Source organism: Pan troglodytes, chromosome 10 (genome assembly GCF_028858775.2).
Source record: "Pan troglodytes isolate AG18354 chromosome 10, NHGRI_mPanTro3-v2.0_pri, whole genome shotgun sequence".
Lineage (NCBI taxonomy): Eukaryota > Metazoa > Chordata > Mammalia > Primates > Hominidae > Pan > Pan troglodytes.
Genome location: NC_072408.2, coordinates 46,756,338 through 46,879,419, shown reverse-complemented (window position 1 = coordinate 46,879,419; position 123,082 = coordinate 46,756,338). Strand labels below are relative to the sequence as shown.

At 51.3% G+C, this 123,082-nt stretch overlaps 6 protein-coding genes and 2 long non-coding RNA genes across 45 annotated transcripts; 2 read left to right on the top strand and 6 right to left on the bottom strand.

Annotated features, from left to right (window-relative positions):
* Nucleotides 1–4,733: 4,733 nt before the first annotated feature.
* DDN (dendrin) lies at nt 4,734–8,963 on the bottom strand. The gene is made up of 2 exons (XM_003313727.7): nt 8,667–8,963; nt 4,734–8,254 (listed from the first exon to the last, which is right to left on the bottom strand). The coding sequence occupies exons 1-2, from the start codon at nt 8,873–8,875 to the stop codon at nt 6,325–6,327; spliced, it is 2,139 nt and encodes a 712-aa protein (XP_003313775.2). The 5' UTR covers nt 8,876–8,963; the 3' UTR covers nt 4,734–6,324.
* On the top strand, nt 8,145–28,543 carry LOC107967523 (uncharacterized). 2 transcript variants are annotated; one of them, XR_010148028.1, is made up of 3 exons: nt 8,156–8,278; nt 18,895–18,975; nt 27,543–28,543. It is a non-coding gene; the product is annotated as an uncharacterized LOC107967523 (long non-coding RNA). The 2 variants fall into 2 exon arrangements; XR_001708000.4 differs by lacking the exon at nt 18,895–18,975 and having other exon boundaries at nt 8,145–8,278.
* On the bottom strand, nt 11,860–28,266 carry PRKAG1 (protein kinase AMP-activated non-catalytic subunit gamma 1). 5 transcript variants are annotated; one of them, XM_509039.7, is made up of 12 exons: nt 28,037–28,122; nt 22,360–22,408; nt 15,315–15,424; nt 15,034–15,115; nt 14,878–14,936; nt 14,692–14,737; nt 14,536–14,590; nt 14,096–14,222; nt 13,343–13,508; nt 13,144–13,181; nt 12,730–12,876; nt 11,860–12,592 (listed from the first exon to the last, which is right to left on the bottom strand). In XM_509039.7, exons 1-12 carry the CDS (start codon nt 28,043–28,045, stop codon nt 12,485–12,487), a joined length of 996 nt encoding a protein of 331 aa, XP_509039.3. In that variant the 5' UTR covers nt 28,046–28,122; the 3' UTR covers nt 11,860–12,484. The 5 variants fall into 5 exon arrangements, 4 of the variants coding, with proteins under 4 accessions (XP_509039.3, XP_054520266.1, XP_016778995.1 ...); XM_054664291.2 differs by lacking the exon at nt 28,037–28,122 and adding an exon at nt 25,910–26,143; XM_016923506.3 differs by lacking the exon at nt 15,315–15,424 and having other exon boundaries at nt 28,037–28,266.
* KMT2D (lysine methyltransferase 2D) lies at nt 28,280–69,565 on the bottom strand. 10 transcript variants are annotated; one of them, XM_063785689.1, is made up of 56 exons: nt 68,917–69,565; nt 64,584–64,669; nt 64,208–64,334; nt 63,831–64,054; nt 63,610–63,719; nt 63,281–63,443; nt 62,779–62,944; nt 62,510–62,624; nt 62,218–62,375; nt 61,867–62,012; nt 60,190–61,728; nt 58,986–60,094; nt 58,409–58,522; nt 57,963–58,073; nt 57,268–57,372; nt 55,927–56,108; nt 55,578–55,742; nt 55,383–55,492; nt 55,238–55,285; nt 54,065–54,286; nt 53,724–53,843; nt 53,512–53,625; nt 53,189–53,319; nt 52,956–53,103; nt 52,684–52,749; nt 52,397–52,507; nt 52,062–52,199; nt 51,882–51,966; nt 51,410–51,651; nt 51,238–51,311; nt 50,976–51,026; nt 49,045–50,856; nt 48,756–48,938; nt 48,543–48,679; nt 46,455–48,310; nt 44,152–44,275; nt 43,921–44,005; nt 43,749–43,815; nt 43,406–43,638; nt 40,448–43,303; nt 40,166–40,306; nt 39,874–40,041; nt 39,553–39,712; nt 38,686–38,761; nt 38,346–38,521; nt 38,113–38,243; nt 37,292–37,424; nt 37,086–37,213; nt 35,466–36,606; nt 34,113–34,249; nt 33,881–34,011; nt 33,356–33,403; nt 31,893–32,178; nt 31,584–31,657; nt 31,347–31,455; nt 28,280–31,176 (listed from the first exon to the last, which is right to left on the bottom strand). In XM_063785689.1, the coding sequence occupies exons 2-56, from the start codon at nt 64,630–64,632 to the stop codon at nt 31,084–31,086; spliced, it is 16,728 nt and encodes a 5,575-aa protein (XP_063641759.1). In that variant the 5' UTR covers nt 64,633–64,669; nt 68,917–69,565; the 3' UTR covers nt 28,280–31,083. The 10 variants fall into 10 exon arrangements, with proteins under 10 accessions (XP_063641759.1, XP_054520254.1, XP_054520262.1 ...); XM_054664279.2 differs by having other exon boundaries at nt 62,510–62,630; nt 62,785–62,944; nt 68,917–69,054; XM_054664287.2 differs by having other exon boundaries at nt 39,553–39,646; nt 62,510–62,630; nt 62,785–62,944; nt 68,917–69,054.
* Nucleotides 69,566–73,989: 4,424 nt separating this feature from the next.
* RHEBL1 (RHEB like 1) lies at nt 73,990–79,325 on the bottom strand. 10 transcript variants are annotated; one of them, XM_063785694.1, is made up of 8 exons: nt 79,028–79,325; nt 78,347–78,486; nt 76,282–76,349; nt 75,933–76,015; nt 75,790–75,846; nt 75,545–75,592; nt 74,664–74,745; nt 73,990–74,506 (listed from the first exon to the last, which is right to left on the bottom strand). In XM_063785694.1, exons 2-8 carry the CDS (start codon nt 78,462–78,464, stop codon nt 74,417–74,419), a joined length of 546 nt encoding a protein of 181 aa, XP_063641764.1. In that variant the 5' UTR covers nt 78,465–78,486; nt 79,028–79,325; the 3' UTR covers nt 73,990–74,416. The 10 variants fall into 10 exon arrangements, with proteins under 10 accessions (XP_063641764.1, XP_009423768.1, XP_001159472.1 ...); XM_009425493.4 differs by having other exon boundaries at nt 78,882–79,319; XM_001159472.7 differs by having other exon boundaries at nt 78,347–78,418; nt 79,028–79,300.
* A 19,375-nt stretch (nt 79,326–98,700) lies between these two features.
* DHH (desert hedgehog signaling molecule) lies at nt 98,701–106,281 on the bottom strand. The gene is made up of 3 exons (XM_016923501.4): nt 103,479–106,281; nt 100,395–100,656; nt 98,701–99,751 (listed from the first exon to the last, which is right to left on the bottom strand). Exons 1-3 carry the CDS (start codon nt 103,779–103,781, stop codon nt 99,126–99,128), a joined length of 1,191 nt encoding a protein of 396 aa, XP_016778990.1. The 5' UTR covers nt 103,782–106,281; the 3' UTR covers nt 98,701–99,125.
* On the top strand, nt 101,533–104,757 carry LOC107967522 (uncharacterized). The gene is made up of 4 exons (XR_008538461.2): nt 101,533–101,609; nt 102,100–102,175; nt 103,391–103,457; nt 104,670–104,757. It is a non-coding gene; the product is annotated as an uncharacterized LOC107967522 (long non-coding RNA).
* A 120-nt stretch (nt 106,282–106,401) lies between the features above and the next one.
* Nucleotides 106,402–122,334, bottom strand: LMBR1L (limb development membrane protein 1 like). Of its 15 annotated transcripts, XM_016923493.3 has the most exons (18): nt 121,970–122,334; nt 119,757–120,260; nt 116,221–116,305; nt 115,184–115,217; nt 114,006–114,145; nt 113,708–113,811; nt 112,947–113,073; nt 112,351–112,419; nt 112,147–112,211; nt 111,728–111,800; nt 111,553–111,636; nt 111,380–111,456; nt 110,730–110,807; nt 110,508–110,581; nt 109,827–109,917; nt 109,659–109,725; nt 107,207–107,368; nt 106,402–107,002 (listed from the first exon to the last, which is right to left on the bottom strand). In XM_016923493.3, exons 2-18 carry the CDS (start codon nt 119,826–119,828, stop codon nt 106,935–106,937), a joined length of 1,470 nt encoding a protein of 489 aa, XP_016778982.1. In that variant the 5' UTR covers nt 119,829–120,260; nt 121,970–122,334; the 3' UTR covers nt 106,402–106,934. The 15 variants fall into 15 exon arrangements, with proteins under 15 accessions (XP_016778982.1, XP_016778981.1, XP_063641756.1 ...); XM_016923492.4 differs by lacking the exons at nt 119,757–120,260; nt 121,970–122,334 and adding an exon at nt 119,281–119,526; XM_063785686.1 differs by lacking the exons at nt 119,757–120,260; nt 121,970–122,334 and adding an exon at nt 119,281–119,476 and having other exon boundaries at nt 110,508–110,521.
* Nucleotides 122,335–123,082: the final 748 nt, after the last annotated feature.

The following is a 123,082-nucleotide window of genomic DNA, read 5'->3' as shown; positions in this document are numbered from 1 at the left end:
CCATCCACTTGGGAGGCTGAGGCAGAAGAATTGTTTGAACCCGGGAGGTGGAGGTTGCAGTGAGCTGAGATCGCACCACTGCACTCCAGCCTGGGTGGCAGGAAAGAAAAGAAAATTTTAAAAAAGCCTAGGTAGCACCAGAGGCTTCAAGGGAGGGAGCACACCCCATGCTAGGATATGCAGAGGCAGAGGCAGTATCCAGGCCAAACTTTCCTTCACTAACATCTGCACCCTCAGCAACTTGTCTCCCAGAGGCCTAGATACATTCCACTCCCCATAAGAAGTCATGGTCTGGGAGCTGCTCCTCTTTTCATCCTCCCTGGTCCCTCAGGAATGCTTTCATTAACATATATTATGCCATCTTCCTGCACTGCAATGACTGTGGGTTTCCTCTTCCACATCTCTTTCCCTATATCATACACACCCTAGCTTGAGAGCTCCCTGAAGGGAGGAAGCATGCCTGAGTCTCTTTTGTGTCCCTAGCACCTGGCATATATGTTTAATGAGTGAGTAAACAAATGAACAACTGAGTGAGTGCTGCCTCTTCCCCATAGACACATTTTACACACTTCCTGTGTCCTCATGTTCAGTTATCTCTCCTGGCCCTCTCCTCCTCACACACGTCACACTCACACTCCTGACCTTGACACTCTGAAATTCCAGAGTTATATGCTGGGGCTCGGTTTCCTTACCTATTTGTGGCTGATCTAGGGAAGTCCCAGCCCTCCCCTGAGAGTCTGAAAGAGACGGCTCTTGACTCCTCTAAAGCCATATTAACTGGGTCCCATGGAGGGCAGAAAGGGGCTTCCCTAGGAAGAAGCTCTCTATTGGGAGGGTAGCAGGATCCTGCACTAACCTGAGGTCTGCTGCCCCAAATTGACCACATCCTCCTGTGTCTGCTGTCCCTACTCCTGACCAGTGAGGCTGTCCCAAGGTAGGGGGTGATTGTGGCCTCTGTCTCAAGGCTGGCTGGCAGACACAGCCAGATTTAGAAGTCATTTTCGCAGCAGGGAGCCTCCAGTGTCCCACCCACAGAGCCCTGGAAGGTCAGTCTGAGATATGGCTCACCAGGGGCTGGCCCCTAGACCTGGAGTCACTCCTCCCCTTCTTGTCTCTCTCCTTTTTTTGCCCAGAATTTTGGCAGCTGGTGCTGACTCTATCCTTAGGCAAAGATGGAGTAAGTTCTGGGGGAAGGGGTGTGCTGCGCTGACACTCTAACCGTCCAAGCACTGCCAGGGCACCATTCACCCAGGCACTATTCACCCAGGCACCATCCACTCATTAAAAGGGCTGTCCATACCCACCCCAGGTTTCCCCCCTCCTCTCTACTGACATCTGCTGCCTGGTTCTCCTCCTCCCCTACTTTTTTTTTTTTTTTTTTTTTTGAGACAGTGTCTTGCTCTGTGGCCCAGGCTGGAGTGCAGTGGTACGATCTTGCCTCACTGTAAACTCCGCCTCCCAGAGTCAAGTGATTCTTCTGCCTCAGCCTCCCGAATAGCTGGGATTACAGGCATGCATCACCACACCCAGCTAATTTTTTTATTTTTAGCAGAGACGAGGTTTCACCATGTTGGTCAGGCTGGTCTCGAACTCCTGATCTCGTGATCCACCCACCTCGGCCTCCCAAAGTGTTGGGATTACAGGAGTGAGCCAGCGCACCTGGCCTTTTTTTTTTTTTTTTTTTTTTAAGACGGAGTCTCGCTTTGTTGCCCAGGCTGGAGTGCAGTGGCCTGATCTCGGCTCACTGCAACCTCCGCCTCTCGGGTTCAAGTGATTCTCCTGCCTCAGCCTCCCGAGTAGCTGGGACTACAGGCATGCGCCACCACACCCGGCTAATTTTTGTATTTTTAGTAGAGATGGGGTTTCACCATATTGGCCAGGCTGATCTCGAACTCCTGACATCATAATACACCGGCCTTGGCCTCCCAAAGTGCCGGGATTACAAGCATGAGCCACCGCACCTGGCCGTCCTCCCCTACTTCTAATTCTCTCTGTCCCATCATCCTGTTCTCATACCCCAACACTAATAAAATAGCCCTAGGGAGAAATAATAATCAGAGCTAACACTTAATCACCTACTATGTACCAGGTGTTGTTTTTTCTTTTCTTTTCATTTTTTTCTTTTTAATTAAATAAATTTAAAAGAGAGAGAGAGAGAGAGAGGGTCTTGCTATGTTGCCCAGGCTGGTCTCTAACTCCTGGGCTCAAGCAATCCTCCCACCTCAACCTCCCAAAATGCTGGTATTACATGGGTGAGCTACTGTGCCTGGCCAATTGTTCTAAGTGTTTTACATATTGAATTATTTACTCCTCCCAACAACTCTAAGAGAAAAGCACATTGTTTGTTTGTTTGTTTGTTTGTTTGTTTATTTATTGAGACAGGGTCTTGCTCTGTTGCCCAGGCTGGAGTACAGTGGTGCAATCATAGCTCACTGCATCCTCAAACTCCCGGGCTCAAGCAATTCTCCCACCTCAGTCTCCTGAACAGCTGAGAGTGTTCAGGAGTGGGACTACAGGAGAGTGCCACCACACTCAGCTAATGAAAAGCACTTTTAATAACCTCAGTTTATAACTGAGGATACCAAGGCACAGAGAGGTTGAGTAACTTGCCCATACATAGCTAGTATGGGGTAGAAGCCCCAGAAACCATATTCTAAACACATTAGTCAAGTTGTTCAATTATGTTAGCAGTGTGGGTGAGATTTTAGAAATTGGCTTCCTGTGTATTCAACCTCAAAGGGGCTCAGGCAGCATGGTAAAGCCCACCCTCATAGGGCCAGCCCTTCCACTGTTGCATACTGCTCACCTCCTCTACCAGTCCCAGAGCTCTAGAGCCCTTTGGTTGTAGAAAAATCTAGGCAGATGCTTTCATCACTGCCCTGGTCTTTCTCAACTTTCTTTTTTTGTTGTTGTTTTTTTGTTTTTTGTTTGTTTGTTTGTTTTTTTAAGACAGAGTCTCACTTTGTCACCCAGGCTAGAGTGCAGTGGTGCGATCTCGGCTTGCTGCAACCTCCGCTTCCCAGGTTCAAGTGATTCTTGTACCTCAACCTCCCCAATAGCTGGGATCACAGGCATGCACCACTACACCCAGCTAATTTTTGTATTTTTAGTAGAGGTGGGGTTGGACCATGTTGGCCAGGCTTGTCCCCGTCTCAGGTGATCTGTTCACCTCAGCCTCCCAAAGTGCTGGGATTACAGGTGTGACCCACCACACCCCGCCCTTCCTCAACTTTCCTCTTCACCTGAAGTCCAGCCTCTTCCCAAGCCTGAAGGTCCAAGGCACATACTCCTCAGCTGGACCAGGCTTACCCCAATCTGGCCTCAATTTTCACTCTTGCCTTATCTTCTACAACTGCCATAAATGTACTCTCAACTGCAGGCAAATCAGACCATTGAGCAATTTCCTAAACATACCCTGCTTACCTGCATCCATGCCTCTATTTTGGCTGATCCCTCTACTTGAAATGCCTCTTCACCAAATTCTACCACTGAGGTCATCTCCTCCCCTCCATGGAGCCTTCCCTTATCTCACAAAATCCATACGATCTCCCTTGTTTGACTCATTGTAATACTTAACACATTGCTCACCTTCACCCCATTGTCGGAAAGGCCTTACTCATCCCTATCCTGGATCCAGCACAGTTTCTTGCTCCCAGTAGGTGCTCAGTACATGCTCATAGTTAGAATTGGTAGTAGGTAGATAGAATTGTAGGTGAAAGGGAGACAGGTCTCAATAACCTTTATTTGTTTGTTTTTTTTGAGATGTGGTCTGGCTCTGTTGCCCAGGCTGGAGTGCAGAGGCCCAGTCTTGGCTAACTGCAACCTCCTCCTCCCAGGTTCAAGCAATTCAGCGATTCTTGTGCCTCAGCCTCCTGAGTAGCTAGAATTATAGGTGCACACCACCACACCTGGCTAATTTTTGTATTTTTGGTAGAGACGGAGTTTCACCATGTTGGAGGCTGGTCTGGAATTCCTGACCTCAAGGGCAGATCTCAGGAACCTTTGATCTCTGCCCAAGGTGACACTCCTCCAGCTAGAGCTAACTTGAAACCTGGCAGTCTGGGTTCCTGGAAGTCTCTGGGATGAATCTTCCTGGATAGCTCTGACCAGTGTCTTCCCTCCGGTTCAGAAACCCAAAGAGGAGACCTTCCTCCACTGAACCAAGGCCAGCGGCCCAGCTCCTGTCAGATCGTCGCCACCCCCCACCGCAGGCGGTCCTGCCCCACTCCGAGTTCGGCCCAGAGTCCCTCTGGGTGCGGGCGGGAGTGAGGTCGAGATAATTGGAGACTAAAGCCATAAGTGGTTTGAGAGCGGGGTTGGGGATCTGAACGCTGAGCGGGAGTTGGAGTTGAGGGGTCTGGGTTGGAGTGGGAGCAGAGGAGGGCAGGGGGCCGGGGGCCGGGGGCCGGGGGCCGGGGCAGGACTGGGCGACTGAGTCTGGGAGAAGCCCCCGCGCCCGCGGAGCCGGCAGCTAAATTTACCCCGGCTGACTCAGCCCTTGCCCGGAATGGGGGGTGGGGGGAGGGCGCCAGGGCAGTGGGAAGAGCCGACAGGGGTGGGCTGGGGGCAAGGAAGGGAGAGTCCCGGCTGGGGGAGAAAAGAGGTGGGCCAGGAGCTCCCAACGAAGAAAGCAGCCTCCTCCCCTCACACAGAGCGGGAAGTAGCAGAGGAGTCCCGGGGGAGGGCCACTGTGGGGAAAGGGTCAGTGAAAGGAAGACGATGCCAAGGCTGGATAAAGGGAAGCTTAGATTTATTGAGCGCCGACTGTGTGCCAGGCAGTGTGCAAGGCGCTTTACATACATTATCGCATTAAATCCTCACAACAACCCTGCGAGGTAGGTGTTTATAAACCCCCATTTGACAGATGAGGAAACTGAGGCTCAGGGAGGTGAAGTGATGTGGCCAAGTTCACATGGCTAATAAATGGCAGACAGAGGAGGTGTCCAAGGATCGGAGAGAAAAAAAAAAAGACTTCGGTGTCTGAGTCCCAAGCCGGCTGGGGTGGATGAGTACAAAGATGGGCCCGGTGGGCTCCAGAAGTCTGGGAGGCCGGAGGCCTGCTCCCGGCCCCGCACGGCTGGAGACTGCAAGGCGGGGGACCCGCGCTCGGGAACCAGGGATCGGATCGAGTGGCAGAGCCGGGATTAGCAACTGGGGAGATCCGCGCCCTGCGCGCGCCCTGTAGTGGCTATAGAGAGTATCACACCCCACGCCTGCTGGCTTCTGGTGACCGGCCTCTTTCCTTGCCTGGCCGGTTTCTGGAAGAGGCCAAGATGGGAGAAATTCTCAGGATTTTTTCAGGTGGGCGATACCACCTGGGAGGGAAATCGTGGCCACGCCTCAGAGCATCACTAAGGAGCATTGGGGTGGAGGAAAAGGGGAAGGCCTAAAGAGGTCCCAAGCTGATTCATTGGTGTCCTTCCCTCCCCAGCTCAGACCACCACAGGCCAGGGTCAGTGACAGGGCCGCTATCTTGCCCTGCCTTGGGGAGCCCTCACCTAAACCTGGGAGACTGGGATAGGAGTGCCTCACTCCCTTACCTCTTCTGCAAGCCTTGGGCAGTCTCCTGAATTGATCATGACTTCGGGTGACACGGAGGCTGCCCAGAAACCCTCAAACTCTGTTCACTTATTCCCAATTCTCATTCTTGGCTTGTCGAGGGGAGGATGAGATAGAGTCCTTTCCAAAGATCTCAAAATGTCAGAGACGGAAGGATGGACCTTAGAATACCATCATTTTATATACCAGGAGGCCTGGAGGCCTGGAGAGGGAAAGTGACTGGCCTCAGTCAACCAGCAACTCAGTGGCAGAGTTGGGATTGAAATCCAAGACTTGTGACACCAAGGTGAGCCCTCCTTCTGCTTTGTTGGTTGTTGCTGGACCTATGCCTCTTCTCCCAAGAACCCCTCTGTCATCTGATCACTCTGTCACCAGGTCCAAAGCCTCTCCTTCACTTTTTCCCTCCTCCTCAGAGGCCCTGCCCTACCCTGCCCTCCTGTGGCTGCCACCATCCCTGCCCTCCTGCCTGATCCTGGTTAGGCCTCTCTGCTCAGCTCCACACCCAGTGCATCAGCCCCTGCGAAGAGCTCACCCTTGTGCCCTGAACATAACAGACATTAATTAAATCTGCTCATTCTCACCTCTCCTGAAACAAAATCATTAATGGGCATATGCTTCCCTTCCTTTCATTTATATTTCAAGGATGAGAACAGGTATGGGTAAAGATACAAGGAAAAGAGAAGCAAAGGAAGTCTGTGGGGAAGAATGGGGACCAGTGGACCCAAGGATGGATGCGTTGGGGACACAAATACAAGAAGGGGCCTCTCACTGCCTCTTCCTATTTCCCTGTTGGGTCCCTCTGATGTCCCTCACCCCGAAGAGGACCTCCTCGGTTTGGCTTATGACATCTAGGATCTCCCCGACACTGTCGCTCAGTTCCGCTGTCTTCCCATCTTCCTCTGGCGAACTGTTTCCAACCCCGGGCAGGGTCCTCTCATTCCGCCAGGAGGCGCCCGGGGCTTCTGTGTCGCTTCCATCAGAGGAGCCGCTATGGACGCTGAGCTCCTCAGCTTCGTCCGTGTCCGAGTCAGGGGCTGTGTGGCGGCGGATACGGGACACGGCTTCTCGCAGGGCCCCGGCGTAGGGCCCTGGGGTCCGCGCCCAGCCCCGGCCGGCGCGCCGCTGGACCACCGCCACTTCCGAGCCCTCGGCTCTGCCCTGGGCTCCCGAAGCTGCTGGGCCTAAGGCTTGGTGCTCTGGGCTACCTGGCTGCGTGGGGGCGTCCCGCAGGTTTACTTCGGGGGCCGGGAGCCCCAAGATGCGGAAAGTGCGCTCCTCCAGTGAGGAGTCCCCCGGCCTCCCGCCCTCAGCTTCGCCCCCGCGGCCCCCGCCGGGCTGGTGTAAAAGGCGACTGCTCGACAGCCGCTTTTGGCAAGGGGAAGGAAAGACCGTGGCCCCTTCACCCTCCTCCTTGCCGGGCTTCGATTGGCTGGGGGAATCCCCCACCACGCGTGTCACCCCAGAGGGCAAAAGCTGCACCTGCTGGGTTCGGGGGGTTGGAACATATTGGGATCGTATCACTACGCACGTGGCGTCAATGACAAAGACGCCTTCCCCACGGGACAGGCCCTGGGAACTGCGGGGCAAGGTGTGGGCACGGCGGGTCGCCTTCCAACCCTCCAGGGTCTCCGGTCCTGCCCCCTCTCCAAGACCCAGAGATTCTCTCCATCCGGTGCCTCCGGGAGCCCAGGGTCTGGGGAGTGTCTGGCTATGGCGGGGCGGCTGCTTTTTAGGGGAGGGAATCCAGCATTTGGGAAACCAGATCTGTTCTCTTCCTTCTTTCCCTTCCCTCGAGCCCGTGAGGTGGTGCCTGGATCTGGGAGCGGGACGCGGGGCACAGGGAGCCGCAGTTGCAGACCCCGCAGGAGCTATCTCGGTGCCTGCGCTCCCTGTAGCTTTGGCTTGGGGATGGCTGTCGCTACCACTGTTCAGGTCAGCAGCAGCCAGCCCCAGGCTTTTCTCCACGACCCCCTTGCCGGGCTCTGGCCTTGCTCTGGCCGCTCCACAGCCTGGGGATCCCCCCAAGAGACCTTGCCCCTGTCGGAGACCCCAAGCCCCGAGGACGTCCCGGTAGATCCGAGGATCCAGCCTCTTCTTTGTGCGCCCTCCCTCTGTCCTGGCTGGAGTCGCAGCTGGGGCTGATGAAGCGGGCACCTGGGAGTTCCCGGGGCCTCTCTTAGTCCCCAAGGTCCTATGGGGGCCTTCGTAAGAAGGTGGAGCCACATAGGGTGGCGGCCGGTCCCAGCGGCGTCGTGGGGCCGTCCCGGCAGAACCTCTCAGCAGCAGGTGAGCCTCGTAGCTTGGGGGCCCGGGCCGCCGACCTCCCCAGGGCCCCGCCCACGCCGACCCTGGGTCGCTCTGCGGCTGCGCGGATGGACGGGGCGCTCGCCCCACAGGCGCCAGGCGCTCCGGCCGCAAGGGAGCAGGGAGCCCTGCCAGCTGGGCCACCCGAGGGGCGTTGCGGGGCTCCGGGCGGGGCCGACCCGGGGGGCTCCGTCGGGCCCCACCAGCCTTGCGCCTTTTTCGCTCGGTCTCCTTGGCCTCCCGCTCCTGCGACGCCGCTTTCCTTTTCTCTTGCTCCCGAGCTCGGACCTCGGCCAGGGGCCCCGCCCGCCAGTTGGTCGCCTCCTGCAGCACCCTGGAGGCCCAGGGCCGGCGGGGCGGCGGCTGTGGGGATCCCGGGCGCGGCCCACACCTGGGACAATGAGCAGGAACCCAGGTGAGCAGTTTGTGGGGGAAGGGAGCCGAGGTCCGGGGAGCTGGGAGCACTGGAGACCACTTGGGGCAGCCATGTGAAGGGGTGTGTGTGAGTGTGTGCGCGTGTGCACGTGCGTATATGTTAGGACTGAAGTCGAAGCGGGACTCCTCGCCATCTCTCCATGCACACTTTAACAGCGTCTGCCCCATCTCACCTCCTGCCCTTTCTCACACCCACTTCTGTTCCCCCAAACAACGGGATGAGTCAGGCCCCAGCCCTCGGGAGCGGGCAGGGGTGGAAGACGTGGGAAAGAGAAGGGGGACCAGCAGTGCTCGCTGGTGCCTGCGGGGAGGTCCGGACCCCACTCCCCGCCCCACCACTCTCTTCCCCTCACCCCTGCTTCACTCACGTGCGGTTCTGGAACCCGCGAGCCCAGTGGCTGGCCTGGAAGTCCATGGGCTGTCGAGAAGGGGCGCGGCGACTATAATGACAGGAAATAGTCTTCACTTCTATCACCAATAGCTTGGACTTCTGCACCCAGAGGCAGCTGCCAGACTCCTCATCCTGGAGCTCCCGGGGGCTGTCAGGCCCCTCGGAGAACAGTGGGCCATCCAGCATCCTGCCCCACCCCACCCCGGCCCCCCACCCTCCCACCCGCCCCAGGAGCCCCCTCCCAGCCCAGGGAGCCGGCGCCCACTGCAGAGCCGCGGGCCCGGGGACTGGGAACTATATATACCCGGGCACACGTGTGTGTGCCTGTCTCTGTGTGTGCGCGCGCATGTGACACCGCGCGGACTGCTCCGCGCTGCTACCTCCCCCATGTGCACGGCCGCCCCCTGGGGCCCGGGATTGGACGCCCCTTCCCACTGCTGTTGTCCCCCAAGCCTGATGGGATCGCACGAGTGGGCGGGGGAGGGACTTATGATTCTTGCCAAGCTGACAGTGCCCCCTCCCCCGCCCCTATTTCTTCAACCTTCCTGCCGTTTTAACCCTTTACTCTCCTGCTTGTCAGGTTGCCTGACCACCAGGGTTCTGCCCCTGGCTTCCTGCCTCAGATTTCAGTTTCCCCAACATAGAGTGATGAGATTGGAACTCAAGGTCTCTGCCTGCCACTCTGCTGGTTTCCATGGGGCTGGGGTGCAGGAGGGGCTGGCCCACGGCTGGGGGGCTATTTTTAGCGGCAGTGGCTGTTCGGGTGCAGAGATGAGATGAGTAACCAGCTCCCATGCGGTGGAGAGAGGAGGCGGTGGCTTTTACCAAGCTTTTGTGCGACTCTGAGGGAGAGCTGCCTTCCCTAAGCTCAAAAAGGGTGACCCCTACACCCGTATCTCCTTGTCAGCTCAGTGCTGCAACCTAGGACTGCTGGTACAGCAGGACACAGGCGTCTGCCTTGGCCACCCAAGCTGCCCTACCAGTTCCATTCTACATGTTTGTCCTTGGGCAGCCAGGGAGCCCTCCCACAGCAGCAGGCTTTCACCTCCAATCCAGAAGCCAGGATTTGGGGGTTATATTGTTCTGTGCCCACACAGCCTGCCCAGCTTTATGGAGGACAGAGTAAGTGCTTATGCACTCTCACCCTTCCAGAGGGGGATGGAGGAGAAATGATGTGTTTGCTTGGCAAAACTAATCCCCTAGCAACTGAAATGATAAAAGTGGCCTTTATTTTTTTCAATGTAGAACTCCCCCTCACCACCACCACAATGCCTAGTTCACTCAGCCCCCACCTTAAGTGGTGCTCCAGATGCTCACCTTTTGGGCTGCCTCTGTCCTGGGGGGCTGTTGCTTATATCCACATGATCCCTCCTCCTAAGCTTATACCAGGTGTCCCCTGATTCACCATGGTAATGTTAGTGGCAGCACAGCCCACGCCAACCCTTCCATGCAGAGACTTAGCAACCATGCCTGGCAACCATGGCAGCAGCTTCAGTGGAGGGGAGCAGTGCAGAGAGAGGGGAAAGAGAGTGTGTGGGGCATGGTTCCTCGGGAAGAAGGGATAATTTGCCTCTCTGGAGAGGAATAGTAAGAATAGAAGCTTGTGAGTCTCCCAAATTTCATCCCTTGTCTCTCCCTCAGCTTCGTCCTCACACTGAGACGGATAGGTTGGGTTTTAGAGGGAAATGGGAGAAGCAAGAGTTCCCAATTAGTTTTCCGCTAATGTACATGGAGCCCTTTGGGTCCAGACCCTTCCTTTTAAGGGGAAGGGGAACAACCAGAAAGGTTGTGGGGCAGAGACTGACAGACTGAGAAACAACTCAACAAAACCAGGCCTCTGCTCCCTAACACAAACCTTTAGAGAGAACGCAAACATCCCGTCCCATCCACCCTACCCTCCTTGATTCCACACACCTGCCAGCTGCACTGATGACTTGACTCGAAGATGCTTCCTTCCACCCTAGGTCCTACTAGAGTCCTGAGGCTTTTTAAAGCCCTTGCCTCCTCCCTAGGCAAATCTTCCTTAATGAGGGAATGTGACATAAGGGGCCATCTGTCCTTTCCACCATGTGCTTACCCTCCTGACACATAAACATACTCTAATTCTAATAACTTGGAAGCCTTCCTCCCCCAAGGTTGAGAATGTGCTGTGAGAGCTGTAAAGGGGTGAAGGCAGAAGCAGGGGCTCCTCCACAGCCATGATGCAACACTGAAAGCTGAGCTCTGATGAGGGCCACCTTCTTTTTTTTAAAATAAGCTTCCTCAGGTCGAATCTGATGAGGGCCTTGATGCGTTTCCCTGTGTTCCATCAGGAGAACCCAGTATGCCCTGGCTGGAGGGTTATCAGAGGGGTTAGGCACTGTGGGGCAGGGGCAAGGAATGACTCCGAAATTGCTCCTGGCTTGGATGGGAAACTGTATCATACCTGCAAGGCTGGGGTGAGCTGGCACCCAAATTTAGCTCATACTCCAGTCTAGCAGTTCTTCTGATGTTGGGTGCTGACTGCTGTTTGGGTCTACATGCTTTCAATACAGGGAATGGATCTGATGGAGTGACCACTGCCCTGCTGTTCTCCCACCATCCAGCTCATTCTCACCTTGGAAGAGGCAAGGGATTTGTAGGTTTAAAGATAGTGCCGGCCGGGTGCGGTGGCTCATGCCTGTAATCCCAGCACTTTGGGAGGCTGAGGCAGGTAGATCACAAGGTCAGGAGTTCGAGACCAGCCTGGCCAATATGGGTGAAACTCTGTCTTTACTAAAAAATACAAAAATTAGCTGGGTGTGGTGGCGCACGCCTGTAGTCCCAGCTACTCAGGAGGCTGAGGCAGGAGAATCACTTGAACCCGGGAGACGGAGGTTGCAGTGAGCTGAGATTGCGCCATTGCACTCCAACCTGGGCGACAGAGTGAGATTCCATCTCAAAAAAAAAAAAAAAAAAAAAGATAGTGCCAACTCAGCAAAAGCCAAACAGTCCAACCTTCCCCAACTAAGAAAAGCTGATAATGGTGGCAGGATTCTCTGCCCAAAGGAGACCCTTAAGTCTGTCTACTCGTGTGTGTGTACATGTGTGTGTGCGTACACACGTTATTATTATTGTTAATGACCAGTTGAAGAAGCCATATAAAGTAGGAAGGTAGTACCCATCAACTGTAAAAATCAAACACTGCAATATCGTGAAGAGATTCCTGTCATTTAATTAGATTTGCCACAAAAAGCAATAACCTTAGCTAACCACGCTGCCCTCCTCCTCCACCTAACCCCCATCTCCCTTCATATGCACAAACACAGGAACCCAAAGCCCCTCCTCCCCACAATCCTCCCCACTCACATTATGGGAAGAAATGTCACTAAATGGACTTGGCCTCCTCCATATAGCATGGAACAGGTGAATAAAAATATCTTTATGAAGAATTTTGTTGTGCTATTATCTTAGGGTTGAATCAGGGCCGAGATGGAGGCAGAGGCAAGTGAGGTCTGGGGATCTCTTAGAGATCAGAATTTGTCTGAGAGGCACAGAGCCTATAGTTCACCCAGAAAGGGGGATATATCTAAGAGGACAGGGGCTAGAACTGGCTAGGCTGAAAGTTTTTTCAAGTGTATGTGTGAGGGTAAGGGTAGCTATAAATCCATTCTCTTTCCTCCCCCATACCTTCCCTAGCTCCCAGATAGAAGGGCAGGGGACCCTGAACAGGGAACAGAGTCACAATTCCCTCATGTTTCATCTGATTCCCACAGAGCTTCCAGCAGGCAGTGAGTTGGGCATATCCCCCGGTGCTGCATGACCCCTTCCCCCAGCTCAGGGCTGCTTCTCTCCACCTGTGAGCACCAGGGCCTGCAGGATGTCAGACAGTGATACAATTCCCTTGACCACATCATTTTCATCCACCACTACAAGTCGGTGAACCTGGCACAGAGCAACAAGGGAGAAAGGGAATGTTTAGTGCTGGCCTCAGGGGAAGCCCCTCTGCCCCTACTCTCCTTGCCAAACCCCACTCTCAAGGCTGCTCCCCTCAGCTCCTTTAGGGTTGCTGGCCTCCCTACCTCTGCTTCCACTAGCCTGTTGATGATGGTCTCCAGAGTCTCATGCAGGTAGCACTTGAGAACACCCTCAAAGTAATGTGATCGATGTTGCAAGGCTTTAGTCACAGATACATCTAGGTTGTTGTAGGTCTTTTCTGCTGCCAGATTCTGGGGAGACAGAGGAAGTAGCTTGCAGGGAAGCAAGAGAGCCAGCCTCCAAACCCTGAACCCATCCAACCTCAACAGAGGGATTCAGGGCAATTGTCAGCCACAAGCCATACCCAACTCATTCAATTCCTTTTCAAATAGGATTTGAAAGCCTGGAAGCTTCTAAGACCCTTAGATCACAGAAGAGACTCCCTTCTCCCTCTCCATATTTAACAGTGCCCCCCCCCAACCACTTCCCTACCTCCCAGACCCTCCACAATCACTCACGATAACATCAAACTTGGAGTAGATGTCCACCACACGCCCTAGGGGGACAGAGGCAGCTCAGTAAGGAGGATCTGGGATCTAAAGCTCCCCCTACTCATAGAATCACCCTCCTGGCTAAGCTGAGGGGAAAGCAGATCTTCCCGGAGCCACCCTGACTTGCCTGGATCTTCCCTCCCTCTCCTTCTGCCCAATCTCTCACCCTTCTCATCCACCACTGGCAGGGCTGAGACTCGATGCTGTACAAAAATCCCCAGAGCCACATAGACGGGGGTGGTAGTGCGAACCATAGCAATATTGGCATAGGTGCCAATCTGTAGCTCTTCCAGAGACTTGGACATGAACTCTGGCTTGGGGAACTCAGTGATCTGAGGAAAGAACCATCAGCTTAACTTTCAAGGCACCCAAAGCCACCCTTGGATACCCCCTCCAACCCAGTATATTAGAAATAAGGACTGGGTGCGCCGGCTTATGCCTATAATCCCAGCACTTTGGGAGGCTGAGGGGGACATATTGCTTGAGCCCAGGAGTTCGAGACCAGCCTGGGCAACATGGCAAAACCCTATCTCTATAAAAATACCAAAAAATTAGCCAGGTGTGGTGGTACACACGTGTAGTCCCAGCTCTTCTGGGGGTTGAGGTCGGGGGTCACCTGAGACCAAGAGGTTGGAGGCTGCAGTGAGCCATGATAGCGCCTCTGCACGCCAGCCTGGGCAACAGAGTAAGAACTTGTCTCAAAATAAATTAATAAATAAATAAGAAGTGGGGCTGGATGCAGTGGCTCACACCTGTAATCCTAGCACTTTGGGAGGCTGAGGCGGGAGGATCACTTGAGCCCAGGAGTTTGACACTAGCCTGAGCAACACAGTGAGACCTCGTCTCTCTTTTCAATCAATCAATCAATCAATCAATCAATGAAAAAAGAGAAAAAAGAACTGGGCTGAGGAGCACTTACAAACAATTTGAGGAACTTCAGAATGCGCTTGTGGGTGAGGATGTACAAAGTATTGCCTGATTCTGGGTCAATAACTGGCAGCCTGTGGATCTTGTTCCGAATTAATGAAGAGACAGCATCAAACAAGCTGTGAGAGGGTGGGAGATAATAAGTTCCACAGTGCTGGGGCTGAGGGTGATTAAACAGGTCCATACAGTGTATTGCTAAACAGGGAAAACTGATGGTTAGGGAAGGGGGCAGTGTACAGGCCAGACTTAAAGAGAGAGAGAGAGAGAGAGAGTGAGAGAGAGAGAGAGAGACTGTGTGTGTGTGTGTGTGTGTGTGTGTGTGTGTGTGTGTCTTTTCTCTCTTCTTCCCCTTTCCCTGGGTGTCTAGGGCATTAGCTAGGCTGATGGCAAAATCTCTTCCACTTTTTGGACAGATGGGTAACTGGAACTCACCTGGCATTAGGAGAAATGCAGACAAGCGGTTTAAAGGAGTCCTGGAGATACACCTCTGAAGGGAAAAGGGATGGGTCACAAAATACCACCATGGAAAAGTGTTTCCCAGAAACCCGCCATCCCTTTATCCTTTTATAACCCCAATTCTCTACATACCTCTCCAAGTTTCTATCTTGTGTTCTTCTAGCTCATAGATCTGTACCTGAAAGCAGAAGCAACAGAATCCGAGACCTGATCTCTCTGCTTCCTTAAGCCCTCGTGGCTTGCTTGGAGAAAAAGAAATGAGAATGAGGGATTTAGGGCAGGGAAAGTGATTTTGGTCATTGGGTTAAGGTTCCTTACCAAGGCTGATTTATAGTAGCGGTGCAGGATATTGATGAAATCAGTGATGGTCAGCATGCCTAGAGGACAAGACAGAGCCCTCAGCACTGCCTGAAGCTTGTCTCCCTGCCCAGCACAAGATGCCAATAATATTGTGTTCCAGAAACTTTTGCTTACCCACAAAACTTTGCTTCTTACTATCCCATAAAGGGGCAGCTCGTACACCGTTAGTCACCAAAGCAAAAAAAGCTTTCTTCACCTGTAGCCAAGACAGTAATAATCATAAAGGCAAATCCACAGGGGCAGGACTGTAAAAAAAGAACAGTGTTTGGGCATGTTGGGTAAAACATGAGACTAACTTCACAGAAGGATAAGGATATTACCCTTAGGATGAGATAGGATGAGAGGTATTAAACCACAGGCTCCAAAGGGGGAAGGGAAAAGAGGATTTCACCCACCTGCAGGGACGTATCAAATACAACCAATTTGGAGCTTGTGGGAATCAGGTCATAGCAGCGATGAGACTTCATGAAGGAAGTATACACGCTATTGTTGGATTCTGGGGTCTCTGCATAGGGTGGGATAGTTAGTAGCTTCCTTCCACATAAAAACTCCCAATCAAAAGAGACAGAAAACAAAATAGTGTTCTAGTATCTCAAATATTTAGAGCATTATTTTTTAATAAGACCCCTTATTTTATCTGTCTTGTTCCTATTGTTTCCACAAAACCTGGATAAACCTCTTAGAAACCATTTCATCCAACCCCTGTCTCCAGGTTAAGACTTTATCTATTGGTCCCTATAGGTAAAAGAAGTTGACTAAAACATAAAGCCTATAGTATCTCTCTTTAACATGTTATAGTCTAAAAATGTTTCTCATCTTTAATCCAAGCTTTCCCTTTCATATACTTAGCACATTTTCACTTTCCTCTTTTTTCAATGAAGTAAGCTTCTTAAAATTCTTCCAAGACTGTGCTGGGGATGGTGGCAAGCACCTGTAATCCCAGCTACTCAGGAAGTTGAGGCAGAGGATCACTTGAACCCAGGAGCTCGAGGCCAGCCTGGGCAACACAGCGAACCCCTGTCTCAATTAAAAAAAAAAAAAATCTAAGACCTGCAAATGGGAAAGTCATGGTCCAAGTTGGGCCATTTCTCATTAACAATAAGTTGGAGCCCAGTGCTCAATCAACCTGGCTCAAAACACCCTGATAGTCCATTCTGGGATCACCCTGTAAATCAGAAATCATCCCACCTACTCTAGACAAATGGGAGATCCTGGCTAGTTTACCTTTTTCTATTCCTGTGATTTTAATTGCTTGCTCTAAACTAGGGAAGTAATCTCCCAAAATAATAGCTTGAATGTACTACATACTATACTACATGCACTTAAAAATATTACATTGAGGCCGGGCGTGGTGGCTCATGCCTGTAATCCCAGCACTTTGGGAGGCCAAGGTGGGAGGATCACCTGAGGTCGGGAGTTCAAGACCAGCCTGACCAACATGGATAAACCCTGTCTCTACTAAAAATACAAAATTAGCCGGGCATGGTGGCGCATGCCTGTAATCCCAGCTACTCGGGAGGCTGAGGCAGGAGAATTGCTTGAACCCGGGAGGCAGAGGTTGCGATGAGCCGAGATCGCAACATTGCACTCCAGCCTGGGCAACAAGAGTGAAACTCCGTGTCAAAAAAAAATAATAATAAATAAATAAATTACATTGGCTGGGCATGGTGGCTCACACCTGTAACCCAGGACTTTGGGAGGCCAAGGTGGGTGGATCACCTGAGGTCAGAAGTTTGAGACCAGCCTGGCCAACATGGCGAAACCCCGTCTCTACTAAAAAAATACAAAAATTAGCCAGGCGTGGTGGCACGTGCCTGTAGTCCCAGCTACTCAGGGGGCTGAGGCAGGAGAATTGCTTGAACCCAGGAGGTGGAGGTTGCAGTGAGACGAGATTGTGCCTCTGCACTCCAGCCTGGGCGACAGAGTGAGACTCCGTCTCAAAAAAAAAAAAAAAAAAATTACATAATTTAATCCTTACAACAAATGTGTAAGTAATGTCCTCATGTTTCAGATGAGAAAATAGGTGTAGTTAAATAAACTGCTCAAGGTCACACCATTAATAAGTGGCAAGAAAGACTCAAACAAACCCAGATCTGTTTCCAAACTTCATACTCTTAAGTCTTTAATCAATTTGGTTTTTAATATTTATTTTTTTAACCAAAGTTATATAGACTCACAGTTAAAGCAGTCCAACAGTTTTACAAATTTTGTTAAGAAAAAAATGCACTCCTTGCAACCCACCTCCCTGTACTACCCTTCCCCAGAGATGAGAACATCTATCTACCTTAGTTGATTATTTTGGTACTTAATTCTATGTCCTTAAATAACATGCTTGTATTGCTAGTTTCCAATTTTTTTTTCATTTTGGGGCATTATTTATCATCTATCTACCAAAGAAGATGAGAATTTCTAGTTCTCTCTCCTACTAGGACTCCACCACAAACACGTACTTCCCATTCTCCTCATTATTCCAGGAGCTAAACCATAATGTTGGTTATATCCGTATTTCAATCTTTTTTTTTTTTTTTTTTTTTGAGAGGGAGTCTTGCTCTGTCACCCAGGCTGAAGTGCAGTGGCACGATCTCAGGTTACTACAACCTCAGCCTTCCAGGTTCAAGCGATTCTCCTGCCTCAGCCTCGTAAGTAGCTGGGATTACAGGTGCCCGCCACCATGCCCGGCTAAATTTTGTATTTTAGTAGAGACAGGGTTTCACCACATTGGCCAGGCTGATCTCGAACTCCCGACCTCATGTGATCTGCCCGCTTTGGCCTCCCAAAGTGCTGAGATTACAGGCATGAGCCACTGCACCCGGCCAGTATTTAAATCATTTTGACTGAATATTTACTATTCAGAGATAAGCCAAATAGTAAACTCTGATTTTTTTTTCTTCCTTCACAACTTTGTTTTACCTGGAGTTAATGTCTTCTCCTTTTGTTTAATTTTCTATGTATAATTCTTATAACTAATCCAACCCCCAAATGCTTCACCAACTATTTAAATCTCCTTTCAAGAGGTTCAAAAGCATTAGACAGTCTATCAAAATTTAAACTACCCAAAGAAATCTCCCTGGAGCCTTCTGACCTGCTCAAATCTGGGCTGGTTTGTCTGGTATGCACTGCTGTCATCCTGGGATCTTTCTTCATCACCATCCTGGGTACCCCTTTCATGTCTCTCCTCTACTGGTGCTCCTATATCCTATATCGCGTTTTTATCTTTTTTGAGTACTCCCTTATTTTGGTGGAACACATCTTCCAGTAGCTTCCTGAGAAAGGGTGCATGGGAGGTACGTGTTTTTGAGACCTTGCAGCCTGTAGATATCTTTATTCTACCCTCATCCTTGGATTTATAATTCAGCTGAATAGAGAATCTGCAGGAAAGCTTGGAATGTGTTTTCCTGCAGAATGTTGAAGGCATTGCTCCACTGCCTGCTAGCTGCTGGTGTTGTTGAGAGTCCAAGGCAATTCTGACTTTTTGTATGTGACTTTTTTTCCCTCTCTCTGAAAACTCATAGGATCTCTGTTTCCAGTGTTCTGAAATCTCAGGATGACTGTGCTTTGGGTGGGTCACTTTCATCCATTGTGCTGAATATTCGATGGGTCCTTTCAATATGAAAACTAATGTCCTCAAGTTCCAATAAATGTTCTTGAATTAGTTCCTCAATTATTTCCTTCCCTCTGTGTTGCCATTTTTCTTTTTCTATGACTCCTATTTAGATACTGGACCTCCTAGACTGATCCTTTAAATGTTTGTTTGTTTTGTGGGTTGTTGGAATCTTTCCTCTCCTTTTTTTTTTTTTTTTTTTTTAAAGAGACAGGCTTTCATTCTGTTACCCAGGCTGGAGTACAATGGCGAGATCATGGCTCACCTGCAGCCTTGACCTTCTGGGCTCAAGCAATTCTCCTGTCTCAGCCTCCTGAGTAGCTGGGACTACAAGTGTATGCCACTATGCCTGGCTAATTTTTATTTTTTTGTAGAGACAGGGTCTTGCTGTGTTGCTGAGCTGGTCTTGAACTCCTGGCCTCCCGCCTCAGTCTCCCAAAGTGCTGGGATTACAGGTATGAGCCACTGCACCTTCTCTCCTATTTTCTACTTTGTTGATTTTTAGCTCTCCTTTCTGGGAAATTTCCTCATGTTGATTTTTGAAACCTCCAGCTGGGTTTAAATTTTTGCTACTATATTTTTAATTTCCAAGAGTTCCTTTTTGTTTTCTGAAAATTCCTTCTTTAAAAAATTGTATCCTATACTTGTTTCATGGTGGAAATAAGGTTTTTTGTTGTTGTTGTTTTTGTTTTTTTGAGACAGAGTTTCACTCTTGTTGCCCAGGCTGGAGTGCAATGGTGCAATCTCGGCTCACAGCAACCTCCACCTCCTGGGTTCAAGCGATTCTGCTGTCTCAGCCTCCCGAGTATCTGGGATTACAGGTACATGCCACCATGCCCAGCTAATTTTTGTATTTTTAGTACAGACAGGGTTTCATCATATTGGTCAGGCTGGTCTCAAACTTCTGACCTCAGGTGATCTGCCTGCCTCGGCCTCCCAAAGTGCTGGGATTACAGGCGTGAGCCACCGTGCCCGGCTGTTGTTTTCTTTAAAGATATACTACTTTCACAGGTATTGAGAAATATATTCCTTTACCTAAGATTATATTAATGTTATTAAAGTTTTCTTCTCATCTTTTCCTTCCAGTTGCTTTTTTCCTGTTTGTTTCTTCTGTGTGTACATGAGGTTGGGAGAGGCAGTTTGCTTTTTCATTTTTATTTATTTTTTACCAGGGAGATACAGCCTTCAGAGTAAAACAAAGGTACATTCCAGAGTGGGGTGGGGGGCAGTTTGGATCACTTTTTTTCACAGATCCTTTCTTTAGATGTTTGGTAATCCCTAGTTTAAAGGAGAACTTAAACCATAACTTAAGAGTGGAGGCTTTAAAGCTGAGTGGAAGCTCTAAGTGTGTAAGTGAGCCTTGCTGACAGTGAGTCATTTGGATAGGGAACATTCAATACTTATATATTTTAGGACTTCCCTTCAAGAGGATTCTGGAGAGAAGGATTATTCAATTTCATGCTTGGAGGGTGAAGGCTCTTCTGCCAGCGCTCTGGAAACTGAAAAGGGGAAAAGGGCTGGAGGCTCAGCATCGAGTATAGTTCACTACATGCTCCTGTTTTCAGTGCAGTACTTCAGCCCTAAGCTGTGCCCGAGTCCCTTGCCAGATTTCCAATCTCTGCCACAGTTGGGAGGCAGAGTTGCCCACTGTACTCAATGGGGTAGGGTGTCTTGGGATCTGACTGTTTCTTAGACCTTCAATGCTTCTTGGCTTTCCTCACTGCTAGTTATAATTCAGTTTTCTCAGGTCTAAGTCATTCATCACTCTTTTGTCTGCTTTTCAGCTTCCAAAAATTCATTGCTATTATCTCCTCTCCTGTTTTCCCTATGGTGTGTTTGTGTCTTTTTCTTTAAAAAAATTCCTTTATGGTGGTTTTAGGGGAGTTTTTGTGAATATATATTCAATGTACCATCTTTTTTTTTTTTTTGAGACAGAGTCTTGCTCTGTCACCCAAGCTGGAGTGCAGTGGTGCGATCTCCACTCACTGCAACCTCCTCCTCCTGAGTTCAAGCGATTCTCATGCCTCAGCCTCCCAAGTGGCTGGGATTACAGGCACGTGTCACCATGCCTGGCTAATTTTTATATTTTTAGTAGAGACGGGGTTTCACCATGTTGGCCAGGCTGGTCTCAAACTCTTGTTCTCAAGTGATCCACCTGCCTCAGCCTCCCAAAGTGCTGGGATTACAAGCATGAGCCACTACGCGCAGCCCAATCTACCAATCTACCGTCTTTAACTGGAAGCCTACCATTGTTATTCAAACTTGAGAATTCAGACTCCCAAGAACACGTCTTTGGACACCAGTTGAAGATACATATACTACATTGATAGTTAAATACTATCATTCAGGCCACAGGCCCATAAACATATTGGATTTGGCTTTCTCAGTGTTTGTTTATAATTGAGACAGGATCTCACTCTCTGCCCAGGCTGGAGTGCAAAAAATTTTTAATTTTTTGTAGAGACAGGGTCTCACTAAGTTATCCAGGCTGGTTTCGAACTCCTGAGCTCAAGTGATCCTCCTGCCTTGGCCTCTCAAAGTGCTGGTGTTACACTGTGCCCAGACTTGAAGATCTGGCAAAAATAGGTCTTAGTTGACCAGACCTAGATAGTTGTCGCCTTTTTTTTTTTTTTTTGAGATGGAGTTTCGCTTTTATTGCCCAGGCTGGAGTACAATGGCATGATCTCGGCTCACTGCAACAAAATCCGCCTCCCAGGTTCAAGCGATTCTGTGATTCTCCTGCCTCAGCCTCCCGAGTAGCTGGGATTAGAGGCATGCAGCTCCACGCCCAGCTAATTTTTTATTTTTAGTAGAGACAAGGTTTCACGATGTTGGCCAGGCTGGTCTTCAACTTCTGACCTCAGGTGATCCACCCACCTTGGCCTCCCAAAGTGCTGGGAATACAGTCATGAATCACCATGCCCGGCCCAGCTGTCGCCTTCTTTTCATATGTAGTTCACTTCACTGCTTGGTCCATGTAGGCAATTTGAGTTTCTAGTTTCTGCCTTGGTGCTAATGCAAATGTACTCAGAAACATAAAATAGGCACTGGCCAGCATTGGAACTGTCTTCCCTGTGCTCTGGATTTTAGAGGTTTAGTGCTTCTATTACTAGATTAGTTCTAAGAGCCTTTTCCTAATTTTTTTTTTTTTTTTTTTTTTTTTTTTTTTTCTGAGACGAAGTTTCACTCTTGTTGCCCAGGCTGGAGTGCAATGGCACGATCTTGGCTCACTGCAATTTCTGCCTCCCTGGTTCAGGCAATTGTGCCTCAGCCTCCCAAGTAGCTGGGATTACAGGCATGCGCCACCACACCTGGCTGATTTTGTATTTTTAGTAGAGACAGGGTTTCACCAGGTTGGTCAGGCTGGTCTCAAACTCCTGAGCTCAAGTGATCCACCTGCCTCGGCCTCCCAAAGTGCTGGGATTACAGGCGTAAGCCACTGCACCAAGCCCTTTGCATAATTTTTGGTGTACATTCAGTGGCTTTAGTGAGCTTGCTGGGTGATAAAATCCTGGTAGCACTGTTTCTGGACTATGCAGAAAATACCCAGGACTTCTAAAACATGGTAGCCAGCCCAGAGTTGCCTATGGAAGTTTTGCCTGTACCTCAGATGTTTCTCTCAAGTGGTTTGATAACTGAAGATATTAATCATCCCCACTCTGCCCAAGATTTATTCCTGGGTGATCTTGCCAAACTACTGTCACTGATTTTTGTGGTTTGGCACATTATCTGGTCCTGCTTTGATTTTCCCAGGGGAGAGATTCAAAAGCATTGTTGAAGACATTGTTAGGATCAGGCTATTGTTTTCATGCCCAGTTTCCTTTCTTCAGTAAACTTACCTTGAGGATGCTCATTTTCCAGAGCTGGGGAGCTATCTGAAGAAATGACCTGGAGAGATAAGAAAACAGATTCAGCTTAACCTGGTTCCATCCATTTTAGCCTAGCAACATTAGGGGAAGGGCTGGTGAACAAATAATGACTTTCTTTAAAGCACTATAAAGCCACTGCCCCCGCCAAACCCTTTTTTTTTTCTGTTTTTGAGACAAGGTCTCGCTCTGTCACCCAGGCTGCAGTGCAGTGGTGTGATCACAGCTCACTTCAGCCTTGACCTCCTCGGGGTCAGGTGATCCTCTCTCACCTCAGCCTCCTGAGTAGCTGGGACTACAGGTGCAAGCCACTATACCCAGCTAATTTTTGTATTTTTAGTAGAGATGGAGTTTTGCCATGTTGCCCAGGCTGGTCTTGAACTCCTGGGCTCAAGTGATTGCCCTCCTTGGCCTCTCAAAGCACTACGATTACAGGCACGAGTTACTGCACCCAGCCTTATAAGGCTCTTCAGAAATATGATCTCATTTAATCTTCATAACAACCCTGAGGTAAATACTATTATTAGCCTTATTTTCACAGATTGTCTCTGAGGGTCAAGAGACATTAAGCAACTTGCCCAAGGTCACATGGCTGATAAGGGGTGGAGTAGGCATTCAAACACCTATCTTCTGGTTCCAGAGCTTGTGGTTTGCTTTTGTTTACATCAAAATTTTAATAAATAACATACTTGAAAAAACAAATTTTTAAAAAACTACGTATACCTAACAAAATAATTTCTTATGACTGATGAAGAGTTTGGTTGGGTTTATCTTGGCAGTGTTCATTTTTGTAAATTTTTTTGTTTGTTTTGTTTTGAGGCAGAGTCTCGCTCTGTTGCCCAGGCTGGAGTGCAGTGGTGTGATCTTGGCTCACTGCAACTGCCTCCTCCTGGGTTCAAGCAATTCCCGTGCCTCAGCCTCCTGAGAGCTGGAATTACAGGCGTGCACCACCACACCCACCTAATTTTCATATTTATAACAGAGATGGGGTTTTACCATGTTGGCCAGGCTGGTCTCAAACTCCTGACCTCAACTGATCTGCCCGCCTCGGCCTCACAAAGTGCTGGGATTACAGGCATGAGCCACCACGCCCGGCCATTTTTATAAAATTTTTGAATGTATTTACTCCATTCTGATGAAATTCTACCTCTCTGGAATCACAGAAGAGAAGAAACCAATACTGCTACAATATTGTGCCTTCCAGAAATGCTTCTATCCACTTCTGAGCTGAACGAGCATTATCTGCAAAGCTCATGTTCTTGTACACTATACTGCCTAATGAAACATTAGGTCCTAAAAGCTAAGACTAAAGATCTGAGCTTAGGGCTAACCCCTACAAGATTCTCACAGATCTACTTTATTAAAACATGGAAGCCAGAGAGACAGCATTGTCTTCCCCAAACACAGACACTCACTAGGCATAGTTGTAGGCACTAGAACCACAGACACTGGTTCCACCATTGTCTAGCTCCATGGCAGAGAGAGAGCCATAACTGGGGAGGATCCCAGTAGCTGACTGTCAGCCAGTCAAAACCTGAATGACTGAGAGGTGGATAAGGAACACGAATGTTCTGAAACTGGGAACTTGAGTCCACTCAGCACCCTTGTGAGTCAAAGGCTGCTATAGCCAGGGGATGCTGGTTTTCCAAGTTTCCCTTCCCAAGATAGTCTGAGATTAGAGAGTGCTTTGACTAGACAAAACTTAGAACCATTTCTGTGCTCCCTCAAGTGGGAACATTTGGAAATGCCATTGTTATTTAGGAACCCAGAAGGGATCACAACAATTTTCATCTGCTAGCATCAACAGTCTTGGCTCCATTTTCTCTGGGTGATATCTCCAAAATAAAACCATACTTCATCCCCATAGCTTCTGTAGTAACATGACATTAAAAACTTCAACCTGGGAGGTTGGCTGACAGACTTCCTAAACCAGGGAAGTTTAAGACAGCCCTAAACTTTTCTCCCTTAATGGGCTAGGGGAGAGTGCAGGGAGTAAGGGGGATAATCTCCCTCTCTTCCCTCTGGACTGCATAAGACTGTCAGCTTGGCCTGCCATTTTGGCAAGACTATCAGAACAACAGCCTCATCACTTATAAGTGGGAGAGAGGGCTGTGATAAAGATAGACACATGATATATCAGAGTCTCACAAAGATCTACACAAAGGCACAAAAACAGCTACTTCTGTAGAATTTACCCATCATATGATATATACTGTACTGTGCTACAGTTATTTTGTTCATTATCTATCCAAACAGATTATAAATTCCTGGAAGCCTAGAACTATCTTATACTTTGTATCTCCCATACCACCAAGCACAGGGTTTTGCATATAATTCACAGTTGTTTTGTTTTTTAATTCTCAAAGAATGATGCACACTGATATGAACAGATATGCCCAAGACTAAGTTACAGAGGGAGGAAAGAAACATAGAGCTAACTAGAAATACAGATACCAACATAAGAGAGTCAAACACAACTGCATATGTGACTTTTTTTTTGGGCGGGGGGGCAGAGTCTCGCTGTGTCTCCCAGGCTGGAGTGCAGTGACGCGATCTTGGCTCACTGTAATCTCCGCCTCCCGGGTTCAAGCGATTCTCCTGCCTCAGCCTCCCAAGTAGCTGGGACTACAGATGCCTGCCACCACGCCCAGCTAAGTTTTTTTTTGTATTTTTAGTAGAGATGGGGTTTCACTATGTTGGCCAGGCTGGTCTTAAACTCCTGACCTCGTGATCCACCCGCCTCGGCCTCCCAAACTGCTGGGATTACAGGTATGCGCCACCGAGCCTGGCCGTGACTTTCAACTTTCTGCCTGTTTCACCATATCAGAGGGGGGATTATGTAATTACATCTACTCCTTTCTACCTTTTCTTTTTTTTTTTGAGACAGGGTGTCACTCTGTCATTCAGGCTGGAGTGCAGCGGCACAATCACAGATCACTGCATCTTCAACTTCCCCAGCTTCTCCGACTTCTGCCTCCCGGGCTGCTGGGACTACAGGAACATACCACCAGGCCCAGCTACTTTTTGTATTTTTTTGTAGAGATGGGGTCTCGCTATGTTGACCAGGCTAGTCTTGAGCTCCTGGGCTCAAGCGATCCGGCCACCTTGGCCTCCCAAAATTCTGGGATTACAGGCAAGAGCCACTGCTCCTGGCCTCCTTTCTACTTTTAATAACATAAGGGACCTGAGAAAGTACCACTGTACCACGTAAGTACAAAATATTACAGAGACACAGTCTACATCTGACAAATAGACTCGCAATTTCTTCCAAACTTCTGATCTACATTTCCAATTATTTGACAACCATAGATGTCACAGAGACTCCTCAAATGCTTGAATACGAAACAAAACATTTGTCCCTCCAATCCTATTATTCTCGCTGTGGTTCCCATCTTATTTTTTTGTTTGTTTTGCACAGCTGTCTTCTTAACAGTTATCAGCTAAGCTGGTATGTTAGAAATGTCTCAGATCCATCTCTCTCATTGCCAATATCACAGCCTTAATTTAGGCTTTTACCTCTCACCTCTGCAACGTTGTTTAAACTGGGGTCCTTGGCCCAAATCTATCTGTTCTTCAATTTATCTTTCATGCTTTCACCAAGTTTGTTCACCAAAGCATCTCGGATTTGGAAGGGACTTTCATCCCCATTAACAAGAAACTTTACTTTTCGAAGTAGCTCAGTCCATGTACAGAAAGCTGCTACGAACATTCCTAAAGGACATTCACTGACTTGCTCATAAATCTTCCATGGGTCCCCTATTACAAAACAAAGTTCAAATTTAGCATGGTGTGTAATACCTTCAACCTGATCTTAGCCTGCTTTTCCAGTCTTTTCTCCCACTGTGACCAAAATCCAAAGCCAGCAACATCATGCCGCTGGCTCACCCCCAGTTCTCTACATACCCCAATTTCAGTGCCCTTGCTCACACTGTTCTCTCAATTTGCAGTGCCCTCTCCTAGGTCCAAAGTAATTTTTCTCTCAGCTATTCTGTCACAGTCCTTTGTTTTCATATTGATGATAGCATTTATTATAGTCTACCTTTAAATAACAGCTGTTGCTGGCTTGCCCTCACCCTCACTCCAGTTAGGCTGAACATTTTCAAAGCAGGAGTTTTCTTTCTTTTCTTTTTTTTTTGGAGACAGGATCTCACTGTGTCACTCAGACTGGAGTGCAGTGGCATGATCTCAGCTCACTCCAGCCTCCACCTCTTTGGATCAAGCGATCCTCCCACCTGAGCCTCCTGAGTAGCTGGGACTACAGGCACACACCACCACCACCACCATGCCTGGGTAATTTTTGTATTTTTGTTTCTGTCGAGATAGGCTTTCATCATGTTGCCCAGGCTGATGCTGAACTCCGGAGCTCAAGCAATCCACTTGCCTTGGCCTCCCAAAGTACTGGCATAACAGGCGTGAGCCACCACACCTGGCTGAGTTTTCTTTTTCCTCTTTTTAACTTCTACCCCAGAGCCTAATCCAGTACATAAAGTGTAAAGGCTAAATTAGAAAATCTATATAAAAGTGCTTTGTAAACCATAATACATTTACAAGTAAGTAGAATATGACATGTCATTTTAAATTTAATGGAATTAGACTCCTTATTTTTGTTTAAGATTATCCTGATTAGTCAGAATTGGCTCCCTTGCCTGGGAGACCAACGGCGAATCATTTTAGTACTTTGGTCGGTTTTCTTTTTGAAAACCTGAAAGAAACAACCTCTCTGTGAGCAGAGAAACGGTGTGGCAAAGAATTACTCTGGGCATGTAATCCAAAGCAAAGTGAACCTGCAGTCCTTTCGTAACTACAGTAGCAGATGATAAAAACCAAGATGGAAAGAGTTACTCTGCCTGAAAGAAGACACATGGTTAAAAACTGTGGAGAGGGAAGTGTATGGGAGGGGTTACAGAGCGCTAGAAAAAGACTCCTGAGAGTGAGGGTGGGTGCAAACATGTAGCAGACAACCCGCAGCATCTGTGGGAGGGTGACAGGGCCCTGCCACAATTGGTCAATGCCTGCTCGCCAAGAATGAGCTATGCCAAAACCCCTGCTTAGAGTCGCAGAGCGGGCCATGACCTAAAATTGCCCAGGGACACATCGGCCTCTAGCACTGCAAGATTTCCTCTTTCAAGCAAACCTCAATTCTCGGTCTTATTAAGGGAATGTGACTTCACTGGACGCAGTATAAAGATCTTCAGATGTCCTCCTGCCGGGGATTGCAGGGATCACAGAAAGACCATCGAGGTCCAGGAGCTACCTGCAAGCGGAGATCCCTCTGGACGCCCCGTGCCTCACCCAGCAAAGCCGGCTCACAACCCTGCGCTCTCAAACCTCTAAAAGGGCTTGAGGTGCCAATAGGAAAGGAGGCCTGAGATTGCCACGGCATACGTGGGCCCCAAGAAGGGAGCCAGGAGTCACTGCCTGCTTGGGCTAAGGGTACCGCGTACGGAAAGGCGGCGGGGACGCGGCCCAGTTCTAGGAGATGCGCCCAACGAAGAAGCGGAGGGACAGGGTCACGGGATAGGGCAGACACCCGGCTGCTTTTTGTTTGCTAGACACCAGCGCCAGCCCCTGCCCGGCCCTCCCGGTCTCCTAAGAGCGGGGGGGGTCTTAGGCTCCACAGCGCCCCCGACCGCCCTCCTGCACTCCTCACCGTCTCCATTGCAAGAGGCGCCCGGCTTGGTTTCCTCGCTTTAGGAAACTCTCTTGGGGCAGGCCCCGCCCCACATCCGGTGCGGCGACGCCACTTCCGCCCACGTCATGGCAGTCGCCAGACTGGGGCGAAAGGCAAGGAACCCACCCTTCCGGCGGTGGCGGGCCTCGGTAACCGCCCTCCCCCGGGTCCTCACGGACCGCACGGATCCGGCTGACGGCGAGGGTCATGGGACGGAGGCGCTTGTATTTAAAATGTTCTTTTTTTATTTGTCGTTTAAAAACAAACTTGGAAGAAGCAAAATCCAAAACTTGCCCTTTGCCTCTCGCAACATAAATATGTACAGTTCAGAATGATCGCTGATACAAAACATGCCAAGGACAGGGGCGCTGAGGGTGGAGGGAGAGAGGGCGCTTTAAAAAAGGGAACCATTTCATCCGTTGTTACAAAGGACCAACCTTGCTGTACAGGATACACACAACACAAAATAAAGTCTTCACGGGATTCACACTTGTCAGCGATTTATTTTTTAAAAAGGGGGAGGGTCCTGGAGGTGAGGGGAGAAGACTGTAAAGGGGAAAACTGAAAACTGAGTATGTGCGAGTGTAAACCAACCCAAAATACAAACACGGGGGCGGGGGGTGGGGTGGGGGATTCTGATGCAATTATACAGGCAGGGTACTTAAAAAAAAACCAACCAAAATTCCAACCTTGTAGCTTGGGTCTGAGTTATAGTTTATATAAAAATTAAAAACTGTATAAGGTTTCTTCACTAAATTCTACAGGACTATCGGATACCTAGCATATGCTTACAAAGTCTGCCCCATCCCCTTTTCCCAATCCCAGGGCCCAAGCCCCAAACACAGCCTGACTCACGGGAGCCAATCTCCCCCTCCCTGTAGCCTAGACCTTCTGCTCTCGGAAAAGGAACATCCAAGGGCTGTGGCTTTGAGGGCAGCAGCCCAGTCTTCCTACTGTCTGATTTAATTACAGCGGTTCCTGTGGGAGTGGGGGGTGTTATTCTCTTAAACATTTGCAGCTTGAAACAGTTGAGGAAGCAGCTTTAAAAAAAAAAATCTCCCTACCCCCAACAATCCACAACCCCCCAAATTCAAAACAAAACAAAAACAAACCTAAAATCACAACAGCGACCAAGCTCCCCCTCCAGCAGGCCCGCCCATCCACCACCACCAAGCCCACCCCTACACTCCAGACATCTGATTCTTGAAAATATTAATTACAAAATGCCCTTTGCCCACAGCCCCTAGAAGAGAACTGCATATAAGCTTCATCTTCATCCCCACGGTTCCCTACCAGAGAGGGGTTTGGGGCCTCACCCACCCCTTACCTACTCCCACCCCCAGGAAGAGGTTCAACTGCAGCACAAGCTTGGGCAGAAAGGGGAAGGAAAGGGAGGCAAGGAACCCATCACCCTCTGGCTCCCCCTGGGGTCAGCTCTCTTTTGTGCGTTATAACATAGTCCAACTATACAACAGGGGGTGGGAATTGCCCAGCCTCTATACCCCCATCTTACAGCAGTCACAGCCAGGGGGTGGGGAGTGGGGTGGGGGGTGAGGAAAAGGGCGGTAGGTCGGGTAATGGAGGGGGCCCCCCCACAAGGGGAGCTCCATGTGTCCGCCCCACACCCCCCTACCATTTATAAACTGGTTTTGTAAAAAGAAAATAGATATATTTATATAGAATATATAAAGCACAAAAATTAGTAGTTTTACATTTGCTCTCCCCGGGGGGTGGGGGGAGAGGGGAGGGTTCTCACCTCCAGCCGGCTCCCCCATGCCCCACAAGACTATGTACAATCCCATGTATAAATAGATAAATACCCCCCACCCTCCCCGCGCTGACACTAAGCTCCCCCACCCCCACATCACCACCCCTTCCCACCAGACCAGCAGCAGTTTGGTGACTGAGGGAAAGTGGGAGCTCCGGGCCACACCCTGCCTCACTAGGTATGGGCATGCCACTCAGGGATAGCCCTCACCCTACCCCCCACCCAACCCGTCCAGGGGCTGGAGGGCAAACAGGCTCATTATGAGGTTGGGAAAACAGGAGGGAGATATCCTGGTCCTAGGTTTAGCTCCCTCCTGCCCCCATGTCCAGATGGAGAAGGAAGTCCTAGAGCAACTAGGGGCCAGTCATCCCCAATCTTCATCATCATTTGCCTCAACCACCATCCCATGCCCATAATTAAAAACAAAGATGGATTTTTTGTTGTTGTTTTTCTTCCTCCTCCTACCCCCCTTCCACCCACTCAGAAGAGGGCAGTGAGGTGGGGGAGAGGGTTGGGGCAGTAGGGGGCTTGGAGAGGGTCTCACATTTCAAAACAGCAAAAAATCCAACACTTAAATGAGGTAGGTGTGGGTGCGGGGTCTCCTTGCCCGGCTTGCCCAGCTTGCCCTCCTAGGCAGCTGGGCGCCTCTTTCCCGTTCATGTTGCATTTGTCAGAGTGGAAAACAAGGAAACACAACCCATAGAGAGACAGAAACACAGAGGAAAAGAGGGAAACAGAGACAGATCAAGAGGGAGGGGGGATGGGGGTGAGGGTGGGGGCAGGACCCGGCAGGCAGGGCCAGGTGTGGGACCCGGCCTTTGGGATTGTCAAGCTTAGTCAAGTCTCTTTGCAGCCGTGAGTTGGGCCGGAGAGGTCAGTGGGAGCAGCAGGGCTGTGAGGCCCGGCCACACATCCTCTTCCCCCACCCTGCTGCCTCCCAGATGCTTCTGGGTAGTTCCCGGCCCATATCCCCCTCAAACCTGAGATGCCCAATGGCTGCTTCTGTCTGGCCCCTCCTGGAGCTGGGGGCAGAGATGCCAGCCTGAGGGCCGGTGGTGGGGAAGAGGATTGTCCCTGGTGCCCAGGGTGGGCTTGGCCTAGGGCCCTCTGCCCCAGCCTCCTGCTCCAGGGGCTCCGGGTCAGCCGGCAGCCCCAGCCCTGGGTCCTGGCTCTGGCTGCTACCTCTCTTCCCCCTCATCCCTTTCAGGGAAGAGGTTGTGGGTAGGGGGACTCCCCTGCCTGGTAGCCTCAAAGCTTCTTAGTTCATCCATTTCCGACAATTCCAGGCTCCACAGTGGCAGGGGATCTTGTGCTGATCGTCCTCAAAATCAAACTGATAGTCATAGGTTAGCTGAAAAGAGAAGAGGGCAGAATCAATGCTAGTCCCCCACAGGAAGAGGGGAGGCCAGAGAAGATATGATCTGAGGTGCCCAGCCTAGGAATCCACATTTAGGGAATGGCAGAGAAGGGGTGAAAGGAGGAGGAGCTGCTTTGTCACTCACTCAGGATACTTCCTCTCACCTCCTCTCCTTTGGGGATTCGCCGGCTGGAGATGATGATGATTTTGTCCTCTTTGTCAAATGTCACGACTTCGGCCACACAGTTAGGGGCACAGGAATGGTTAATGTACCTGGGCAGTGGGACAGAGTCAGGGATGTCAGGCAACTAACTTGGGACAATTTTGATTCCTTGTTCGTCTATCCCCCAGAGTGCCACTCTCAGGGACCACTAAATCCCTCCTTCCTCGTCATCTCTCACCTGGCAGGGCCGCCGGTCAACGTAGCATCAATCACATGTTCATTGTTTATTCGGAACATGTAGATGCCTCGATTCTAGAAAGGCAGAGGTTGCAGAAGAAGGGACAAGAGTATCAGAGAGTGGCAGTGGTGGCTGTGGGATCAGGTAGGAGACTCAGGCAGTGGGGCTTTTGTTGCATGTTCTTCATTTCTCCTGCCTTTCCCTTCTCCCCACCACAGCTTTCCTCCTGTTCTCCTGTGACCAATACTGCCCTTGCTCCTTGGTTGAGTGCGGACTATGCACCACAATGGCCCCTCTGCCAGCTCATACCTGCTCTTCGTAGATTTTCTCCCGCCGGTTGGCCACCTCGTTCCGAATGATGGTGCCAATGTACTCGATAACCATTGTGTGCTTTTCTAGGTCCTTGGCTGCATAGAGCCCCAGGCCCTGGATACGGGAGCGAGCCAGGTACACGTTGTTCTTCCATTCGGTGCGCAGCCGCCGGTACTGAGATGACTTGGAGTGCACAAACTGCTTGCTGTAGGGGGTGTTGGTCTCGCCTGTGAAGGTGCTCTGATATGCCTTAGACATGCTGGTGCTGTTCAGGGTATGGGGCCTGGGAGGTGATATAATCCATGACAAGACAGCTCTCCCTCAGACCAAGTACACACCACCCACCTCCTCTGCCACCTCCTGGGATGTGCAACACACCAGTTAGGGGCGTGTGCTGCTGGCAAGCACTGGAAGTGCAGCCTTGGGAAAGGAGTAGAGGCAACTGGGTCTCAGCTCTGGTGAGGAAGCAACTAGCTACAGGGACCCTTCTGACACCCTGGGTGGCACAGAGAGCCCAGGGTGAGGGGTGGGGTGTGGAAGGAGATGGGGGGCACCAATTCCCCTACACTGAGCCTGTTCTCCCATCTCCCACTTCCTACCACTCTCCTGCCAAACCATTCTCAAGGCCATGCTCCTCTGGGAAGTTTTCCGCAAGCAGCCCAGGCCTAGAATTTAAGCTGATGGTTTGCTTGAATGTCTGAATCCTACCTCCTGCACATACTGGAAGCCCTGAAAATGGGGACTGTGCCTACCACGCTGGGCTAGATTTGAATTAAAACTGGCTGTGAACTCACAGCCTAAAGGTGGTATCCTTTCTTCGGACTGTCCCCTTCTCTGACATAACATTGGGCTCTGTGCAGATGGCTCAGTGCAGGGGAATGACAGCTGCCTGGCAGGATGCCTTTTACCACCTTAGGGCACCAGCCAAACTCTTGCCATCCCAGAGCAGTGGTTTTCAAACGTTTCTGGTTCTTTTTTTATTTAGCAGAAATCTTTGCTTTTTTCTTTAACAAAATGTTGACTGGAACTCCAATACATAAACTAGATGACAATGGAGCTCTTCTGGTTTAATCCAATTTGGGGAAGGAAGAGATATGCATGGGAAGGAAAAGTTCAACCCATCAGTTTAAGTGATCCAGGACTTTTTGGAACACATGCACTCACAGTTTGAAAACCACCATTGCAGGGCATCAAGGACAAGGCTGGCTAGGGATAGAGAGTCTCTGACATTCTACAACAGCCTAGGAGCCACCAAAGACCTTCGAGAAAGCCCTGCTACCACAGATTCTGCCTCCCTCTACCCAGGGACTAAGGTCCCTGGTACACAGAAAGAACAAGGACCCGCAGTGAAGAAGTAAGGGTCTGGTCCCAGCTGTGTGACCTTTGCCTAGTCATTTAATCTTTCTGGGTCTCAGTTTTCTCAGCTGTAAAATGGGGGTCATACCACCTGCCCTACCTACCTCATAAGGTTGTTGTGAGGATCAAATGAGATAATGGATGTGAAAACGCTTTGAAAAAAAAAGTATAAAGTGCTATACAAATGTAAGGTTTTATTATTTTTCTATTATATCTCTAACTATTTATTTTTGACACCAACACTCATGGGGAAGGGAAGGTGACCCTAGCACCCATGGGGTATCTGAGGTTTGGGAGAATCACAAGCCCTCCCCCAGAAGTAAAACAGGAGAAGAAAGAGGTGACCAAGTCCCTTATATATTTCATAAAATTTCACCAGTTTACCCATTACCTCCCCAGGGTGCCCAAGATAATTCTGTCCTATATCCCAAGTGCATCTGAGCAGGTTGGGAGAGGAGGAAAAGGATACCCTACTAATACCTGCATGCCCTCTAATTAGGAAGTCTAAGAGTGATTCCCCAGTTTCTCCACGGGAACTCTGATCTGTATCCTAAATCCTCATAATGGGACCAGAGGATCCCTATCAACACCCACACCCACATCCCTTGGCTCCAGCATCACAAGCTCACCGTTTGTAGTGTGTGAGGATTTTAGGCTCTGATCGGGCACAGCCAGTGGGGTTGATCATGAGTGGCAGCTCCATAAGGGGGTGGCGCCCATAGCGGAATAAATAGTTTTGACAGCTCTCCACCCCGGGCAGCTGTGGGCACAGTTCATACTCACCTTAGCCTGAGTTTTTTTGGGGTTAGGCCAAAGTTCTCAGTGCCCGCCAAGCCCCCCAGCTCCCAGCCCCTTCCTTACTGATTCAGCTATGCGAAGCACGGCATGCACCGTCAGCCCAAAGAGCTCCTCGCCCTTCAGATACTCAGGGAAGAGTCGCAGCATGTCAGCCTCTTTTCTCATGGCAGCCACAGGCTCAATGATGCGATTCCACACGGCTAAGAAGCAGGGAAGAGAGCAGTCCTCAGAGGCAACTTCTGCTCACTGACCTCCAGTCCCTAACCCCAATCCAGAACCACAGTTTTCTGAGGCCTTCAAGCCTCCCTATCATGAAGTTGTGTTGGTCTTCCAGATCCTCTCTTGGCTTCCTAGTCTCACTCTCTCTTAAGAAGCAGGAGGTTTCCAACCCCAAGGGGTCATCACAGAGCCTTGAGATACAAACCCAGGGCCCAGGAGACCCAGCATAGGCCATGGAAGGTCCCTAGTGAAAGAGCAGGCATGCTTTGGAGTTGGAAAGACTTGGGTTCAGGTTCTAGTACTGGTCATGAGACCTTGAGCCAAATACAGTCACGTGCAGCTTAACAAAATTTCATTCAATGAGGAATCATATATACAACAGTGGTCTGGTAAGATTATAATACTGTACTGTATTTTTACTGTATCTTTTCTATGTCTAGATGCACATACTTACCGTATGTTACAACTGCCTACAGTATTCAGTACAGTTACATGCTGTACAGATTTGTAGCCTAGGAGCAATGGGGTATACCGCAGAGCCTAGGTGTGTAGTATGCTACGCCATCTAGGTTTGTGTAGTACGCTCTATGAAGTTCACACAATGACAAAATCACCTAACAATGCATTTCTCAGAATGTATCCCTGTCATTTAGCATCTGAGACTCAGTTTCTTTATGAACAAACTGGGCATAATCGTAGTATAATACTTACCTCATAGGGTTGTATGAACAAAATAAACTACACAAATCACTTAGCTTAGTTTGTGGCTCACAGTACACACTCAAAAAAAGGTACCTGCTCTTACTGTTATTTTATCATTAACACTAAAACTAAAATCAAAATAATTCTGATTTCGTCCAGGGAAAAACAACCTCAAGGAACTTGGTTAGGATTAGGTTGGGTGAGGCAGATGATAGTCTCAGAACTGTTTCCTTTTGTTCCACTGGGGATAGCAACAGAACTAGAATATGTGAGATTAGACCAGCAAAATATTTTCAATTACAAGGGAATTTAGGGTGACAAGAGAGGCTCAAACACTTTCACTGGGAATTTTCAAGAGACCCCCTGCCTGCCTGAGGTGGGGGAAGGAGGATCACTCACATAGAAGCTACAGGTCCTCTTATAGACATTGTAACAGTGACCCTGGGAGAAACTTTTCCCATTCCATATTATCCATTTCAAGGGCCCACTGCTCACCCTGGGGAGAGGCGTCAGTGAAGACCAGGTCCTCCAGGCCCTGCTCGATGACTTTGATTACAAACTCCGGCCGCCCGTTGTTCTCACCAATAGAACAGCGATAGCAACAGCGACGATTGTTGGTGCGGAGGCTCCAATAGATGCGCGTGGCCTCGTAGCCCACGGGATAGAGGGCAGTGGCACTATGAAAGTCAGCCATCTGGTGAGGCAGCAGCTGTCCGATGGCGTGGAACACAAGGCCCCCCACACGGAACATGTGCAGCCGTTCTCCCCGCTGAATGATGCTAGCGATTTGCTTCACCTCGTCCCGCTCAATGTAGACCCGCCGGAAGACAGCAAAAGAGCTCAGCTCTTGCTCACAGGGCCCCTTGATCTTATGCATTGGACACAGCATGGTCTTGTCCTTGAAGAACATGCACTTGGCACGGATGGCACAAGCAAAATGGTAGACATTGGGGCAACGCATGCGATTGCAGCTGCTGGTGGCACCAGTTCGCTGGCACAGGGAGCACTTGGTTAGCAGTCCTCGGTGCAGGGCAACCTCCACATTCATCAGTGCCCCGCCCTGGGTCTCATACACCTCCGTGGACCAAAGGGCACAGTTGAGGTGCACCCACAGGTCCAGGTCCAGGTTCAGCAGACGGGCAGGCCCATCAGTGGCCCCGTCACCCTCCTCATGACAGAAACAGCAGCGACGCATGTCTCGCGGTACCTTGTCAGGTCGCAAGGCTGTGCCAAGCTGCTCCATAAACTCTGCCACTTCCCGCTCATCCTCCTGCCGCCCACTGCCCTTCTGGATGGTCAGCAGCAGCCGAAGCCGCTTCCAGCGCACTCCTTTCCATTTCTTGAGGCGAGGAGGACGGGAATCTTCACCTTCTTCAGGGGGCCGGGCACGGGGCTTGGGTCGGGCTGATTCAGGGGATGAGGCCAGTGGCAGAGGTGAGGGGACGGGTGGCTCAGCCAAGGGTTCGGTGGGAAGTTCAACCAAGGGCTCAGTAGGGGGACTGGCAGGAGAAGGTGCCAAGGGGGAAGGGGGCGGGGAGGGTTCTTCAGGAGGTGGGGCCGAGAGCTGTCGCACATCCAGATTGGAGACATTGTAGGTATAGCTGTGCTGAGTGGGTGGCTCTGGGGCGGGGCTCTCCTGTAGGAGGGTGCCCTGTATCATTAGTGCCAGCTCCTCATCTAACTAGCTCCCTCCTTCCCCTCACCCATATCCCACCCTCCCAAAAGGCCTCCACATTCTTTGCCCTAGACAGCCTCTTTTTTCTTTTCTTTTCTTTTTTTTTGAGACACAGTCTTGCTCTGTTGCCCAGGCTGGATCCAGTGGCACAATCTTGGCTCACTGCAACCTCTGCCTCCTGGGTTCAAGGGATTCTCACGCCTCAGCCTTTCGAGTAGCTGGGATTACAGGCACGCACCATCACGCCTGGCTACTGTTTTGTTTTTGTTTTTAGTAGAGACGGGGTTTCGCCATGTTGGCCAGGCTGGTCTCAAACTCCTGGCCTAAAGTGATTCACTCGCCTTGCCTCCCAAAGCACTGGGATTACAGATGTGAGCCAACGCGCCTGGCCGGCAGCCCCTTTTTTCTAACACCCACCCCTTTTTCTCCCCCAGACCTACCTGTTTCAGGAGGCTCAAGATGTCTAGTTGGCTCTTCAGGGTATAGCCAGGCAACACTGCATCAAACTGCTTCAGCCAATCAGGGCCAGTGTCTGGGCTCTTGCCTCCCAGACCCTTTTCCTTCCCACCTGCAGAAAGGAGTGGATCAGAGCCTCCCACCAGAATCACTCCCCTCAAGTCCCAAAGGGCTTCCCTGCCACACTCACCAGGACCCTCAGCTTCCCCCTTCTTTGGCTCAGTGCCTGCCCGGGCGGGGCTCTCTGGGAACAGCACCTCATAGGAGTTGGGGATCTTCATGCTCAGCAGCTCCGCCACTGCCACCATCACGCCATTCAGGTTCTGCCAGGGCCAGGGAAGGGATGGAAGAAACATATCAGCCAAGTGTCTGAGGTGAGCTCTACTACCAGCTGGGTGGGGACAAGGACACCTAGAACCCACTCCCCAGGGTAGTTCTATCCTATGTCACCCAGCTCTTTTCATACACTTCCCTCACAGCAGCCTTTCCCAAGCTAAGCTGTGGGCACTGACGGGAGCTCCACGAAAAGGGAACTACATCAACTACGTTTAGGAAATGATGCATGCTCTATCCATGACTTGGAGGCTCATGATACACGTTAGCAAATTAAAAGGACCTGAGGACTCTTGTAGTAAAGAAACCCATATTGTCATTTTAACTGTGTTTTCCAACTTTCTTTGACCACAAAAGCCCGTTAATATTTTCAAAACAGCTGACAGAGTCCCACCAAACATGACTGGGGCAATGCTGTCATGTAGTACCTGTGTCATTACACACACAGGTGCTCCTTAGTTGTTGACTTGTCTGTCTTTACCATGGGACTACGAGCCCCGTGAGGGCAGGAACCATGATTCATTTACCCGAATCTCACAGCCTCTAGCCCAGGCTTTCACATACAATAGGTACTTAGTACATGTGTTTGAACGACTACATTTTTCCTTATCCAGACAAATTCCAGGGACTGCCCTCTGATCAGGTTCCCCTCAGCCTCGAGGTACCCCTAGGACACACCTTGGCTGCAGCAGCAGAGACTGTGAGCATGACTGACACCTCACTTCCTTTGCCCTTTTCCCAAGTTGTGACAGGCAGCTTTCCAGGGACCTCCAGGTCAAGGGCCCCATAAGGTTTGGTATCTGGGAAGACTGAATGAGAAAGAGGAATTTGTGTAACACTTGGCCGCCTCTCCCCCAGCTTCGGACAACCCAGGTGAACTGGGCCTGGCCCACATCCAGAGTAGCACATACCTGGGATGCTGGCCCGAGGAATGAGGGGGATGACAGGGGAGAGGGCCCGGTCCTCTTGCTCCCACCGGCCTGAGCCCAGATGAGGGAAACGAGGGGTCTCCTCCCCCAAGATGCTCTCAGGGGATGAAGCTGGCACAATGCTGTCAGGAGAATCGCTATCCTCATCACTCTCCATCCTGGGGACCAAAAGTAGACATTTGTTGCTACAGCCCTGCAGACTCCCCTCCCAAATTTAGAGATGAATAGATGTCTTACTTGAAATCTCCATTGGCCAAAGGAAATATGAGGCAACCTGTACCCCACCCTTGTTCCTCATCCCCATTTCCGGCCCCGCCCCTACCTGACATCCTCAGTCTGATTGTGAGGGGGTGTAGGCAAGGCAGCCAGCAGGTCTAGACTCTTCACCTCTGAAGTATCTGAGGGGTGGGTAGGGAGAAGAAAAGTCAGGTGAGGGTGGCCAGGGCTGATGGTACCTTCTCCCAATATTTTAGGCCTAATTAGCATGAGATCTCAGCTATCATGATTAGCTGTCCTCCCACCTACCAGTTTGGGGCAAACAAGGTATATTTATTGAGTCTGTCCTGCACGCCAGGCACTGTTTTTTTTTTTTTTTTTTTTTTTCCCGTAGAGATGGGGTCTTGTTATGTTGCCCAAGCTGGTCTCGAACTCCTGGCCTCAAGCAATCCTTCCATCTTGGCCTCCCAAAATGTTGGGATTACAGGCATAAGCTACCAGGCCTGGTGGCAGCTGGCTTTAGATATACTCTTTGGAGTTTGTTTAGTCATTTAATAACTCCATTAGGTGAGTACTACAATAGCCATTTTACAGTGAGGAAACTGAGGCTCACACAAGTCAATCAAGTTACTTGGATACAGTAACACAGTTGAATGAATGCAGGAACCAGAATTCAAATCCAGATCAGAGTCTAGCTCCGCACTCACTAAAGCTGGACTGTTCCTTCTATACAAAGCTTCATAAAGATGCTCCCTGCCACCCACCTCTCCTATTGCATTTGCTCTAGACTCCAAATGTCCATTCTGGCCCCCAAGAAATCAGTCCTGAAGGGGCCCTTCCTACCTCAGGTGCCCTGTTATGTAAACACACAGGACAGCAGGCAACCCACTAACTTCTAAACTGTACAGCATACTAACTGGTTTGGACTCCAGCTACCAAACTCCACCAGGGGTGGCATCTGCTCTTGACTTACCCCTCAGTGCCCTTTCACTATCCCGGGCAGAGGCAGCATCCTTGGGGTGCTCCCCCAGCTCTTCAGATGGGGTGACGCCATTCACCATCTTCTGCTGCACCGATGGGGGTGGGGTGGGGGGCAGCGACGAGGGTGGTGTCGGCGGGTTACTCAGGTTATTCTGAGGGGTGGGGGGTGGGGTGTTGTGTGCAAGATGGCATAGGGAGACTGATATAATCTCCTGGCCCCACTCTACGTCAGCAATTCCCTCAAGTTTTCTATTCCCACCCTCACCTTCCCAAGAACTTCACTATTCCCAAAAAATATTGCCATTTTTCTGACCTTGGTAAGCAGCTGGGAATAGTAGTCAGGGCCAGTGGGCAGCGCCCCACTTCCAAAGGCCCCCCTCAGCTGGCTCTGCCCATTGACTGGGCAGCCACTGCCAAAGGGGGCAAAGAGGCTAAAATTGGTGGTGATAGCAGGCTCCGTTAGGGGCAGCAGGGACAGCTCCTACAAGGGGCAAGATGACAAAGTTCAAAACCTGCAGCCTTTGCATCGCTGTCTTGCACAGCTGGGGGACAGGGTGCCCCCTATCCTGGGATGGGACCAGGGGGACTGTCTCCTGGGGGGTCACCTGTTTCAGCTGTTTCAGCAAGGCCTCGCTGGCCCTGACCCCGTCCTCCTTCCGCAGCTTCTTTCGGGAGCTCACCAACCTGTCGCTTGCCTTCTGTACCCGCTTGGGCTTCGGTGTCAAAGGCTTCCTTGCTGCTGCATCCTAAGCCAAATAAGCCCATTGAAGGCTGCTACCCTCCTCCTCAGAGCCCTCATCTCTTCTGTCTGACCCAGGCTCACTCATTCTGCCCCCCGCTGGCTCTAGGACCCACTCTACCTGCTCCACTCTACCCAGAGTACTCACCTCCTTGTTGCTGGGGGTACCCTGTAGTTTCTGCTCCAGCCCAGCCAGCTTGCTGTCAATGTGCCCGTTGATCTCAGCTCGCAGCCCCTCGGACCCCCGCCCAGTGCTGAGTTGCACATTCTTTGCCCGGAGTAGCTTCTGCAAGAGCAGATGCCCAGCTTCTGAGCGAGGGCCTGCCAGCAGGAGGTGGTTGCTGGTTCCTGGTGCCCCTATTGGCTCCCCATTGGCCTCCCTCTTCACTGACTGGGCTCCCAGGGCACATGGCTCTTCCCGAGGTTCCTGCTTGATGCTGAGTTGGGATGCCTCAGGCACCACCTGTCCATTCACCTGGTCCAGATGCCCAGGTACCAGGCTGCTCTGCTCTGGCTTCTGGGTTTCTGCTAGGTTGTCTGGGGGATCCCAAGGTCCCAGACCCTTGCTAAACAAGGTATCTGCAAGCTGGGCAGCAGCAGGTGACACCCTCCCAGGAGGCGGCTCCAAGGTTGGCCCCTGGGGTTTGGGGGTCCCTGGATGGGTGGGAGGGAGCTGGGCCTCAGTGGGAAGCTGGGAGCTGGGGGAAGGTAACTGTGAAGGTCTCTTTGGCTCTTGAGGGCTGGATGGTGGAGGTGTGGGATGGACAGGGCCAAGGACTGGTCCTGTAGATAAGGCTCCTGGTGGGGCAGGGAGCCGGGGTGGGCCCTGAGGTCGAGGCCCTGCCCCTAGCTCCTGAAGGGGGCCTGTCTGTGGTCCAGGGAAGCCCCCAAGTTGAGGTTGGCAGCCCAGGAGGCCCTGGAGGGGAGAGGTCTGGGTCCCAGGCTCCTGGTAGGGTGGGGTCTGGCGTACTGCCTGACTCTGCTGCAGCTGCCGCTGCATGAGGAGTGCCTGTAGCTGCTGCTGCTGCTGAGGACTTAAGTGCCGCAGCTGTGGGTTTTTGGCCAGGACTCCTTGGAGCTGTGCTCGAAGCTGACCCACCGTAGGCATGATTCCAACCCCAGGCAGACCCTGCCCAGACTGGAGGACAGGTCCTGGTTTGGGAGGTTGTGGCCCTGTATTATTTTGCATGGGCCGCTCTAGCATGGGCTGTTGGGGGCCCAGAAGGTTCTGGGTCATGGACCCAGGCTGATCCCCTAAGGAAACAGAGGGCTGAGCCAGCAGGTGGGGCACAGATGAGGCCTCAGAAGATGATCCACTGCCTAGCTGCCCATGGCTTCCTCCACCTGCTGTGTGGAGCAGGCTAACTTGCTGCTGCTGTTGTCCTGGAAGCCTCAGAGGTGGCTGCAGCTGCAGAGAGCTGGGCTGAGGCTGGGGCTGGGGTTGGACAAGCAGGAGTTGTGAGTCCCCAGAGAGTGAGGGCTTTACCTCTCCTGGTTCAGTGGCCATTGACTCAGGGGTAGTTCCTATTGCTAACGGCCCTCCCTGATGTGTAGAGGGCCCCTCAGTGGCCTCTGAAGAAACGGCTGGGTCTACGGTGTTTTGTTCCTTGCCCGTCAGGAGGAGGGTTGGACCCAGGGCTCCAGGGCTAGAAAAGTGTTGAAGAGGCTTTGCTGGCATGCCAGGGCCAAGTGCCACTTGCTGCTGCTGTTGTTGCTGAGGAGACAGTAAAGTTCGACTCTGGTTTAAAAGGCCCATCTGCTGCTGTTGCAACTGCTGCTGTTGTTGTTGCTGTTGCTGTTGTAGCTGCTGTTGCTGCTGTTGAAGCTGCTGCTGCTGTTGCTGTTGCTGTTGTAGCTGCTGCTGCTGTTGCTGCTGCTGTTGAAGCTGTTGCTGCTGCTGTTGTTGAAGCTGCTGCTGCTGTTGCTGCTGTTGAAGCTGTTGCTGCTGAAGTTGCTGTTGCTGTTGTAGCTGCTGCTGCTGCTGCTGCTGAAGTTGCTGTTGCTGTTGCAGCTGCTGCTGCTGCTGAAGCTGCTGTAAAGAGCCCATGGGCTGAGCGCTCAGTTTGGGCTGCCCACTGTGTGACATCAGACTCTGCTGAAGATGGGACAGCCCTGCCATGGACCCTTGCTGTTGGTGCTGTTGTTGCTGCTGCTGCTGCTGGGCTGTGACCAGCCTGTGTCCCATAAGGCCCTGACCCTGCTGTGCCAGCTGGGGGGAACTGAGCACCCGGGACTGGGTCATAAGCACCTGTCTGTGAGGGCCCTGGGGGCCCAAAGCTGCAGGGTGCTGCTGCTGCAACACAGCCACCTGGGCAGGGCCCAGCATGCCCTGGGGCCCCTGGGGTGGTTGAGGGGACAGCTGCTGGACCAGGAGGCCTTGGTGGCTGCTGGGAGGCATAAGGCCCTGGGGCTTGGGACCCAGAGCTTGGTTTGTCTGTACTCCAGGACCCTGCTGCTGTTGCTGCTGGATTGCCACCTGTCCTAGAAGGTGCTGCTGCTGCTGTTGCTGCTGCTGCTGCTGCTGCTGCTGCTGCAGTTTCTGGGCCAGCTGCATACGTTGCTGCTGCAGCTGCAGCTGCCTTTCCTGTAAAAGCCTTGAATCAGGTCCGAGGCTTCGAAGAGCAAGGTTGCCAGGGAAGAAGCCCCCTGAAGGGCCAGCCAGGGATCCAGCCCCACCAGAATGTTGCTGTTGCTGCTGTTGGGCCAGAGCTGTATTAAGGAAGGGGCCACCAGGCTGTCCAGGTAGTGCCATACCCCCAGGGGGCAGGCGAAGACCTCCGGCTTGCCCACCCGGAGGCCCCTGTGGTGGCTGCAGCCCATGGCCAGGGAGCAGCTGACCAGGGAGCTTGGTGAGCAGCCGGGGACTCTGGGAAGGGCTGAGAGCCAGCACAGCTGAGTGTTGTTGCTGTTGCTGCTGCTGCTGCTGCTGCTGCTGTTGTTGTTGCTGCTGCTTGTTCCGATATTCTGCCATGAGATTAGTGTGCTCCTTCTGCTGTTTCCGGACCTAACATGGGAGGGTCGGAGAGGTCAGGCTGGGGCATGCTCCCCCCATGCCAACCCTCTTCCCTGCCTTCTGGGTGCTAGGCTGAAGTTTGCTTTCCCCCACCTGATCCAGTTGTTTCTGGATCTTGCTCTGCTGCTCTGTAACCAGCTTGAGCTTCTCAGCATCAGCTTCTGGGAACTCACGGCCAGCTTTTTTGGCAGTGCGCTGCTTGGCACACAGAGCCTTCCGGGACTTGCGGTGTACGCCAATCTGCTCCTCTAGCACCTTCAGCTGCATCTGTAGGAGCTGCTGGGTATGGAACAGCCACTCCTCATACTGCCGCTGGTCAGCTTCATCTGGGAAAAGAAGCTGGGTGTCAGGACCTGCAAAAGGGTAATCCCAATCCCTCTTCCTCCATATGACCCAAACCACTCCCCTGCACCTTCCTCCCACGCCCCATACTCACTGATCACTCCCTGAGCAAAAGTGGGCGGGTTGGGACGAGGCTGGGAGGGATCACCAGCACTCCGCTCCTGCAATGAGAGAGGCTGCTAAAGGGTCATTGTTCCCTGCTAGGCCCTAAGAAGGGTGGCCCAGTGGCATAAGACACAAGTTCCTACTCCCACCTGACCACTTACCTGGCCACTCCCAGCTGCCACATGGTTCTGCAGATCACTGCCAGGTCCCCCCGAGAGCCTCTGGGCTAGCAGAGACACTTGCTGTCTGGAGTCCACCAAAGCACAGAAGATAAGTGTTGGCAATAAGAAAGTTGGAAAGCAAAGAGACGTGAGACAAGTAGGGAGGGGGGCCAAGAAGGGGTGTGACTGGGAAAGAAAAGGGCCAACCCCATTCCAAGTCCTGAGTCTTACCTGTTCATACCAGGTGCCACCCCAATGCTGCCCTGAGCCATCACTTTCTTGATGCCTTTCAAAGCCACCATCTTGGCCTTTGCAATGGGATCAATGATATCTTCTGCAGCAAATTTGTCCAGGTCTGGAGAGGGGAGAACCAAGTGAGCTGGGCTATGGGGCCAATGCTCCAGTGAATATCTGCGATTCCCTTCAACATCCTGACTTCAACCACGCCAGGCAGAACAATGGCATGGCAAGGCAGAAAGACCACTGAATTAGGAGCCAGTCGGCCTGGGTGAATCAGCTCTATTCACAGGACATGTGGTCTGTTTTTACTTGCACCATGCTACAAAAAGGGGCTCCGTAAATATTTGTTGAGTCAACCTGTGTTATTTCACCTCAGTTTACCCTTTTATTTGATACAGATGATGATCCCTACTCCGTCTACCTCACAGAGGTGTTAAGAGGATCAAATGTGACAAGAATATAAGTACACTTTATGACTCGGAAAGCATTCTTCAAAGGTAATGTTCTTAGTGCAACTAGCACAGCCCAAGCACCCAAGATGCTGGCACTGTTGCAAAGCCCTAGATTCCAGAGCTGTTTTGGGCATCACCTGTAGTCCACTCTCCTGTCTGTCTAGAATGCTGGGCAAAAAAAGAAGAAACAACCAACCACCAAAAACTTACATCATCCTAAAATCCCACACTTTGTATATTTCTCCACTGCTCAGAAAACTTAACTGAGCATCCACTTTCTTTTTTTCTTTTCTTTTTTTTTTTAAAGACAGAGTCTTGCTCTTGTCACCCAGGCTGGAGTGCAATGGTGCAATTTCGGCTCACTGCAACCTCTGCCTCCTGGGTTCAAGCGATTCTCCTGCCTCAGCCTGCCGAGTAGCTGTGATTACAGGTGCCCACCACCAAGCCCAGCTAATTTTTGTATTTTTAGTAGAAACGAGGTTTCACCATGTTGGCCAGGCTGGTCTGGAACTCCTGACCTCAGGTGATCCACCTGCCTCAGCCTCCCAAAGTGCTGGGATTAAAGGCGTGAGCCACAGCACCTGGCCAGAGCTCCCACTTTCTTAAGGACTAACCTAAACTCCCTCTCCTGGAATCCTGAGGCAGTAAACAGTTAAGAGGAGTACCGACCAGACTTCAGATCTAGCTCTGCTAGCTGCTGTGTAATCTTGGACAAGTTACTTAACCTCCACTTCTGTTTCCTCTTCTGTAATCAAAGATAATAACAATACCTATTTAATGAGTCTGCTGTAATGATTAAATTGGACAAAAAGTATCAAGTGCTCAGTAAACTCCTTGGCAAATAGTAATTACTCAATAAATGCTATTATAATTTGAGGTCTTTTTCAATCTGGCCCCCATCTTATCTCACCAAAATTATGTCACTTACTTCACTCGAAACAGTTTACTCCAGCCTAACCAATTCACTCACTGTTCTTGAAACATCCCATAGGTTTTCCCACCATTGCAGCCTCAATGAACTTTTTCACCTATCCCAATTGCTTTTTTTTTTTTTTAAGACAGAGTCTCGCTCTGTTGCCCAGGCTGGAGTGCAATGGCGTGATCTCAGCTAACTGCAACCTCCACCTCCTGGGTTCAAGCAATTTTCCTGCCTCAGCCTCTCAAGTAGCTGGAACTACAGGCGTGCACCACCACACCCAGCTAATTTTTTTTTTTTTTTTTTTTTTGAGATGGAGTTTCGCTCTTGTTGCCCAGGCTGGAGTGCAATGAGGCGATCTCGGCTCACCACAACCTCTGCCTCCTGGGTTCAATCAACTCTCCTGCCTCAGCCTCCCGAGTAGCTGGGATTACAGGGATGCACCACCGCGCCCGGCTCACACCCAGCTAATTTTTGTATGTTTAGTAGAGATGGGGTTTCATCATCTTGGCCAGGCTGGTCTTGAACTCCTGATCTTAAGTGATCCACCTGCCTTGGTCTCCAAAAGTGCTGGGATTACAGGCATGAGCCATTGTGCCTGGCCTCAACTGCTTTTTTTTGCACCACTTCTCTTCAAGTCTTAAGCTTTCAACTTCACTACAGCCACAAAGGCTCTGCTAATTAGGCTTCGTTTACACATTCATTCCATTTATTCAAACATCTGCTACATGCCTACTATATGCCAGGAACTGTTCTCTCTCTTCTTAAAAGCTACAGTGTTTCTGCCTCTACCACTAGTATGATATTTAGCCAAAGTTCTTTGTGTCCCATCTTAAGTAGGTATTTGAGGTCTCTAGCCTCAGTGCCCATTTAGTGATAACAATGATCACCCTAAGTAACTTGGCTATGTTACCAGCTGAGGTTACCTGTATCTGGGAAGAAGCTGTTTGCCAGCTGCTGCTGCATTGCCAGTTGCTGCGGCTTCATGCACATGGAAGGTGGCATGGTGCCCATGGGCTTCTGTGATAGCACTGGCTGTGAGCTCTGCTGGGGTACCAAGCCTGCCTGCCCTCCATGCTGCCCACTTAGCATATGCCCTTGATTGGACACCATAGCCATGGATGGAGCCAGGCGTTGCTGGAGGGCATGAGCTGGTGGCTGGGTGGGCATCAGTGGTTGGGGCAAGCCTGGCTGTCGGGCACCTGCAAGACCCAGGGAAAGCTGCTGTTGGGACCCAGCCAAACTGGGAGAAGAGCCCTCATGTGGCAAAGATATGGCCTGGGCAGGGCCTGGTGCAGACAGTAGGGAATGCTGCTGCTGCTGCTGCTGGGCAGGCTGCAACTGTGCTGAAAGCTGTTGCTTCTTCTGCAGCTCCTTCTTCTCATGCTCCAACAGGTCCTCAATGAGCAGGGGTAACTCGCTGGCTACCAGTGAGCTCTCCATCTTGTCTAGCTCCTCCCCAGATGCTGCAGGTCCACCAGGCAAGGTCAAAGCCCCACTCTCGAGCTCAAACTTTTCCAGCAGGGAGGATCCTCCTGGGCCACTCAGTGGGCTGGGGGTCAGCAGGTGAGCTGGTGGTCCTCCTGTGGCCCCAAAGGAGGCCTTCTCAGCTGTGTGCCCACTGCTAGAAAATGGCCCTGTGCCCATCCGGGTATCCCGGCTGCCCATCATGCTCTGTCCTGGCTTTAGCCCCAGGCCAAGGGAATTGGCAGCAGGTGCGGGCTCTACCTTGGGGGTAGCAATGGTGAATTGGCAAGGAGAAGGGTGGCGTCCACCCTCCTCCACCTTGGGCTTCACCTCAGGGAGCACAGATGCCAGGCGGGGTTCAGAGGCATCAGCAGCAGGGGGAGGGCGCTCCTCAGGGCCCAAGGGTCCTGGCTCCACCCCCCGCAGCAGGGCCTCCCGTTCAGCCTTCTCATTAGCCGATTCTACCAGCCTCAGGTGCTCATTGAAGATATCCTTCTTGTCCCCAGTGTCCAGCTCAGGATCAGTATATGCCAGCAGGTCAAACTCGTCTCCATTGAGCAGGTCATCCAAGTGGGGGTCATTGGTCTCCAGGTTTTCTAAGGTGCCAAGTTCATCATCACCCTTGGCCACATCCACACCCAGACCCAGGTGAGCAAGCTCTTCATCATCCTCTAGGGCCTTGTGGGCATCAAAATCGTCATCCAGCTCGGGATCCTCACAGGGCAACTTCCCAGCTTCCAGGGCCAGAGGAGTGGGGCGGCCAAGCTCAGTGCTCGACGGGGGCCGGTTGACCAGCTCCAAACCAGTTGGCAGGGTAGGACCCTTGGTGTGGGGTGTTGGATGAAGACTGTTGTTCAATTCAGGGGCCGGTGGGGCTGAGGGTTTCTGTGGGGGAAGACCTGATACCGCCAGGCCCCGAAGCCCTTCAGGAGCCAGTCGGTGGGGGTCCTCACTCACAGGGTAAAAACGGGGTCTCTGAGGTGGGCCCTGACCAGGAAACGGAGTGCCCCCAGGTCCCAGTCCTTTCTGTACATTGTGCCGCAGCTCAATGAACTGGGCAGGACCAGCTGGACCAGGCACTGGCTCACCAGGGCCTGGCAGACGGGTGGAAATTCCCGCCAACGGGGAACCTAGGGCTTGGCGGCCAAGTTCAGGTCCAGGAGTTGATGGAAAGCGAGCTGACATGGCAAATCGCATGGAGGTTGCTGCTGTTGCCTGTTGTTGCTGCCACAGTTGTTGCTGTTGCTGCTGTAAGGGCAGGGACCCAGGATAGGGTGCTCGCTGATAGAAAGCTTGGGAGCCTCCTACCAGTTGCCTGGAAGAATATACAGTAGTCAGTAAGATGAAATCAGAAGAAAAGGAGCAAGAACATGGGCTTACGGCAGTGAGGAAGGATAGAATTAATGCAGTGAGGGAGAAAAGGAATGAGGAAGAAGAGAAAGTGATACTGGAAAAGGATTAGTGATACAGGAAAATCACAAGAGCGTCCAACAGTGATAAAATCCATCCCCCTTGGTTTACCCCCGGGGAACCTCCTGGAGCCTCACCGGCTGTTCACATCCATAGAGGAAGGCGTGGCTGGTGGAGGTGGCCGGGAGAGTCGGTCATCGCTAGGGAAGGACCCTGGCCCCAGGATGGGGCCACTCAGCTTGCTTGGGGGCAACCCCACAAGGCTGCTCTTGTCCTAGAAGAGACAAGGTAGATGAAGGTGGAGCAACCTTCAATATCCTGGCCCCACTATCCCTTGCCACTCTACCTACCTGTGTCCCAGCAAAGGGGGTCTGGCCTCGACTCAGCTGCTCAAAGGCAGGGCTGCTGGGCTCAGCACCCCAGCTGCCTGGAGGCCCCACTGCTCCTGCAGCTGCTGCAGCTGTTTCCTTCTCCTGCCGCAGGGTGTTGCGCTGGATCTGCTGCCGAATCAGCAGCTCTCGTAGTCGCTGGCGCTATGCAAAAAAAAGAGAAGAGGAATAAGCCCATTCTACTCCAATCATAGGGCTGCCCCAGAGACAGGAGCGATATAGGGGGCTTAGCTCCAGGGTGTCAACTTACCTGCCGTTGCTTCTCCAGCTCTGTTTGGCTAAGGCCGGACATGCCTGGGTCCTGGGTACCTGGGAGTTCAGCTGTCGCCAAAGAGCTACCCATTCCAGTCCCTGGGTCTTCTCGCTTTTCGACAGGAGAGGTGATGCCTGATCGCTGTGAGGCTCCATGGGACAGGTAGGGGAGGGATCCGTCGGGTGCAGGTGGTGGCAGAACCGACGGAGGGCGTAGCGGGGACAGCCCATAGCTCTCCCCTGTGGACCCGCTGCTGGGCCCCAGGGGGCTGCCCGATGGGTGGAAGTTCCCTGTGGCTACTGTGTAGTTTGTGCTTTGAGGCTTGCCCAAGGTGGGGCCGGGCCCAAAATGGCTGTTGATCCCATGGGGTGGCGGGAGACCAGGCTGAGGGACAGGGGGCTTTAGGGAAGGCTCCCCTACTGCCTGAGGGAAAGTGAAACGCATGGGAGAGGGGGTGCCCACAAATGCACCCGTCCCAGGGGACCGGACAAAATTGGGGGGCTGCCCACTTGGGACCTTGGCATGGAGCTCACCTGCTGGCCCCGAGGGCAGGGCTGCTGGGAAACCCCCAGCCCCCAGCGAAGTGTGGGCTAGAGACCCAGCCTTAAAGGCAACTTCAGGGGGCTGGGGTCGGGGTGGCTTATGCAATGGGGCAAATGGGTCACGGGACTGAGGGCGTGAGGGTGGGCGAGAATAAGGGTCAGGGGACTGGAAGCGAGGGGTAACGGGGGATGGGCAAAAAGCTTCAGCAGACAGAGGACGGGGTGTCAGTGGAGACTGGGAGCTGGACTGGGACTGAGGACTGGCAGGCACTCGGGAGAAAGGGTCGGAGGGCAGTGAGCGAGGGGGCAGAGCACAGCAGCTCTCAGGGGGCGGAGGTTGGGGCCGAGGAGTCAATGGGGGCTGAGCATATGGGTCAGGGTAGGAGCCAGGGCGAAAGATGTCCGGGTGACTTGGAGGAGAAGGTGCCAAAGCCTGGGCAGGGGGTGGCTCCTGGGGTCTTAGGCCCAAGCCCGGGCTCTGGGGCTCTACCTGAGATGCCCGAGGGGTGAGGGGGGCTTTGAAGACATCAGGTGTCTTTAACTCCAGGCCACCCAGGTGGGTGCCTGAGGAGGGTGAGTCAACAAAGCCCAGGTTTGGGGGCCCATAGCTAGGAGAGGATGCCCCAAGCTCTTCCTTCTTCACCTCTAGGGCCTTCCGGGACTCCCCAAAAGGTGGGGGCGAGAGCAGGGGCTCGGAAGCTTTGCCTCCCCCTACCCCAGGGCTCTCAGGCACAGCCAAGTTATCCAGCGAGGGGCAGCGGGGTTTGAGGAATGGGTCAGGTGTGGAGGGCTGGTGTCTGGGGGTGCCAGGTGGGGTAGTGTGGAATTCCCCTGGCTGGCCAGCCCCAGGACGAGATGAGGCGCCCAGCATCGGGGGCTGCGCAGGGGCCCCCGTAGGACTAGGATAGGGGGGATAGGTGGGTGGTGCCGTGGGGAAGCGGGGCTCCAGGGGATAGGCAGGGGCCAGTCCAAAGGGGTCCTGCGAAGGCACTTGGGCGGGCACCTGGGGTGGGAGCTTGAGGAAGAGCTCACCAGGCGAGTCAGGGCCAGGCACCGAGCCCGCCGGCGGCTTCAGGAACCCGTCCGCAGAGGTAGACAAGCCGGCGGGGGTAGTGGGGCTGCCAATGAAAATGGTGGGGGCAGCAGCGGGGGGCGGGCTGCCCAGTGCCCCTGGCTGCGGGGGAATGCGGAGATGTAGGGCCGGTCGGTCAGTCTTACGGGCTATGTCGCCCACCTTGGTCTGCTTGTTGATCTGGCTCTCAGCCTGCTACAGGGGGAGACCAGGCATAGGGCAGTCAGGCTGCTGCAGGCAGGCCCCGTGGCCCTCCACCCTCAAGAGAGGCCACCCACTAGAGGACTGCTACACCCCAGCCCAGCCCCACTCACCTTCTGCACCTTGTTGATGCGGTGAGCTGCCCGGTTATCTTTGGCCTTTTGCTGAGGGATATGGGACACAGCCTTAGGGCCTAGTGCTCGGTCTCATGCCCCGCCCCCATACTGTAGTGTTTTCACACTCCCTACCCAGAAGCGGATCCCTTCTGGCCCAGCTGCTTTAGGAGTGGGGAGCGGAAAGAACTGAGGTAAATTACCCAAAGATCCCTCCCTCCCTCTCAGTTCCCAGGCTAATCCATGCTCCTTTCTGCCTCACCAGGTAGGGGGCTTTGTCAGCTGCTGGAACCTTTCTCCAGAGCTTCATGATTTGTTTGCAACGGCTTGACCAGTCTGGAGGGCAGAGAGAGTGAGTCAGAGAAGACTTGGCAGGCGACTCCTCCACCTGCCATGTTGCCAGGCTGTCTCCCTTGCCCTCATCCCACAGGTACCTGGGTAATCTTGCTTGAGATTAGGAAAATTAATGTTGGCATAGAGCACGGGTGAGATGGTGGACAGCTGGCCCAACTCTTCATCCTTCTCCCAGCGCTGAAGACTCCGCTGGTTATAGGAGAGTCCGTCGCCCTCACCCTCCGTGGTGGGGGTTGTGGGGGTGGAGGGCGTGGTGCCACCTGAGCCCGTCCAGGGGCTGTCGGGCTCACCGGGTTCCGGGCTAAAGAAGCCCCCGCGCTCCCTGGGGCGCAGGGGCAGAGAGTCACAGGGCGCAGGGATGCCAAGTCCCACCCCAGACAAACTGCCTAGAGCCCCAGGCCACTGCCCTGCCCCAAAAGAGGAGGGTCACTAACAAGGGAATGGGGAGGAGCAGGGGAAGTGCTGCAGGAGTCCGAGGGAGGCGAGGCATGAACTCAGATGGAGGGAAAGGACAACGAGGACTGCCCACGAAGGTTACGCAGAGACACCAACCTAGAATCCAGGAACGGGGACTGGCAGAGGCCTGGGTAGGAGTCCATTGGGCTGCTGGAGGGCAGATTGCCCAAAGGGAGTCCACCTACAAGACGGACAGGATCAGAGAAAAGAGCAACTGGCCCATCCTGGAGGCAAGCTTGATTATGTCAGTCTTCAGACCACTCCCACCTGTATTACCTTGAAGAAAGGGCCTCTGCAGTGGCGTACGGCTGCCTTCTAGGCCAGGGGTTCCACAACCCAGATGCTGTTCTCGTTCAGAGCCCAGAACATCCTTGAAGAGCTGCTGCAGGTCCTTGGATTCCATCTTGGGCAGTTCTGCGGGGGAATGAAGGACACTGTTGAGGAAGACTGGGAAGTTCAGGTGACACCACAGGTCTACAAATGATCATGGCCAGGAACAGTCCAGGACTCCCCACCAGAGAAGCTGTACAGATCACAGTCCCAAAGATAGGACCTCCTCCTTCTCCCATAGAAAACCCTTATACACAAAGAGGTACGGGTCACAGCCTCACCTTCTGTGGAAATCCTGTCTAAGTCAGAGCTAAGCATCCCTTCACCTGGGGTGCCTGGCTTCTCAGGGTCACTGGGCACTGGGGATGCCTTCACGCCCCCATCCTCAGGTCCTGTAAATGCCAGGAGAAACCCATGGGTCAAGGCCAGGATGGGTCATAGCCACTCTGAACCACAGAGGGCCATGGGACAGTTTCCAGCCTCCAACACTGACAATGCTCAGGGGCACAGCAGAGGGACAGAGGCAAGCAAGGCCAAGACAGGACACAGTAACCCCGGCAGCCCTCACCTGGTGTATCGGCTTTGCCCTCGAGGCCACGGGATTCTTCATCTGCAATATCTGGACCATCATCTCCTATGAGCAAGAGTCCCCCCTCCAATCAGAGATGTCCTACATTTGATGCCCAGAACAGGTCTCCAGTCCCACAGCCCTACAGGCCAGGACCCTTGACCCCACCCTTGACTCCTGGAGGCCAGTCCATTTCCCATCAAATAACTTGCCAGCTCCTAAGCCAGAAGAAAGTTGGATTCTCTCACACCACTCACTCCCACATAACTAACCTTTCTGCGATGTGGGGAGTTCCTTCCTTTCTGAGCCTCCATCTCCCTTGGCTTTTGGGGTCCCTAGTCCAAAGCTTGGCCGGCCCACCCCAACTGCAAAAAGGGCCTTACGGCTCAGGTCCAGCAGCTCCTTCCCAAAGAAGGCTTCCTGTGGGGCAGTCAAGGAGAAACAGCTTTCTTCATGCCCTGCAGGGCACAGACACCTCCCTCACTGCTTGGAGCCTGAGACCCACCTGCAAGTAAGCAGGGAACATGTCCTCCAGTTTGCTCTTCTTGCGCCCTCGCCGCTGTTGCTTCTTCTTCTCATCCCCTTCAGCTAAGCTCTGCTCCACGGCGCCCTCTGCAGGCAGGTCAGCAGGTATCACTGTGGACAGAACGGAAGTGTCAGACTCGGGTTGAGAGCATGCTGCTCCCAATTTGCAGGGTGACACTTTGTGCCTACTCTCTCCCACAACACCAGCTGGGTCTACCACCCTCTTGGCCCTTTCAATGAGTCCACCCCCTGGGTCTCTCTAGCATTGCCCCACCTTCTCCCAGGCCCCACTGGTGCCCTCACCCGTCTCACCCTCGTCGGGCTGCCCATCCCCACTCAACACCTCCGCCTGTGCAGCAGGCCCCTTTTTCGTGCGTGTGTGGGATTTCCGCTGTCGCACCATGAAACCACCAATGCCTATGAGGAGGCAGAGTTGTGGATGAGAAGCCACTGGGGGACCTACTGAGCTGCCCCGCACCACCCCACCACCCCACAACCCCATCCCAGGACCTCACCAGGCCGATATGGTTTACGCTTGCGTTTTTTGCTTTCCTCGGTCTCCTCTTTGCCAGGCTCCACATCAGGGCTGACGGGGCCCTCCAGTTTAATTTCGCACTCCATGTGCTCCACACCACCTGCATATGGTGACAGAAGAGATGGAGGCAAATCAGAACTATAGGCCCTTTTAACCTTGTCATCCTGCCACTGAGAGAGCTGAATACCTTGCCTCAGAGCCACTTAGACAAGACAGCAGTGCTTAAGGGTAACTGAGTGGCAATGTAGCCCCCACCCAACATCCCACTCCCAGAGTCACGCTCCCCCTACTCTGCTGCTCCCTAAGATTCCCCAAGCTAACCTTCACCCTTGAGCAGCTCATCAGTGTCCAGGTCCCCATCCTTCTTGTCATCAGGGCCAAGGGCATCTGAGGGCTCAGAACCCTCCAATCCTGCCTCGCCTGGGAGGCCAAGCCGTCCTCGCCGTTGGCGCCGCTTGTGCAGTGGTGACATGGTCAGGTTACGCAGCAAGGCCATGCCAGTTTCTGTCAGCCACACACCTTCGAAGCGAAAGTACTGGGGCTCTGCATAAGAGGAAAGAGTGTGTGATCCCTGGATGGAAGCCCCAGGGAAACCAGAACTGCAAGTTTCAACCTATGTCCTTAGCTGAGACAAAGGCAGTGACAAAAGTCCAGCTTAGGGTCTAAATGCTGAGGAGAACAGGCCACCAAGGGGCACTGGCTGAGGCCCGAGTTCTCTGTCAGTGACCCAGGGAGATTCAGAGAGGAACTGTAACTCAGAAGCCTGCCTTTGCTCATGATTAACCCTAGGTTCACTAAATAGATTCTCTTGCTGTCTGGGGCTATGAGGGCCCCTACTTGCTGGATGCCAGCACACAGTGTCCTAGATGCCAGCAGCAGTGCCATATCACGATGGAGATGTCCCTGACCCCTTTCACTTAGGAAAAAGAGTTATGTTCTCAGCCGGGCGCGGTGCTCATGCTTGTAATCCCAGCCCTTTGGGAGGCCGAGGCTGGCAGATCACGAGGTCCGGAGATCGAGACCATCCTGGCTAACACGGTGAAACCCCATCTCTACTAAAAAATACAAAAAATTAGCCGGGCGTGGTGGCGGGCACCTGTAGTCCCAGCTACTCAGGAGGCTGAGGCAGGAGAATGGCGTGAACCCGGGAGGCAAAGCTTGCAGTGTGCCGAGCTTGTGCCACTGCACTCCAGCCTGGGCAACAGAGCAAGACTCCATCTCAAAAAAAAAAAAAAAGAGATCTGAAGATGAAATCCTGGCAGTGAAGAGACCATGGTGCCTGATGAAAGGAACATTGCCTGGGAAGCTGGAGACCTTGGTTCTAGGCATAACTTTGCCACTAACTTACTAGGTGACCTTGGGCAGGCCACTTAACTTCTCTGGGTCTGAGTTTCCTCCTCTTAAAATAAGGAGATGAAGCTAGGGGGTTGGAGCTAGACTAGATGATGTCTGACGTCTGGTCTGGCTTTGGCATTCAAAATTTCTGTGACTCACCTGGCTCTTTCACCTTCATGGGCACCAGCTCTGGAGGTGCAACAGGCGCTATGGAGAGAAGGACAAACGGAGGTGGCTGAGGTCCTGTCCCAAAGCAAGGTACCCCTGCCCTGACTCCTCCCCCTACCCAGCAGCAGGTACTCACCCACAGGCTTTACCACGTAGGGCTGGCAGGAGACACAGTCAAAGCCTTCATCGGCTGCCTGCTCCACATCGTCCTCTGTGAAGAGGCTCTCACAGCCTGCATGCATCCACCTGGAGAACAGAGACTGGAGGAAATAAGCTCAGGCAATGCGAGGCTGGCAACAGAGCCAAAGTGAGGAGAAAGGGATGTTCTCACCGTTCACAGTGGCGGCACTGGATTAGTAGGTCCTCTTCTACATAAGGAGCATGACAGATAGGGCAGGTCACCAGGCTGGCACAGGGCCCACAGTGTGTGTAACTATTCTGCCATTCACAGTGGAAGCCAGGGGAAGCAGCCCCACACTGCATACAGGACACACACCTGGTAGGAGCAGGAAAACAGAACTTTAGCACCCAACCTACCCAAAGTACCCAGAAGTCCCCTCACCGGAAACCCAAGCCACCAGCCTGGCCTCCTAAACCCAGCCTCTGTCACATACTCAACATCATATCCACTTTAACATCTCAAGGCCCCAGGGCTCCACTGAAGATCCCAGTCTCCTTACCACTTGCACTTCCAGCCGCCCTTGGGGACGGTGAGCAGTGGGGGGTCCAGGCAGTATGTGTGGTAGCTAATATCACAGTCATCACAGAGCAGCAGGCGTGAGGGGTCGGAGGCCTGGCCACACACCTCACACACAATACACTCCACACAACGCCAGCCCTTGAGCAGCATCACCTTGGTGATCTGGGGCAGAAGATGGGAACTTCTCAGGGTGTGAGGTGGAAAAGAGGTAGAACTTCTTTTTATTTTTATTTTTGGAGATGGAGTTTTGCTCTTGTTCCCCAGGCTGGAGTGCAATGGCGCGATCTCGGCTCACTGCAACCTCTGCCTCTCAGGTACAAGTGATTCTCTTGTCTCAGCCTCCCAAGTAGCTGGGATTACAGGCACCTGCCACCACGCCCTGCTAATTTTTTTGTATTTAGTAGAGTCAGAGTTTCACCATGTTAGTCATGCTGGTCACCAACTCCTGACCTTAGGTGATCCACCCGCCTCAGCCTCCCGAAGTGAAGTGCTGGGATTACAGGTGTGCGCCACCGTGCCCAGCCTAGGAGGTGGAACTTCTAAGGGTGAGGCTGGAGGAAGCCCAATGCAGAGACTAGGCCTCCATTTGAGCACACAGACACTTAGGCAGAGCACCCTTGTCCCCAAAACAGTGACTCTAAACTTAGGCTCCCAATGATCTCTGCTGATCAGAGAAGAGCTGCACTAGCCACTGCCTCATTGTGAATAGAATAGCAATCTTTCCACTAGCCAAGCCCCTAAAAAGAGACTGTGGACCGAATTAGGTCCCCCAGTTTTTCCTTTTTTTTTGAGACGGATCTCACTCTGTTGCCCAGGCTGGAGTGGAGTACAGTGGCGTGATCTCGGCTCACTGCAACCTCCGCCTCCTGGGTTCAAGCAATTCTCCTGCCTCAGCCTCCCGAGTTGCTGAGATTACAGGCACGCGCTACCACACTCGGCTAATTTTTGTTATTTTTAGAAGAGACGGGGTTTCACCATGTTGGCCACGATGGTCCTGAACTCCTAATCTCAGGTGATCCACCCACTTAGGCCTCCCAAAGTGCTGGGATTACAGGTGGGAGCCACCATGCCCAGCCATGTTGTTATTTTTTACGAAGGACTGAATTATACCAGCAAGTCAGGGCCTACCACAAAGAAACTATCAAGTCCACCGTTGAGTTCCAAAGTACTTTTCCCCAAGAAAAGTTTGATAACCACTGGTGACTAATGAACAACCATGACCGATGGCCGCTTTAAGAGGTGGTATGGCCAGGACAAGGAACTAGGGTAAGAAATAACTGACCCTATTCCCCAGCCTACACCTCTTGGGCCCTGAACTCACCTTGCTGTTGACACAGTAAGGGTGATAGCACTGAGAGCACTGCGAACAGGCAAGGAGGTGGCCCTCTGCCCCCCGGCCAAAGCTGCCACATACCACACACATGTCCTGGGGAAACACAGAGAAACCCAAATGTCCAACTAGATCTCCCCATCCCACTCAGATCCAGTCTACTATGACGCTACAACACTGATTTGCGACCAGAGTCAGGAACCCCATCCCACAGCGTTAGGACGCTGTAAGCTACCAAGGGACCCTGCTCCTTCCTAGGATGCCTTACTCACCTAATCAGGTCACTTGAATTTATAAAGCCTGACATGGGTGAAGTTAAGAAGAAATTAAAGGAAGATAAGATGGAGTAAAGACTGGTCAGGTGAGAATCACATATGTGACAAAATTCTATCAGCTTCAAGATTATTCAAGTGAGGACACATGTAAGTTCCCTAAGCTATAAAGTTCAATAAGGCAAAGACTTTTTCACTGCTATTTCTCTAGCTCCTAGCTTAGTGCCAAGCTCAGAAGAGATACTCAAGAGAAATGTGATGGATGGACAAACCAATGAATAACATGATTAGAATTCATGGTCTGTTTTCTCATTAGCTGGGTATCCCCAAAAGTAAGTCCAGTTTTCCCATCTATCCTCTCACCCAACACACACATACACAATGTTCACTGTGCCAGGTCTCACTGTATGGTACCTGCATTAGGACAAATTTGTCTGTGTTGGAGAAGAGAACCACGGTATTCTGCATGGTGTCATCATCTTCTTCCTCCTCCTCCTTACTGGGAGAGCTATCAATGTCAGCAACCTGATGGGCAGAGAGTTATGGAAAGTGAGGCAGATAAATCTGCCCCCACCAAGCTACTTTCCTCTTTGGTGCTGGGGGAAGAAAATGTGAACCCTTGGTTAAGATGAAGGCCAAAAGCCAGGAATAACAGACAGAACACCCCAGCTCCCAAACTGAGCCTCAGTCTGATAGCAGAGATTTCAGAAAAACCTGCGGGCCAAGTGGACAGGAATTCAGACATAGCCAGACAGGCCCTAGACGAGCAGGCAGGTAGGCAAGCATGCAAGGGACTGGCAGGACTCAGAGGGTGCTAAAGCATGGTTGGGGGATGGGAGGAATAGGAGGCATCTCCTTACTACCAGAGTCTCAATGGAAGAAGCAGTTGACTTTAGCCGGGCCCGTCCTCTACCACGTCCTCCATGGGCTCCTCCACGAGGCCGGCGTCTTCCTGGGAAACTGCTGCTGCGACCCTGAGTGAAAGAAGGGGACAATGACAGGAGCATGTCAAGGGCTAGTGTGTTGGGTTTACACACTTGAACAGAAGAAGTGACAAACGGACAGAGTAAGACAGGTAATAAGCCCAGGAGTCCCACTCAGGGCAAGGGAAAAGGCCAAACTCCCAGATATCAACAAGCGCATAGCTCTAACCCAAACCCATTCTTCCCCTCCCAAGAGTGGTTGAGATGGACAAGGAGAAAAAACAATGGCTTGAAAGAACCAAGTTTCTGGTCCCAATTCTATTACTGAGTAACCATGAAACTGGGCAAGTTACTTGTCTCTTCTACGTATTAGTATTTTCTCCTTAATAACTGGAATAAAGGATCTCCAAGTCTAGGATTCACAAAGCAAGGTGGGAAAGCATCAGTGACACAGGACTGTACCTCTGACAGTGGGCTAACTCTAATCACATCCCGCAGCTAGATAGCCCCTCACCTGTTTGATGCGGGAACGGGCTGGGGAGCTGCGCCGCCGCCCCTTCTCCCCCTCAGCTTTGCCTCCGCTGATAGCTGTCCCAGCATCGCACAATAGTGAGTCATCAGTCTCTGGCAGTGAGTCGGTACAGAGCCGTAGGGAGCCCTCATCTCGGGCTGGACTAACATCCGTAGAGACCCCCAGCTCCATGGACAGGGAGCCACCCCCCTCCGGGTCTGGAGAGCCCAGGAGGGGCTCTGAGCCAGGAAAACTGGCACTGGCATCACCCTGGCTCAGATTAGAGATCTCGTTAACGATGTCGGATTTGATGAGAGTGGGTGGTGTGGGGGCCACCGGTGCACGTGGCTCTTCCTGTTCTTCACATGGTGAGCCCTGCCCTGCTGTCTGCTTGCATTCGGGGTAGACCTCCATAGGGGTCACGGGGGCCAGCTCCTCGGGGTCCAGGAGCACAGGGGAGCCTTTAAGTTCACTAGCCAAACTGCCAAGGGTCTGTCCAGGCTCTGGCCGTGAACCCGGAGCATCAATCCCATCCAGAGGGGCTGTGTCTTCCCCTAGGCCAGAGAAGTCATCCAGGGCTGGGGCAGGGCTGGGGGCGGGGCAGGAAAGGTCCCCCATTGGGGAAGGGAGAGGACTGGTGGCACTGGGTTCCAAGGCTGGGCATTCAGGTTCTGAAACTTTCTCAGTCTCCATCTCGTGCAGCTCAGCCTCATCTGAGACTCCCACTACCTTCCCTATGGGACTCAACGGGGAGGGAACGGACAGTGGTAGGGCAGGAGGAGAGCACTGGGAGGGAGGGGAGTTTTGGGGAACCAGGGAATGCTGAAGGAGTGGCGAACACTGAGGAGGAAGGGGCTCCATCAGGATGGGAGAAGCCGGCCCCATTGGGGAGCCTGGAGATGGGGGAAGGATCATAGGAGGGACAGGCTCAGGGTCAGTGCAGTTAGCTTCTGGTGGAGGGCTGATGGGTGTCTCCAGGATGGGGGCAGCCAACGGTGACTCAGGGTCACTGTCCCCTTTGGCACCAAAGGGGTACTCTAACTCCCCCAAAGGAGACAGGGCCGGTGGGGCCGCAGCTGTGATAATGGGTGAGAGTGGAGGAGGAAGGGGATCTGGAAGGAAAGAGAAAAAAGAAGGGCTCTTAGATTAGATGTGCCATGAAGAGTTACAGCTGTTCCAGAATAACAGAATACTAACATCCCCTTACCTGGTGGCATCAGCTGAGGCGACAAGGATGGCTCCCCAGATGGGGACAACGGCAGCTCCTCGGGCAGAGGGGACAGAGGTGGTTCCCCAGGCTCAGACAGGGCTGGCTCTCCAAGCAAGGGAGATAAGGATGGTTCCCCAGGGGGAGGGAACAAGGGCAGCTCCTCAGGTGCAGGGCATTGGCCTGGCTCCTCAGGGGGCTCTTCAGGCCGAGGGGACAGGGGTGGCTTCTCAAGCTGAGGGGACAGATGCGATTCCTCAGGCCGGGGGGACAGGCATGGCTCCTCAGACTGGGGGGACAGGTGTGATTCCTCAGGTTGGGGGGACAAGCATGGCTCCTCAGGCACAGGAGACAGGTGCGGCTCCTCAGTCTGGGGGGACAGGTGCAATTCCTCAGGCTGAGGGGACAGATGTGGTCCCTCAGCCTGGGGGGACAAGTGTGGCTCCTCAGGCACAGCGCACAGGCATGGCTCCTCAGGCTGGGGGGACAGGTGTGGCTCCTCAGCCTGCGGAGATAGGTGCGGCTCCTCAGGCCGGGGGGACAGGTGCGGCTCCTCAGGCCGGGGTGACAGGTGCGGCCCCTCGGACGGGGGGCAGAGTTGCGGCTCCTCAGGTAGTGGCGACAGGGGTGACTCCTCCAGCGGCAGGGACATGAGCGAGTCCTCCGGTGGTGGGGAAGCAGGTGAGTCCTCAGGTGGTGGGGATGTGGGGGAGTCCTCAGGTGGTGGGGAGAGGCGTGAAGCCTCAGGTGGAGGTGACGTGGGAGACTCCTCAGGCGGTGGGGACAAGGGAGATTCCTCAGGCGGTGGAGACAGGCGTGACACCACAGGCAGGGGGGATAGGCGCGATACCTCAGGTGGGGGGGACATAGGTGATTCTTCAGGTGGTGGGGACATAGGCGAGTCCTCAGGTGGTGGGGACAGGCGTGATGCCTCAGGTGGTGGGGAAAGGGGAGACTCTTCAGGTGGAGGGGACAGAGGAGACTCTTCAAATGGTGGGAACAGACGAGATGCCTCCGGTGGTGGAGACATGGGTGACTCTTCAGGTGGAGGGGACATGGGTGACTCCTCAGGTGGTGGAGACAGGCGAGATGCTTCAGGTGGCGGGGAAGTGGGCAATTCCTCAGGTGGCGGGGACAAAGGAGATTCTTCAAATGGTGGGGACAGGGGCGATGCTTCAGGTGGTGGGGATAGAGGCGTCTCAAGTGCAGGAGATGGGGGTAACTCTTCCGGTGGAGACAAGGGCGACTCCTCCAGTGGAGAAAAAGGTGATGATTCAGGTGGGGGAGACAGAGGAGACTCCTCAGGCGGCGGAGAGAGGGGCGATTCCTCCGGCGGCCGGGACAGGTGCAATGCCTCAGGAAGTGGGGATGCGGGCGATTCCTCGGGTGGTGGGGACAGGCGTGATGCCTCAGGTGGTGGGGACGTGGGTGATTCCTCAGGTGGTGGGGACAGGGGTGACTCCTCAGGTGGGGGCAGCAGTGGCATCTCCTCGTTTAGGGGGGCCTCCAACTGGGGTTCAAGTTGGACCCCTGCTCTCCCTGCAGACACAACAACACGATGCTCCTATCTAGCTCAGATCTACTCCACAAAAGTGTGGGGTCTGGGGCAATGCACAAACTGTCTCTTGCCATAGAATAAAAGGGGATGAATTTCAGGGACCCTGAAACCCTACTCACCTAGTGGTTTGGCTTCACATTGCAGGGGCCCTGGTTCCTTGGGTTGCATAGAGGTCACGTGCCCACCCTTTGGCTGCCCTTGGCATGCAACGTACAGAGCATCGGGCTCATCAGTGTGGGTATCGCCAGGCTCTGGGGGTGAAAATCTGCAGAGGGTACAGGGGAGCAGGCACTGTGGCTCTCACCAGCTAACAAATCCTAGAGAGCACACTGGGGGGAGGCACGAATGCTGTGGATGGCACTGCCCACCTTAGGGCTCTCCTCTCAAAGTCCACTCAATTTAACAAGGCCCCTGCCAATGTCAGTTCTTCCAACCTGCCAGCCCAATCTCAGTCAGTCCCCACCACTTACCTGCTACACACCGGGGTATGCTGCTCAGCAACGGAGCGGATAGGCTGACCTCCCTGGGCTTTGTGACAGCGGTGACAGAGAGAGTAGTTCTCAAACCACTCCGAGTTGGGATTCAGTTCTGCTGAGCCCGCCCCACAGGCCCGACATACCCGGCACGCCTAAGGGAAGGGAGTGGGCAAAACAGGCATTGGTTAGACAGCAAAGACTAAACGAAAGTACACAACTTGTCAAGACAGAGAATGCTGTAGGAGACACAGTTAGGGACAATAGGGCAGAATCAGGGTACACTCACCTTGCACTTCCAAGAGTGAGCAGGCAGTTCCTCCATGGGTGGTTTTAGGCAGAAAGTATGGTATCCTTTGTCACACGTCTCACAAACCAACATCTTAGAGTCATTCCCAGGTTTCCTGCAGGTGCACAGGGAACATTACAGTGTCCTCTCTGCCCTCATTTCCTTTCTTTTTTGTTGTTTTCATGTTAACAGGCCTTCTCCGACTGCCCTCATTTTCAACCCTAACCTGTGTTGTGCCTAAGACTTTCCTCCTGCCCTTCCATTCCTACCTGCAGGCTTGGCACACTTTGCATTCAGGGCACTGCCAGCCAGCACGTTTGCGGGCAGTCAGAGCAGTGTCCAGGCAGGCCCCATGATAGTGATGCCCACAGCTGGTACAGAAGAACAGGTCACACAACTCCCCTGGCCCCTCACACACTGCACAGCGAGCCTCCTCTGCAGGGGGTAGAGACACCACAGGTCAGCTATGGATTCCTTGTAAGCCTCAGCACATTGCTGTACACAAAACAGGCACTCCATGGGCACAGAATGAACAAACAACAAAGTTACTGAGTGCCTGCCCAACGTCTGCCAGCTACTGTCCTAGGCACTGGAGACAAAATGATAAATGAGACAGGCAAAACCCTGGTGCTCACAAAGTTCACACCTATTTTAGTGGGGCAGACCAACAGTAAATAATTCTATACTTTGATCAGTGCTCTGTAGAGTACAAAAATCCAAGGCACATTTGGTCTCTCATTTGCCCTATGACCAAAGATCAGGACTTCTCACCCAGATGTGCAGCCCCCTCACTGTGCTCTGGGCATAGCAGCTGCAGTGTTTTCATGGATAGGAAGGAACCGCTGGCAGTCGCGCAGGGGAAGTGGTAAAGCCGTGGACATCCAGGTGAGCGGCAAGGGATGGAGGCACCGAGCCTGGTGCAGTGGGAGCAGCGCTGCCAGGGTGAAAAAAGAGCCTCAGTGTCAGCCAGCTCTCCCCAGACAAACAGTTCAGGCACTAGCTCTGCCCCAGTATACCCATGGTCCTTCTCATTCCAACCTGACTCTCAGAAGCCCACCAGCCCTGCCCTTCACCTATGCAATCCCCTGGCCCAGCCCCACCTGTGAGATCCCTGAGAAGATGGCCTTGTCCACACCACATAGTTCTGGGCCCTCCTGCCCCCATACGCCTGCCGACCATGCAGCACACCAATGGTGAGCCCAGCAGGACCCTTTACAGGTGGGAAGAGGTAAACAGAAAGGAAAGAATTAACAAAAAGAGGATTGCTGGCTCAGGACTACCCAGCCCTTATCCCATTTCCTGCCCCATTCTCCTCACTCACCTCCAGGTTCTCCTAGGTGGGCAGGTGTAAGGCCCTCAGGGAAACCAATCTGTGATAGGTCCTCACTGGGCAGCACTGCCTCATTGGGCCCTGGGCTCCCCCCAGGGGACACCACTGGACACCGGGGCCAATCAAATGGCAACTCAAAGCGCCGTAGCTCCCGCTGCCCGTGTAGACTGGGCTCCCCGCAGTTACAGAGAGCACAACGCCGCACCGGACCCCCACTGTGGACACACAAGCATCAGTACCACGCCAGGCCCCCAGCAACCCCATGATTTGGCATGCCCATGCTTCCCCAACACTCATTTTCCTAAATTCTCTTCCTTGAAAGCCCTAGACTCTCAAATCAAATCCTCATGTGCCCTCAAACAAGCTACCTGCAGTCCTGAGGAGTCTCCTGAAGCCTGGCACTCCCAGAACTAAGGACAGAGACCTCTCCCACATGTGGGTTGGGCAGGTCTGACTCAGTGGCACTTGGGTCCTCAGAAGCTGCAGGTCCATCAGCTGAATAAACAGACAAACAGCATGTGTCAGCCATCATCCCTATTTAACACAAAGTCCACTCACCAGACGCATGAGATTATCCAAAACCTGAGTGGATCAGAGTGATGATATTTCAACTGTTGTCCCAAAGAACAGAGTTGTTCCATTACTTATCTGCTACATAGACTTAGCTCATGTCCTTGTGCCAGGACCAGAAATGTAAGGTTGCCAATGAAATCTAAAAGCAAACAAACAATTTGTCCTACTCACCTGCCGGTTCTGAATCTTTATCCTCACCAGCCAGCTTCTGGCTGTCCATCCCTCTCTCCGACTGGGCAGGGCCCTCTCGGGGAGACCTGTTGGTGCCAAGAAAGAGATCTATATGCCTACTAAGTCTTCCCAAGAAGCATTTTTCCCAGAATCCTGGGAAGAAGGCATCCAGACCCTCCAGACATCAGAGCAAAGCCATACTACAAACTCCTATACTGACAAGAAAGTCATTCTCCCTAACCTGTAGGGTCACTTCCTCCCCAGATAAACACATATGCTCTTCTCACACTCTGGAGAGATTCTCAGGGGATCCATTTGACTTTCCCACTTCCAGGCTCCTCTGTAAGAGTTCCTGGGGCCATAGCATCCAACTAGAAGCATATCCATTTATATCTAATACTGCTCTTTGGCTTGCCTCTGGGTTTTTGGCTTTTGGTGAGCCCTATTCCCACACCTTTCCCTCAAGTCTCAAGTAAGCTCCCATTCTAGAGGCCAGTCTGTGCCAACCCAGGGGTAGTCATGACCCAGGAAGCCTGAGTCCAGCAAAAATCCCTCTCCCAGAGGCAGAGTCTGAGGCACTGCAAGAGATGTAACACACTACTGGAACTACAGCCTAGCTATGGATGGATCTCCCCAACCGCCACTTGTTTCTACGAGGACATCACCATTACAAAAGAAGAAACTCCCTAATTTCCACCCACTTCCAACCCAAATCCAGCTCAGACCAACCCCCGGCCCATGCCCTAACTGAACTCAGGGTCTCACCCAGCCTGAAGGTCTCAGGTCATTGCCCTTAGCAACACCAACTGCCCTTCCTCTTCAGATATCCCTAGTAGTTAACAGAAGTGGACCTTGAGAGTTACTGAGCATGTGTAGCCAGGCCTGAGGCTAAGCATGCTGGGAGTTGTAGTCTCAGGAAGCATAGAGCCACTCAGAGGAGTTCTAAACAGGGCAGGACATAGCACAGCACAGCGGAGTAGCTTCCTTCCTCTTCCCTCAAGCAGGGTTTCCACACACATACATGGGGGTGGGGAATAACGGTCCCTTGTCCCTTCTTCTAAGAAATGCGTGCCTGTATCAGAGCCAAATGAAACACACTAAAGTTATACCTAAAAAAGTTGAGACTTACACCTTTGGGCATTATTTTCCTAGATCTCAGAGGGAATTAAGCACAGTGGGGAAAAAAAAGAACAATAATTACAGACACGAAGAATAGGAAAGGGATCCTATAGAAGGAGGGAGAAAGTGATAAGTGTTAGCAGCTTGTAGTGGGAAGTGTAGACCCTTTCTCTTAATCAGAGATGGTATACAGTGTTCCTACAGAAAGTGGTGGTGAGGTGGGGGAAATCCCTAAAACAGAACTCAAACAATAAAAGTTTGAGAAATTCATCTCTCGCCTTTTCCACTCTTCTTGACTAACCAGAGTGACCACACCACCCTTAGCAAGGACAGCCCGTCCTCCCAAACTGGAAGGCAAATACCGCAGTCAGCCACTTACGGTTGAATGACTGGGACAGATGAGACAGGGGGAACCCTCAAAGGTGCCCCAAATCAGTAAATCAATTCCCTAAGAACTACAGTATCACTCTTCCTGCCCTGAACTCACCCTTTATTTCCAGATAGTGGCTATGCCCCTCTGGAGACATGTCACAGGAAAGAAAATTCCTTTTTCCCCTAACACTCAGAACTCACTGGATAAAGTAAAGCATCACCTGATACACATCATCTCCATTCCCAAGCCATCTTTCCCAAACCTGCCACACAACCACACTCGAAAGGAAAGCAGGGTGGGTCATCTGGCCGGCTCATACAAAAGCTGCTCCAGAACTTCAAGGAGTCCTTAGAAGCTACCATGGGAAGTGGGAGGTGGAGATGAGGGCAGCAGCCAGGCCCCTCTTCCATTCAGTCATTCAAGGCCTGGCCACACCCGGAAGGTCCAAGGGGCCCTTAAAGTTTTCTAATTCTTTGCATCTTACTATATCTTACCACTACATACCCCTAAAGATCCTCTACCCGCTCTGGTCTCAAAGTTGAGGCCAAAAGAGTCACAAACATCAAGAAGTAAAAGGCAACAATGATAATACAGTGGGTAGGAGGAGGGCTGCCTCACACAAGGCCAGAGGGGCAAATTCCTCAGCCCTCCCCCGAGCTCAGCCCTCTCAGGCTGGTAAGGCTGGTACTGCTCAAGAAGGTACAGAAACCACCTTCATCTGGCCTTGAGAGAGTACTAACATCCTCCAAAGCCAGAGCCCATTCATGGGGCCATGGAAGATGAGAGATTAAGAAGCAAAGAGAAGAATGTCATACAACTTGTACCAAAAATAATCCAGGGGGTACCTCCAAAAAGCCTGAGCCCTCAGTCCCTATTTCCCCATCCCTACAGTCCAGCACAGGGATCCCAATGCTGATTCCCAGTTAATAGGCCCCTGAACATATCTAAACAAAGACCCCAGGTTCCCCAGTCCCATCATTCACAGCCAGTAAACTGACACACATACACACAAGGATTTTTTCCCTGGATCTAAACTGGGGTAGTGTCTCACCAGGCTTTCTCCACAGAACTAGAGATCCCAGACAGTAGGTACAGATCTAGGGAGTAAAACTGTGCTGGCACCCCTCAGTCCTATACCTAAGAGGTCCAAAACAGCAAAGAAAAGGACAGGGATTTATCTCAACCCACTCTCCTTCCTGCCTCCCTCCCAGACCAACAGCTTTCACTCCATTTTCCCAGACAAGGGGGAAATGGACGCTTGGAGAGGTGTAAGGCTGAAGCAGGCCCTTGAGTGAACAGCTCTTCAGGAGGACTCAGGACTTCCTGGTTCCCAGCCTGGACTCAAACCACACCTCTTCCCACCCCCATTTTGGGTCACCCCTCCGAGATGGATCCAAATGGAATACTGGCCCTGCAGACTCTCTGAACTGTGTCCCTGGCTCATCCTGAGAGCAGGCACAGCTAACAAGGTGCAGTCCTACATAAGGAAGTTGTTTCGGGACAAACGGGAGGGACTCTCCATAGAATGCCGGAGTGGAGAGCAGGATTGACAGCTCACCTCACTCCACTACCCCTGTGCCACCTCTCACCTTTCAGAAATCTTTAAAAGGCAAAACCCCTATTTTCTCCTTTCCAAAACCAGACTCAAAGAAATCTAGTATATGTATGTTGGAGCAGATAAGAGTGAGGGAGCAAAATGCACCAGCCAAATCCCTGCTGGGTAGCATGACAGGTGTGAGAGGGGCAGTCCCAGCCCAAGCAAGGCCCACAGGATTGAGGCTCAAGCTGCAGGCACATACACACCCTTTCTCCCCAATACCTTCTGCCAGGGGTGGAATCACTGGTTTCCAGGAGAAAAGAGCTCTGATCAAGCCATTTCTCCTCCAGAGAGACACAGGCCACCCCATTCTGCACAGTTGGTACAGGATCAGAAAACCAGTTAACAATCCCTGGTCAAAAAAGGGTTGGAGAGGTCTGGGAGGGGCTTGCAGGACTGGCCAGGGACTCATGGGCAGCCAGCTCTCCATACCAGGCCGGGAGAAGGCAAAAGACAAAAGCCATTTTTTGCAGCCTACATTCGCAGGAAGTAAATCTCAACGGCCTCCTCTATAATCCTCTGGAGATTAGATCCATCCCAAGAGGAGGGGAGGCAAAGCAGGCTAAGACAGCACTCGGCCTCACTGGGGTCACTTTGCCAGGCAGGGGCAGTTTAAAGTTGAACAGCAGAGCCAGAACTGCCCCAGCCCCGCCTCCTTCTTGCCCCAGCTACCCCCTTCATCACAACTAGTCAGTTTCCACACACTCTCCCTTTGCCCAGTGAAAGAAGGCCTGGTGAAGGATCTGGGGTTCCTTGAGTTTTCCAGGGACTGCTTTGGGTGCCCAACTCGGTAGGAACAACCTTAAAGTCCAACTGGCATAAGTCTGACCTGGCAGTGATCACCCTCCCCCACCATCCCAAGTTGCTCTGTCCCAAGGCCCACAAGGAACCCTGAAGGGAGAAGCAGCAGCCTGGGATTGGTGCTGGCATCAGGGCCCGGGTCCTAGTTTAGTCGAGCTCCCCCAACACAAAAATAAACAGGCAGAGAGGCTATCTGGCCAGGTTCCCAAACTCCCGTGGTTCCCTGAACCCCCAGTCTTTAAAGAGGCACACCCCAAGACACCAGGCCTCAGTTCTGCCCTGGTGACTGGCTCAGGTTCCCTTGACAGACCCTGCCAAAGGAACGCTCCCCAGCTCTGGCACCCCCTTCTCCAACCTAAAGGCCAGCTCCGGCTAAGACAGTCCATCTGGCTGTGCCCCCAGTCCAACCCTTTCTGGGCCCTGGCCGGGCGGACTTCACTCACCTCTTCACAGGGCGATCCAGAAATCCTCATCCGAGAACATGGCCAGAGCCCGGGCCGCTCCCCGACCTCCAACCGCCAGAGCGATCACAGCCGCCCCCCGCACGGGGGGGCTTAGGGGGGCCAAGAACGGTAAATCCAGGTCGGAGTGGCCACCCTCCCCCCACAAAAAAACAGCAAGAAGCCAAAGAGGGGTTCTCTGCCTCAGGTTCCAGCAGTTTAGGTTTCCATGGACAGCCCCAGGGCGGCGAATCCCGAGCGGACACAAAGAGAGCACCGGTGGCTTTGATCTTGGGCGAGCAGGCTCCGCATCCGCGTCGCCGGGCGGCCTCTCAGTCCTAGGGCCCGGCCAGCGCCCCGGCCGCCCGCGCCGGGCTCGGGCGGAACGTCGAGGCTCTCCAGATGGAACGTCGAGGCGCCTCCCCAGCAGCCCGGAAGGAATGCCGCGCCGCCCCGCGCCTGGCCCGGATGGAACGTGAGACCCTCGCAGGAGCGCCGAGCCCCTCTCCCCGCCCCGGCCGGCGCCCGGGGCCGCGCGAGCTACGGCGACGCGGGGCCGGCGGGGCCGCGGGGCTGAACCTGACACACACCCAGCGCCGGGCTTCTCGACCCCGAGCGCTCACCCTCGGCGGCTTCGAGCCCCCCACCTTCTGCTCCCCCCGGGGAAGGGAGGAGGCTAGGTAGGCGAGGAAGAGGAAGGGGCGGGCGGTGCGAGCCCTCTGCCCGCTCCCCTCCGGCCGCTCCAGGCCCTGCGCTCGCCTCCCTTCCCCTCTGGCCTCGGGAGCTGCCCCGCCCCCGGCCTGGCCGGCTCTGGTCGGTGGCACCCCCTCGACCCCCAGCTGACTGTGATCGCAGGCGGCCTAGAGGTGCATGGCCCAACCCCGGCTCCCGGCACCGGGGGGTCAGGAAACTGAGCGGAAAGTGGGGAACGAGGCAGCCATTTGCAACCGGAGAGGAAAGTAGTGCAGCGCGGCGCCGCTCCGCCTCCCCCCCTCCGCCTCCTGTTCGGCCGGTAGGGTGGTTCCTGCGAAGGGGCTATTTCCTGGCCCAAGAGCTGGGCAGCGGTCGTGAAGATTCGTGAAGCCTTCGGCGCTAGATCCGGGGGGGCCTTTTGCCCGGGGCACCCCACTCGAGAGGGGGAGAAAGGAGAAGAGGCGGCCCTATTTTGTGTTGGAGCGGAGCGGCGGAGGGATCCCGCCCTCTCGGAGGAAAGGCTGTGACTCTGCAGTTCTACGCACACGCTGCGGGATCCTTCCGCTCCGGGTTAACCCCGACCGCGCCGGGCCGGCAGCAGGGCAGACACGTGGGAACGAAGCACCCCTCCTCTCCGCCGCGGCCCTGGAGCCGCCTCATTTACCGCCCAGGCCGCGAAACTAGGACTCTGGCCGCTGTCTAATTCCATACCCTTTGCAGTCGTTGGTCCCTGAAATTCCAACTGCCCCTTGATTTGGCCAGGGGCAGTCTTTCCCGGGAGGGGGATGGAAGAAGAGCCAGGAGATTGGCCGCTGCTCAGCATCCTGGGAACTGGAGTCCGCAAATGGAGAAAGTGAGGTACGGCGCCTGGCGCTGCAGAGGGTGGACTCTTGCCACGTTTGGGGACCCGAAGAAAACTGGACGAGTCCCTAGTCGTTCCTCCTGACTCCCAGTCCCCCGTGTGAGGAAGGACTGTCGGTGCCCACACAGTCACTATACACACCTCCCCATCGAAACATAAAGGTAGAGCCTCCCTTTTCAGGGTGCCCCCACTCCCACCTCCAGTCCTTCCAGATATTCAGTACCCGTGTCCCTTTTTTAGTAAACTGAGGTAGCCTCGCTGCTACCTGGCCGGAGTACTGTCCTGGACAAGATCGCAAAACATACTCTTTGCAGGCACCACCCCCCCCCCCCACCATAAGTCTGGATGAGAAAACATTGGAATGCCTCTTCTGCATCAACGCACACATGGGGTGGACAAAAGGAGACAAATTAACTATGTCCAGATACTTTATATATTCTTAGTTATTCCTCGCCTTCATTATGAGTTACATGGAATTATCTCCATATTACAGATGAAGATTAAGGCTACAATAGGTAAAATTGCCCACAGAACTACATCTAGTGAGAAGTTGAGCCATTATTCAAACCAAAGGCCACGTTTTTCCTAGGATTACAAATAATACTACTACATTTTTTTTAAAGAAGATGTGGAGAAAGAGGCAGGCAGATTAGATCCAATGCCAGCTTTGTGAGGAAAGGGTTTACGATGCTGTCCAAGAGAACTTTTTTTATTTTTTGAGACAGAGTCTCGCACTGTCGTCCGGGTTGGAGTGCAGTGGTGCGATCTCGGCTCACTGCAACCTCCGCCTCCCTGGTTCACACGATTCTCCTGCCTCAGCCTCCCTAGTAGCCGGGATTACAGGCGCACACCACCAGACCCGGCTACTTTTTTTGTATTTTTAGTAGAGACAGGGTTTCACTATGTTGGCCAGCCTGGTCTCGAACTCCTGACCTCGTGATCCGCTCGCCCTGGTCTCCCAAAGTGCTGGGATTACAGGCATGCGCCACCGCGCCCGGCCCCAACAGAACTTTTCTACAGTGATGGAAATGGACTAAATCTACACTATCTAATATGGTAGCCATCAACCACATGCAGCTCTCGAGCACTTTGAAATGCAGGTGGTACAAGTAAGGAACTTTTTATTTTAATGAAATTAAATAGCCACATGTGAGGTGATGCTTTTATATTAGACAGTGCAGGAGACCTTAATCCCTACTGGTAAGAGTAATAGGAGGGATCAGGACTAGGTTTGTCCTCTTCCAGCCACACATTGGCATCATGTTTTCTGCACTGACCATTCACACATATTTGAGCAAAAAAACTCCAGCAGTGATCCCACACTTGTTTTAATTACAATAGAATAAGTTAACCAAGAAACAAGTTGGAAAATGGAAGGCCCCTCCCAGGTTTGCACCCAGAGGCAGGGAGAGGCAGACCCTCACCAGAAAGACCTCCAGTAATAACACAGATAGCCACCTACTATTTCGGTTTTTTTTTTTTTTTTTTTTGAGATGGAGTTTCGCTCTTGTCGCCCAGGGTGGAGTGAAATGGCGCGATATCGGCTCACTGCAACCTCCGCCTCCCAGGTTCAAGCGATTATCCTGCCTCAGCCTCCCTAGTAATTGGGATTACAGGCACCCACCATCACACCCAGCTAATTTATTTTTAGTAGAGATGGGGTTTCACCACGTTGGCCAGGCTGGTCTCAAACTCCTGACTTCAGGTGATCCACCCACTTTGGTCTCCCAAAGTGCTGGGATTACAGGCGTGAGCCACTGCACCCAGCCACCACCCCACTATTTCTTAAGGACTTATTATGTGTGAAGAACTGTAGTAAGCTTTGCATATATTACCTCGTTTAATTTTCATCTCAACTCTATGAAGCATACTTAGCCACTCTTCATAAATGAGAAATGGTGGCTCTGAGAAGTTAAGTGACCGCCCAAGGCCACACAGCTAAGTGGAGGAGCTATTAACCGCTATCACTACTGTCCCCAGGCCTTGAGATTATTGATAAACTAGAAAACTGTAGATGTTTCTAAGTCTACCCCAGACCTCATGAAAATGGCAGCAGGAAGGTAGGCTCATGTAATGAGTATCCCAGGTCAGATGTGCAAAAAGACTTAATTTTAACATAAGGAGAGACGGTGGTGACCTACCAGAAGAACCTCCTAAGCCAGTGAGATTGTTGTTTGGAGTATGTTTCTTCTAGCAGCCCTTATTTCTTTTTAGATTCTGGATCAGAAAAGCAAAAGCAGCTGTCAGGACTTTTGAAAATCAGCATGACAAGCCATATCCCCAACTGTAAGCCTGGAGCCAGGCACTGACAAAGTCACAGCTAAAAATCACATCTAGGTTTTGTCAATCCTTCCCAAGTAAGTACATTGATAGGGTACCTCGGGCTCCCCCAGTTGTCAGAAGAGGTCTGTACCTTCCCTGTGAAGATCTACCATTCAAATAACCCTTACACATCCTTGGAGGAGGTATTAGACTAGTTAGGCAATCAGGCTGGTGGGAGGGTGGGGATCAAGAAAAGCAGAGGCAAACAGGACCAAACTTTCCTAGCTGAAATATCAATCCTACTGAGGCGGTAGGCCCATAAAAGCAGAACCAATAGCCTTTGACACCTAAAAAAAAGTAGCACACCACCAAAGGTGTAAAAAGTACAAAAAGATTAAAGGTATGAAAACAGCAAAGAACGGCCATTTTAATGAAAGACACTGGGGACATGGAGGGCCAGGGGACTGATATGCACCGGAGGCATTATTTCTTACTTTACTCAACACTCTTGGGAAGTCAAAGTCTTCACAACACTTTAGTCTCTGCCTCTACACTCCTTCTCAATTCTTACATCATTAGGAATGAGGGGCTTCCTTTCTTCTCCTGAAACCCCATCATCTTTGAATCCAAGCAAATGCCCAGGCCCCAGGAAGACAGCTAGGTCAGCATGTTGCAGTTGGCCACTAGAGGGTGGTGTTTCTGTAATTAAGGGGATCTTGAAAGGCTACAAAACTTGGATGGGAGTGGCAGCCAACTGGACTTAGTATATGAGGAACCCAGCAGAATAGAAAGGTGGGAAAGGCAAGTAGTAAATCTTAGGATAATGGTCCTTAATAAGTGAGGAATAAGGAATAGGAACAAGGTAGGAGGAAAGATATCCCACCAAAGACCACAGCCATCACTCCTTGGAAAAAGAGATCTTGGCTCTGAGCTCTCACTAGATACATAGAAGTCAACAATAAAATAAAGCCGGGGGCAGTGGCTCACGCCTGTAATCCCAGCACTTTGGGAGGCTGAGGTGGGTGGATCACTTAAGGTCAGGAGTTCCAGACCATCCTGGCCTAGGTGAAACCTCATCTCTACTAAAAATAAAAAAGTTAGCCAGGCATGGTGGCGGGTGCCTGTGGAAGACTGAGGCAGGAGAACTGCTTGAACCTGGGAGGCGGAGGTTGCAGCGAGCCAAGATTGCAGCACTGCACCACTCCAGCCTGGGCAACAGAGTGAAACTCCGTCTCACACACACACACACGAAAAAGAAGTCAACAACAAAAGATTTCTCAATTTATTTGCATATATACATTGTCACCCCAGGGAGCCAGCTCTATTTCAGAAGTCCCCGGCTCCCCTTACCCAGCCAACACCCAAAACCCACCCAAGAGGATGGGTCCTGGATAAATAATGCCCGGGACTCATATCCTGACCCCATAGGTTATAACAGAATTCATCAAACAAAAACAGAGGGCTAGAGGCCAGTGTCCATGAGAGGTCCTTGCCCCTTTGTAAACATTGACATCCAGGCCACTGGAGCCTGGGGAAAGTGTGCAAACATGAGGATGCCACACTGTGTGTCCAGGGGCCAGGAACACAGCTGGCAACCATACCCGTGAAGTCCTGAGGATCTGCCCCCCACTGGAACATGGCAAGTGCCAGGGGCAGAAGCAAGGCAGTTACCCCACACCCAAGGGCTCACATGAGATGGCAGCGACGCTCTTGCCCATAGGAATTCTCCACACGGGCAATCTCCTGGATGACTTTGGTGAAGATGCCTTGAGTCAGCTATAAGAGGAGAGGATTCAGGGCAAAAGTCAGTTCAGTGCCAATACCACCCAGCTCTGGGGTGAAAGCCCCATTCCCGCAACATTCCCACCACCAAGCAGTACAATAAGGAAAACACAGCTACCATCACCACCCTTCTAGTCTTCAGGCCCAGCACCTGATTCTCTCGAGCAGATGACTCCATAAATGTCGCACCCCAGGACTCTGCCAGCTTCTTTCCTTCAACTGCCTGTACCTCTCTGGAAGCAAATTTGGGACATAAAGATGGAGGATAGAAATGTCAGTAAGTGCTCTGAAAAATCTTCAGAATCAAGACTTCCTGGCCAGGCACAGTGGCTCATGCCTGTAATGCTGCACTTTGGGAGGCCGAGGTGGTGGATCACTTGAGCTCAGGAGTTCAAGACCAGCCTGGACAACACAGGGAAACACCATCTCTATTAAAAAGAAAATGGGCCACACGCGGTTGCTCATGCCTGTAATCCCGATACTTTGGGAGGCCTAGGCGGGCGGATCACAAGGTCAGGAGATCGAGACCATCCTGGCTAACATGGTGAAACCCCGTCTCTACTAAAAATATAAAAAATTAGCTGGGCGTGGTGGCACGCGCCTGTAGTCCCAGCTACTTGGGAAGCTGAGGCAGGAGACTCGCTTGAACCCGGGAGGCAGAGGTTGCAGTGAGCCGAGATCACACCACTGCACTCTAGCCTGGGCAACAGAGCAAGACTCCGTCTAAAAAAAAAAAAAATAGAGAAGAAAAAGACTTCTTCTGACCCATGCCATTTCCCCAAGTTTTGGGAGGAGGGCTGTGGAAGGAGAAAATATAGGTAAACAAAGGAACAATGGGTGAATCTAGGACTGAGGCTTGAAATATGAAATTGTGGCTTTTAAGATAGAAGTATTCTCTTTCTTAAGCTTCAGGTTAGAGACAAAGAGAGGTGAAATGACTTGTTTGAGTCAGTGGAAGAGCCAGGATGAGAGCCTGACTGATTCCCAGTCCATTTCACTTCCTTTTGCTCTGAGTAGCAGAGATTTACATACCTCTCTGGAGAGAGATCTGCCTTGTTCCCCACTAGAACCACTGGCACCCTATGAGGAAACAGCAGTTACTTCAGAATCCCCTCATTCCCCGCATTCCCCAACTCCTTACATCAAGGCTGGACGACTCCTTATCAGACCAGGCAGGATCTATATCCGAGCCTCCTCTCTAACTTGACAATTCTCCCCTCTGCTCTCTCCCACCCCCTCATGCCCACACTATGTCCCTATCCCCCAGGGCCACTTACCGGGTTTTCCCATGGCCTTCGTGTAGCTTTTGGTACAGACTCTCAATGACTTGGAAGCTTTAAACACAAGAATTGGAGCTATAACTTTATGAGACAGTCCTCAGGTTCTCCCAAGTCCCGCACTCACAACCTTGGTCACTTACCTATGCAGAGAGGTGACAGAATACACAAGCACATAACCATGGACCCCAATGATGAATGAATAGGGCAGAATGCTGTACTCATCCTGGCAAGAAATGGGAAACATCAGTACCTAGATCCAAACCACTAAGATGGCAAAGGTTGGTGGGACAACACCCAGGTGACCCTCCCTGGGGCACGCCCTGCTATAGTCACTTCAACATGTATTTATGGAACAGCTCCAATGAGCCCTGCACACTGTTAGCAGGTAAAATGCTTTTAATACTACTTTACGGATGAGCCACAAAGACTACCAGACTTCATCTCCGAGGGCTGAACTGCCACATTTGGATACCATACCCCAACTGGTACCTGCCCTGCTGTGTCCACCAGATGTAGGTGAAACTCATCTTTGCCAAGAGTCACTATCTTGCTGTAAGCTGAAAAGAAAAGAAAAACTTGACTGTGAAGTGCCTTATAGGACCAGCGATGTATGTCCCCTGACTTTTTTTTTTTTTTTTGAGACAAGAGTCTCACTCTATTGTCCAGGCTGGGCTGCAGTGGCACGATCTCAGCTCATTGCAACCTCTGCCACCCGGGTTCAAGCTATTCTCCTGCCTCAGCCTCCCGAGTAGCTGGGATTACAGGCACCTGCCACCATGCCCGGCTAATTACATTTTTTTTTTTGAGATGAGGTCTTGCTATGTTGCCCAGGCTGTAGAGCAGTGGCTATTCACAGGCGCACTCTTAGCACCCTATAGCCTGGAACTCCTGGGCTCAAGCAATCCTGTCACCTCAGCCTCCCAAGTAGCTGGAACTACAGGTGTGCACCTCTGCACCTGGCTGTCTCCTTACCTTTTTTTTTTTTTTTTTGGCAGCATTTTTTAAAGTAGATTATTGGTTGGGCACAGTGGCTCACACCTGTAATCCCAGCACTTTGGGAGGCCAGGGCAGGCGGATCACTTAAGACCAAGAGTTTGAGACCAGCCTGGCCAACATGGTGAAACCCTGTCTCTACTAAAAATACAAAAAATTAGCTGGGGATGGTGGTGCATGCCTGTAGTCCCAGCTACTCAGGAGGGTGAAGCGTGAGAATTGCTTGAACCCAGGAGGTGGAGGTTGCAGTGAGCTGAGATTGCGGCACTGCACTCCAGCCTGGGTGACAGAGCGAGACTGTCTTGAAAAGAAAAGAAAAATAAAGTAATTACTTTTGTTTTATTGATGAATAATAGATGTACCAAGTTTCAGGGTACATGTGACAATTTAATACATTCATATAATTTGTAAAGATCAAATAAGTGTATCTGGAATATTCATCACCTTAAATATTTGGCTTTTCTTTATGCTAGAACCGTTTGAATTCTTCTCTTCTAGCTATTTTGAAATGTAAAATAGCTTATTGTAAGCTATAGTCACCCTACTGATCTACTAAATCTTATTTCTTCTATCAAACTATATATTTGTACCCATTGATCAATTTATCTTCATCCCTCCCACTCCCTTCCCCCTTACATTCTTTTTATTCTTTTTTTTTTTTCCTTTTTTTCTTGAGACGTTGCTTCACTCTTGTTGCCCAGGCTAGAGCACAGTGGCGCGATCTCAGCTCACCGCAACCTCCGCCTCCCAGGTTCAAGCAATTCTCCTGCCTCAGCCTCCCGAGTAGATGGGATTACAGATGTCCATCACCATGTCCGGCTAATTTTTTGTATTTTTAGTAGAGACGGGGTTTCACCATGTTGGCCAGGCTGGTCTCGAACTCTTGACCTCAGGTGATCCACCTGCCTTGGCCTCCCAAAGAACTGGGATTACAGGCATAAGCCACGGTGCCCAGCTTTTTTTTTTTTTTTTTTTTTTTTTTTTGAGACAGTCTCACCCTGACACCCAGGCTGGTGTGCAGTGGCACGACCTTGGCTCACTGCCACTTTTGCCTCCTGGGTTCAAGCGATTCTCCTACCTCAGTCTCCTTTGTAGCTGGGATTACAGGCGTGCGCCACCATGCCCAGCTAATTTTGGTATTTTTAGTAGAGATGAGGTTTCACCATGTTGGCCAGGTTGGTCTCGAAATCCAGACCTCAATCCATCCGCCCGCCTCAGCTTCCCAAAGTGCTGGGATTACAGGCATGAGCCACTGCGCCCGGCCTCCCCTTACATTCTTAACCTTGGGGGTGACACAGATAGATCAGCTCCAGGGAGTTATCCAGGTAACTGGAAAGACACGCTAAGGTTCTTAATGTCTACATCTAAACTATCCCAGACTCAATATCTTGCAAAATCCATACTCTAGCCATCCATCGAACAGGATTGCTAAAGAAGAAATCAGATGTAATGTCTAAATAAATCAGCCCCTTGGCACCAGAAAAATAAATTATGGAGTTGGGTGGGGTATCCAAGCCCTCGGGGTCGCATCACCAGCACACTAGGGGAGAAGTCTACTCACTATTCTCCACTGTAGGATCGTAGCCTTCCGAGAACTCGCCTTCCACAAATTGATGTGCCAAAGATGTCTTCCCTGTGGGGAGCAGTGTGACAGTTGTATCCAAATCATCCATCCACATTCACATCCTCTGTCCTTTCGGACTGTGGCCCAGGACCAAAGGAGACCCCAAATTAACACCACAGTCTGTGAGTGCCTCAAGCAATGCTATCCTTTGTGTCTACCCTCACCCTCTTTTCACCCAGGGTCTCCGCACTTTGGCTACCGGATGCATTCAGAAGCGCAGCAGGAAGCCTTTCCCGCCGCCTTCCCCACCCCATCCCACTCGTAGGAAGATCCAAGACTCCCTAGGATCAAGTCCGCCCCGCCCCAGGACACCTGCGACTATCTGTCCCCACGGAGACCGCGTCCCGGTTTTCAAATTGTGACCCCACCCCTATCCCCAAAGTAACGCTGGGACCACTCTGAGATTCCCGCAGCCAGGTCCGCATTAACCCTTAAGTGCTCCCGCTTCCTGCAGCCTCCACACACCACCAACCTTTATTCCTCCACTCTTCCAATCCTCGCTCTACAACCCCATCCTTACGATGTCATCATTCCTCCCTGGGTCGCGTTCCCACGGCAGCGCGCCTCTTCTGGCTACAAAGCTGCTGCGCGTCCGAGCTCTGCAGGGCGGAGACTCACCTACAGAGCGGTATCCGAGGATGACCACCTTCCTGTAGCGGACCAGCGGCATGGCAGGAGCCCGCCCCAGGGGCTTGCGGAACTGCGGGCTCAGAGAGCCCGAAAACGAAGTCAGGGTGTGAGCAGGCGCGGCAGCTGGTGCAGGAAAGTCGCTCACCCCGAAGCTGCCGTGGGCAAGTTAGAAGGAAACCAAAACAAGCGCCGCGCCCGGAGCTGCCCACGTGATCACAACACAGCACGTCTAACGCCAGGGAGCCGGGCGCCAGGGGAACTACTGAGCCGCGCCGCGCCGGGCTCCGCCCCCCAGGCCGCTCGCCATTGGTCCATTAGAATGGGTAAGGGCGGTGCCGCCAGCAGGAGGGAAGGGTGGGCCTCACGTGGAGCGGGAGAACTGGGAGCTGCGCGTGCGCAGACTGGAGCCGGTTCATTCATAAAGAAACAGAAAGGAACCCGGGGTCCTAAAGGCGTTTGCGCATTTGCAGCCTAGCTGAAGTGGCTTCGAAGAATTATGGATGGAAAATACCCGTTTTGTGGTTTCCGGTCATAAGATTCTAGCCCTCCCTTTTGCATGGTCTCTGGGGTCCTTAGATAGGGAGAAAAACGCCAAAGTTCTAGTATATTCCTTCTGCTTCCCCCAGCCTTCAGCCCCAGACCTATCAAGGTTTCCAGTCTTCCAGCATCTAATTTCAAACTGCAATTCTTGTTCTTGCGGAAATTGCTAGAATTTATGATCAAGTAGTCTGAGGTTTCTTCTTCATCATCATGATCCTCAAATATTCATTTTTCAACAAATACTGAGTATATACTACATGTTTCAGGCATTGCTCCAGCTTTGGGGTCAGAACATGGACATCACAATGTGTCTGCTCTTATGAAGGGAGAAACAAACATACAACAAGGAAATATCAGAGAGTGTTAAGTGCTGTAGAAGATGGTGTGATGAAAGATGACCACTTTATTTTTTTTATTTTTTTATTTTTATTTTTATTTTTTTTGAGACGGAATCTCGCTCTTTCTACCAGGCCGGAGTGCAGTGGCTCTATCTCGGCTCACTGCAAGCTCCGCCTCCCGGGTTCACGCCATTTTCCTGCCTCAGCCTCCAGAGTAGCTGGGACTACAGGCGCCCGCCACCGCGCCCGGCTAATTTTTTGTATTTTTAGTAGAGACGGGGTTTCACCGTGTTAGCCAGCATGGTCTCCACCTCCTGACCTCGTGATCCGCCCGCCTCGGCCTCCCAAAGTGATGGGATTACAGGCGTGAGCCACCGCGCCCGGCCGACCACTTTATTTTTTAAAGACAATACAGCATTTTTAATTTTTTTTCTTTATTTATTTTGAGACAGGGTTATGAGACTGGCTAATTTTTGTATTTTGGGGAGAGATGGGGTTTTGCTATGTTGCCCAGGCTGGTCTCGAACGCCTAGCCTCAAGTGATCCACCTGACCCAGCCTCCCAAAGTGCTGGGATTACAGACGTGAGCCACCGAGCCTGGCTGAGATGACCACTTTAGTGATACTTTCTCTCATAGGAAACCCCATTTAAACTAAGATCTGAAGGAACCAACTAGGAGACTTCAAAAGAAGAATCCACCAATGCTAAGGCGTTAAGATGGAAATAAATTGGGTAAATTCCAGGAAGAGGGGAAGAAAAAAGAAAGCCAGTTAGCCTAAAGCAGATGAAGTCTAAGAGAATGGCAGAGGCCAGGCCACATAAAGGAGTCTGGGCTAATTCTAAGTACTTGAAGGTATTTAAGCTGGGGCATGACATGATCTAAATTGTCTTTCTAAAAAATCTCCCTGGCTGTAGTGAATAGATTGGGGTTTGAGGGTAACAGGAGCAAAAGGAAGCAGGGAGATTGGCGAGGAAACTGTTACCTGTAGTCCAGGTGAGAGATGAGAGCGCTTGACTAGAGTGATCATGTTGAATGAAGTTGAGAATTCAGGATATTCTGAAGCTAAGGTTAAAATGACTTGTGGAAGGATTGGTAGAGGAGGGAAGAAAGGAAGGAAATCACCTAGATTTATAGAGAATTCGACTATACTATGTGCCAGGTGCATTTTATTGTTATCTCATTTAATATTCACAAAAGCCCTAGGCCGGGCATGGTGGCTCATGCCTGTAATCCCAGCACTTTGGGAGGCTGAGGTGGACGGATCGCTTGAGGTCAGGAGTTCGAGACCAGCCTGTCCAACATAGTGAAACCCCGTCTCTACTAAAAATACAAAAATTAGCCGTGCGTGATGGTGCATGCCTGTAATTCCAGCTACTCAGGAGGCTGAGGCAGGAGAATCGTTTGAACACGGGAGGCAGAGGTTGCAGTGAGCCGGGATTGCACCATTGTACTCTGCACTCCAGCCTGGGCGACAGAGTGAGACTCCATCTTAAAAAAAAAAAAAATATATATATATATATATATATATATATATATATATTCATCTTCTACTTTGTGCCAGGCACTCTTACTATGTGGTGCACACTAGGATACAGAAATAAATAACAGATGCCTTTTATACTGCTTGTCCCGTCCATATGAACTCTCCATTCTTTTCCACCCAGATTTATGTCCAGGAGGCAGACCTTGTCTCCTGGCTTTCAGTGAAGCTCAGCCAAAGGAAAGCACACACAGAAGATTCAATGGACAGAGGAGAGTGGCTCTGTCCCCCATTGAAGGTCACAGTACCTCTCAAGGCAGCTGCCTCCTCCAACACACACACACACAGCTCTCTCCTGGTTTTCAGTGACTCCCCTCAGCCTTCAGGCCTATAGCAGTATCAGCCTCTTTTCTGTTATTCACCTTGGGGCATTGCTCTATCCCTTGTGGTCTCCCTATACCCTGCCCACATCTTTGTAAATAGTCTCTTTATTAAACCATCTGAATTCTCCTGTTTTGAATCAGAGAGAAAGCAAAAGAGCCAAGGCAAAGGGCTTTCTCCTCTTGTGACTTTTTCTTTTTACCTGGTAAGGGAAGCTCTCACAGCAGATATTCACCTACATCTCATTGAACAAGACTGTTTTATATAGTCATTTCTAGTTGTAAGGGAACCTGGAAATTTTAGCATTTTCTTTTCCAATGTCTATAGTAAAGGAAGGCAAAAGACAATGTGATTATAAATAAATGTTTTGGCCTGACGTGGTGGCTTAGGCCTGTAATCCCAGGACTTTGGGAGGCCATACAGGTGAATTGCTTGAGCTCAGGAGTTCGAGACCAGCCTAGGTAGGCAACATGGCAAAAGCCTGTTGCTATAAAAAATACAGGAAAAAAAAAAAAAGAAGAAAAATTAGCCGGGCATGGTGGCACGTGCCTGTAGTCTCAAGCTACTTGGAAGGCTGAAGTGAAAGGATCACCTGAGCCCAAGGAGGTTGAGGCTGCAGTGAGCCATGTTCGTGCCACTGCACTCCATCCTGGACAACAAAGACCCTGTATCAAAAAAAAAAAAAAAAAAAAAAAAGAGGCTAGGCACGGTGGCTCACGCTTGTAATCCCTAGCGCTTTGGGAGGCCAAGGCGGGTGGATTGCCTGAGCTGAGCTCAGGGTTTCGAGACCAGCCTGAGCAACACAGTGAAACCCAGTCTCTACTAAAATATAAAAAATTAGCCAGGGCCGGGCACAGTAGCTCACACCTGTAATCCCAGCACTTTGGGAGGCTGAGGCAGACGGATCACCTGAGATCAGGAGTTTGAGACCAGCCTGGCCAACATGGTGAAACCCCGTCTCTACTAAAAATAGAAAAATTAGCCAGGCATGGTGGTGCATGCCTGTAGTCCCAGCTACTCAGGAGACGGAGGCAGGAGAATCACCTGAACCTGGGAGGCGGAGGTTGCACTGAGCCGAGATCATGCCACTGCACTCCAACCTGGGCAACAGAGCGAGACTCCATCTCCAAAAAAACAAAAAAATAAATGTTTCATGAGCCAATCTATAAAACCTGCACATTTTAGGACCAAGATATTGGTTGATTAAATAGTTGTTCATTAAATATCAATCACTTTAAAAAGTAATGCATAGGCCAGGCACAGTGGCTCACACATGTAATCTCAGCACTTTGGGAGGCTGAGGCAGGTGAATCATCAGGTCAGGAGTTTGAGACCAGCCTGACCAACATGGTGAAACTCTGTCTGTACTAAAAATACAAAATTTAGCCGGGCATGGTGGGAGGCACCTGTAATCCCAGCTACTCGGGAGGCTGAGGCAGGAGAATCACTTGAACCTGGGAGATGGAGGTTGTAGTGAGCCAAGATTGCGCCACTGCATTCCAGCCTGGCTGACAGAGCGAGACTCTGTCTCAAAAAAAAAAAAAGTAATGCACAAATGGTTTATTTATTAAAGATCACAAAAATAGGATCAAATAAAGGAAAAATAGAACTTGGAGATAAGTCAAAAAAATATATTTTAAAATATTATATATAAATATTATTCAATAGATAATAAACATATTTATTATATATTATTTATATAATAATAATATAAATAAAGGAAGCAATTCATCCTAATGTTAGATAAATGGGCTTGGAATAAGATTTTTTTTGTTTTTTATTATTTTTACTTTTTAAAATTTATTTATTTTTGAAACAGGATCTCACTCCAATTGCCCAGGCTGGAGTGCAGTGGCATAATTTTGGCTCACTGCAGCCTCTACTCCTCAGCTCAGGTGATTCTCCTACCTCAGCTTCCTGAGTAGCTGAGACTACAGGCATGCACCACCATGCCCAGCTAATTTTTGTATTTTCAGTAGAGATGGGGTTTCACCATGTTGTTTAGGCTGGTCTCAAACTCCTGGACTCAAGCAATCCACCCACCTCAGCCTCCCAAAGTGCTGGGTTTACAGATGTGAGCCACCGCTCCCAGCCTGTTTTTGTGTTTTAGAGACAGGGTACCACTCCGCCACCCAAGCTGGAGTGCAGTGGTGCCATCATAGCTCACTGTGGCCCATAACTCCTGGGCTCAAGTGATCCTCTTGCCTCAGCCTCCTGAGTAGCCTGAGACTATACAGGCATGCACTGCCATGCCCAGCTAATTTTTTTTTTTTTTGTAGAGATGGGGTCGCTACCAGGCTAGTCTTGAACTCCTGGCCTCAAGCAATCCCTCCTCAGCCTCCCAAAACACTGAGATTACAGACATGAGCCACCAAGCCTGGCCTGAAATAACATTTCTAGGACAGCATCATACATTGCTATGTCTCAAACAACTGAGACAAAATAAAGATAAGATGTTCCCAGAAAACTGTTTTAAGTATCTCTGGGAAAAGTGAAAAATGTCTCTACTCTGTTTGCACCCAAATTATATGGCATGTCCTTTCTAATGGACTCCATCGCACAGGTATTCAAGGCTTCTTTGTTTTCCACAGTTATGGGTTTACCTCCCTGCTGATTATCAATTACCTATTGTTGCATAACAAACCACATCAAAATTTGGTGTCTTAAAACAACAATGTATTTTTCTCAGGATTCTGTGGGTTGAATTCATGGTTCTTATGTTGCCTCCTCTGGACTCACTCTCGTGGCTAGTCAGTGGAAGCTCCACTGGGAATGGAAGGTCTAAAATGACCTCACGCACATCTGGAGCCTTGGTGCTGGCTCTTGGCTAGGCCTCTGTCTCTCCACATGTCTCTCATCATTTATTGGGGCAGCCCGAGCTTCTTCTTGGGTGGCAGAAGCATCCAAGAGGGCAAAGTTAGGACAGTGCATGGCCTCTTGAGGCCTTAGGCTTTGAAACTCATTCAACACAAGTTCTGCCACATTTTAGTAGCCTAAGCAAGTCACAAAGCCATCCCAGATTCAAGGCATGGGGAAATAGACTCCATTTCTCCATGAGAGAAACTGGAAAATATTGTAGCTCTATTTTTCAATCTACTACAGAGCAGATTGATTATGACAAGAAGTCCAAGCTGGAGTTCTCCATTTACCAAGCCCCCCAGGTTTCCACAGCTGTAGTTGAGCCCTACAACTCTATGCTCACCACAAACATCACCCTGGAGCACTCAGATTGCACCTTCATGGTAGACAATGAGGCCATCTATGACATCTGTCATAGAAACCTCAATATTGGGTGCCTGACCTACAGTAACCTGAACTATCTGATATTGAATCTGTTGTAGTCACTTGAATATTAAGAACACATTTGGCTTCAATAACAGAAAAACCAAGTTGCAATAGCTTAAACAAATAAGGATTTATTTTTCTCAAGTAAGAAAGTTGGAGGTAAGCAGCATCAGTCCAGTTGCTCCATGATACCAGGTCTGGTACCTGCAGTTCTCTTAACTCTTCCCTTATGCTTGTCGCCTCATAGCCACAAGATGAGTTCACCTTCAGGCATCATATCTAAGTTCCAAAAGAGGATCTAGTAATCATAAAGGCACTTATATTGAAAATGAGTATTTTAGCCAGGCGCGGTGGCTCATGCCTGTAATCCCAGCACTTTGGGAGGCCAAGGCGGGCGGATCGTCTGAGGTCAGGAGTTCAAGACCAACCTGACCAACATGGTGAAACCTGTCTCTACTAAAAATACAAAATTAGCCAGGCATGGTGGCGCACACCTGTAATCCCAGCTACTCGGGAGGCTGAGGCAGGAGATTCGCTTGAACCTAGGAGGCGGAGGTTGCAGTGAGCTGAGATCACGCCATTGGACTCCAGCCTGGGCAACAAGAATGAAACTCCATCTCAAAAAAAAAAGCAAAGAAAAGAAAATGAATATTTTCATATCAATATGCAAGTTTGGGGCCAGGAGCAGTGGCTCACACCTATAATCCCAGCACTTTGAGAAGCCAAAGCGAGCAGATCACTTGAGATGAGGAGTTCGAGACCAGCCTAGGCAAAACCCTGTCTCTACAGAAAATACAAAAATTAGCCAGGTGCGGTGGGTCACGCCTGTAATTCCAGCACTTTGGGAGGCCGAGGCGGGTGGATCACGAGGGCAGGAGATCGAGACCATCCTGGCTAACACAGTGAAATCCCGTCCCTACTAAAACTACGAAAAAAAAAAAATAGCCGGCGTGGTGGCAGGCACCTGTAGTCCCAGCTACTCGGGAGGCTGAGGCAGGAGAATGGCATGAACCCAGGAGGCAGAGCTTGCAGTCAGCCGAGATAGCACCACTGCCCTCCAGCCTGGGCGACAGAGGGAGACTCCGTCTCAGAAAAAAGAAAAGAAAAGAAAAGAAAAAAATTAGCCAGGCATAGTGGTGCGTGCCTATAGTCCCAGCTACTCGTGGGGGCTGAGGTGAGAGGATCACTTGAGCCCGGGAGGTCAAGGCTGCAATGAGCCATGTTTGTGCCACTGCACTCCAGCCTAGGCAACAAAGTGACACCCTCTCTCAAAAACAAAAATAAGGCTGGCGCAGTGCCTCACGCCTGTAATCCTAGCACTTTGGGAGGCTGAGGCAGGCAGATCATGTGAGGTCAGTAGTTCGAAACCAGCCTTACCAACATGGTGAAACCCTGTCTCTACTATAAGTACAAAAATTAGCCAGGCATGGTGGTGCACACCTGTAATCCAAGCTACTCAGGAGACTGAGGCAGGAGAATTGCTCAAACCCAGTAGACGGAGGTTGCAGGGAACCGGGATTGCACCACTGCACTCCAATCTGGGCGACAAAGCGAGACTCTAACTCAAAAACTAATAATAAAAGTTTGAATAAAACTATTCTTTAAATGTAAGAATGGAAAATCAGTTAAATAATATCAATTTATTATTTTATAGGCTATGTACTTTTAAATGTGTACAGTATATATAAATAAATAAAATATTATAAATTAGACATTTAATCATGTAATTCCTAAAAGTTTGCTTAAGTTGGCCAAACAATACTTTTTGTTTTGGATCTTCTAATTAGGAAAATGGATGATTATCTAATTTTTGGCATCAACTGTTAAAAATCATGTGTGAATTGCTGGGCGCAGTGGCTCACGCCTGTAATCCCAGAACTTTGGGAGGAGGAGGCCGGTAGATCATGAGGTCAGGAGTTCAAGACCAGCCTTGTCTGGCCGGCTGCAGTGGCTCACACCTGTAATCCCAGCACTTTGGGAGGCCGAGATGGGCGGATCACGAGGTCAGGAGATCAAGACCATCCTGGCTAACACAGTGAAACCTCGTCTCTACTAAAAATACAAAAAATATTAGCCGGGCGTGGTGGCGGGCGCCTGTAGTCCCAGCTACTCGGGAGGCTGAGGCAGGAGAAGGGCGTGAACCCGGGAGGCGGAGCTTGCAGTGAGCTGAGATTGTGCCACTGCACTCCAGCCTGGGTGACAGAACAAGACTCTAGCTCAAAAAAAAAAAAAAAAAAAAAAAAAGACCAGCCTGTCCAAGATGGTGAAACCCCATCTCTACTAAAAATACAAAAATTAGCTGGGCGTGGTGGTGGGCACCTGTAATCCCAGCTACTCGGGAGGCTGAGGCAGAGAATTGCTTGAACCTGGGAGGTGGAGGTTGCAGCGAGCCAAGATCGCACCACTGCATTCCAGCCTGGGCGACAGAGTGAGACTCCATCTCAAAAAAAAAAAAATGTAAACACAGATTTAAGATAAAATGCAACTTGAATTTCAGTCATAGCACCAATTTTTTTTAATTTAAAATGCAAACTGCCATGCTTCTTAGATTTAAATTAGCTAATAAGTTATTTTCAGGTGCTCCCTGTCATGGTCATGTTCTTTCTAATCTGAAGACCCTTCTCTAAAGACTCAGACATTAGAGTTCTGGTTCTTATTAACTCACATTTTCCATTTACCCCTCCAGATCTTCCTTTACCCTTCTTCATCCTGCATTTGCTCCTGGAAGGCTGACCTTTATAGACAGCAGTAATGCCCTCTGGCTTCCAGCTAGCTTTAGCTAATAGGAAGCGTTTGGCCACAGACTGGAAGATAGAGGAGAGAAGGTTGGAATGTTTATTCCCCTACTCCCTCTCTGCTGGGCCACTTCTTCTTTTTTTTTTTTTTTTTTGAGATGGAGTTTCGTTCTTGTTGCCCAGGCTGGAGTGCAGTGGCGCGACCTCGGCTCACTGCAACCTCTGCCTCCCAGGTTCAAGCAATTCTCCTGCCTCAGCCTCCTGAGTAACTGGGATTATAGGCACCCGCCACCATTACCAGCTAAAAGAGTGATCTTTTTAAAATGCAAATTTTGCCAGCGTGGTGGCTCACGCCTGTAATCCCAGCACTTTGGGAGGCCAAGGCGGCTGGATCACGAGGTCAGGAGATCGAGACCATCCTGGCCAACATGGCGAAACCCCCGTCTCTACTAAAAATACAAAAAACTAGCTGGGCGTGGTGGCGCATCCCTGTAATCCCAGCTACTCGGGAGGTTGAGGCACGAGAATCGCTTGAACCCAGGAGGAGGAGCTTGCAGTGAGCCGAGATTGCGCCACTGCACTCCAACCTGGTGACAGAGCGAGACTCCATCTATAAATAAAATAAAATCCAAATTTGATCAGACTACTCCTCCAAGCTAAAACCTAATTAAATTAATTTATTCCACTAAAATGACTGCCTATGTCTCTAGAAAGATATCAAAATCCTTAACATGGTACAATGCCTATTAGTATTTGCAGGGGCTTAATAAATATTTGTGGAAGGGAGAGAGTCAGGTTTGGATCTGGGAGGAACTGCCTTGTGCCTTCTTGTGTTGATTCGCCTTGTTTAAATCTCAGAGCACCTCTTCATTTCCAACTTCATGGAAGTACCTAATGGTAGCCTCTGTTTACTCAAGACCACACAGCTGGTGAATAGGAACCAAGCAGAATATATAGCCCTATTGTTTTTAACTGTAGAATCACAGTTAAGTGAGAAGCAATCAGTTTAAAAGTGACAACCACTGGCATGATGTTTGATCCTCCCCAGACACCCCACCAATAGTTTCTAGGCCTTGGTACAATCTTTCAAAGATAAAGGAAATACTCCTCCCGTCTCAACAAAGAAGTCCCTTCATCTTTGGACAATTCTAAGTTATTGAAAATCAGACAATTTAAAGACTACTCCATCCTAGTCAATTTATTGAAATATATAGAGAGGGAAAGGGGGCAGAGAGAGCGAGAAACCTATATCCTCCTTTCTGTAGTGGTCCTAAGGTGCTTTGGGCCAGCTGCTTCCAAGAGAAGGAGAAGGTGGGTGACTTTGTCTTCAGCCTATTTAAGGAAGAGATCTGCAATATCTATTCTCAAAGATTCTGCAAGATACTATAGACTAGCCAGGGATTAGAACAAGGACGGGATGTGTGTGGAGGAAATGGGATTAATCCCAGATCAAATGTTGGGTAGAATCCCAGCTGCTGCAGCTGCTGGGGGCTTAACCAGCTGTTCCCTGGGCAGCTGCAATGTTCACCCCAGGCCTGGTTCTTAGGGTGACAGCTCTATCTCAGCTTGCGGCCTTCAGCTCCAAGCTAAGCCAAGGCACTGCTGAACGGATGGCTGGAAAGCAAAAGAGAATAGCAGAGAAGAAGTACCCAGTTCAAAGGACTTCTGTTTGGACATCATATGGTTTGAAATCAGACAACTGTGTTCTTAGGTTTTGCAGTCCCGAGGAGAGATGTTAAGACACCGTTTAGGTTTCTGAGAGAAGCAAAGCCAGGGCTGGTGGTATCACCTTCAATTCTGTTCAGTTCCTATCCTATCCTATCCTGCTCCAATTTCTCTACACTGCTCCCACCATCTGCTCCCATAACACACTCCGTGTGGGAGTGGGAGCATTTCCTTCTTGTGATTGAAACTAGAGCAAGGACATTCAAATGCTCAACCGAGGACCAATCTACACAGGGATAAGGGCTATCTAAAAAGTCCTATCCGACCAAGTGTGGTAGCTCACACCTGTAATCCCAACACTTTGGGATGCTGAGGCAGGTGGATCACCTGAGGTCAGGAGTTTGAGACCAGCCTGACCAACATGGTGAAACTCCGTCTCTACTAAAAATACAAAATTAGCCGGGTGTGATGGCACATGCCTGTAATCCCAGCTACTTGGGAGGCTGAGGCAGGAGAATTGCTTGAACCCAGGAGGCAGAGGTTGCAGTGAGCTGAGATCACGCCATTGCACTCCAGCCTGGGCAACAAGGGCAAAAAGACTCCATCGAAAATAATAATAATAAATAAGTAGATAGATAAATAAATAAATAAATAAGGCTTATCCAATTGCCAGTTTCCCCGAATAGCTGGGATTATAGGCGCTTGCCACCACGCCTAGCTAATTTTTGTATTTTTTCAGTAGACACAGAGTTTCACCATGTTGGTCAGGCTGGTCTCAAACTCCCGACCTCCGTGACACGTCTGCCTCAGCTTCCCAAAGTGTTGGGATTACAGGAGTGAGCTACCACACCCAACCATGTTTTTTTGTCTTTCGTTGTCGTTGTTGTTGTTGTTTTGTTTGTTTTGAGACAGAGTTTCGCTCTTGTTGCTCAGGCTGGAGTGCAATGGCACGATCTCAGCTCACCGCAAACTTCGCCTCTGGGTTCAAGCAATTCTCCTGCCTCAGCCTCCCGAATACCTGGGATTACAGGCATGTGCCACCGCACCCAGCGAATTTTGTACTTTTAGTAGAGAGGGGGTTTCTCCATGTTGGTCAGGCTGGTCTTGAACTTCCTACCTCAGGTGATCCGCCCACCTCGGCCTCCCAAAGTGCTGGGATTACAGGCATGAGCCACCATGCCCGGCCTCAGTTTCCCTTTTAAAATGCAAGTTTGATTATTCCTCTCAGCAGGATTATTCCCTTGCTTCAAATATTACAATTGCTTTTCATCTTTAGGACAATATTCAAAATCCTTAAAGCAGGCTGAGTGCACTACATCACACCTATAATCCCAGTGCTTTGGGAGGCCAAGGTGGGAGGATTGCTTGAGTCCAATAATTCAAGACCAGCTTAGGCAACATAGTGAGACCCCATCTCTACAAAAAGAAAAACAAAGTTAGTTCATGCCTGTAGTCCTAGCTACAAGTTATTCAGCAGGCTGAGGCAGGAGGGTGGCTTGAGCTCAGGCATTCCAGGCTTCAGTGAGCTATGGTGGCACCACTGCACTCCAGCCTGGGAAATACAAGACCCAGATCACATCGCCCTCTAGCTACACTGAACTTGCTGATGCTCCTTTGATGCTCCTCAGATTCATCTTACTCTTGCTCCCCAAATCCAGCCTTTTGCACATGCTGTTCCCTCTTGCACAACTCACACTCATCTTTCAGGTCTCAGTCTAATGTCACTTGTTACCACATTCAACAACCTCTAACCATTTATGCTTGTCTTGCCAGATGAACTATAAGAGCCATGGGGAGAAGGGATTGTGTCCCTGCCTGCCTCTATTGTACTATCTCCATCACACAGCACAATAATAGACACATAGTAGGCACTCATGAAATCTTAATGAACTGAAAATAACCTCCTCTCAGGGAGATGCTTATTTGTATACATCCACCAAGTCACATAAAGAGACAACAACAATGACAATGTGCTAATTGGCCACAAAATTCCTTGCAGGGAAATAGACCCTGACCACCTTCTTTCCCGTGATAGCTGCCTCAGTCTTCCAACCAAAGAGGAAATCTCCCTCCAATGTTACACAGACCACAAAAGCACAGTCAAAAATAAACATGTAGGCAAGGCCTGGTGGCTCACGCCTGTAACCCCAACACTTTGGGAGGCCAAGGTGGGAGGATCACTTGAGCTCAAGAGCTTGAGACCAGCCTGGGCAACATAAGAAGACCCCATCCCTTTTTTTTTTTTTTTTTTGAGATGGAGTTTCGCTCTTGTTGCCCAGGTTGGAGTGCAATGGCACCATCTCGGCTCACCGCAACCTCCACCTCCCGGGTTCAAGTGATTCTCCTGCCTCAGCTTCCTGAGTAGCCAGGATTACAGGCATGCACCACCATGCCTGGCTAATTTTGTATCTTTAGTAGAGACAGGGTTTCTCCATGTTGGTCAGGCTGGTCTGGAACTCCCGGCTTCAGGTGATCCACCCGCTTTGACCTCCCAAAGTGCTGGGGTTACAGGCGTGAGCCACCATGCCTATGCTTTTTAAAAAAAAAATTAGAATAAAATAAAATAAACATGTAGGCCAGGTGCAGTGGCTCATGCCTGTAATCCCAGCACTTTGGCGGGCCAAAGTGGGAGAATCACTTGAGGCCAGGAGTTTGAGACCAACCATAAACAACATAGTGAGACCCTGTCTCTACAAAAAATACAAAAATTAGCCAGGTGTGGTGGCATGCACCTATAGTCCTAGCTACTCAGAAGGCTGAGGTGGGAGGATCATTTGAGCCAGGGAGGTCAAGGCTGCAGTGATCCATGACTGCGCCCCTGAACTCTAGCCTGGGCAACATAGTGAGACTCTTTCTCAACAAATAAATAGCTGGGTGCAGTGGCTCACACCTGTAATCCCAGCACTTTGGGAGTCTTAAGCAGGGGGATTGCTTGAGCCCAGGAATTCCAGACCAGCCTGGACAACATAGTGAGACCTCATCTCTACCAAAAAATCAAAAAATAAGGCAGGAGGATCTCTTAAGCCTGAGAGGTTGAGGCTGCAATGAGCCGTGATCATGCCACAGCACTCCCACCTGGGTGATGGGAATGAGACCCTGTCTCAAAATAAATAAATGAATAAATAAATAATTTTTTCTGTTTTTCTTTTTTTTTTTTTTTTTTAAAAAAGGCCTGGCGAGGTGGCTCACACCTGTAATTCCAGCACTTTGGGAGGCTGAGGTGGGCGGATTACTTGAGGTCAGGAGTTCAAGACCAGCCTGGCCAACATGGTGAAATGCAGTCTGTACTGGCCAGACGCGGTGGCTCACGCCTGTAATCCCAGCACTTTGGGAGGCCTAGTCGGGCGGATCACGAGGTCAGGAGATCCAGACCATCCTGGCTAACACGGTGAAACCACGTCTCTACTAAAAATACAATTAGCCGGGTGTGGTGGCGGGCCCCTGTAGTCCCAGCTACTAGGGAGGCTGAGGCAGGAGAATGGCGTGAACCTGGGAGGTGGAGCTTGCAGTGAGCGGAGATCACACCACTGCACTCCAGCCTGGGGGACAGGGCGAGGCTCCGTCTCAAAAAAAAAAAAAAAAAAGAAATGCAGTCTGTACTAAAAATATATTTAAAAAATTAGCGGAATGTGGTGGTGGGAGCCTGTAATCCCATCTACTTAAGAGGCTGAGGCAGGAGAATCACTTGAACCCAGAAGGCCGAGGTTGCAGTGAGCCTAGACCTTGCCACTGCACTCCAGCCTGGGCGATAGAGTGAGACTCCATCTCAAAAATAAATTAATAGTTAATTAAATTAAATAACCATGTGAAGTTTCTAGGTCAGAAATACTCCTTTTTCAGCCGGGTGCAGTGGCTCATGCCTGTAATCCCAGCACTTTGGGAGGCTGAGGTGGGCGGATCACGTGAGGTCAAGAGTTAGAGACCAGCCTGGCCAACATGGTGAAACCCCATCTCTACTAAAAGTACAAAAATTAGCTGGGCTTGGTGGCAGATGCCTGTAATCCCAGCTACTTGGGAGGCTGAGGTAAGAGAATCACTTGAACCTCGGAGGCGGAGGTTGCAGTGAGCTGAGATCGTGCCATTACACTCCAGCCTGGGTAACAAGAACGAAACTCCATCTCAAAAAAAAAGAAAGAAACAAAGAAAGAAAGAAATGCTCATTTTTCAAGGACAGCTGATTACTTTCACTAAGGAGAGACCCTGTCTCAGCACTGGTCTCTTTCTACCTCAAATATTTCTGGAAGCTTGAACTAGTTTGCTAGAGCTAACATAACAAAATACCACAGACTGCGTGGCTTAAATAACAGAAATTTATTTTCTCACAGTTCTGGAGGCTAGAAGTCCAAGATCAAGGTTCTAGCTGATGTGCCTTCTGGAGAGGGCTCTCTTCCTGTCTTGTAGACAGCCACCTTCTCTCTATGTCCTCACATAGCCTTTCCTCAATGCATGTGCTAGAGCGAGTACTCGAGCACTCTGGTGTCTCTTCTTATAAGGGCACTAACCCTGTAGGATCAGGGCCCTACCCTTATGACCTCATTTAACCTTAATTACTTCCTTAGAATCCCCTTCTCCAAATACAGACACAGTAGGGGTTAAGGCTTCAATATATGAATTTGAGCTGGGGGGAGGAGACACAAACATTCAGCCATAACAAAGTTCAATCTTCCCTCTCCTTCTCTAGTCCAAAAAGAGCTAAGGGTCTTCTTATGCTTTCTGTGTTGGCGTACCAGCCTGCCATAGATTCCTGCCAGAAACCTGTATCAATATATGTGTTTCCTTAACTGGATGGCTAGAGAGCTTTAGTTAGGGAGCCAATGAAAATGAGAGAGAAATAACTGTCAGAAAGCTGGGAGGACTTTATAGTGACTCAGTGAAGGAAATGAGAAAAAGTGAAAAACAGCTTAAGGTCCAACAAGGTGGGGCCCCATTCATCAAGGTGGTCTTATTTCTTTTTTTAAAAATTATTTATTTATTTATTTTGAGCTCTTGCTCTGTTACCCAGGCCGTAGTGCAGTGGTGTCATCATAGCTCACTGCAACCTTGAACTCCTGGGCTCATGCGATCCTCCCATCTCAGCCCCCCAAATAGCTTGGACTACAGGCATGCACCACCACACCTGGCTAATTTTTTAAATTATTTTTTGCAAAGACAGGGTCTCATTATGTTGTCCAGCCTGATTTTTTCCTTTTTCTTTTTCTTTTTTTTTGAGATGGAGTCTCACTCCGTTACCCAGGCTGGAGTACAGTGGCGCAATCTCAGCTCACTGCAACCTCTGCCTCCCAGGTGCAAGTGATTCTCCTGCCTCAGCCTCCCATGTAGCTGGGATTACAGGCTCCCGCCACCACGCCTGGCTAATTTTGTATTTTTAGTAGAGACAGGGTTTCACCATGTTGGCCAGGCTGGTCTTGAACCCCTGACCTCAAGTGATCCTCCCACTTTGGCCTCCCAAAGTGCTGGGATTACAGGCATGCACCTGGCCTAAGTCTTATTTCTTGTTACTCCTGTTTCATTTTGCCACTTACTGGCTGTGGTAACTTAGCCACGTGATTTAAGCCTCTCTTTGTCTCAATTTCCTCTCCTGCAACACCATCTCAGATGGTGATTGTGAGGATTAAATGAAAATGCAGGTAAAGGTCGGGTGTGGTGGCTCACGCCTGTAATCCCAGTACTTTGGGAGGCTGAGGCGGGTGGATCACCTGAGGTCAACCCCGTCTCTACTAAAAATACAAAAAATTAGCCGGACATGGTGGTGGGCGCCTGTAATCCCAGCTACTCGGGAGGCTGAGGCAGGAAAATAACTTGAACCCGGAAGGCAGAGGTTGCAGTGAGCCGAGATCATGCCACTGCACTCCAGCCTGGGCAACAAGAATGAAACTCCGTCTCAAAAAAAGAAAAAAAGAAAGAAAGAAAGAAAGAAAAGAAAATGCAGGTAAAATATCAGAGCAGGGCCTGGCATATCTTAAATGCTCAGTAACCATTACTACATATTGTTACACTTCCAGTCTTCTGCTCTAAATAAGTTGCACAGCTTCATCTCAGATTCCGAGTCCTTGCTCATGATGTTCCTTCTGCCTGGAATGCCCTTTCCAGTCTCCTCCACCTACACATGCTTCAACATCCTAGTCAGGCCCTCCTTTCTCCACAAGGCCTTCTCTGTACTAATATGGCATTTACCACCGGTTCAGCTCATCCAAATTAAGTAACAATGTTAAATATTTTCTGTGTTTATGTATACTTCTCCAGGGAAGAAGCTGTTTCTTAACCTTTTGTGTTTTTCAGTGGGGAATACAGGGCTACACTGCAGATGTTCAGTAAATCCTGCTTGAAGAAAGGAAAGAAGGAATAAAAGACTGGATTCTGGGCAGATAAACAGGTCACTTGTAACTTTTAGGCAGTGGTTCTCAACTCTGATTTCTCAATATGCAGAGAGGTATTGCCAGGGTGATCACAAAATGCTTCATAAATTCTCAAAACAAGATTACTTTTAATTATACTTCTTCAGAAAAGTAGTTTCAGGCACTACCTGGAACCCCATTATGCTTTCACCTCCTTGACTACTGAGCTCAAGGGTCACAAAGATGAGGGACATGAAGAGTCAACTTCTGTATGTAAGGAAGTCTGGACTACTACAGAAATGCTGCTAGTATACCTCCAGCTTCTGAAAGTGCTGTGACAAAACCCCAGAAAGTTTGCACGACTGATGCTTTTAGTGGAGTGGTGAGGAAAGAAGTGATCGGAAGGCAGCAAAGTCAGTCAGAAGTGGCCAAAGAATAGAAAACATTTACTGAGCGCCTACTCCACATCCAGCACAATCCTTCTCAACCATCCTGTCACGGAGGTATCATTATCCCCAGATCTAGTTGGCTTCTAAGCCAAATCATCATCGCCTATTTTGTTGATGGTGAAAGGTGCTGCAATTGGGAGGTGTTGCATGGCCAAGTGAATATGCCCACCTGCTGCACCGAGATGGTGCACATTGCCGCTTGAAGGCAAGTCATGGATTTTTTTTTTTTGAGAGTTAGGAGGGGCCTCAAAGGAATAAAGATAATAAAGGGAGGAAGTGAGGGTTGAGAGGTAAGCCTCAAGCCTAGAAAGTTACTTACAGGATGTAGTTTAAGGGAAACCAATGAGTTCTCCTTGTCCTGAAATATCTCCCTAGCTAACTTATTACAGTGCTAGGAATCATCACCATTATGATTTTATGGTTAAAGGTTAAAACTTTAAGATATATGTATTACTGCTGGGCACAGGGGCTCACACCTGTAATTCCAGCACTTTGTGGGGCAAAGGCAGGAGCCCAGGAGTTCAAGACCAGCCTGGGCAATGTAGCAAGACTGTCTCTACAGAAAATACAAACATTAGCCAGGCATAGCGGCATGCACCTGTAGTCCCAGCTACTTGAGAGGCTGAGGTGGGAGGATTGCTTGAGCCCAGGAGGTTGAAGCTACAGGGAACCAAGGTCACACCACTGCACTCCAGCGTGGGCAACAGAGCGAGATCCTGTCTCTTTAAAAAATACATGTATATATATATGCATTACCTGATTACCTGGGAAGGGCAGTAAAACCAAGGAGCCCATCAACATAGGACAACTAATTCATTTATCGGATTAGTCATCACCTGTGGTGACATGACAGGAAGGCACCAGATCTGATAAAAAGAGACAAGGGCAGGTTTAGAAAGTAGGAAAGGTCCACAGCTTGGGATGTGTTTCTGAGACCCGGAAAAACAAAGGTGGCAACAGAGCCTCAGTGTGGGTTGAGGGCAGCGGTGGGTGGAAGGACACTAAAGGTAAACTTGACCTGCTTCCAAATATTGCCTTTATCAAGCACTACCTGGAACCCTATTATGCTTTCACCTCCTTGACAATTGAACTCAAGGGTCATGAGGGTGAGGGACATGAGGCGGCAACTTTGATACATAAGGAAGTCTGGGCTACTACAGGTATACTAGTAGGGTATCTGCAGCTTCCAGGAACCACAGAGCTAAACTAGGTAGGAGTGATGTAAAAGTGCCATGGTTTGGAACGACTTTCCCAAGGAGAAGCAGGTGGACTCCTTGACAGCTCCTGATATGTGTGACTCAGCGCTGGCAGCTTAACAAGGCCCACCCATCATCTCTCCCTCCTGGGAGCGGGCTCCTTTGCGCAGGTCCAGTACACCCTTCCATGTCTGAGACCACTTGCCTTCCGTTTCAGAGAACCATATGCATAGGCCTAGAATTCTCTTGAAGGCCACCAGAGGGCGGTGTATAGCAGGGACCCTGTGCGATGGGAGCGCACAGCGGCTACTGGCAAGGGCGAGCTCCGGGTGGTACCAAAAATCCCCGACTATTTCCTCCTCCCCGCCTCACCTCCACCCAAGACACTTCCCTTCTGGAGCAGCCCAGCTTCCTCCAGAGCTTCCATTCCTAACTCAGGGGCACCTGCCTGCCTGGATTCCAGGTGTCTACTGCGTTGGAACCTAAAGGTTCCAAAAACACCCAGGCTAGGGAAGTAGAGCTGGTGATAATGGGAGAGGGAGGAGGAGGCGCTGAAGACCAAGCCAGTAGAAACAACAATCAGGGCCAGCGATCAGGAGGGGAGCTCGGGTTGCAATGCTGATATGCCCTTGTTTAGGGAATCTACTTCCCCCACATACACCCAGGCTGAATCCATTCTCTCTCTCTGAGCAGCCCTTCAGTAAGGAAATATTCCAGCCTCTTACTGTGCCCCCCTTCCTTTTTCAGGCCATGACTATGTGACGATTGCAAATTATTACCCAGGTTTCCCATGGATCATCAGTTGGCCCAGTGGCATATCAGAAAAAACATCCACCCCATCCAGGCCCTGCCACCAGGGTAGGATGGGGACCAGGACTACTGGCTAACAATAGGGGACTAGATGCTTTGAGTATCAGTACTCATAGGGGCCTGAGCCCCTGCTGGAGCCCCTATAAACAGAGAAGAGGTGTGCAGTCTTTCCCACCTGGGACGACCCTGGACCCTTCAGCCGCAGGAGCGAAATGCTGGTCCTCTCTGGGTGGGAGACGGAAACAGCAGCCTGGAAAAGGGTACGACTCTTGTGGGCTCTGTTGCTTATGGGTTGGGATGCCCCTTCTGAAGGGAGGAAAAGGGTCCCAAAGACCCTGCTGAGGAAGGAGGGGGAGCCGGAAGTAAGCTGTTAACTCAGGTTGGCCACCTTTCTCCCCCTCTCTGGAGGTGAATCACCCTCTGAATGGAAGTGTTTTCCAGTAAGCTCCTGAAAGCCTTCCCTTTATTAGCCCACCTTGTAGGAAAACGTCAGATGTCAGACTGGCTGGCTGTGTCAGACAGTGTTAATGCCATGCCCCAGCCCCTCACCTTGGCAAGCTGGGCAAGGGAATCATTATATTACAATTTATAAATAAGAAATAAAATAAAATTATCGGGTGGGGCTGAAGCACTGGGGGAGAGGCTAAATAGTCCTCTTTAAGGAGTGCGCACCATCAGCCCTACCTACCTAGGACCCGGTATCACCTCCTCCCAGTACGAGGTTGCCCCTAAGCCAGGCATAGCCCCATTTTCTCCCTCCCCCTCCCTCTCCCTCCCTTCCAGTCGGCATCGTCTGCTGTCCACAGCCCCATATCTCAGCCAGCAGGCCCTCGTTTCCTCGGGCGCTTCGAGGTTTCTATGCCTGGGACGCTCAGCCCAGTAGCTCCTCCGCTAAGCGGTAGAGGAGCCGAGAGTACCAATGCATGCCAGTCGGCTGGACGGCCCCGCCGGGGAGCAGCGCCCCTAGCGCGTGCAGCAGTCTCAAAGGGGCAAAAGCGCGGTGCGCCCACTGGTGACTCTCCAGAACCGCGTAGCACGAGGCCAGGACATCGTTCACCAGCAGCGTCCCGTGCGCGGTGAGCGGCGCGAACACGCCCACGGCTTCCTCCCGCGCCACACGGGCCACGCGCGCTGGCCGAAGCGCATCCCCGCCGGGCGCCAGCACCGAGTCCCCAGCGCGTAGCCGGCGCGCGAACACCGGTGCAAAGTCGCCTGGCGCGGGCGCCGGCCCTCGAGCGGCAAACACCAGGTGCCAGGGCGTGAGCAACAGTTTGCGTGGAGGCCACTCGGTCTCCACAGCCACAAATGAAGCCCGGCGCTGCAAGTCCCGGTCCAGGAAGAGCAGCACCGGCGTGGGCACCACCCGGCCTGACGCATCGGCCGCCAAAACCCAGTCTCCGCGGTGCAGTTCCCGCAGCCCCTTCCGCTCGCCGCTCCACAGGCGCACAGTAGCATTTCCCGGAAAGCAGCCGCCCGCCCGGACCGCCAGTGAGTTATCTGCAGGGAACAACCACAGGGAGGATTGAATCAAGACCAGCGGTTCCAGAATGATTCTCAAGGCCAGCGCAGATATCGCCAGTCATGGACAACACAATTTTCCGTTAATCTGACTGGCCCCAACCTGGGCAGAAAAGGAAGGGCGGTTTTTCTTTCTTTTCTTTTCCTTTTTCTTTTCTTTTCTATGTATGTATGTATGTATGTATGTATGTATGTATGTATGTATGTATTTTGAGATAGAATCTCGCTCTGTCGCCCAGTAGATGGAGTGCAGTGGCGCCATCTCGTCTCACTGCAACTTCTACCTCCCGGGTTCAAGTGATTCTCGTGCCTCAGCCTCACGAGTAGCCGGGATTACAGGCATACACCACCACGCCCAACTAATTTTCGTATTTATAATAGAGACGGGATTTCACCGTGTTGGCTAGGCTGATCTCGAACTCCTGACCTCAAGTGATCCGCCCTCCTCGGCCTCCCAAAGTGCTGGGATTAGAGGCGTGAGGCACCGCCTCGGCCTGGACGGGTGGTTTTCAACACTAAAGCCCGCTTGGTCTCCCCTAGGGTGGCAACAGGACTACTGCAGACTCAGTTTCCCGGAGGGAGCCCCCTTTGGGCGGATTTTACCACCCTCCTCCTACTGTACCAGCTTTGACCGACACGTGGACGTGGTTGCGGGACTCGTAGTAGACCCAGTCGAAGCCGGCTTCCACTGCGAGGCGCGCCAGCAACCCATACTTGTTGCGGTCGCGGTCAGACGTAGTGATGTCCAAAGCACGGCCTTCGTAATGGAGTGAATCCTGAGCGTGGTGGCCGTCCTCGTCCCAGCCCTCAGTCACTCGTAGGCGCACTCCGGGCCACATGTTCATCACGGCAATGGCCAAAGCGTTCACCCGCTCCTTACAACGCTGGCGGGGAATAAAGGAGTCAGTCTCCCCACCACCACCCTTGGGGCAAAAGGGACCTGGATAGGAGGGTTGATTCTTTGTTATTCCGGCCCTACTCTTACCCTTCCCAGCTTTTGAGTGTCCTGGAGAAATGAGAATCTGAGTCGATGGTAGTCACCAATCTGCACTCTGTTCCCAGGACGTCGTTGGAGAACTGTGGGGTCACCTCTGAGGTTGAGAGGGGGTGCCCATACCTAGCTCCTTCCCCATTTTTAATGCCCGTCCCTCACCCCTATTGGTTCAGGGACAGCGGCTCAACCTGGGAGAAGGACAGAGTTAGGAGGGCGAATGGAAGCGTGGTCAGGGAGGGCCTGGTTGCTCCCGGGGAGCCCCTGTTTGAGCCTGGCCCCCGCCCCAGGCACCGGCTCCCCTCCCTCCGCCTGATTCATCTTTTGTTTCATTGCCTTCCCTGGCACCGGGCATCGCTTCCTTCCTTCCTTCCTCCTCCTCCTTTGGGCCCTTAGCATTAACCCCTTCGTGCTCTGGGTGCCCCCCAGAGAGGTGCCCAAGAGGAGCTGTGCGGGATCAAGGCTGCTGGAAAAAGGATTGGGGTGGCGGGGGTTGCGCGAAGTACAATGGCCATTATCCGGGATGACTTAACCGAGCGAGAATCCTGAGCCCAGGCCGGGAACGCGCTGGGAGAAGCGGACTCAGCAGCTCCGGCCACAAAGGCGCTTTTCAGCCGCCCCGGCTCAGGGAGAGGAAAGGGCAGAAAGCCGCGCCCCCAATCCCTGCTCCGTCCGGCTAGGTCCCCTCCCCCCGCGCGGCCAGTCTTCCCAGTTCCAGCTAAGGCTCTGCCAGTCCGGAGAGCCCCTATCTCTCCCATCTCTGCTCTAGATGCAGCCCAGAAGGGCGTGGGAGTAGCACCTGAGAATAACGGTCTCCTTGTGCGGATCTGGGGAGCCCCCTGCAGGGTGAGAGTGGAGAAGAGGAAAAGAAGCTGCGGCTGGAAGCCTGCACCTGGGGGAGTGAGACCACAGTTATCTTGGCCGCTCCAGCCTGGGAGCGGGAGACCTTGGCGCGCACCATAGCAGGGACACCGCGGGAGGAGGGGCAGAGGGACAGCTTCCTTTTTTTCTTTCCCCTCCGACCTCTCACCTCGGACTTGGTTTTCTCCTAACAGAAAGACACTTTTCCCCTCTCCTTCTCTAGTCTCCTCCACCCCGCAGAGTTGGGGTTGGGTGGGGGGAAAACAGGAAAAGTGGTAGCTCCTTCCAACTTTGTCGTTTCGTCCCCTAAGGAGGCCCCGAGGCCCTGACCTGCGGGGGCAGCAGCCCAGTGCAGAGCCAACTCAATGGAGGCCTTTTGCAGCCAGGGTGTGGGAGATAAGTAAGACTGAGGGGGCTCCCAGGCCTGCTGGAGCCCCTCCTGAGCCTGTCCCTTGTTCTGCCCACTCTGCTGCAGGTGGCAACCAGAGGAAAGGGCCACAATGTTCCACGGCCAAGGAGGAAAGAAGGAATGCCCCCTTTCCCATCTCTAGGTAGGAGGAAGGCTTCAGGGCAGAAGCAAAAGGAATTATTTCTTCCCTGGACAGGTTTTCCTAACAAAGTAACCTGGAAAACTATGGCAATTAATCAGAGGAAATCCGTACCCCTCCCTCTCCCCCCACCTCCCCACTCCATACACAATTAGGTGGTGTAATGGAAAGTATATAGGGCTTAGAATCAGGAGTCCTGAATTCTAGTCCCAGCCATGCCACTTTAAATTGTGAGAGTTTAAATTGCTTTTCCTCCTGGGGGAAGTCCAGCTCTCAGATGTAAAATGAGGGTGGCAGTGGGGGTGGGGAGGGTTGGAGGAATGTCATCTCCCAAGTTTTCTTTCAGTTCTAACATTCAAGATCACTGGCCAGGCTGGATGAAGTGGCTCACACCTGTAATCCAGCACTTTGGGAGGCCGAGGTGGGAGGATCCCTTGAGCTCAGGAGTTCAAGACTAGCCTAGGCAACATGGCAAGACCCCGTCTCTACAAAAAATAAAAAATAAATCACTTGCCAGAGGTGGTCCTTCTCTTCCACCTCACTCTAGGTGGTTCCAATGCTCAAAAATGGTAGTGGAATTTATCCTAATTATGTAATTCCAAGGAAAGCCCCTGAGATAGGCAGAGCTTGGAAGACTTAGGAGCCCTCTGATTCTCAGGTGGGTCCATCTGTTATTCTCACTGAGGATTACTTTTTAACCCCAAGATTATCGTTTAGACCCTAGGATAGCCCTAGAATAGACCCTAGAATAGATGTGTCCTGGTTCTAGGACACGTTTCCCATGCCAAAAGCAATGTCCGCCCAGCCCCTCCTCAGGTAGATGGTCTGGTGACCTGACCCTTGGCCACCCCTGTCCCAGCCCTTTTCAGTCTCTTCTTTTCGGCCCACAGAGCTTTTCTACAATCAGGTCAGGAGCCAGGCTTCTATCTGCTGCCTAGCCAGCTCCTGGCCCCCAGCTCACCCCAGCCCTTCCTGCCTGGCTGGGTGGCTGACCCCCGGTCCACGCCTCAGCCATTTCCCGTCTCGCCTGCCGCCATCCTCCTTTCCCCGCCCTCGCTGCCTCTCCCAGCTTCACTCTCACTAGTCAGTCCCTCCTCCCCTCCCCATCCCAGACTATTCTAGTCGGGATCCGTCCTAATTACTCTGTCCAGCCAGCAAGGATTTTTTCCCCCCTGGGGCTGGTGACAAGGGAAATCTCTAAGGCTAAACTCTCTGTAGGTGAAGCTGGACTCACCCACCTGGGCTGCCATAGGAAAACGGAGGAGCTGGCAGTGCCCTGGCGCAGGTAGGGAGAGGCCCTCCTTACCTCGGTCATCAGGCGGTCGGCTCCACTGTTCTCCTCATCCTTGAAGATGATGTCGGGGTTGTAGTTGGGCACGAGGTCCCGGAAGCGCTCGGAGCCCCTTGCCACCCTCCCCTCCGCTGGCCCACTGGCGCCCAGGGTCCGCTCTGGCACGCCGGGCACAAATTGCTTGTAGAGTAGCGGCACGAGCTGCTTGCGCGCATAGCGGCGCCGGCCAACCGGCCCCCGGCCCGGCCCGCAGCTCTGGGCTGGCAGCGCCAGAAGTGCCAAGCAGCACAGGGGCAGTAGATTGGTCAGGAGAGCCATGGATACAGCGGACCTCGGCCAAAAGGGAGCGTTCTTGTCCTCACTAACTCTCCTGTCAGTTAGGCATCTCCACAGGCACCAGAGAGGGCAGCAGGCAGAGCTGCCCCCAGAGTGCCCTAGAGCTCTTGTGGCTCCGTGCACCTGGCTGCTGCTAGCTCTGCCCACGTGCCCCGGGAGCGGGCGGGGGGTGTCTAGGACCTGCTACTGACAAACCATCATAGCAGGGAAGGGGGGTCGTGGGTGAGTGCCAGCCCAGCCCGTCTCTGCTGCAGGACTCTGGTGCTGCCAGAACGCCCGGACTCCGGACTCCGCCTTAAGTGGCCCCTGGCCCCGCCCTCCGCCCTTCTCCCAAGACCGTCCCACCCCCTCCCACCCGGGCGGGGGATCTAGCCGGTCACTGATGGTCCATTTTGCGACTGAAGTGTGTCCCATCCTGGAAACCAGGCAGACACCTGCCTAGGAAATCCTTGTAGCTTTACAGTCCTTGGCTGCCTGAACATCCTTCTACCTCCAAGCCTAAACTTGGAACCAAACCACCCTCCTCTGATACTTGAATTGGAATTTTTACTCTCTCAAAGCCTACCCTGGCAGGCCATGCCCTCCGCTGTCATCCAGGAAGTATGGGTTCCAATTTCTGCCCAAGACCAGCCAAGCCCTTTGGGCATACAACCAGAGCCTCCCTTCTCTGTAGTCCTCCCCAGATCTCCCCGACTTCCATCTCTCCTCACACTCAGCATTAAGCAGGACTGGGAGGTGAGGATACCAGGAGCCCATTTCTCTACTAACTTTGCAGTCTCCTTTGGAACTTCCCCAGAACCAGGAACAGAGCTTGGTACTTATTGTCTCGTTTAGGACTTCCAACTTTTTCCCCCTTCTCTTCTTTGCCAGGCATCTAATAGCTGCTGTTTTTCAAATGAATGACTTGTCAGTTGGAAGCTGCTGAAGGGCAGTGGACACTCAAAAGTCTTTGTAAGAGGTGAGGATCACTTCCCTTAACCGTCCATCTAGGCACCTCTCCAGCTTTCTCCCTCTCTGGACTCCCAGGGCTCCATTTTCAGCCACTCAGATCTCATCTCAGAGGCACCACATCCAATTTCTTTTGTTTAGAAGTCATTTCTTCTAAGAAGCCTTCCTTGATGTCCCAACACTGCCCACCTGTGTTCCCTCGAGAACCATTACTTAACTGCAGTGTTAGAACAGTATTAGAATTATCTGGCACCTTACTAGACAAAGCAATCTTAAGCACACACATATTTATCATGTATCTCCAAGGTTAAGTGCCTACTCTACAGAAGGGTGCTTTGCAAGTATTTGTGGAATCTACACTTTGTGTTTCATATTCACCCTCCCCTCACCACACTCTATGGCTAGTACTCATAGCAACTTTGTGTACATTAGAAAAAACCAGGCCAGGCACAGTGGCTCACTCCTGTAATCCCAACACTTTGGGGGCTGAGGCAAGGACTGCTTGAGGCCATGAGTTGAAGACCAACCTGGTCAACATAGTGACACCCCGTTTCAAAAAAAAAAAAATTAATTAGTGGGAGGTAGTGGTACATGCCTGTAGTCTTAGGTACTCAGGAGGCTGAGGAAGGAGGATCACTTGGGTGCAAGAGTTCAAGGCTGTAGAGTGAGCTAAGATCATGCCACTGCACTCTAACCTGGGTGACAGAGTGAGACCCCCCCCCCCAAAAAAAGATGGCTGGGTGTTGTGGCTCACCCCTGTAATTCCATCATTTGGGGAGTCCAAGGTAGGTGGATCACTTGAGCTCAGGGGTTCAAGACCAGCCCAGGCAACATGGCAAAACCCCATCTCTACTAAAAATACAAAAATTAGCCAGGCATGGTAGCATGTGTCTGTTGTCCTAGCTATTCTGGAGCCTGAGCTGGAAGAATGGCTTGAGCCCAGAATGCGGAGGTTGCAGTGAGCTGAGATTGCACCACTGCACTCCAGCCAGGGTGATAGAGCCAGACCTTGTCTCACAAAAAAAAAAAAAGAAGAAGAAAAAAGAAAAAAAAAGCACCCCTTCCTCAAGATGACTGACATTTATTAGAAAACTAGCATAGTAACTATCCACACAATGACTATGAGGTGAATGGTGTCCCTGGAAGCTGTGCAATACACAATCTGTATAAGCCTAAGTTTTGCACTCTTACTCCCAACATAGCACATGGGCTTTTCAAGAAACTGATGGCCTCTAGTAAAAAGCTAGATTCTTCTCTCAGGTAGGAAATGAAAATCCTTGTCAGCCAGCCACTTATTTTACTCTATATCCAATAGTTAAGCCAGGGAGGATAGGGCTGAAGGTGTGAGTGTATCGGGGGAGGTTATCCTACTCCTATGCCCATGTCCTACCCCCAATACTCAAGGTACAGAAACAAGGCCATGAATATAAGGAGGAGTCAGGGGACAAGCCAGCTTTAAGCAAGACTGAGGATGGAGGAGTTTCCCACTGCCCAACTGCATGGCCTAACACCAGATCCAAGTCCCCAAAGGATGGTAATAATATAGATGAAGGGGAAGGAAAAGGATGGTGGGCAGGACCCCTCTGCTTCTCTTACTGGGCAGACGCCGGGCTAGTGGGAGCAAGGCTGTTCAAATATACACAGAGACAGGTGCTTTAAAAAAACAAAGCAAACCCTGGGATCAACTTTATTGCTGATGGCTGAAGCCTCCTCCTCCCTATCCCCTTGGTCTTTCAGGTGGTCCAAAGCCCCTCCAGGATAGCACAGTGCTTAGGCTCTGCTGGGCCAGAGGCAAGGGAGACAATCTATCTCCCGAGCCTGCCCTGGCCCAGTCCTTTCCCTGCCCCTACCCCACCTTATTGCACATCAAATCATGTAAACATGGCTATGGGGATGGCCCAGAACAGCAGTGAGGCAGATTGATGTGTAAACAGATTTGGGATCAGGGGCTAGACCCAGTCACCCAGCCCTACCCCATGCTGAGGCCACAGTTAAGTATGGAAAAGCAGGGGGTCCTGGTCCCAAACTCTGGCTCAGATTATGCAATAGTGCAGATGGCTCTGCTCCCCTCTGCCACCCACCCTCTCAGATTCCAGGTCCTGAGGTCCAAGTAGCCTTGGGCTTCCCTCCAGGCCTAGGCAGCAGATGGCAGTGTCCAGTTTTTTCCTTCCCACCCCCAGCTGGAGGTCACTGGTGCTGGGTCTTCCTAGATGCCTGGGGGAAACCGGAGACGGGCAGCGGCAGTCTGTCCAGCCCTGGAGAAGAGGAGATGGGCAGTCAAAAGCAAGTCAAAGGTCCAGTCCGTTAGGGACCAGGCAGCCAAGCCACAGAATGTGTGGATGAGGTACGTTACCCACAAAGCAGGAAGCACACCCTCTCCCCTGCTGGGGTGATCCGTGATCCAGAGTGTCCTAGATGATTACCACCCCCAACTAGCCTGCACCCTCACTCCCTCTCACCAAAGGCCCGGATCAGCTCTGCCCGCACAGCTGCAGTGAAGGTCTTCACCAGACAGAGTGTGGTGAGGCCTGCAAAGGCTGCGTTGTAGAGGAACACAATGTAGAAATTGCCCAGCCAGTTGAAGCGTCCAAAGTCACCCAGCAGGTCAAAGCGAGTGAGCCCTGAAGCACAAAGGCCAGGATGAGAGGTGGGCTCCCCAGGCCCTTTTCTGCTACCAGCCCAACTTTCTGCTGCCTCCTGGTGGCCACATTTCAACACTGCAACTGATAGGCTGGCCTCTCCCAATTCTACCACCCAAGCTGTCTCAAGAGCAGTTCGGGACTGTTCTAAGTGTCAGCAGCTAGGCTTGCTTCAACTTCGCTTCCAGAGTCTGGTATCTTCTCCTCCAGTGAGGCCTCCTCTGGCTCCTGGCGTCCCCAGGAACTCCCAGGGCCTACTACTTGTTCCTGGGCCTGGAATAAGCAGTTCACCAAGTTTTTTTTAGTAGACAGAACAGTGTGGTTGCTGGGCGCTCATACTGATCAGGCTGCTTTGGTTCATATCCCAACTCCACCCCTAACTAGCTGTGTGATCTGGGGCAATTTCCTTAAATTTTCTGTGCCTCAGTTTCCTAAGAATTAAATGAGACAACACACATAAAGCACTGTCTGTGCCAGGCACTATTCTAATATTTACTGGTCCCCTCATAATATTATCATAAATCAAAAAACTCTGCTCTCCACCTTTAAATATTCTTACCTGCATCCACCCTAAAGGAACTAACTGGAAGACCCACAAACCTACTTTCTTACAAATTCTCCTGGCATAAATACAAATGGTAGAGTGGAAATAATATAACGTTAAGAATGAAATAGAGCTGTTTTTTGTTTTGTTTAATTTGGTTTTGTCTTAAGACAGGGTCTTGCTCTGTTGCCCAGGTTGGAGTGCAGTGGCACAATCTTAGCTCACTGCAGCCTCAAACTCCTGGGCCCAAGCAATCCTCCTGCCTCAGTCTCACACATAGCTAGGACTATAGGTGTGCTAATTAAAAACACTTTTTTTTTTTTTTTTGGTAGAGATGGGGTCTCACTATATTGCTCAAGCTGGTCTAGGACTCCTGGCCTCAAGTGATCCTCCCACCTTGGCCTCCCAAAGTGCTAGGATTACAGGCGTGAACCACCAGGCCTGGCTCACAGCTGATTTCTTTCTTTTTTTTTTTTTTTTCTGAGACAGAGTCTCGCTCTGTCACCCAGGCTGGAGTGCAGTGGTACCATCTTGGCTCGCTGCAACCTCCACTTCCCAAGCTCAAGCAATTCTCATGCCTCAGCCACCTCCCAAGCTCAGCAATTCTCATGCCTCAGCTGAGATTACAGGCATGTGCCACCATACCTGGCTAATTTTTATATTTTTCATAAAGATGGGGTTTCACCATGTTGGCTAGGCCGGTCTTGAACTCCTGGCCTCAAGCTGATCTGTCCACCTTGGCCTCCCAAAGTGTGAGATTACAGACGTGAGCCACCAGGCCTGGCCCCAGAACTGACTTAAATATGAAATCACATATAAAATACAGAGGATGATGTGGTATTTAGGGGGAGGTAGGAGGGCGGCTGTTACCTCTGCAGCTCACATACTACCTTGGGGTGAACTAGTTACACTCTTGAACTTTTTTTTTTTTTTTTTTTTGAGATGAAGATTCACTCTTGTTGCCCAGGCTGGAGTGCAATGGCGTGAGCTCAGCTCACCGCAACCTTTGCCTCCTGGGTTCAAGTGATTCTCCTGCCTCAGCTTCCCGAGTAGCTGGGACTACAGGCATGCACCACCACGCCTGGCTAATTTTGTATTTTTAGTAGAGATGGGGTTTCTCCATGTTGGTCAGGCTGGTCTCGAAATCCTGACCTCAGGTGATCCGCCTGCCTTGGCCTCCCAAAGTGCTGGGATTACAGGCATGAGCCACTGCGCCCAGCCACTCTTGAACTTTTTAACCAGTTAATTCTAGATATAGCTCTAAAGGCAGGAGAAGGAGTGAGTTTATTATCTGACACACCAGTGTACAGAGAAAGCACTAGCCTGGGGTTCAGGAGACAAGGGTCCTAGACTGACTTGACCTTGCCTCAAGCCAGCTGTATAATCTGGGTTAATCAGGTAGCTTCTCTGTTTATTGTCTTTCAAATAGGAACATTTACTAGATTATTCACCCAGGAGAAAGATTTAGAAAAGTGTGCTCCCTGACCAAAAAGTAGAAGTAAATGAGAGGCAGTGGGATGTAGCAAATGTAAAAAGTATGTACTTTGACCCTGAAGCTCAGTGTAGGCACTTTACAGAGCCTCCCTTTCCTCATCTGTATAATGCGGATAATACCTACTCATGGGTTTGTTGTGGGAATTAGAGAAATTATGTATCTAAAGTGCCTGCTTTGCATCAGTAAGTACTCAAAAAAATCCAATTCCTTTATCTCCTCCTTTCAATACTTACCCAGGGTTCGAGAGAAGACAGGAAGTGCTGAGCTTAGGACCAGGAGACAGACACAGTTCCCAATTATCTGGGTGGAAGCAGGGAAAGGAGAGGTGAGGGTGGAAGAGCTGCAGGCACCTAGTGCCCATCCACACCCCCTGGGAGCTTCCCTTACTCCCTCCCAGCTACCTGCGTCATGGCGGTGTCGTGCCATCTGGGCCGCAGGCTCCGGAAGAGTGGAGAGCTATAGAAGCCCACAACTGAGGACACCATTAGGTAACTGCCACTGCATTAAGGAATAAATGGCTGGCTCCTAAGAATTAATAACTCATCTCAAAGGGAACAGAGCTCTCTCCCAGCCCACTTCTTTTTTTTTTTTCGAGACAGGGTCTCACTTTGTCACCCAGGCTGGAGTGCAGTGGTGCGATTTCAGCTCACTGCAACCTTGACCTTCTGGGCTCAAGCGATCTTCCCACGTCAGCCTCCCACGTAGCTGGGAATGCAAGCACGCACCACCACGCCTGGCTAATTTTTTGTACTTTTTGTAGAGGCCGGGTTTCACCATGTTGCTCAGGCTGGTCTTGAAATCCTAAACTCAAGCAATCCACCCGCCTCAGCCTCCCAAAGTGCTAGGATTACAGGTGTGAGCCACTGCACCCGGCCTCTTTTTATTTTCTTCTGATCAGATTCTACTGAACCACCAGCCCTCCTTTCAAAATTAAGTCTTTTCCTTCTTTCTGAACCTGAGGTTGATGAAAACTTGCCCCACTTCCCATCAGCGTTGCTCAGAGTCCCAAAGGAGTGCTCGGTCTAGAGTCCCAGGAGACAGGTTTGCTGAACAGAGGCAATGATGGGTTTCCAGAAGGATACAAGATGAGTACAACCTGAATGATGGCACCAAAGGAGCCCAGCTTGGAGAAGGAGACCTGGCCTAAGGAGGCACCCTGAGGAGTGGGGCAGTATCACTGTGAGCATTCCCCACCATCAGCACTACCTGGCACCCAGCCTTCCCGCTGTCCTCAGCTTCTGCCTCCTCTCCCCAGCTGTTCTTAGGCCCTCCCCAAAGGATATGGTGGGAGGGCAGCCTGGTACCTGCATGCCTCGGGGCATGGCAGCCTCATCGATGAGCAGCTCCAGGATGTGGATGGCCACAATGAGCACAGACAGGCCCTGTGTGAGGCAAGGTCAGACTCCCATCCCACCCCAGACCACAGCTGGACCCAAAGCTAAAGGAATGGGCAGAGACTCTGGTCCAACATTTTCAGTTTCCAAGACTAGCTCTGCTTCCAATGAGCTATATGGGACCTCATCAAGGCTGCTATTAGCAACAGAGTGCCTTTGAGGATATTATAAGATACATCTCCTCTAGATGGAAGGATTGCAAGAAGGCTGAATAGGAAAAGGCATCTCTCTTCCTTCAACTGATGAGATCTATAACTGAGTCCATAGGGGAATCGACTGAATTTCAATGTTTATTATTCTCATGCCAGGGCAAACCTGCACAACTCCTCACTGGCCCTGTGTCTTTGGGCAAGTCACTCAACTCTGTCTCTTCATCTACAAAATGGGGATTGATGTGCTCAACATTTGTGCTCACCACAGGCAGGACATAAAAGTAGGCACTCAGTGAGAAGCAACCACTATTACTGATGATAACCAGGTCCCTGCATTGCCTCCCCTCTCCCTGAGAAGGCCTCAAGTACTGAGGGTCCACTCCTCACCTCTAGGGCTGGTATACCTACCGTCAGCACCAGCAAGCACAGCATAGCCAGGGGGTAGCCCAGGTTCCGTTGCCAGGCTGAAGCCTTCCGCCTCTTCTCTGTGCAGGGATGGGAGGCTGTCAGCAAGCACCTGGAACCAGGGGCTACTCTCCTTGGGGAAACCCAGGTATCCCAAGCCCTACGAAGCCACATACCCAGCAGGACCCTCTGTGTCTGCAGAGCCAGGACCTGTCTGTGTAGCAGCTCCATGTCTAAAGGCAGCCAGCAGGAAGTAGGATCTGAGGGCAGAGAAGATGGTGTTGCTCTCAAGTCCTGCAGTTTCTGCCCAGGCCAAGCCTACCACCCCAGCAGGGAAGAACTGCAACTCACTACAGATCCTGCGGGTCAGGGCTGCCTCCTCAAAGGCTGAGCAGTACAGCTGCTCCTCCAGGTCTTCCAGCAGCTAGGGGCAGGGGAAAGGAAGAGACTAACTGTCAGAGGCTCCGTGACCCAAAGGCCCCAGGAGAACCCTGTTCTTCCCAGGGCTCCGTAGTCCCAGGCTTCCCCGAGACCCTCATTCACCACCCTGTGGCCCACAGCTTTGCTCAGTCCCTCCCAATTGCCCTGTATTCTGCCCTGCATGTCTGGTGACCAGCTCTGCATGATAGGGGTACAGAATACAGGAACCAACAAAGGCTGTAGCTCTCTGCAAGTTGTGTACTACACAACCATAGGGTTGTTTCATTGTTTGGTTCCAGCTCTGCAGGAAGCTCACCCTGCAGGATCAAAGAGCAAGGAATACCACATACCCGGGGCTTGACTAGCAGCTTCCCAGTGACGGAGAACATGCGGGCGAGACCCAGTGGAGTACACACTGTAGGGACAAGAGCCAGTCACTTGCCAGACCCTGCTCTCCACCCCTTCCCTAACATGCCCCCCATTCCCTTTCCTTCTAGCCTGGTTACTCTGGTCCAAGGACCCTGCCCATTCCCTCCCAGACCCTGTACACTCACCCAGGAGCAGCAGAACCCCAAGGAAGGAGATGCATGAGTAGAGGTAGGGGAGATAGTACTCCCAAAAGTCTAAGGATAAAAAAAAGAGGCATGTCAGCTCATCTCTCCTTACTTACTGTCCCCAGGCTGACAGGCCTCAGAGTCTAGACAAGGGCACAGTCCCCACAGGGGTTAGGCAATTAATACAAATGAAGAAAGCTGGCCAGCATTAGCAGAATAGGGAGTGGCAGGGCCTATAGTAAACTGGAGATCCTAACCCCTAACTAAAGGGTACAACTGCTATTTGGCCCCCATCGCCAGGGACTAATGTAGCCAGATCTTCTCCTTGTCAAACAAAGTTAGATATCTGGATATTAATGTGAAACCTCCCAATTTAAAATGTTAGCAACTGAATAATATATATTTTTAAAACCATTGCATGGGCCCAATGAAACATTTCTGCAGATTGCATTTGGCCAGATGTCTATCAGTTTGAAACTTCAGTCTAAGGGAGAAGGTGCCAACATTTTCCACTTTAGAAGGTTACAGTCATTCCAGGCAGGGGGACATGGGCCAACTGAAAAGCCATGCAGCCTGGAGGAAGCTGGGCCGCTCACCATAGAGTGACTCTCTGTTGGCCTTGTTCTTGTCCACAATGGCTGATGCCACCCACACCATACCTAGCACCAGCAGAGTGAGGAGCATCAACATCACCACTGTCTCATAGACCCGGCCCAGGACACCCTACGGGAGGAGGCAACCAGTGAAGAAGGTTAACATCAGGGCAGTGTGGGAACATTGGAGATGGCAGGCAGCCTGTGGGAACCAGAAAGGTTTGGATTCAGGAGGTAAGAGAAAGGGTTTTCCTCTTATTCTGCTAAGTTGCTCTGTCTTCCCACTCCCCAGTCTAAGGTCACCCCGCATACCAGGTGTTCTTCATTTGCATCTCCTTTCCCCAAACCTATTCCTTGTCATTGTGTGCTCTGGGAGGCTGACCTCCGAGGTCTGCATCCCACAAGCTCTTTGCCCTCTGGTTTCGCATCCAACAGGAGAATGGAAGGTAGAAAAAAGGTGAGGGTATGTTTCCTGTGAGTCCTCCCACGTCTGCCACCATGGTTTTGGCAGTGATTATGACACTAAGACAACAGCTCCTCTCTGGGCAGCTTCACATCCCTGGCTTCAGCTATTAGTGGGTTCTAGAAACCATTTCCTCCCTTTGTCCCTACAGGCCTAAGGGTGGTAATGACTTCCTACTGTCACTAGAGCCTCAAACTTCCTTTAACTAAACCTCTGCGAATAGCCTCTTTATTAAAATCTCTTCAGTTGAACCATGTGTGTGGAATTCCGTTTCCTGCCTGGATACATATCCCCTACTTACCTTTCTGGAGCCAGCAAAGCCCTCAGACTCAGTGAAGAAATATGCAAAGGGCATGAGGAAGATGAGGGACAGGTTGGAGAAGAGAAAAACAAGGTTCCAGAGGCCTAGAGCAAAAAAGGAAAAGCAGAAGTGGTCAGTAAGGGGAGGGGCAACCCACAGGAGACTGACCATTTGCAGGAGAAGCAGAGTGGGAAGGTGCGACATATGACTGATTGGCGCACGGCTGCCTGAGTCCACCCGACTCTATCTGCTCTCTGCTCCCTATCCCCACCCCAAGCAGCTTCCAGGAGCCACACACCATGGATGAGGGAGCCGTTGAGCCACTGGATGTAGTAGTTCCGAGGCAGGGAGAGCAGCACCTCATTGCTGATGATGGAGAAGGGCAGGAGCAGGACAGCACCCAGGGCAATTGCCAGGGTAAAGGTGCACAGCTCGAGCCTGGGCAGAGAAGGGGACAGTGTCCTTGCTTAGCTCAGCACTCACTACCCTGTGCTGAAGAAGCCCCATTTGTCCTGAGGGCACCTGTGGCCTCCAGAACCAGCTGTAGCAATCACAGAGCTAAGGAAGGAGCTGTCCAGCTGGGGTTCTACCCACTGCCACCCCACCCTAGCTCTTTACCTCCAGGGAAGCCCCAGCTCATGGGATGGGCACAGCCTCGGGCATTCATGGGAACCTGGTCACCTGCCATGTCACATACCCAGGCTGTCCCCAGGAATGTGGTCCTCCCATACATGCCTATCAGTTATGCCAGGTATGATGCCAAAACTAGGGGACCTGGCTTCTCTTCTTTGCTCAGGGATATGGATTTCTGAGCTTACCTCTTTTAGCCCAGATAAGCACAGGGTCATCCCATATGGCTATGCCCTGCACAAAGGCATGAGGGCAAAGGAGGACAAGAGGGAACTGAAACCTAGCTTCATAGCCAAGGTCTATGCCCCGGGCTGCATATACTGAAGATGGGCACTTCTAGCTCGTTGGTCCATCAAGGGTGGAGGGCTGCCTTCTGATCTATTGACTCAAAGGAGTCATATCTCTATCTTTCTCTGTATGTACCAGTGAACACTGGCAGCCTGGAATATGGGCCTTTCTCCCAGAACCAAGCACGCCCCTCCCTCAGGGGTTCCCACCTTCCCCACACCCTGCTCTTTTTCCATCAATGTGCATCCCCACTCCACTCCCTCCCTATTGGTCGCTGGGAGGTGAAGCCAAGCCGGAGCCATTTCCGGTGACTCAGGCCCCAGCAGACGTTCCTGGCCATGAGGCTCCCACAAGCTCCTGGCCTAACCAGGAAGACAGGAACAGCAGCTTTTCTGAGCATCCCCAGGGTGAGGTAAAGCCGGAAGCCAGAAATGGGGTGGAAACAGAAACTCTCTCTTCAGTGTGTGAGACTTCCCCCTTCTCCCTCCAGCTCCAGGCCTCCCTAGATCCCAGTTCCTAAAGACCACTGATGTTAGGTGCTGAGGCAGGGACACTTACGCAATCTTGTTGACGGTGGCATCTTCATCATCCACTGTAAGAGACAAAGGCACGGGGAAGAGGCAGGAGGACATCAGGGGGCAGCTCTGAGGCCGTTAGTATTACAATGTGCTCCCTGCCCCATCCCTGCCCCCTCAAAGAAGGCAGAGCTGAACAGGAGGCTCCAGGAGACCACACATTATGAACTCCATAGCCTGTTCTCCAGCCAAGGTGGCAGCTTAAAAATCAGTGGTCCCAGGTGAAGAGAATACAGGCCAGACATTCCTATACTTCTTTCCTCCTCCCTAGATCTCTCCCATCACAAGTTCCTCTTTATATGTTCAAACTATTAATATAATAAACAACTAGTCTGTGAGGTTGGTTACATCAGTGGCTGGGTCCAGGAAAGGGAAAAGAGAGGAGGGGGAAGGGGAGATTCACACAGAAAGTCCCCAGGGGAATTACTCTAGGGTAGCTGCCTTGTTGAGGGGGTACTCATCCTGAGCCATCCTAAGAGGAGGAAAGGCTGGAGCTAGGAACTGGGGCAAGTGTGCCCCCACCCCCAATTACACAATGTCTAGGGAAGGAAAGCTGCGATCTGAGCATACTCAGGCTCCCCATAAAGAGAAAGGCCACCATCACCAGGTTCCCCAGTCATCAGGGAGGTCTCTGGTCCTGGCTGTGGAAGCACTAGGAGAGGAGATGACACAGAGCCTGTGCCCGTAATGACATTCATCCAGCAGTTGCTCACTTCAGGTTCACAAAGGGCTTTCACATTAACCATCTCCTTTGGTCCACACAATGGAGTAGGTAGACATTGTTATGCCCATTTTGTAGGATGAAACTGAGGATCAGAAATGTTATATGACTTGCCCAGCAGACACGTCCATCTAGCCGCCCTTGCCCCTATCTTGCAGAAAGGGAGGCTGAAGAGGCAAAGGCTCCAGAACAGCCCCACACAGCCACTGCTCCTTTCCCAGTGGGTACCATAGGCCCATTCCCCTGAGGCTGGTCCATGGCAACAGGGACTCTGGCAGGAGGGAGGGAAATCAAAGTACCTGTGGTGAACTCAGCAGGCTTCTTGAAGCGGGTCAGGAAGATGTGGCAGAGGATGTACAGTGTTGCAAACAGAAGTGTTGATATCTGTAGCAGAATATGAGCTGGGATGAGAAGCTCTAACCTTCAGCACACTCCACAGCCCCAAGGGCCTCTCTGTTAATTCCAGGCCATCACTTCCTCAAGATAAGGCTCCATACTTCCAAGGGTTCCATCTGGAAGTATGTTCTGTTCTGATCCCCCAGGTACTTCCTTCTAGTCAGGGCCCCAGGGGCCTCAAAGAAGGGCCAGACAGGGGCTGCCCCATGCACCTGGGGAAACAGCAACATGCCCAGCCCTACAAGGACTTCATTGGGAGAAAATACCTTCAGCCCAACTCTGGTTGGTAAATGGGCAAAGAAAACTCCTAGAAATGCACATGCACACGCATTTCAAACCAGCTACAGAACCAGAGGGAATTTACTCCGAGCACATTATTGGGAATGAAAGCAGGTTTGAGGGGAGGAAGACGTCTGCATTGTCCTGGCACCCCATTGCTACCCCACCCTCCTACCTCCATGCACACTGCTGCCTTGACCCAAAGAAGGTGTCATGTTTCTAGACCAAGTCACAACTTCTATTCCATGCTTATTCAGGGGCCTGAAAGATCAGGTCTGCTCTGGGCCAAACCAGAGTCTCATTTAATCCTCTACCCCTAACAGTGGGCTTTAGCTGGGGCCCAATATCTATAGTGTTTCTAGAGCTGGCTGGACTGCCAAGTGACAGTGATGGCGGAACTCAGCCAGGTTAATCTGCATATTCATTCCTACTCTACTCCAAGTAAGCTGCTGCTGCCCAGAGGAGGAGCCATTGGCTAGCTTGGCTCTATAATCAAGAACAGAGAGTCTCCGCCAGGCACTGTGGCTCATACCTGTAATCCCAGCACTTTGGGAGGCCGAGGCAGATGAATCACTTGAGATCAGGAGTTCAAGACTAGCCTGGCCAACATGGTGAAACCCCGTCTCTACTAAAAATACAAAAATTGAGCTGGGCGTTGAGGCTCACACCTGTAATCTCAGCACTTTGGGAGGCCACAGTGGGAGGATCATGAGGTCAGGAGTTCAAGACCAGCCTGACCAACACGGTGGAACCCCATCTCTACTAAAAAAACAAAAATTAGCTGGGTGTGGTGGTGCATACCTGTAATCCCAGCTACTCAAGAGGCTGAGGCAGGAGAATCACTTGAATTCAGGAGGTGGAGGTTGCAGTGAGCTGTGATGGCGCCACTGCACTCTAGCTTGGGTGGCAGAGCAAGACTCCATCTCAAAAAAAATTACAAAAATTGGCTGGGCGCAGTGGCTCACGCCTATAATCCCAGCATTTTGGGAGGCCGAGGCGGGAGGATCACGAGGTCAAGAGATCGAGACCATCCTGGCCAACATGGCGAAACCCTGTCTCTACTAAAAATACAAAAATTAGCCAGGCGTGGTGGCATGCACCTGTAGTCTCAGCTACTTGAGAGGCTGAGGCAGGAGAATTGCTTGAACCCGGGAGGCGGAGGTTGTAGTGAGCCGAGATTGTGCCACTGCACTCCAGCTCTGGCAACAGAGCAAGACTGAGTCTCAAAAAAAAAAAAAAAAAAAAAGCCGTGTGTGGTGGCAGGTGCCTGTAATCCCAGCTACTCGGGAGGCTGAGGTACAAGAATCACTAGAACCTGGGAGGCAGAGGTTGCAAGAGGTTGCAGTGAGCAGAGATAATGCCACTGCACTCCAGCCTGGGCGACAGAGTGAGACTAGGTCAAAAACAAAACAAAACAAAACAAAACAAAAAAAACACCAGAGAGTCTCAAGAAGAGAAGTTATTGTGTTTGAGATAGGCCAAGAATACAAGATCAGTCTCATGGCTCTTCCAGTCTCCAGAAAGGGCTGACCCCACAAGGAATACACATACAGCTATCTGTACAAGGAGGGAAGAATCCACAGAGACGCAGGAGAGCCATCGATCTAGAACAAAGTCATAGCTTTTGATATTAGGGAAGCAGAATAGAAGGAGCCACTCAGATTGTAGCTGCAAGATTTTTATAGCCTGTGTTCTGCTCTAGGCTTGTGTAATAGCCAGGAAGGTGGGAGGGCTCAAAAGGTCAGGCTGGAGTTCCACGCAGTTCCAAGAAGCTAGGTTGCTCTCTAGCCTCTAGATGACAGCCAGGTGGGGGAGGCACCATAAGTCTTCAGGCTACCCTTAGCCAGCACTGATGTTCTCAGCTCATGGGACTAAAGGATTAGGGAGACATCCAGGAGGCTGCTTCTGTCCAAGGTCTCATCCCTCCCTGTTGTCTAGGAATTTGAGCCTCCAGCCCGACACTGTCTCAAGGCCTGGGTGTGCCTCTGCAATATGCCCAACCCACCATGTGGACTGTCCACCAAGAAACACACAAGGAAGGCTTGCCGAAAGCACACTTCTACTGGAGTTGCACACACAGACTAATATACTTTCCTGTCCTCACAGATAAGAGCAGACCTAATTATGTCCTGGCTCAATTTACCCCTCCTCCAATCAGGCTGCCCAGGGCTGGCTAGAGCCCAGCCTGAGAAAAATGAAGGGAATGACCCCAACAATGGATTCCCACACTTACTAACATTTCTTTCTGTTTTTCCAAACCATTCCCTTTCCATTTACTATCTGGAGATGAGGGTTGCCCTGGGGAGCTCTGGGGAAGGACACAGGAGAAAGGAGAGAGGTGAAAATTCAAAGCAAGGCTGAGAAAGATATGACACCCTAAGCTCCACTGGGTACCCCTACCCCTGAATTGAGTAGTCCACTTCTGTGCGCAAGGTTCAGTTGTCGCTCTAAGTGGCAGGGAGGGCGTAAGGAACAGCAGCCAGGTACCCTCTGAAGCCCTGGGAGGACCACTCACTGGGGAAACCCCGGAATGGCTGAGAGGCTGGGAACCCAGCCTTGCAGGGTTTCAAACAAACACCAATGAGAAAGAAAAAAGACGGGGGAATACTTGGTTGTTCCTCATCTCTACATATTAGGATCCACCCCAGCAAGACTCCTTTCTTCCAAAGCAGGAGATGACCCACCAAGTCCCCAGGTTCCTCCCGTCTGCCATCCCTACACCTCCCCTCTTTTCTGGAATCAAGCTCAGTGTGACGACGTCTCCCCTTCATCCAACGTCAGCTGAGTTTGCCCTCAACCCAGTTTGAGAAGCAAACCCATCCTTCCCCGATTATCAGACTAAGGCAGACTCCGCAGGCTCTCAGACCCCGGAGACCCCCAACAGGAAGACGCGCTGGGTGAGGGGTGGGAGGGAGGGGCAGGGGAGGGGCGTGTGGGGGAGGAACGGAAACGACGGCCTTTGTTTATCGCTCAGGGACCCAGCTGATCCCATCTAGGGGATCGCTAGCCGGGCACCCGCCCTTCTGCCCGGACGGAGGCCTCCGTCGCCCGCCGCTGGCCCAGGCATGGTTTGACGGCACTCTGAGACCAGGTGGGCTCGGACCCCAACCTCCCCGTCTCCCGCAACCCCCGCTTCTCCTCGCCGGGGCCCCGCACTCACAATACACTCGCGGATCCTCTCGTGGAATAGCTGTTCTCGCACGGATAGCACTTCGTAGTCAGGTGCTTCCATACTCTGCTCAGCATGACTGGAGCCGAGGTGCCTCTGGGCCCGGGAAGGACGAGCGGGGAGGAAGCCGCCGCCGCCAAGCACCCGGACCCAGCCTAGGAGCCTTTCCTCGCAGCCTGCGACAGAAACTCGGGGCAGTCTGGGGCTCAGATACAGTCGTCCGGACGCCCCGCCCTTAAAGGGGCAGGCACCACCCGCCTCGTTTTAAAGGGCTCTGTCCTCCCTTTGCTCCCCACTCTTTAAGGTCGGGTCGCGCTCACGTTTCAATGCAAACACCCGCCACTAGGCTCGCTACGAGGAAGCGCCGCTGAGGGTCCATCTTTTTAAGAGATCTAGTGACGACACAAGGGATGGGCGGGTTCCTTCCAGGGGGAGGAACTCATTGGCTCCTGGAGAGCTGCCGTTCATCGCTGGAGGAGTGCTGATAGGCTCGCCCTGTGGAGGAAGGCGGGATCTTTTGGGCCTACCGCTGCCCATACTAATAGAGCAACTGTCTCTCTTATCTGGGAAAAGTGACGGTTCCTGGATTTTAGTAGCAGCCAAGATTTTAGTATGACCTTGGTTAAATGAACCGTTTGAAGCAGGCCAGCCAGGCAGGATGTGAGGGCACCCTAGGGGTTCTGAAATGTACCGCTGCCCAGTAACCGATGTTCTGTAGTAGCATTTTCTGTGTGTTTGTGTTGGGGTGCCCCTCCCCACACCCCCACCCCGCTTTCCCGCTGCCAGGAGTTTTCATTCAATCATTTTTGTGGAAGACCTAGTGTGTGCTAGAACAAATACTGAAAAATACTGGAGAGAGGACTACAGAAATACCTTGCAACTTTGTGAAGAAATGCCCACAAGGATCATTGAAGAGTAGGGCTGAGTCAAACATTAGCTAACCACTTACTATGTGCCATTCACTTTATAGTCGTTATCTCAGCCATGTTACCCAGGCTGATCTCGAACTCCTAGTCTCAAAGTGATGGGCCTCCCAAAGTATTGGGATTACAAGGCGTGACCCACCCAGCCTATTATCTCATTTTTAACATCACAACAACACTTCAGAGGAAGATGTTGTGATTCAGCTTTTATTTCTTTATTTATTTTTGAGACGGAGTTTCGCTCTTATTGCCCAGGCTGCAGTGCAATGGTGTGATTTCGGCTCACTGCAACCTCCGCCTCCCGGGTTCAAGCGATTCTCCTTCCTCAGCCTCCCGAGTAACTGGGATTACAGGCATGCGCCACCGCGCCCAGCTAATTTTGTATTTTTAGTAAAGACGTGGTTTCTCCATGTTGGTCAGGCTCATCTTGAACTCCCAACCTTAGTTGATCCGCCCACCTCGGCCTCCCAAAGTGCTGGGATTACAGGCGTGAGCCACCACGTCCGGCCAAGATTGTGTGTGTGTGTGTGTCTTGGAAGTAGACAGGATTTAGACGAAGGGAGATTTTCTTTTAAGTTATTTATTTTTGAGACAGTCTCACTCTGTCGCCCAGGCTGGTGTGCAGTGGTGCGATCACGACTCACTGTAGCCTCCAACTCCCAGGCTCAAGTGATCTTCCCATCTCAGTCTCTTGAGCAGCTGGGATCACAGGCGGGCACCAGCACACTTAGCTGATTCTGCCATGTTGCTCAGGCTGGTCTTGAACTCCTGGGCCCAAGCTGTCGGCCTGCCTTGACCTCCCAAAGTGCAGGGATTACAGGCGTGAGCCAACAGACCCGACCTCCTCTAAATTCTTAAAGCAACATCCAGCTGCATAGTTCAGTGAGCAGTTAAAAATTGGCCATAGCCGCGCGCGGTGGCTCACGCCTGCAATCCCAGTACTTTGGGAGGCTGAAGTGGGCGGATCAAGAGGTCAGGAGATCGAGACCATCCTGCCTAACACGGTGAAACCCCATCTCTACTTAAAACATAAAAAATTAGCCGGGCGTGGTGGCAGGCGCCTGTAGTCCCAGCTACTCGGGAGGCTGAGGGAGGAGAATGGCGTGAACCCGGGAGGCGGAGCTTGCAGTGAGCCGAGATCGCGCCACTGCACTCCAGCCTGGGTGACAGAGCGAGACTCCATCTCAAAAAAAAAAAAAAAAAGAAATTGGCCATAAGGCCGGGCGCGGTGGCTCACGCCTGTAATCCCAGCACTTTGGGAGGCCGAGACGGGTGGATTACCTGAAGTCAGGTGCCCAGAGCAGCTCCGTCGGGGAGACCCTAACCCAGCGGCACTAGAGGAATTAAAGACACACAGAAATATAGAGGTGTGAAGTGGGAAATCAGGGGTCTCACAGCCTTCAGAGCTGAGAGCCAGGAACAGAGATTTACCCAACAGCAAGCCAGTCATTAGCATTGTTTCTATAGATATTAGATTAACTGAAAGTATCCCTTATGGGAAACAAAGGGATGGGCAGAGATAAAGGGATGGGTTGGGCTAGTTATCTGCAGCAGGAGCATGTCCTTAAGGCACAGATTGCTCATGCTATTGTTTGTGGTTTAAGAACGCCTTTAAGCGGTTTTCCGCCCTGGATGGACCAGGTGTTCCTTGCCCTCATTCCAGTAAACCCACAACCTTCCAGCGGGGCATTATGGCCATCATGAATATGTCACAGTGCTGCAGAGATTTTGTTTATGGCCAGTTTTGGGGCCAGTTTATGGCCAGATTTTGGGGGGGGGCTTGTTCCCAACAGTCAGGAGTTCAGGACCACCCTGGCCAACAGGGTGAAACCCTGTCTCTACTAAAAAATACAAAAATTAGCTGGGCATGGTGGTGGGTACTGTAATCCCAGCTACTTGGGAGGCTGAGGCAGGAGAATCACTTGAACATGGGAGTTGGAGGTTGCGGTGAGCTGAGATCGCACCATTGCGCTACAGCCTGGGCAACAAGAGCGAAACTCCGTCTCTAAAAAAATAATTGTCCATATATGCATTGTTTCATAATATTTGTCCTCTTGAGCTGTTATTTAAATATTTTGTATTGTTTAACTTTACCTTCATTTATGTCTTTCCTCTTTTCCTCCTGTCTTCTCCTCTTCAAGAATTAGAAACTCATATTTGGCTTCTTTTTTTTTTTTTTTTTTTTTTTTGAGATGGAGTTTCACTCTTGTTGCCCAGGCAGGAGTGCAATGGCACGATCTTGGCGTACCGCAACCTCCACCTCCCGGGTTCAAGCGATTCTCTTGCCTCAGCCTCCAGAGTAGCTGGGATTACAGGCGCTCCCCCATGACTGGCTAATTTTGTATTTTTAGTAGAGACGGGGTTTCTCCTTGTTGGTCAGGCTGGTCTCCAACT

What these genes read in the sequence shown, in the direction of transcription:
- DHH (XM_016923501.4), bottom strand. Translation starts at nt 103,781, where the DNA reads ATGGCTCTCCTGACCAATCTACTGCCCCTGTGCTGCTTGGCACTTCTG. An exon ending in CCGACCGCCTGATGACCGAG is followed by an intron (nt 100,657 to 103,478) that starts GTAAGGAGGGCC and finishes ATTCCCCGCCAG; the next exon opens with CGTTGTAAGGAGCGGGTGAA. An exon ending in CCACGTGTCGGTCAAAGCTG is followed by an intron (nt 99,752 to 100,394) that starts GTACAGTAGGAG and finishes TGTTCCCTGCAG; the next exon opens with ATAACTCACTGGCGGTCCGG.
- KMT2D (XM_063785689.1), bottom strand. Translation starts at nt 64,632, where the DNA reads ATGGACAGCCAGAAGCTGGCTGGTGAGGATAAAGATTCAGAACCGGCA. An exon ending in TCTATGGATGTGAACAGCCG is followed by an intron (nt 48,311 to 48,542) that starts GTGAGGCTCCAG and finishes ATATTCTTCCAG; the next exon opens with GCAACTGGTAGGAGGCTCCC. An exon ending in GGGGGAAGCTGAGGGTCCTG is followed by an intron (nt 37,214 to 37,291) that starts GTGAGTGTGGCA and finishes TCCTTTCTGCAG; the next exon opens with GTGGGAAGGAAAAGGGTCTG.
- PRKAG1 (XM_016923506.3), bottom strand. Translation starts at nt 28,266, where the DNA reads ATGACCCTCGCCGTCAGCCGGATCCGTGCGGTCCGTGAGGACCCGGGG. An exon ending in GCTACTATAAATCAGCCTTG is followed by an intron (nt 14,738 to 14,877) that starts GTAAGGAACCTT and finishes TTCTGCTTTCAG; the next exon opens with GTACAGATCTATGAGCTAGA. An exon ending in ACAGGCTAGTGGAAGCAGAG is followed by an intron (nt 12,593 to 12,729) that starts GTAGGGAGGCCA and finishes GCTCTGTGCCAG; the next exon opens with GTTCACCGACTTGTAGTGGT.
- DDN (XM_003313727.7), bottom strand. Translation starts at nt 8,875, where the DNA reads ATGCTGGATGGCCCACTGTTCTCCGAGGGGCCTGACAGCCCCCGGGAG. An exon ending in CGCGGGTTCCAGAACCGCAC is followed by an intron (nt 8,255 to 8,666) that starts GTGAGTGAAGCA and finishes TCATTGTCCCAG; the next exon opens with GTGTGGGCCGCGCCCGGGAT.
- RHEBL1 (XM_063785690.1), bottom strand. Translation starts at nt 79,079, where the DNA reads ATGCCGCTGGTCCGCTACAGGAAGGTGGTCATCCTCGGATACCGCTCT. An exon ending in CAGGGCAGGTACCAGTTGGG is followed by an intron (nt 76,016 to 76,269) that starts GTATGGTATCCA and finishes ATTTCTTGCCAG; the next exon opens with GATGAGTACAGCATTCTGCC. An exon ending in TCTGTCACCTCTCTGCATAG is followed by an intron (nt 75,847 to 75,932) that starts GTAAGTGACCAA and finishes TTGTGTTTAAAG; the next exon opens with CTTCCAAGTCATTGAGAGTC.
- LMBR1L (XM_016923488.4), bottom strand. Translation starts at nt 119,367, where the DNA reads ATGAAGGGGAGACGTCGTCACACTGAGCTTGATTCCAGAAAAGAGGGG. An exon ending in GCTTTGCTGGCTCCAGAAAG is followed by an intron (nt 113,074 to 113,707) that starts GTAAGTAGGGGA and finishes CTCCTCCCGTAG; the next exon opens with GGTGTCCTGGGCCGGGTCTA. An exon ending in ACGACACCGCCATGACGCAG is followed by an intron (nt 109,726 to 109,826) that starts GTAGCTGGGAGG and finishes GCTTCCACCCAG; the next exon opens with ATAATTGGGAACTGTGTCTG.